Source organism: Python bivittatus, unplaced genomic scaffold (genome assembly GCF_059951505.1).
Source record: "Python bivittatus isolate LINGU-HERP-01145 unplaced genomic scaffold, Pbiv_v1 ctg000310_np1212, whole genome shotgun sequence".
In the NCBI taxonomy this organism is placed as follows: domain Eukaryota; kingdom Metazoa; phylum Chordata; class Lepidosauria; order Squamata; family Pythonidae; genus Python; species Python bivittatus.
The window spans coordinates 11,749,083-11,890,211 of record NW_028277054.1 but is presented as its reverse complement, the minus strand read 5'-3'; the positions used below and the strand labels follow the sequence as shown (position 1 = coordinate 11,890,211).

The 141,129-nt window shown below is 42.3% G+C and overlaps 7 protein-coding genes, 2 long non-coding RNA genes and 5 other non-coding genes across 31 annotated transcripts; 3 read left to right on the top strand and 11 right to left on the bottom strand.

Annotated features, from left to right (window-relative positions):
* Positions 1-4,032: 4,032 nt before the first annotated feature.
* On the bottom strand, positions 4,033-22,139 carry YTHDF2 (YTH N6-methyladenosine RNA binding protein F2). Its single transcript, XM_088140106.1, has 5 exons — positions 21,897-22,139; positions 21,507-21,531; positions 19,499-19,578; positions 12,484-14,070; positions 4,033-4,937 (listed from the first exon to the last, which is right to left on the bottom strand). The coding sequence occupies exons 1-5, from the start codon at positions 21,921-21,923 to the stop codon at positions 4,914-4,916; spliced, it is 1,743 nt and encodes a 580-aa protein (XP_087996232.1). The 5' UTR covers positions 21,924-22,139; the 3' UTR covers positions 4,033-4,913.
* A 2,131-nt stretch (positions 22,140-24,270) lies between these two features.
* On the bottom strand, positions 24,271-40,641 carry GMEB1 (glucocorticoid modulatory element binding protein 1). 5 transcript variants are annotated; one of them, XM_088140103.1, is made up of 10 exons: positions 40,575-40,641; positions 37,015-37,181; positions 36,496-36,581; positions 35,080-35,204; positions 33,315-33,418; positions 32,347-32,501; positions 30,696-30,824; positions 29,975-30,112; positions 28,816-28,938; positions 24,271-28,025 (listed from the first exon to the last, which is right to left on the bottom strand). In XM_088140103.1, exons 2-10 carry the CDS (start codon positions 37,140-37,142, stop codon positions 27,334-27,336), a joined length of 1,680 nt encoding a protein of 559 aa, XP_087996229.1. In that variant the 5' UTR covers positions 37,143-37,181; positions 40,575-40,641; the 3' UTR covers positions 24,271-27,333. The 5 variants fall into 5 exon arrangements, with proteins under 5 accessions (XP_087996229.1, XP_087996230.1, XP_087996228.1 ...); XM_088140104.1 differs by having other exon boundaries at positions 40,508-40,606; XM_088140102.1 differs by having other exon boundaries at positions 40,451-40,591.
* A 2,975-nt stretch (positions 40,642-43,616) lies between these two features.
* LOC103051926 (discoidin, CUB and LCCL domain-containing protein 1-like) lies at positions 43,617-78,524 on the top strand. Of its 2 annotated transcripts, XM_088140099.1 has the most exons (15): positions 43,672-43,917; positions 48,168-48,389; positions 56,560-56,697; positions 59,522-59,573; positions 60,833-60,905; positions 62,090-62,223; positions 63,263-63,300; positions 65,168-65,362; positions 67,797-67,918; positions 68,863-69,031; positions 69,168-69,260; positions 73,364-73,454; positions 74,303-74,340; positions 75,139-75,261; positions 77,141-78,524. In XM_088140099.1, the coding sequence occupies exons 1-15, from the start codon at positions 43,833-43,835 to the stop codon at positions 77,644-77,646; spliced, it is 2,079 nt and encodes a 692-aa protein (XP_087996225.1). In that variant the 5' UTR covers positions 43,672-43,832; the 3' UTR covers positions 77,647-78,524. The 2 variants fall into 2 exon arrangements, with proteins under 2 accessions (XP_087996224.1, XP_087996225.1); XM_088140098.1 differs by lacking the exon at positions 48,168-48,389 and having other exon boundaries at positions 43,617-43,917.
* On the bottom strand, positions 48,283-83,179 carry LOC148216136 (uncharacterized). The gene is made up of 3 exons (XR_015796015.1): positions 82,116-83,179; positions 49,969-50,145; positions 48,283-48,414 (listed from the first exon to the last, which is right to left on the bottom strand). It is a non-coding gene; the product is annotated as an uncharacterized LOC148216136 (long non-coding RNA).
* Positions 81,991-82,131, bottom strand: LOC112542483 (U11 spliceosomal RNA). Its single transcript, XR_003086228.1, has one exon. It is a non-coding gene; the product is annotated as a U11 spliceosomal RNA (small nuclear RNA).
* Positions 83,180-83,281: 102 nt separating the features above from the next.
* On the top strand, positions 83,282-90,601 carry TAF12 (TATA-box binding protein associated factor 12). Of its 11 annotated transcripts, none has more exons than XM_088140113.1 (7): positions 83,293-83,420; positions 84,816-85,007; positions 86,350-86,601; positions 86,808-86,885; positions 87,080-87,194; positions 88,326-88,414; positions 89,366-90,601. In XM_088140113.1, exons 2-7 carry the CDS (start codon positions 84,939-84,941, stop codon positions 89,399-89,401), a joined length of 639 nt encoding a protein of 212 aa, XP_087996239.1. In that variant the 5' UTR covers positions 83,293-83,420; positions 84,816-84,938; the 3' UTR covers positions 89,402-90,601. The 11 variants fall into 11 exon arrangements, with proteins under 11 accessions (XP_007442026.1, XP_087996239.1, XP_007442024.1 ...); XM_007441962.3 differs by having other exon boundaries at positions 83,302-83,420; positions 84,816-84,885; positions 89,366-90,597; XM_088140111.1 differs by having other exon boundaries at positions 83,338-83,449.
* Positions 90,602-91,483: 882 nt separating this feature from the next.
* On the bottom strand, positions 91,484-99,165 carry LOC103050507 (ras-related protein Rab-39B-like). The gene is made up of 2 exons (XM_007441957.4): positions 98,665-99,165; positions 91,484-95,118 (listed from the first exon to the last, which is right to left on the bottom strand). The coding sequence occupies exons 1-2, from the start codon at positions 98,883-98,885 to the stop codon at positions 94,695-94,697; spliced, it is 645 nt and encodes a 214-aa protein (XP_007442019.2). The 5' UTR covers positions 98,886-99,165; the 3' UTR covers positions 91,484-94,694.
* Positions 99,166-101,591: 2,426 nt separating this feature from the next.
* Positions 101,592-107,441, bottom strand: RAB42 (RAB42, member RAS oncogene family). The gene is made up of 2 exons (XM_025173419.2): positions 106,571-107,441; positions 101,592-102,940 (listed from the first exon to the last, which is right to left on the bottom strand). Exons 1-2 carry the CDS (start codon positions 106,834-106,836, stop codon positions 102,523-102,525), a joined length of 684 nt encoding a protein of 227 aa, XP_025029187.1. The 5' UTR covers positions 106,837-107,441; the 3' UTR covers positions 101,592-102,522.
* Positions 107,442-111,191: 3,750 nt separating this feature from the next.
* TRNAU1AP (tRNA selenocysteine 1 associated protein 1) lies at positions 111,192-134,066 on the bottom strand. Of its 3 annotated transcripts, none has more exons than XM_088140108.1 (14): positions 133,868-134,066; positions 130,413-130,510; positions 129,265-129,364; positions 128,636-128,688; positions 124,786-124,917; positions 123,483-123,602; positions 122,821-122,983; positions 121,538-121,571; positions 118,377-120,851; positions 116,780-116,863; positions 114,875-114,955; positions 113,545-113,627; positions 112,774-112,915; positions 111,192-111,361 (listed from the first exon to the last, which is right to left on the bottom strand). In XM_088140108.1, the coding sequence occupies exons 1-9, from the start codon at positions 133,892-133,894 to the stop codon at positions 120,700-120,702; spliced, it is 879 nt and encodes a 292-aa protein (XP_087996234.1). In that variant the 5' UTR covers positions 133,895-134,066; the 3' UTR covers positions 111,192-111,361; positions 112,774-112,915; positions 113,545-113,627; positions 114,875-114,955; positions 116,780-116,863; positions 118,377-120,699. The 3 variants fall into 3 exon arrangements, with proteins under 3 accessions (XP_087996234.1, XP_087996233.1, XP_087996235.1); XM_088140107.1 differs by having other exon boundaries at positions 112,774-112,868; XM_088140109.1 differs by having other exon boundaries at positions 112,774-112,868; positions 118,377-120,833; positions 133,868-134,064.
* LOC112541936 (small nucleolar RNA SNORD99) lies at positions 112,585-112,658 on the bottom strand. Its single transcript, XR_003085870.1, has one exon. It is a non-coding gene; the product is annotated as a small nucleolar RNA SNORD99 (small nucleolar RNA).
* LOC112541935 (small nucleolar RNA SNORA61) lies at positions 113,324-113,458 on the bottom strand. Its single transcript, XR_003085869.1, has one exon. It is a non-coding gene; the product is annotated as a small nucleolar RNA SNORA61 (small nucleolar RNA).
* Positions 114,196-114,328, bottom strand: LOC112541934 (small nucleolar RNA SNORA44). The gene has a single exon (XR_003085868.1). It is a non-coding gene; the product is annotated as a small nucleolar RNA SNORA44 (small nucleolar RNA).
* LOC112541933 (small nucleolar RNA SNORA16B/SNORA16A family) lies at positions 115,766-115,907 on the bottom strand. The gene has a single exon (XR_003085867.1). It is a non-coding gene; the product is annotated as a small nucleolar RNA SNORA16B/SNORA16A family (small nucleolar RNA).
* A 95-nt stretch (positions 134,067-134,161) lies between the features above and the next one.
* Positions 134,162-140,870, top strand: LOC148216135 (uncharacterized). The gene is made up of 3 exons (XR_015796014.1): positions 134,162-134,333; positions 137,619-137,727; positions 140,132-140,870. It is a non-coding gene; the product is annotated as an uncharacterized LOC148216135 (long non-coding RNA).
* The last annotated feature ends 259 nt before the right edge of the window (positions 140,871-141,129 follow it).

Genomic DNA, 141,129 nt, shown 5'->3' with positions numbered 1-141,129 from the left:
AGGAGTTGCGGAAGCCAGTCCAGCATCTGGTTAGAAGATGCTGATTCTCAGAAATATATTCAGAGATATTTTCACTGTATTCATACACAGAGGCCACTTCTAGTTTCACATTCTAAATCAATGCTCTATATTGCTCTATACAGATGCAGACAATCACAGGAATGCAGAGGTGGCATACAATTTGTTTTTGAGGAACTGCTAGTCCAAACCACAGCTTTCATATCCAAGAACAAGTATCTGATGACTTCAATCTATATAGTAAAAACTGGAATACTGTTAAAAATCCCCGACGAATAAGTAGAAGTTGCAAGATATAACTTTGGTTGTTCATAGTGCAACTTGGAGATTGTCTGAAGGCAACAAATGGATCTGGAGCTACAGGATGCATGCTTCTGGTCTCTAGGGTCCTGTCTTTCTAGCCCTACCTGAACTTGATAGGGATGTAATCTCTCCCACTGGGCTTCAACAGAGACGATGATTTCACAACATAAAAGAAATACATGAAAATGCTGTCTTTGAACCTAATGAACAAAAACTGCTAGAGAAAGCTGTCTGAAATAACATCTCCATTTTGAATAAATGGCCTGGTAAAAAACCTATTCTTGTAGCTTCACAGAAGAACAGAGTGTGTCTTACAAGATCACTCTTGCAATCTACTTATCTCCTGGCAGTACAATGGGGTATCTGAACATATCAGGCCTTGCGCTGAGGCTGTGGACATAGCAGGGACTCATCTGCTGCCTTCTCTGCACACTGGTGGATGGCAGTGCAAATTCAGCTCTAGGCATGTCAAATCCCAGCAACCAGATATCCTAGGGCATTCAGCATTATCACATATAAGCCTTAAATACACCCTTAAAGGCAACAACATTTATACTAGCACTAAAGATCCATTCTGTGAGCAGTCACTTTTAGGTACATCAGGTTGTTTAAAAACAAAAAAAGGCAACTCAAATATGAGAAGCCTCTCTAGGGTTCTAAGCTGAATTAAAGCAGACCACCTGACAGCCTAGTTCAGTGTTTCTCAACGTTGACAACTTTAAGATGGGTGGACTTCAACTCCCAGAATTCCCCAGCCAGCATGGGGAATTCTGGGAGTTGAAGTCCACCCATCTTAAAGTTGCCATGGTTGAGAAACATTGAACTAGTTTTACTAATGCTTCTTCTTCATGCAAGCACATAAAGCAAGCTATGAAAAGATAATATAACATCCAAATTCAAGATCCTGGTGGACTGATCCCAAGTACCCAGGATTTGTAACATTTACTTCTGCCTTGCAACCCTGCTTGCAAACAGCAAAACAAAATTTTGTATTTGGACCTCACAAGGGATTTGGTTGGTTTTTGGGCTACCCATTTATAGCAAACCAGGAATCCTGGATTTTTGTTAAGTGGGAACATGGTCAGTAATTTAAAACTCCATGATTTAAAAAAAAAAAAAAATCTGCTGCTCTAGTAAATATATCCCCAAACCACAAATGGTAACTGCAATCTTTGAAAAAGCATTCCTCCACAAAACAGAATGAATGCTCCTATGTGAATGCCTGCTGCAATGCCTATAAGCATCTAAAATCAAGCATTATTTTCCTTCAAGGCTATTGTCTTCACTCATAAACAAATTCAATCAAATAAACAACATGCAAAAGTGTCTTTTCCAGGTGACAACCCTAATAGTTCATTATACCCTATCTCCATCCCCTGATCAGCTCCATGAAAAGGCAGTTTCCATTTGCCCTAGAACAGCATGGCAGGAAGACCAGTCTAGCAACATCCCCTGACGTCAATAGAAATAATTCCCCATTTGAAATAATGCTTTTCTCCAACTGCTAGTAACCCTGCTAGTTGCCAAACAGACAACAGATATGCATCATGGACCCATTCATCAGCCAAAAGACTAAAAAGCTTGTGCATATCATGACAAGATAAAATTGGGGGGGGGAGCATACAACATCTTATAAACCACAGAGGTTTTAATCAAAAGGTGGGTTATGCTTCTAAAAATAAATCTGTACTTGCTATTTGTAGGCAGGGATAAAGACCTATCACCAAGACACAGTTCCCAACAACTGGTCATTATCTGTCATCTACTCACAACCTGTAATTTATGGTAGTACTTTAAATCTCCTTTGCAATCCTGAGCCTTGGAAACTTGCATTCCTTTCTAATTTGCCTAAAGTTAATTTCAGTACAATTGCAGCATATATAATATAGTCATCATATGGAAAATTTACCTTACCTTTGTAAGTCTTTCTGACATTCAGAACGTAACCCACATGATGAATAAAGCAGCATTTGAAACCTACAAATCAGCTACTCAATATTCATTCAAGCAACTTCAGAAAGAATCTACATTCTAATTGTATGGACTAAGAAAACACACCAGAGAAAATTTTTGCTGCCATATACAGGGTCAGAGTTTAACCAGCTGTCCAACATGTCCTTGACCAAATTTAACACTGAAAAGCAAGTTCCGGAGAACTGCATACTAGCAAAGTTTTCTCCTCCAGCCATATCAAGAATTCCACTTTTCTTATGAAAAGTCATTCTGCATCTGCAGAGAGACATTTCAGCGTAAGTGCTTCAATGGTCATCCGAAACAAGAGAAAAAGGAGAACTATTACCAAAGGAGCAAGTGAAAATAAATGGGTTTAAAAGAAAAATGGCAGATAAATTCAGCATGTGATAAGTCCACAACTGGGTAAGAGCCAAAGCTGGTATGAATGTCCTGTTTGTGTGATTATAGGACACAACAAGTGCAGAAGTCCATACATCCTCAACCTTAATTGTCTGTCTTAATCATCCTCCAGAGGATGGGTTGGCTTTTATTATTTTTGATCTTAAGTCCCAGTTTTATTATTATGATGTTGTTTTTAAATCTGACTATATTTATTTACAATCCCAATAACGTATTGGGGAGTTGTATGCTGCTCAGAATCAGCTGAGGACAGTGGTTTATAAGCCAAGCAAGCAAGCAAGCAAGCAAATAAATAAATAAAAGGATTACTGTTTAGATAGGAGACCATACTGAGTTTCATTTATAGAATGCAATAAAAATATTTGATACTATTATTCTGAAATTACTATGGTAAAAAGCCAAAAAAATGAGACAAACCCAGGAAAATCTCAAAACATTAATTAGAAATTTTGGAACAATTCTTTGTTTCTTTATGGTTGTTTTCCAAGCTCAAGTTATCTACCACCACAAGAATTAGAAATGTGAAAAATGGGAACAATAGCAGCAGTATTAATCTATGTGCCCCAAATACTGCATCTTACTCAGGCCATCTTTTACAATCTCATGAGATGAAGACTAGTGGATTTAGCTAAAAAAATAATTGGCAACCAAGAGGAATCTTGAGACTGACAACTATGGATAAGGAAAAAGAAGAAATGGGAAAATTAAATAAGAATTTGACAAGACATATTTGTTTATCTTAAAAATCTTCTCTATGAAATCCTAATAGAGAAACACATCGGATTAAAGAAAAGTGTACAAATTGTAGTTCTGTTCCTTTTAAAGACAGAACACATATTATTTAGCAAGTTTACTCTGACTACAAACACCCCAGCTCTCCCCTCTCTATATTATTTTATGTATCAAGTCTGTTATGACATTTTGGGTGAGGAAGGTGTCAAGTCAACGTCAGACACACTATGCTAGTTTTTTCAAACTTGGGGCAAGTATTTAACCAGGAAACCCACAAAGGTTAAAAGTTGTATAAGTGGAGCCTTGCTACAGCACCAACAAGAGAGACCTCTACCACCATATAAAGTAGGCCAAGAGTTAAAAATACTGGCCTGTAAATTTGGAAAGAGCGCTAATTCATGTCAGTTGTTGACATCAAGTATGAGCTTTGGTGTTGAGAACAGTAGAGCAGCAACTCCCAGAGCTGTTAAATTAAGAAGTTAACTAGTCAATAAACAGCAGATTAAAAAACCCTACTCTACGTGATTATGGTTGCACTTATTCCTCATAATGTTATGTATGAGCATTAAAACACTGGCCTACCCACTAAATACTAAGGCCAAGAAGTGATGCTCAACAGGATCTCACGTTTATTATTGAGAAGTGATTAATGGTGAAAGAAAGGCATCACCCATTCCTCATTGGCTTAACAAGAAAACTGAAGAAACATTCACTACACAGTTTACAATATTTTTTCTTCCAAAATTAATTTTCCTGTAAACAAACAAGTTTTTACCACTGTTCTCAGCCTTCAAATCAAATCAAGCCAGACTTAATCTGTAATCCATATAATGCACAAGAACAGAACATTTCTTAGGACTCTTCGTATTTCACTTTTGAGAGAGAAAATGAACCACCCCTCAGACATGACCTCGTAGACAAATCCCATTCAAATCTTCTAGGCATAAAAAACTCAAAATTCTTCATAAAATTCCTCTTCCAGTCCATGGAAAAAAAAAGTTATTCATTCCACTTTCCATGGTGGATGTCCAAAAGAAAGTCACAACTCGGTGTTCCAAGTGCAAATATCAAAAAAACCAGGAGGAAGAGGGGTTCAGAAGGCCAGGAAACCAGGTAAGCGGCAGATTTAAAAATTAGAGGAAAAAAAGGCATATGCCACTTGCGGACTTTAAAATCCGATAACATAGTAAAAAGACAAAAAAACAAAACGAAACAAAAAAAGCATATACTCTGAAATCACAACCAAAGCCAAAAGAAAGGGGACAGTTTTCACCTCTACTCTACCTAGAAGGGTTTTTTTGTTTTTGTTTTTTAAGTCCTATGTCTCTTGTGAAATTTCAATTTTTTTTTTAAACTGTACGTTTATAAGAGTTTGTATGGAGTCAATGAAATAAGTCCTAATTCTTTCTGGTGTAGTCTTTCTTCCTCTTGAAAGATATCGGAGATGCATCATCTCTGTTGCAGTCTTTGTGAAAGGGCTCAGCATTTTATTTGACGCGGCCTTGACGTTCCTACAAGAAAGAGAGCAGAAGGAAACAGAGATTGTTAGTGGATCACAGTATTGTAAAACTTTAAATGTGATCTTCATTGGTGAAATGGATTACAATGACAAGAGATTAAGATACACTGAGGCATCTTTCCATATTCTGAACCTACCATGATAATTAAATACCTAATTTTTGCAAATGTTCATACCTAAAACACATAGCTTCTGAAACAAACCATGTTACCAAAAAACACTTTCATTTATGCCTTCTCCCTGCATATTCCAATACTTAGAAACTTCATGCAAATAAATGAGCTTGCATACATTTAACTAAATGATACACTAATCTTTACACAGTCATAAAAATAAAAACTGTAATATAAACTAATATACTACCCCATGACATCGCTCACAATTACAACTGCCACTTTTATGATGGGGAAAAGGTAAATAAGTGGCTATTGTATTACTTGCTGTCTACATTCCAAGTCATAACGTACGTAGGCAAATGATCACTTTTTCATCTTTAGGGAAGAGATGTGTTTGTTCAAGTCAACACACTGATAAGAATTCCCCTAAAAAGAAGCTATCTATTTCAGAAGAAACTGCTGCTCCTCTCACCTCTTCTTACTCTAGAAGCAGCCTGTAAATCTGTCTGAAATGTCTTTTCTCCATCAAATGTCTGTGTGTGTTTTATGCAGGGTGGGATTTGCCTCTAGAAATTTTAGGTTCATAACTCTTGAGATTCTCTAGGCAGCCTTGGTCAAAACTAATTTTGACCTATGCCCACAGAACTGCTATAGGAAAGAATAATTTGCCTTGAGAAATGATGCGACATAAAACTTTCTAGCACTTTCAGTCAAAAGGCAGCAACTATAATTATGTTATTTGGTAATGTTAACTCCGAAAGAGGGCTTAATCTACACAAACTACTGCTCCTTCTCATTAGAGATACACTTTTGCAGCCCATCTTGCTACTTCTGTGGCAATAACAGAAGGCAGCAAGATCAGCTTCTACTGACCTTGTCTGTGAGAAGGAGCAATATTCATCCTGTCTAAAAGATCAAGGCTAGTGGCCCTTGCTAAGAAGTAAAAGCAAATCTATTAGTTATTCAAAGCACGACCAATCCCTTCTCTGTAAGTTATTCAGAACATTGTGTGAGTTGGCTATCACACATGGATATCAGGATGACAGCAATGCAAATACTGTTCCTACATACAGCTGAAGGAACAAAGGTAAGATTCAAGTTATAGATAAAGCCCAAGTTTCAGGGAACTGAATATGATATCCACCCATTCGCAAAGCTATCTACTTATCTGTTTAGTCAATACTATCATAGAGAATTTTTTGGACACAAATTCTGGAGATGGAGAAACTGTAAATCCTAGAGCAAGAGTGAACCACCTGCTACCCACCCCCAGGCTTTGGACTACAGCCTCATAAATCATGACTGCTAGCCATGATGGCTGAAACCTATGGGAGTTATAGTTCAAAATATATGGAGGGCATCAGGTTGCTTATGCCTGGCCTAAATGGTTAAGCCACCCAGGAAACAAATTTAAGAGCTGTCCAACAACCCACATTTCTTTTACCTTGAGCTGGTAACAGGTGGCCGCACCTATTTTAAAACCATCTGCCTTGGTTATCAAATTAGAGATCACAACTAGAATTTCTGACTGTCTCAAATATAACACGTTCTTGGCCCCTCTCTTTCAAAACAGGGTCTTAAGATCTGTTTAGACCCTGATCTACCTTTCTTAGAGCCAGGTCAACTATCTCCTAGAAGGTTTTTCCTTTTCCGTCCCCATTCCCTTTTTCTTATTTTTTACTGTATATCCTTTTTGACTGAGAGCCTAAGGGTAGGGATTGCCTTTCATTATTTGGTAAATTGCACTAGGCATCTTTTAAGCTCAGGGGTGAATTTATTTAGCATTTATACCCCGTACTTCAATCAGAAAGATTCCAGTGCAGCTTATAAATCAATAAAACTAGAAATTCCAGCCAGCAAGCATAAAGTCTGAAATGACACAACAGATAAGGATAAATTAAAGGTATAAAAAAAGAAAGGAATACTAAAATGACATTTCTTAGTACAAGGATCTTAGTCTGCCAGAACTCACTGGAATGGCTGTGAGGAAGGAAATAAAGCCCAATATATAAAAATAGATAAACACTTTACTTGTAGAAGTAGAGCTCTTTGAATACAGTTAAATATATTTCTATCACTGGCCTAACTATGTCTTGTTTCAGAAAAATGATAAGGCATTCTCTGCTTTTCCATTTGTTTTATTAATATTGTTCTGTGTTTTATGCATTACAATTTTAAACATGGATTTATTCCAGGTAATCCATACTGAAAACTATGAATGTGAAAGAGGAAGAGTCACATAAACAAAATTAATCTCTACAGTAAAATCATATTTTCTATTTGTCTTTAAGAACAGGACAACTCAGAGTAATGCTTGCAATGCTTCCTTACCTAATCCAGCCTTTCTCAACTGGTATTCTGTGAGAGATTGTGATTAAAACCAAACTAAACCATAGTTTTCTGAATTTTGTGCACTGCACAATACTAATGATGGCAGCGATAGCAATTTTTACACACCATGACACAACTGCCAGCCTGCTGCTGTGATGTTGTAAATGTTGTAAAACATGGATTGTGTAGATTAGACATGAATTGTATTATGACATTTTTGTATTTTTTGTAATTTTTATGCAGAGGTTCCCTGAGACCTGAAAATTATTTTAAAGTTCCTTCAGGGTAAAAAGGTGAGAAAGGCTGCTCTAATCAGTTGCCTATTCTGAATCTATTTATTCAGAACCTATCCTTTAAGATCAATGAAAGGAGACACTCTGACCAGCACAAAATAGGGTTTAACTAATACCTTGTCTTATTCCATACTACTTGTTTGGCTAGTAGGCAGGCAGGCACACTTTTTTTTTTACATAATCTATTCATATTACAATGTTTTATTCCAATTTAAGATAAGAATGCATTCTGAAAGAGTTCAACAAAACTGGCAATACTCCTAATTCATGTATTATAGTTCTGGTCACCTGGGGATAAGCTGCTGCTTCTGAGAAATATTTGTTTACCAGTCACCATTTAATGCAAGATTCCTGGATAACACACTAGAGGAAGAGTAAAATGCCATAAAATACAATGCTACTTAAATAACCTTATGCAGAGTTCTGTGGAAGAAAGTACACAGCTTTCAGATTTTTATGAGTTTTATATGAAATGGATCAGCACACAGCATATGGCAAGAAAAGCCGATAATTAGACCAAACATTATCCCAACAACCAATTTTTATACAACCTCAGATCTGTTTAACACTGAAATTCCCATTTCATTTCATTCAACCATGGTTTAATACAAAATTATAAATGCCATAATCTGATGAAGTACTGTATTATCAGGAGAAGCTTGCTCCTGATAATAATTGTACAAATTTGATGATATAATTTGAATGCATTGTGAGTTACAGTATAGCACTATTTTGCTATTGCAAAAGCTTAATCCATACATAAAGATCAGCTATGGTTGGGCCACAGAAAACATGTTTTAGGTTTGCAGGCTCATGCTTACATTCTGCATTTCTGATTAAGCACCCACTTTGCCATGAATCCCCAAATGGAACAAACTATAGCTATGCATCTCCAGTGAAGTAGTGTAAACTGAAATTATTTACTGAAACAACTTCTGCTCCCACAAGACAGGCCTCCATGTTTTCCTCAAACACCCAATTTCAGATGTACTATAATGCCTGAAATGACCAATCTTAAGATGGGTGAAGGTATCTGTAGAAGATAACGGAACATCAGCAATGCTGTTTTGTACCAAAGTGCTTTCCACTTATCCAAAATGCATTTGTATATGTTCTCTTGCAAACTGAACACAGTTCAAAGGTAATTTAACTCTTCACCCAGGCCTCCGGTGAGGGAGAATGAAACCCTTCACTTTATTTCATCTGGTCTGTAGCACTTGCCATCTTTTATTTTTATCTTTTATCGATTTTATTGTAATTTCTTTGATTGCTGTGAGCCCTCCAAGTTGTTAAAAGACAGGTGGCATACAAGTTTTATTATTATTAATAATAATAATTTATTAATCTAACACGTGTTGTTTAAAAGTTTTAAGAGTTTTCAGCACTATGCCTATTTTTATATGTTCAAAACAGATTTCTAGTTATTTTATCTTTTTTTAAATTCTATGCCCTATCTTTTTGCCCATTAGACATTCTAGGCAGAATTATGTCTGAACTATCCTTGAGAGCTGACATAAAACCTAGAAACACCAAAAGCCTTCTAGATAAGTACACAGAAATATTTATTTATTTATTGAGAGCTTTCCTATATTGCCCCAAACTCTTCTGTCCTATCCTAAGCAGTATTTTAGATGCCTATCGGTACATCTCAAACAAACAAACTTATTCCAGTCAAAGAAGAGCTGCAAGTTGAAAGCCCAGAGATGTTTGGCTCTCCTTGTCACTTCAACACAAGAAATAACCTGATCCTGCTATGCTATTTGAAAATGAAATTAAAATATCATGAGTAGCTTTTTCACTGATTACAAACAGTTAAGAAGTCAAGGGGAAGAGAGTACTTCACCCCCCCCATATCTCCTTTCAAGTCAACTGTATCAAACTACTACAAGAGGAAAGGGTAGAGCCGTCTTGAACCTCTATGTCTAGCTCAGCTTAGCAATTATTGACTTTGGTTAATCTGATTTACGTTACCTAAGTGTGTTTTGTCCAGAAAGGCAAATAGAATACAGAATGCAAATCATCAGGCAAATTCTTAAAGCTCAAATATGTGCTTTGTTGATGCGGTTCAGAATATTAGGAAAATATACGTAATCCCACTCTACATAAGATATTAAATCTATAATTAATGAGCTGGGAATAAATAATTAGTAACCATCCTAACACCAGCAGAAGTGCCGGTACACACTAAATTGGATAATTTATTTTTGCCATTAAGCAACATAAATTACTTTATACATAAACATTTATAATAATGCAAGTAGAAAAACTCCTTTATTCAAAAGTTGAACAAGGCTGAGGAAATAATTTGCACCAATTCACTGGAATAAAATTATTCAATTAATCAGTGATTTCATCTTAAGGCTACAGTTCTGGGTTCTAACTTACTGACAGGATGTCAGAGTTTCAGAATATTGTAATACATCCAAAGAGACTTGGAAATACAAGTTTTTGCAATATCACAGTGTTATATTCATACTGGGAGAGTTACAATTGTAACAAGTGATTATGAAATCAATGAAACAGTTGCAGCCCTTTTTTTTAAAAAAAAAAGCTGTATTATTACTCAAATTGAAAAGCTAAAGCTTCAAAGAATATAAACATACAATCTCTTAACATTATCCTGCAATGGTGAGAACAGTCTTAGAAACTGCATTTTATAATCATAAAATCTTTCCCTAAGGCAGAAGAGAATTGTATGATGCAGAAACTGGCTCTTGATAAACATTGCTACAGGACACAAACATTAATAAATGCTCCTGTCCAGCAAACTGAAAGCCAACTCCTACTAGGCTTGGATTCTTATGGGTATGTGTCATCCAAAACTGATATCCTGAAGATCCAATACATATCTTGTCATTTTAAGGTACAGTACTGTGAGAAACAGCTCACTCCACAGGGAGTACTGAAAGAGTTACTGTTGGCCTAGGCATGTTGTTTAGAAAATGTCATGGGATACAAATATTTTCTGCTTTTGAGGACTCTCAATTCTAATCAGAAAAGAGCAACTTCTGGACCGTTTCAGTTTTAGCCTTTAAATATAAAATGACTTAATAAAAACTTTAATTTTAAGATTAAAAATACTTTTTTGGGGGTGCCTTCAAGTTAGTGTTGACTCCTAGCGACTGCCTGGACAGGTCCCTGCAGTTTTCTTGGCAAGATTTCAGAAGTGGTTTGCCACTGTCTCCTTCCTAGGGCTGAGAGAGGGACTGGCCCAAGGTCACCCAGCTGGCTTTGTATCTAAGGTGGAAGTAGAACTCACAGTCTACCAGTTTCTAGTCTGATGCCTTAACCACTACACCAAACTGGCTATTAAAAACAACGTGATCAAGTACATTCAATTAATACATTCCTGCTGGTCTGCCATTTTCAGGCCTGTACAGTGGTACCTCGGGTCATGAACGCTTCTGTTCACGAACAATTCGGGTCACAAACAGCACTGTTCGCAAAATTTTGCTTCCGTTCGCAAACTCCGCATCGGGTGACAAATAGGATCCGCGGCCATTTTCCCTGCTGTGACACGTGGTCGTGGCTTCCTGTAGGGAGGGGGACTCTCCCTCCAAACAATAACCGCCTCCCCACCCGCCTTCCTGTCCTCCACGCCAGAAGTTGCCTCGAGCAAGGTTAGTGTTCTCTCTCTTCGTACTGTACTGTGTTTCATATTTTTGTGGTTTAAAAAAAAATACATATGGTTCAGAACGGATTAACTGTATTTACATTGAACCTTATGGGAAAATTTGATTCGGGTCGCGACCAATTCGGTTCGTGACCAGAATTGTGGAACGAATTAAGTCCGTGAACCGAGGTACCACTGTATTTTCTTTACTACTTTGAATCTCCATGACTAATTTTAACATTAGTTTTGTTTTTTCCTGATGCTTTGTTGACATGGTTACCCTAAAAATATTACTCCTGTTTTCACACTTCTGAGACCTACAAATGATCATAATTTTTAGTTTAGAGAGCATGGTTATATACATTAATCTTTCCATGCCACTGCCATAACTTTATGTACTACAAAGTTAGCCTAAATCCTACCCACTATAAGCAAAGGCATGTTTCAGCCTAAATATCAGGAGAACCAAAAAAAGAACATACCTATGATTTTTTTCAAAATGTAATAAGTTATACTAGATAAATCTATATGTCATATCAATGGCTTGGATATGAAGAACTACATAGCTAGTTCCAAATGCCCAAGGTTGAATTGTTGCACAGCAGCCTCATGTCATGTGACATATCTTTTAAAAAAACTTTTAAACAAGTTGGGAGGGGACAGCTGTCATTCAAAGATCAAACAGGTCACTAATAACTAGAGTATGTCCTTAGTAGCTTTTAGGATGCTTCGGTGGTCCACTGATTAGTAATTCCTCACCAGTTAGGGCCTCAAAAACGCAAAGAGATAACTATAGAATACAAAGTTGATTTCATTCCTTAAGTTAAAAAACCGTGACACTATAAACTAGAGTAATTATGCCAAAGATATTAATTGAAAAACATTTAGACTCATAATTCAGTTTACTCACAAACAGAGCTATAAACCCTATTGTCCAGGGCATCTCATGGGGAATGAAAAAAGTCTACTCGCTACTACAGGTTTAAGCATAATGCTCTTCTATACTACACAAGTTTATTACAATTCTGCTAGCGCAGATTCTAGGTTAAATGCTATTCCCACAACTTACACTTAATGATAACCCCTTCAAATTTACTTGGGGACTGGTGTTCACAGCCAACTCTATCCAATACAGGAACATCTAAGTCCCTTTTCTTTCTCTTTCCTGACTGTTCAACAAGTTACCTTTTTCACATTTTCCTCCTCTTCCTGGCGTTTCTCATAGTGTGAGAAGTCATCAAAGATGGAAGTGGTGTGCTTGTAAGTAGCAATGATTTTCAGCACCTGTTTAGCCTTTTCCAGAGGCACCTCCTGAGTGTCCCTGGAGTTGGTCACTGGTTTATTCTCATTGTTCTCTAGGCGAATGTGCCGCAGTTGGCTGTTGGGAACGTCCTTCACAAAAATCCACCTGACATCAAATCGCCCCTTCCATTTGTCCTGGGACCACACACCAGCGCATGTATTGTAGTCCACAGCAGACTTCATTTCTGCAACTCCACAGAAATGACCACTACCATTGACACTGAACAGTAAGTAAACAGGACCTTTTCCATTCATGGACCGATAAGCAGCATCCAGTCTCTTATTACCATGCTCTGTGCTGCACCAGATGTTATATTTAATAGAACGGTGGATATCATCTTCAGAATAACTCTTGATAATGAAGACCCTACCATGTTTTGGGTTCCAGTCAAAATCCTTTGGGTTATAGTTGTTGATAGATCTCAACTTCTCCAAGACAGGGTGTGGCTCCAAAGGTGCAGATCCAGATGTGGTTTGAGACTGTCCTACTGCATTACCATCAACTCCATTTTGGCCAAACCCATTTCCACGGTTACGAGGTGCAACCCAGCGGGCAGGCTGAGCTGCCTGTTGCTGAACTGGCAACTGAGTTGGCTGGGGTGGTGCAGGTGGCAGAGGTTGTGGCTGTTGTCCTGCTGAAGGTTGCATTGCTGGTGGACTGTTATTCATCTGCTGACCCATTGGTTGGGGAGATATTTGAGTTGGTGGCTGACCAATGTTCTGAACTAAAGCCTGGGAAGGGTTTTTTGCCACTGGTCCTTTATTATCCCAAGTTCCAATGTCCATATTATGTTTAATGGGGGGTGGTGGAAGACTTGAACCTGCAATTCCATTCTTGGTCTTCAGCTTGGGCTGTTGTTTTGCAGGTTTGCTTGCAATATCAGCCCAGGATGTTGGTTTAGGAGGAGCAATAGTAGCTGGGGGCAAGCTATTAGAAGTTGCAATATTACTGGCAATAGACCCACTGCCAACAGCAGAACCAACAACTTTTGGGACACTGCTTGCTACATCAGTGCTGCCTAGTTTCAAGGCCGCCATTCCTTGGTCTATGGTATTCATGCCAGGTGCTTTATTCAAGGTCTCATTAGCAAAAGCTGACTGTCCATCAATCATTGCTCCACCCAATGAACTTGGTGCATAAGCATAGTTGCTACTATATCCTGAACTCTGAGTTGATTGCCCCTGAGAACTGTTATTACCCCAAGCAGAGAAGTCAATTCCACTTGGAAAAAAGTTAAAGCCATGCTGTCCAAGAAATGGTGTGCTGCCAAGGGCCCCTGGCTGTCCAAACATGGCATCTGGGAGAAAATGAGGCTCTCCATTGCTTAGCTGTCCATAAGAGGTCAAGTAGGGCATGGGTGGGTCACCCCCAGTAGACCAAGCAGCTTCACCCAAGGAGTAGGAAAATCCAATGGATGGGCTGTAGTAATTCGGCATGTAGGAATCTGACATTGCAGTATATGCGTTGTTCTGGAAGAAAAAAGCAAGAACTGGAGAGTTAGACTGAACAGTACATACTGTAGCATGAAAACTATATTAAATGCATTTATAGATCATTCTTCCATGTTATCCTTTCAAGCTGAAATTATTCTTTATAATCCAGAGCTACATCAAAAGGTGAGATACTGATTTCAGAGCACCAGAGAAAATGAGGCCATTCTACATTTTATCCAAACCTCAAAAAGAAATTCAAGAAGCACTTTTACCACAGAAACACTGTCTAATGTCTGTGGGGTTATACTTTTTATCTATGTAGCACTTTGCTGAGGTATAGCTAGATGATGAAATACATAGGAAGATCAATTACAAATAGTGCTATCCTGCTTTCTTTTCAAAAAGGAGCTACTGAAATTCAAATTGCCATTTGTAAGTGGACCAGAAAATAATTTAAATATTTCATACTTCAATGGCCTAATGGAGAAGATATTTAGGCCTGAACTAAATTCATTCTCCATCAGTTGCCCTAACCCCAGTTGCCATTACATATCCCCCCAGAAACAGGACTTATGCACTCAAGAGTTTTCCTGATTTCTGGAACACGTTTTTCAGCATGTAAGCCACACATTTTTTAAAAATTATTTTTTGTTAATTTCAATTTATATGCATGCAAAGCAGTCCAAATGAAGCAACTCAATTTGCAAGTATTGGCATGCATTAGATTCCCATTATTCAGTTTACTCACTGAACAGTATTTTCTTGACAAAAAGTGAATCCTTAAGTATTTAAATGCAGTTCTTGTCATCAGCCAAAAGAACCTACTCTGGGTCAAAAGGTAGGTTCTAAGAACTACACTCAGAACCATCAATATAATAAATCAAAATAAGAAATAGTATTCAGATGCTAGCTAAGTACAGACTACACCCAAAAGATTTACATGGTGGGTATTAATGAGAGACAACAAATATTTTTGTCCCAAGAACTGCATCCAAGGAAGCATGCTAGGGAGACTACATACTAGGAATAGCACCACTAATGATTAATATGTACAATTTCAAGTAATATGTATTGAGCCAAGATGGCTAAATATTATAAAAAAATATGAAAAGTTTCCCATTTTTATAGAAGTGCTTGGGCGTTAATGATTTTAGTAAGGTTTATGATCAGATACAGCTTCTCCACTCCTCCGTGTAGATAAGAAATCTTCAGTCTGGACTGATACCTCACTATGATACCAAGTGAAATGATCTATCTGTAATTAAATGAATTATACAAAGCATTTTTTTAATAACTAAGAACTTTCCAGGTGAACCTCTGCCCACTTACCTCACAATAAGAGAACATTATTATTTATTATTATTTTGCACTTTTCTCAGCAAGTATGTTTTAAACAAGCTTGAATGGAATCACACCTATGCCTTAAATATAACTGCACTTTTTCTGAGCAAGGAAAAATAAAAATGGAAGCAGCAGTGTTGGACAGCTCCTCTGAACTTTTCATAAGATCTCTGTTTTCAAAAAAGCCCTTACCAATTCTAAAAGTTTAGTATTGTTTGAGGCTAACACCCTTCCTGCAGAATTGGCTACGCTGTGAGCTAGCATTTGTTCAAGGCCATCAGGTGAGTTTGATCATTGGCACCTATGACTTCTCTGAGAATAAAAGTCAACAAGTTAATTGATCACTTGATTATAAAACACCAGATGTTGCCCCCTTATCATCAGAAACATTTTATCTTTGGAAAGCTGCTATAGTCATTTAAGCATCTCTCTGCCTGATTTATCTATTCAGTAGTATCATATCAACTGAAAGGGCTAGTTGTTTCCTTTACATTATCTTATGAACTGGGAACTGAGCAAGTTTTATATTTTGAAGTCATTTAAACTAAAAGCCTAACCATGCAGGGCTGTGAGCTCAAAGGAAGCCCTTGCTGCATTATTCTGCACCTGTGAGACAGCCCCTAAGCACTGAGGCACAGGTGAGCTGACCAAATGGTTTGAGGAGAAAGGAATTCCACGTATCTCCCTAAAGTAGCAACAGTAATGCAAATTAAAGCATTATCTAAATGAAATCTTGGAACTATCCTTTACAAGCCAGTGAGCACTCCAAAGAAGATAGAGAAGGAGTGGTTCACCTACTATATTTCAATACTAAATTTCTTAGCAATAGAATATAATGCCTTCCCAACCAAACCATTGGAAACACCTCAGGTGCATTTTGAATGGAATTAATTGGCACCAAAGGGAAGACAATCAATGACTACAGGAAGCTGTCACTTCCTCCTGCAATTCAACCACTAAAACCTTTAAATTTTACATGTTTGTTAGCTCAGAATTCAGAATCCAAAAAATCAGTGGCAGCTCTACACTACGAACAGCTTCAGATGTATGTATGTATGTATTTTATTTATTAAATTTGTATTCCGCCCATCTCCCCCAATGGGTGACTCTGTAACAGTATAAGGCAATCTTTTTCTTATGGTACTCAAGTATTGGTACAAATAGCATTGTATTGTAAATAAGTATAACACTTAAGCACTAGAAACAAACCAGCCAACTGAATGAAGTGTTAGTAATACCAATTTCCTGATTTTGAAATGCTTAAAGGAATTACACTCCTTTAAGGAGACATTTAGGACTGAACATTAAAAGGAACCTCTGCTGATCAGCAACTGCCCAACAATTGCTCTAAAACGATGTATAAGATTGACAATGTTGAGATCTGTCCCACCTTCAACTGAATATTATTTAAGCATGATAATAGCAATTGAGAAATACAATAATTCCATAATTATTCCTGCTATATGACCTATAAATTAACTGAACCCAAACATCAGATGGCTGTATATAATGCATGATTAACATGAGACCAATGTTTTATTTTTGTAACTTTTATTTACAAATAAAAATGCATCTGAAGTACACTTTAAAAACAAAATAGCTTCCTAAAGGACCAATCGCTTTAATAACATAAAGAGATTCAACAAATCTACCAGACTTTTAAAAATCTAATTAAACAGAGGGGTGAGACTGAGTATGATACTGCACACACAGAAAAATGTTCTAAATATTAATTGAAATTAGTTGGAAATGGATTTTGCCATTACCTGCACAGTTTAAGGATATAACCTGATGCAGCAAGTGCATGATAAGCAACATGTCTACAACACCCACTAGTCACCATTTAAAGGACCTCCTAGAATGACTCAGAATGTCAAAACACTCATACAGCTTTCTGATGAATGAAGTAATGACAAAGCTGAAATGCATAAGTATTTTATCAAAATTAGATTAGCAGTGCAGACTATTCTCGCCTATTGCTTAACCAGTAATATTCCAATTTATAACAGGAAATTAAAAGGTCAATAAAGTAGCATCCTTTCCTAGCAACAACAATTTGCAGAGATGGCACTTTGCTGTCACTGCTAGGAATAAACTATGATGGAAATGCAACAAAATAGCTTATAAATTAATGGCTAGTCAATGTAAGTATATGTATGTATATGTGTGTATATATATATATACAGACACAAGGACTAAATCAAGTTAACTTAGGACCTCTCTTTTAAACAGAGCATATTCTATATAAACCTAAGCATGGAAAGTTGGCATTTAGAGGTATGATCTAGTTTTTTAGATATTTGGAGGAAGGACGGAGGTCATTCCCATCACCAGTAAGGGATATAGTTATAGGAGCACAATTGCAAATTCAACTCATATGCAAATTTTTATAACTGACAAGCAGACAAGAAACTGGGCAATAAAAAGGCTTATTTTAGATCAGGTACAGCACAAAAACTGCATGGGCTTTGAACAATTATTTTTGCCTTGGAATAGAAAAGGCGATGCAATCTACTGGATCTTGGAAGAGTCAGAAATAACGAATCATACATTATCCAGCTTCCAGAATTAATAAGTTACACAGCAATCCACCTTGTGGGAATTTCTGAAAAAAGGTCAATTACCTCCCTACCCTGACACTTTTTGGTAACTTCCTATATGTAGCATCATAATTCCATATGTACCTATCCATTCCTCATATGAAGGCCTATTAAATGAAGATTAAGTGAAAACCTGCATCACATGCCCTAAGAATGCTCACAACACCTTCCCCCCGCCCCCCGCCAATACAATCTAGGTCCTGTTGTCAACTTAGCTGATATCTGGAGTAACTGGAACTGAAGCAATCAACAGCTGACAGAAAACTGGGACATTCAGCTGCACAAGGTATAAGCTATCTCCTACCGCTGGAGCTTTAGTGTACACTTTTCTGTGAAGTTCTCAGATGAAAGGATTGCTACTACTACTCAGTGTAAAGTCAATACCTACAAATTTGTAGTTCACCTTCCTTTCAAGACCTCTCAGAAACTGCACTTATATACTTATCTGCGGACCCAAAAATACTTTACAACAGCATTCCTCATCCTGATGCCTTCCAGCTATGTTCAGACTACAATTCCCATTTTCCAATTGTTGGCCATGAGCAATGACTGCTGTACAATGCTAGCATGTGACCATGTCACTGGGCACTAGAATCCAACATCACGCAAAAGTCCTAGGAAGCTGTTCCAAATGTTAGAATTCTTTCCCAAAAATCCCTGCGAAAGCTTGGACACAGGAAAATATCTGCCACTGTTGTCCTTTCAGTAGTCAAAGGAAATTGATTTAGAGCTTACAAACTAGACTGAATCTAACCATGCATCCAAGCACTTCATAACACTTAAAAAAACTGCTGAGAGTCTAAAAAGTTGTTTAGAACAACCACGGGTAAGTAAAAAGGGCAACATCTGTTTTGACTCTATTTTGACTCCTGAGGACTAAAAGACATTTCCATGTAATTTTCTTGTGATTATCTGGGATATTTTTTCAACTTCCCAGTTTAGCTTACAGCTCTTAAATTTCCTAGGTCTTCTACCTGAACACTAAGACTCATCCCTTTTTAGCTTTTGGGGATCAGCCAAGATCAGCTAGGTAAGAGAACATATTCTACATATAGTCTACTAGTTTGCAACTTCTGTATAATATCAGGCCTTACTAGATATATGATCTCAGCAGACCTGGGTTAAGATCCAAAAGCTAATTAAGGCAAAGTACTGAATTACAATTATAATCCAAAATTCATTTCTACAAATTAACAGTGCTTATTACAGTACAGGGTAAACATAGCTGGGATAGAATTGGTCAGCTTATTTTAAATATACTTACTCAGAAATTCAAAAAGGTCTGTAGAAAATTATTCCTTAATGTGTTAAAGTCTTGGTCCCACTGAAGAGGCTTAAAAGATTTATAAAGCACAAGACCCTGCTATAAGCAGTTAGCAAGCATTAATAGCTAATTAGTGAATGAGCGGAGTATAAAATATCAAAACAGAGAAATAAACTAAAAACTAGATGGCATCAGAAAAAGGGAGTGACTAAAAGCAAAGAGCACCATTAAACAAATAAGTACATTTTCTAGCACTCACCGGTCTGGCCTGAGGACTCAAGTAAGGTTCAATATCATCATCATTTAAGCTGTCTTTCTGATGTACTGATCCATTTTGCACTAAAAACAAATGTTTTGACAAGGGTTACTCAACTCTGATATGAATGTTCAATAATTTAAGAGATATGGGATTGAAGAACCTTTTGTCAGAAATTGAACATGTTTAAGATTAGCTATTACTACTCAAGGATAAGAGAATACACTCACTTCTCATAGTATCCATCTGTTTCATTGGTGATTACTGGTAGATAGTGAGGTTAAATTAAGTCCTGCAAACATATAGTTTTTGTAAAAAGTTCCATTTTACTAAACACTACAGTAGACCTGGGAGTTGGGTAATATACAAATTAAATCAATAAAACCTTCATCTAATGTGACAAACCCCTGTTCCATGACGATCTGAGTCTTCAAAGGAAGCTTTATTTGACTGACATATACATCGTCCAATATATGGTGGATTGTCATGCGGAAGACAATGTCAACATCTTCCTGCTGTACCAAGAATTAGGAGCATAACTAATTAGGTGGAAATTACAGAGAAATAGACTAATCAAGTTCACATGTAAGCCATGGTTTGTTTTAAGTATGAGCACATATACTATCAAAATCAAAAACCATATTATGGCTTAGCATGATTTGAAAATCCTACCATCTGTAGCACAGAAGCTTCCTAAGAGCAAGAGTTTATTCAACAATGGAGCAATATTCCTAAGAGGAACTCTTTTTTTGTTGTTTCTTTCTCTACAAGTAGAAGGTAACCATCTCTCAAGGATGTTGTAGACATCTCTAGGCATCTGAGGAAGTCAGCTGCAGCTCAGAAAAACTTATGCCTTTTAATAGAATTTGTTAGTTAGAAAATGTGCTACCAGATTCCTGATGTTTTCTCAAGAATACTATAATTGCAGATCCAGCACTATACAAAGGGCTCAGATTGAAGGACCTCCAAGTTCCCTTCCTTTGTTTGGATTTTAAGCTTTTGAACTAATAATGGAGTTTACAAGCACTTCCCCTTCTGACAATCCATGTCATATTTACAGGCATTTCAAGAGAAGAGAAAGAGAGCATACATGGCTTTCAAGGAGTTTTAATTTTGCTTGTGGAACCCATAAATTGGGCCCTTGAGGCAGTTGACTTTGCACACTACTCTCACTTCAGTCTTCAAAGGCTACATTTAAAGCTATGTGTACTCATTAAAACAAGGAAGGAAAGTAACTAATCTTACTCTTACACCTTCATATTTACTTTCTTGACATCTGAACAGGCCATTCTTTCCCCCTTTGGTTTGAATACTGCAGATCAGCTACCTATCTGCAATAATTAAGTACCGGCAGTTTTAATCAAAAGCCAGCTCTTACTTTAAAAAGTCCGCTGTGAAATGGCCCACCCATTGTAAGCACTTCACACCACACCATTCCTTACTTTACCGCCCTTCTGCAAATGTGGGGTGTGGGTGGTAGGGTTGGAGAGAATAAAGAGGAATGGTCTAGAGGGGGAAAAAAATCATCTACCAGAATCAGCCACTGAAACCTTTTATGGATGTTTCGCCCTGCTTTAAATTCTGACTCAACTTTTACAGTAATCTACATCCTCCGGCACTCGCCTCCTTGCCCAGGCAGATAAAAGGACCTATTCACGGACTGCCTTCCCTTTTACAGACGTTAAACTATACCGGCCAACCAAGTCGACCATTTTCAGAAGTGCTGGCGGGACGCACATCTGCCGGCAGGGCAGAGATGGGAAGCCTCTGGCCCCACGTCTTGGCGGGGGTCTCGCTGTTTAGGGTAACCCCCTTCCTTCCTTCAAAAGAGGGCGGGGGGCCCGGACCCACGCGGCAGTTCGCACGGGAGAGAAGAGGGGCACGGGGGGCGTGCGAGGCCAGACGCTGAGACCCGGGGTCGCCCCCTCCCCCCGCCGCCCCCCGGAGGAGACGGAGGCTCCCCTCAGAAAGGGCCGCCCGGAGCCCCACCGCCGCGGCTGCGGGTTCTCACCTTTGGTGCCTTGTCCCTTCGGTCTCTGGAGCGGAGGCGACGCAGCGGCGTCGGCGAGGGCGAGACAGGAAGAAAGGGGAAGGGGGAGAGAAGCGATAAGTCATGCGGCGGCAAGAACAGGCCCGGCCGGGAGAGAAGGGAGGGGAGGAAGAAGCCGAGCCCCAGCCTAGGCCGCTCCGACCTGCTGGCGGGAGACGGCGCGGAGGGAGGTCCGGTCCGGCGGGGGTCCGTTTACGAAGGGAGCGACGCGAGGGAAGGAGGAGCGCGAGCCCTGCTCCGTCCGTTTGGCCGCCCCCCGGCTAGGCCTGAAGCCGGGGCCTTTCCCAGCGTGGCGCCCCTCGCGCCTGGGGCGCCGCGCTCTCCCACCGCCGGCCTCCCTTCCTGGCTTACCTGCTCCAAGAGGCTGCTAGCCGACATGGCTCTCCGTTCAGCGGCGGGGTTCCGAGGCGAGCTGCGCGGCGAGGTGAGGGGCGGGGGTGGCGGCAACCGCGGCGGCTTTGTCCGGGGAAGGAGGAGGAGCAGCAGCAGCAGCAGCAGACACACCGCGCGGATCGCTCTCGGCTTCCTGGAGGACTCTGACTGGCTCGCCCCGCCCGCGGCTCCGCCCGCTCGGCTCGCGCTGCGTCGGCGCTCTAGCCGCTCGATGGTCGCCCACAGTCGCGCTCTATGGTGCTCGCCCCCCGCGCGCGCACTCAAGAGCGAAGGGGCGGGGCGAGAGGCCGGTCGGCGCGGCTCGGGCGGTCACGCGGCCGAGAGGCGAAAGAAGGCACGCGCGCCGAGGGAGCAGGCGCGAAACGAGGCGGAAGAAGGACAAACGGCCGGGGGGGGGCGCAGCAGCAGCAGCGGTGAGAGAAAAGCACGATGGGTAAAATGGGTGATGCGCGAGGGGGAGAGACGCGAGGGGGTGTCGGCAGCGCCCCCTTTGGGGGAACCTTGAAAACGCAGGCAAAGAGATGCCCCGGAGGAAGAAGTTGTGAAAGGTGCGGGAGACCCTTTTCACGCGTGTGCGTTTCTGTCGACGCGATTTGTGGCTTGAATCGGCCCGCGTCTTCGCCCAGACAAGTAGCACCGCCCCGCATCTGCCACAGTCGGCGTGCAACCTGGGCATGGTTGCTCGAGCATAAGACTCATGGAGCTGAGCGAGGGGGACGGGAACCGAGTTGGAAGGGGTCTGGACGGGGAATCAGGCGGACTGGCCGCGGCGATGAGGATTGTTCCTTCGGTTGGGCTTGCTGCGGTAGAGCAGACGCCCGCAGGAAGAGTGGCTGTGGGTCAGGGGTCTTGGGTGGGTGCAGCTGCTTCCAGGGAGGAGTTACGAGCCAAGACATCGAAGCCTTGGAGGGACCCATTTCTGCTGCGCTCCAGATGCCTTGACCATCAGTGACCCTAATTCCTGACTAGCGTCCCCAAATCCCACCTATCTGAAGGACCCCAGAGTTGGGGGAGAGGTAACGTTGGCCCTGGAGTTGCGTTTGACTTTCATGGACAGCTTTCTTGGCAGGCTCAAAGTGTAAGTGGCTGTTTTCTCCTGCCTCTTTTGCTGACTTCGCAGTCTAGCCTACAGCCTTGGATTTCCCCAGTGGCTCCACATCCATGTGTAAACCAGGAAGAAACTGGCTTGCCCGCTTAGCTTTCTGTATCTGCCAGAGTTGGCTGATGATCAGGTATGCACAATATGCTAAGCCATAATATAGGGCTTGTTTTGCTTAGGTTTGCCACGTTATGGGAACCCACCTTGATTGGTAAAATATTGTTTTATTGGGTTGATATGTATCCCACTTCTGTTTCCCCCACAACAAACCTGTGAGGTAGACTGGGTTGAGAGTGGTAGTCCTCAAAGTCACCCAGTGTGCTTCTGTGATTCCCTGATCCTACACACCTTCACCACTAACCACACCCTGGCTCTTATCACGTTGTGCAAATCTATCTAATGTGCTTTAGGCCCAGAGTAATGTGTGATCCTTTTGAATAACTGAGTGTATCAGGCTGGCATGTGAAAACCTGATCCTGTTGAGTCAAATACACTTATTAAACCATGTTAGTTTACCTGTCGTACTGTGCTACGAACACTGTTGAAAAGTTACACTTGAATATTCTAAATTGTTTTGAGTTGTTACAGGTGGATCATTTTTAGTAAACAAAACTTGGAAAAAGGACACACTTGCTTTAGTGACCTTTCCTTTGAACTGAAATGTGCTGTTGAGTTTACAGCTCAGGGCAGATACTTTTATTAAATGCGTTAACTAAGAAGAAATTATGGACTGGCTTTGGATAAACGAAAAGTCTTAGGTTCTCAAGGATGGTGCACAAATTTCTATGTCATTTTTTATCTTCACAAGAACTGCAACCAGATTCATACACTGAGCTTAACTGTAAGCATATGCTTTGTGAAATAACCCACAGTTGGCTGGGTTCATGCATTATACCGGTGTTTCTCAACCTTGGGAACTTTAAGATGTGTGGACTTCAATTCCTAGAATTCCCCAGCCAGCATGGCTGGCTGGGAAATTCTGGGAGTTGAAGTCCACACATCTTAAAGTTCCCAAGGTTGAGAAACACTGCATTATACTAAAGTGCAAAGAGACCAAATTGAGGCACAAGACAATGGGTGAACTTCTGTAAGTGTGACTGAACTTCCCCTGTTGTGGAATGCGGAGGTCCACAGGGAGAGCAACTGATATCATATGCATCATGACGCCATTGCCCCAATGTTGCAAATTATGAAATTTGTGTCAGTCGACTGATACAAATGATGTAATTCACTTTATTTGTGTGATGCCATTGTGGCTTTTATTAAACGCCTATGCTCTGGAGGGGCAAGAGGAGGTTTGAAGCCGTCTACAAAATTCACCCGAGAAAAGACCAGATGCCTCTGGGGACCTGCATGTCTCCTTTTCCAGAAAGCACATTATAGCAAGGGAAAATATCAGATGCCCTTACAAACTAGCCAGAAAGAAGCTTGAACAGCAGTTTACCGTTACCCTGGGACTGTCGGTTTGAAGGGCTGTATCTTCTGGAAATACCTTTTTTTTTTTTCTGCGGAAGGTAGAACCTGTTAGGGCTTCATATCTGTGGTGGATTCACACATGGTAGATTAAAATGTGGTGGGCTAGATTGGGGCTAAATACATTGTTTGAACCCAAGCAATTGTGTTACTTCAGTTTTATTAACCCTAAGTTAGTATGTTGTGTTGGCACAATTTAAAGCAGGACCAGAGCTGAGCCCTAAGCTGATTATTGGCAAAAGGATTTTTGAAGTTAGGTTCTGATAATGGATGACCAACCCCCATCATATAAATATTTTTAGAGGGCCATCACATCCACTCTCTTTCTCCTAAGAGTTGTGATGTACACAAGTAGACGCAGGAGTTCACTTAAGAACATATGTCCATATTCCTTTCAGTAAAACAAAAAACGGGTAGAAGATCTTGGACACTGAACCCTTCTCCCACTAAACCTATCAGCACTACTTTTTAAAAAGGGGGTTATTTATATATATTTTTTGCCTTTGATGATGAAGGCTGGAGTTGCAATACGCTATACCACTTTCTTCAGCCTTTGGTGTGAAAAGGGCACCATCCGCTTCGCACGAGAAAGGGAGCACAGATGGTGTGCACCAGTGCTTCTCCACCTTGGCAACTTTAAGACGTGGACTTTGGCTCCCAGAATTCCCCAGTCAGCAACCTGGCTGGGGAATTCTGGGAGTCAAAGTCCACATCTTAAAGTTGCCAAGGTTGAGAAACACTGGCATGGATAAGCCAGTGCCGCCCTCTTGTCAAGAGACTCCACTTCCACATTTGGTGGGATTTCCCCCTTGGTTTTCTTGTATCTGTCTGGTTTCAGCTTTCCAAGGGGGAAAAATGGTTTTGCTTTGACACAGCCAAGAATAGACTGACTTTGCTGGTTCTCTTTATTATTTACATTTTTTTTTTGGAAGTGATTCTAATTATATTCCGGCTGGCTTTTGACTGATTTTAATGACACAAAAAGAAAAGAATCCTCATCTTATGTATCGTCACATTGCCAGGCTACAGTCCTGCTTTGGGGCAGGGGCCCGGTGTGCCTGTTTCCCTTCAGCTTTGCTGATTTTCATTCTGGCAGGGAGAACGGTGCCATAGGCTCTATAACTGCTGATGGATGTGGCCAGACAGTGCTTCCCTTTGCATGAACATTCTTCTGAGAAGCAGGGGGTGCCTGTGGTTTCAGGCCTTTCCCGTCAGCACACGTTCTAATCTCACACGCCCTTCGGATCCTGATCTCTCAACCGCCCTATTGGCAACCTTTGGCCATTCCTGCTCCATCGGGCTACCGAAGCCCTTCCAGGATGATAAAGCGGAGAAGAGAAAGGAGACCAGGTCAACATAATGAGCAGTCCTGATAGCCTTTTGTTTTGCTTAACTTTTAATGCAAAAAACCCCAAACAAAACAAATGGCACTACCCAACTCCTGTAGGGAGTTTTGTTTTTTTTTTATACTGTAGTTTTAAAATAATTCAACTGGTTTACTCTTCAAGCCTTCCAATTCTTCTTTTTAAGTTTGTTTCTTAAAATATGGAGAGCGAGACCATAATCGCTATGTTATGGCCAGGAGGAAGGTGGGGAAGAGAATCCTTTCTTCACTCCTTTCTCTTCCCTTAAGGAAGATACTAAAACAAACAAACAAACAAACATCCAGCCCGACGGAAAGGGAGACCAGACAGTCACACTGCTGAAGTGATATGCCATCTAGACTCCTGTAATATTTTTTTTCAAAAAAGTATGAACATCAAACATACACACACACACACACACACACACACACACAAGCCAGTACGGTATGGATTCCCAGAGTGCAGAGTAAATTGTAGGTGTGTCCTGCCTGCTGAGCCCAATTCTCCCAGCGTGTAACCAGACCACCCATACTTAAACATCCAGGTTATCAATTCTGTATTCAGAGGGCAGGTAGTTATTGGATGATCTGTCTGCTTAGTTCCTGGTTTCTCCCTGTACATGTCTGCACGTGCATAAAGCGTAAGCAATTCCTAGAAATCTTGTAACAACCAAGGGAAAAGAAAAACCACCGGAGAAGGTACAAAAAGGAAGAGCCAAGAATCCCGTTTTTGAAGCCGCAAATAGGCCAATAGCTTAGGGAAAATAAATGTTTAAAAAACACAATACGTTCCAAAGAAGGGGGGTGATGTGGAATTGGTGACTTGATTGATCAAATCAGGGCGCTTTGTTTTTTGGCCCGTCAAAAAAACAAAAGGCTAAGAAAGTCAGTAAGTGACACACAATCTCCCTTCCTGTGGTGCGTAATAACTAAAGATCCATAAGGTAGCTCTTGCCTTAAGGTCATTCTCATCCAGTAGTTATATTTCCAGTAGTTGGCTCACTTTGTTTCTGAGACAAACAGTCCAAGAAGTGCCATTTCAAACCTGGGTCTATAGACTGCCATCACTCTACACCAGGGTTTCTCAGTGTTGGCAACTTTAAGACGTGTAGACTTCAACTCCCAGAATTCCCCAGCCAGTGGGGAATTCTGGAAGTTGAAGTCCACACGTCTTAAGGTTGCCAACATTGAGAAACCCTGCTCTGCACAGAGTGATAACAGCAGTGACTTGTTTCCCTTTCACTAGGCTGGTGAAATTCTGACTCTCCCTTTTCCAACAAACAATCATCCCTACTGGAAAGCACAGCTTGCTCTTTCTCCCTGGAGAAGGTGACAATTTAAAAATTATCATCAGCAGTTGTGCGAACTTACCTGAAAGGCTGTAAAAAAAAAAAGGGGGGTCAAGCAAATAAAAAAGATAGAGATGAACAATCAATCAGCATGACAGGATGGCTTGCTGACTAGTCCTCCAAGACTACAATCTCTACATTATGGACCTGATGCTGATGTTCATCAACCTCAGCCACCACCTTCTCCTCAGTCCTCAATTCTGTCCCCAAAATCACAGCTTTCCCCCCAGATTCCTCAGTCTCAGCTTCTGGATCAGGTGCCGGGTCTATTTCTATGATAGTCTGTCCATCCTCTGCAGTGCCCTCAACAGCCTGGATGCTAGAAGTCAGGCCAGACTCCATGGCCACCAGTTCCACAGGATTCACCACAGTGGCCACGTTAGCAAGAGCCCCACTGTCCTGCATCGCTGCCGAGCTCAGCAGGGCCAAGCTTGAGGATGGGTGAAGTGTCACTGTATCAGACGAGCTGGTTTTGGAGGAAGAAACCACAGTGGCATAGCGGAAAAGCTGGGAGCCCGAGGGCAATGTGTGGACAGTCACTGGGCTAGAGCCCTGGCTGATCGTGGCCATTGGAATGTTGCTAACAGAAAACTGCTGTCCCATGGGTGCAATGGTGATGGGCGAGATGACGGTGAACTGAGGTTGCTGAATGGGGGCCGAGGGGCTTAGAACTGTGGCTGAAGCTGGACGTTTCAACCGGGGCCTTTTGGGAGGCTTTGGAGTGCTGACTGGCATCAGGACCACATTCTGAATGGATGGGTTCCTGGCAAGCTTCTTCTGCTCTTCTAGTTGGCGATCTAGTGCTGCAAGAAGTATTTATGGGATAGTCTAGTCAAGGAAATGCTTTTGAAATTGTCATACAAGCAGCATGAAAGACAAGTGGAAGGAACAAGTATTTTCATGGAGGTAGGAAAACAATTTCTAGGTATAATTTTCAGTCATTTCTGCTGCTGTCAAAAGAACAGAACGATGGATGGAACTGGCTGTCTCAGGTGGATAACTCCCATTATTTACAGAATAAAAAAGGCTGGGATGGAGAGGGGAAACTACTTTCCCTCCCCAAATACTGCGTAACCCCACCTCAGAACTGCAGACAACAGCAGCTTTAATATTAAAACAGCATCATATGAAAGCTCCCAGACCTGCAACATGTACTGAAACTGCCAAAAATATTACAACATGATAAATGCTATATGGAGACAGCAAAAATGCTGGTCAGAACACAGCTAGTGCCTCATGGGAAAAGATAAAAGTGTATTCAGTGCAACTAAGAGTAATACTTTTGATAATCATAAAGAATCTGCTCTATTTAATAACATAAGGAAAATATAAATGCCCAAATGTAAACATTAGTAAAAAAAAGAACAACAGTTATGCATGTTGTACAAAAGTGCTTAATTTAGGACCAATTTAGGATCAGCTGTGAGAGTGGAATATATGTGTTTTAATGTTAATAACATCTGGAGGGCTTAGCCTCCTCACCAAAAGGGCAAATTTGAGGGAGGAAGAATGTATTCCACATAGCAAAGCAACAAAGGCACATTTCTTGCACAATTAATTGATGAGCTAAGAATGTTCCACTTTCAAAATTACCTGCAAGAGTATTAAGAAATTGCTCCTCTCCCTGATCTGTTTGACTCTTCCTGTTATCCAGCACTCTTTTCACTGTATCCATCAGACCAAAAGTATGAGCGACATTATTTAGGACAGCAGCATCTACAGGGAAATATTCACAGATATTGATTAATATTCTAAATGGGATTCGATTCCCAGGCAGAAAGACCCTGAGCTATTCCTGTTTGCTCATGCAGGGTTACTTAACACTTTGGTAGCATCTGCATGTGGTCTTGATTATGCAAGATGCACCTATAACAGCCATGGAAACTGACACTAAGAGGAGAATTATTAACAATAAAAAAGGTGAGGAAAAGACTTATGATAATACTATCTCCCTGAATCTTGAACAACCTTCTTGCTCAAGCATTCCAAAGCAGGAACTGTTGATGCCCTCTGCCCAATTCAGTCTGCAAATAAGGGTGCAGGGGAGACTACAGCAGAAGTTTTAGAATCAACGTATGCCAAATGTATTATTAGTATGCAAATTACAATGAGCAATTTTGTAGGAAAAAATACATATACAACGTCCTGAAGTATTTTTTCCCTTTAGCCTCAGGGATGGAACTTTCCTGGCTTCACACTTTGATATATTTTCAGCATCAGGCAGATCTCCTTCCTCTTCCCCCCCATCTCTATTTTTTTTTATTATTATTATTATTATTATTATTATTAGCAGCAGCAGCAGCAGCAGCAGCAGCAGCAGCAGCAGCAGCAGCATCATCCTCTGGCCATTCTAGCATGCTTTATAGAACCTTTTTTTCCCCAATAGACTTAGTTCGTTCATCCCTGAAGCAATGGACTACATTTCCCCAAGCTGACTGGCAACTATGGGAGCTACGATACAACACATCTGGACAATGGAAACCTGCTGGAAAAAGATGCTTTACAGCTTTGTTGCGTTTTAGTTGGTTTTGGCATTTTCCTGTAATGTTCACTACTTTGCTTTTTTAGGATTATATTGCATTTTCAAACAGCTACTCCTCCTCATAGGAAAACTATCATTGGAGGGTAGTTAATAAAAGGATAAAACGAGCACTATATAGAAATATAATTCACAAAGCATAAATAAGGCAGGGAGTCTGCCCTAGTGGTTATCATTTCATATCAACATGGAGACTGCTGACCTCTTACCCACCGGTAATCTGGAAAGGGGACTGGGCAAGTCTTTGCTGCACACCTCTTAGCACCTCCTCTATCTCCTTCTGAATATTACAGACCACTTCTTCCATCAAACCCACATCAGCAATTCCTTTCCAGAACATCAGCATGTCCTCTGCCACAGAAAGACAAACATTTTTAAAGGAAAAACTGTTTGGCAGTTGTACAGCAAAGTTTCTACCGCTAAGACCAGCAAACTACTGTACAGTACCAAACATCTGAGGGAATTGATTGCTAACTTGTCAATCCAAACTGTACATGCTTACCTGGAAGTAAGTATCACTGAACTAAAAGATGCCTACACCAGAGAAGACACATGTAAACTGTTCATTGGCCACTTGGAAACAATGCTTGGAACACATGTATGTTCACAAGCAGCCACAACAGGCTGACAATGGCTTTCAGAGCATGTCAAGTAAAACACTAGAAGCCATTTGTCCTTGGGGCAAACTATCAGAGGATTGTTCAAGGAAGGTGCATACACAATAACTGGAATGGCTCCTGCTGATGGGTCAGGTTTATGACCAGCTTTCCCCAAAGTGGTACCATACAGAAAGATTGAGGCTGTAACTCCCAGTAATCCCAGCCATCACTGACAAAAGCTTGCTTTTGTTACCCCACTTCCTCCCTTTTCCAAAGTGAGTGGAGGAAAGAAGAAAAAAGTCTGTACGGTGTACAGGGAAACAGGAAGGACCAACCTGAAATCTCCTCTGGGTCTTTCTTGATTCCCTCATCAGTTGCCATAGTGACTGCTGCTGTCATAGCAGAATTCCATTCAATTCCTTCTTCTACACTTTCCTCAGACACTGCAATTTGTGTGATGCTTCCTGCACGAGAGAAGACCATGATACTTTGCTGCCACAGTAGCACCTCACCCACTCACATACCTAGATGATACATTAGGTTAAGTCCTGTTAAGCCAACTATTCATCTGCAATTCAATGACTTGTGGAAGAATAATTGGTAGGGTTCACCCTATGTTATGCCATGGTTTCCAAATCGTAATAGCTGGGATTATATAAAACACAGCTCAAACCAAACAAAGCAGGTCTTAGTGTTGCATGTGAATTCAGTCATTCCAGGCTGGACTTGCCCACCTGGCACTCTTAGGATATGTGGGGGTGGGAGTTTGTCAAATTCTCAACCAGCATGGTCTCTGTGCTGGCTGGACACTTTGAGAGTTGCAGTTCTGGCATATCTGGAGGGTGCCAGATGGGGCAGGTTACTGAAGGCTGCTTTGGGTTGATCAACTTATCTTTGGGGATGGCACAATAGAGCCACTGCTTTTGAAATGTTATGTAAGCTCTGTAGATGCTGCAATGAATGAGGAAATGTTTGAGTATAACCACCAGCTTGTATACTTTATACCAGCATCTTTCAACCTTGGCAATTTTAAGATGAGTGGACTTCAACTCCCAGAATTTCCCAGCCAGCATGTATTGTAACCAAATCTTGACAACCTATCAAAGCCCGTGTCTATTTCAACTTATACCTAACCTAATCAAGGCAGAGTTTTGAGAGTCATTCTCATGCTTTCTCCTTTCCAAGGACTGAGATATATTTTTGTAGTGCCTCCACATTCTCCTGGCATTCCATCACACATAGCTTTTAAAGATTAAAAGGAAATGTTAGGCTTACTCTAAATGGAATTTGTGCAAGGTATGCAAAGAGATACCTACACTCAGTAGGTTCCGTCAGGACAGTGTAAGCTGAATGTGCGGTGTAACAAGCTGAGATCCAGCAGTGGTGGAAGGATTTTTCTAATAAGCAAATCCACAGAGTTTCCAAAAAAAGACATACAAATTAGGAGAAAGATTTGCCCTACTCCCACTTCATTGTTCTTTCTCTGGAAAAAGAAGTGAACTCTTCCTTGCAAGTAAATGAAACCTCAAGCATAAGGAACTGGAAGAAGCCCTCCTTCAGATACAACCAGCCCATTCAGATCACTCCTCCTGAGCTGTGATAGTGATGGTACCACCATATGTGAGATATGGGGTGGGGGTGCCAAGAGGCAATGTTTTCAGTCACTACTCCCTCCCTGTGGGATTGCCTCTCCCCAAAATTCAAATGGCATCCACTCTGATGATCTTTAGGAATGTGGTTAAGGCACATCTTTTCTGCAAAGCTTTTTAATATCTAGGATACCATTATATTGCAGACACCAGGGTGAATTAATGATTTTATATAATGTGATTTGTTTTTACATATTTTTCATTGATTTTACGAAAGACTGTTACCTTTGTGTATATATACAGAGGGGGGGCGGGATGGATGGATGGGTAAGGGTTAGGATTAATGACCAAGGACTATACCAATCAGCAGGAATTAATTTTTTTTCCTGTTTCCTACCATCAGCAGAAGTGGGAGTCTGTACCAGGCTTTGTTGTCCTGGTACTGGGGCCCTGGCACTGCTGAACAGGAGGTCAAACTTGGTGCTTCTGCAGGTGTTGGTACACACTTTGTCATGCTGATAGAAGTCAATTTGTCCAGAGTCCATCATCTTTCTGCACAATGAATGAAAAACAAAACAGTCATCTCAGGGGGATGAAAATCAATTCAAAGAATTGCCCAAGGGAAAAATGTAAAAAGATTAAGCATTTTTGGTAGGATACATCAGATGATGCTCAGTCCCATTTAGCTTATGCATAGCTGCAGTCATATAATTCAGGGCAAGGTGAATAATATGAGGTGCTTGGTTCTGTGTCATGAGAAATTCCTCTTTCTTTCTTGAAAAATTCATTCAGCAGTATGGTAAGGAATAACAACTACAATTTACTGGGCCCTCCAAAGTGGCCCTCATTATTCACTGGGAGCTGTTTCAGCCCAAAGACTGTGGATAATAAAACCATGGATAATGAGAGCTTGAAAAAGCGTACTTTACGCCTGGGCAAAACACCTCCACCATTTTGTGCAAGCTAACATAGCCAGAAAAACTCTCCAAAAGTCCTCTCCCAAACAGAACCACACACCAAACCTTTTACTATTGATAACAATGTCTAATTTGTATACCAGTCATGGACACTTGAAACTGCAGGTAATGGAACCATGAATAACAGGAGCCACCTGTATAGATCAAAGTCTTATTCCAGAAACCTCCTCTTTACATTCTATATACTGTAAAACAGCCCATGAAATCACTGGGACATTTCCTCCCACGAAAGATCCATATTTCAAAATACATAGGGCCAAACTCTCAGCACCACTTTTATTTGGCAGGAAATGAAAGGTACCACAGTTTTGAGGAGGGGGGAGATTTCTGCCCAGAAGTCTGCACCATAGTTTGGTACATGAGGGCTGCTGCAGCAGAAGACAGTTACCTCAGCATGATTCCTCCTAGGCGGATGGCTCGCTTCCAGTCCTTCAGGGTGGACTTGCCAGCCAGGTGAACAAAGTGCTTGGGGCTGATCAGCTGGTCATTGAACTATCAAACAGAAGAAGGAACCAATTAATTTCTCATGGTAAGGATAGAATTCAACTGTCCGTTCTTCAAGGCAGCTCCCATTATTCATGGATACATGTGATCAAGACACACTAGGACCTTGTTAATTCATTCTCAGTGCCCAGATACGGCAAGCATTTCTTAACTGTTTTCAACAATTTCAGGCCCAGAGGCCCTTATTTTTAATTTATTTATTTCTCAGAGTTGACCTGATGCACAGGAACGCTTCCAACAGCACTGTACCCTAACAGTGATACAGAAAAGGAACTTTTGGAAAATTCAGACCTTGAGTTTCTCTGTTTCCCTTTCTTAGCACTAGGTTTCTGTTGTGCTATCTTTCTGCTAATCACCTCCTGAAGGTGTCCCCACCCCACTGCTCAGAGAATCTCATGTTTTCACCTTCCTGGTAATCCATTGGGCTGATCTACAGGAAGATGCAGCTGGTACTGTATATCTCAGTGATTGGAAGGAACTTTTGATCTCACAAACATGAAATTGATCCTATCAGTCTTGAAAGACACAAGACAATTAGACTTGCTGACTGAGTATTCAGCTCACTGATCACATCCCTGTAATACCTTAGTGAAATCAATAGGTACCAGATACAGTAGGTAACTGCTGCACTATCATCTACCAACTTTATTTCATTCCCACCGCTGACAGCAGTGAAGAATATCCTATGATTAATCAGACAGCTGCTGGGTTCACACACTATGCAAAGATACAAGGTATTGTGTTCAACCTCAAAAAAAGAAGCAGGGTTAGGCCTGGCTAGTCCTTGGGTAGCAGACCATCAGGAAATTTCAGGTCTGTAGGTTAGACTAGGAAGTCACAACCCCCCACCCACCCAAAGATGGCAGAGGCAAACCAAGTGCATGTTGTGGAGTCCTTCTATTGGCACATTCATGTTGTCAAGAAAAGTACATAGTCAGGCCCATGAAGTCAACTGGAGTTGAATCTTGACTCCAAGGAGACCTTATTTTCACTCACATTATGTGTGAACCCTAACTCTAATTATGGCTTGTTCAACAAACCATAATTATATAGACCATGATTTAGCACATGTAAGCTTAGTTTCTTTCACTGTTACTTCCATTAAAACTAATATCTCATGCTTTTTTTTACGTACGTTTTGCAAGTTTGATTACCAAACCAATAGGCAATGGCGACTGAAGGAAAACTCCAACATTTCCTATTCATTTTTCCCAGAACTGCTGGAATATCTTACAACCTGGGCTTTGTAATTCCAGGCTGACACTGTGCAGTGTGTAGAACTGTTTGGGGATAAAAATGGAGGTGGATAAGTGGGAAAATTTTGGCCATCCAATTATGTGTTGTAGATGAAACTCTCATAAGAAAACAAAAATCTACTATGGTAGATGTAAAACTCAACTTTTCCTACAGTGGTGGACACCTCATGGAGGGTTCTCTTCCTTGCAAGAATGAAATAAAGGCATTACCTTCTAATCTGCCGCCTAAACAAATTAGTTTATTGCTAAGAGTTCTATGGGTACCAAATACTCCTGTGTATATCCCGTGGAAAGTGGAATATTTTTCAAAGGAAACAAAAGTTCCTGTCATAAACCCAGAAACACAGAACAAAGAGAAGCGAGCTGGCAAAGTCACTTTCACCATGCTGTCACCTTAACACACTTGACATTGATTCCTGGGCAAACAAATTTCTTCCAGAGCAAGATGGCCTTGCTATCTCCACAAGTAATGGGATAGACAATCTCAATTTCCTCACTGGTTTCAATGGCGCTGGCATCTGCAGATGGAAACAGGGAAACATTTGAGAGCCATGCAGAGACCTCAACACTGACTCGTCTACCCCAAAGGCTGAAAAGGTCCCTTTCTCATCCTATATTTTTTAACCTTCAGATACCAAGCCTGAACTCGGGATACTCTTGCATTAAGCAAGCAAGCTTATTACTGTGCTTGCTTGCTTAATAATTAATTAATGCATGAAAACCACATGCTAAGCCATCACTTCTTTCTTAAAGACACTGATAAAGCTGTATAGTTTGTTTCATCTTTACAACTACTGTGGATGCATAAATAACATATACGTATTTGGGCAAGCATCAGAGTACAGTTTCATAATAACCAAAAGAGTTATGAGTACAGAAGGAAGACAACACAATTCATTGTTTCCTTGTCGTCATTAACAAGACAGGGTTTCTCGTGGACTGGGTTCGTGCTTATTGTACTAATACATGGTCTGATTTGTTGAACTCAGCCATAAATCATGGTACACAAATCACAGTAGCTAGACTCACACTGTGCACCAAACCAAAATTAAACTATAATAGAAGTGCAAAGTGCTAGCTTCTACCTAGAAAAGTGTGTTTGAACTGGGATATTACCCCCACATCCTCACATTCTTGAATGTCAGATATAATTTGAAAACTTCCAGTTATTCTGTAGAGATGAAGACAGGAAATGAAATTTGAACAGTGGTCACTTTGCCTTAGACTACTTCAAGAACTGCCTTGCGTCTATAGTTGAGCTTCAGAAATATGAACCTTTAGACAACACCTTCACAGGAAGAGACTATAAAAAAAAACCTCCCAAGGCCTCTTAGTACAAGAACAGTTTTTCCAAGGACTCTAGCTTTTCACGGTGCTACAGACTTTATTCCATCTTATGCAAATATGTGGAAATGTTGGCATTTCCCTTAATTATATGGAGTGGGAAAAAAGCAGCATCCATGAAAATAACTGTTGGGAGGAAAGCAGAAATTGTTATGCTTCAGGATCACCCCATTTCTGCCTCTGCTTAGCAAAGTTTTGTTTTCAAGCAAAAGCAATGCACGTAGTACTCCCTTCTCCAATTTTGTCCTCACAATGTTAACCCAGGATTGTACATTGGATTAAGAGACAGTGACTATATTAAAGTCATTCAGTGAGTCTGAGTTTATCATGTCTTCCTGGTCCTACTTCAGCGCCATGTTAACCACTGCGCCATGCTGAGTGCAGGCTTTTTCCAAAGCACCCCATTAGATTGCATGCAATTGAGCTAACATGAAATTGATGCATTGTTATCACTGAGAAACTCACCAATGCCATCTTCAAGTTTGTGTATGGTATGTGTTTCTACAGCCATCACGGCTGCATTAGTCTCAGAGCCCTCTTGATAAATTCTGCTGTAAAAGTGGTAATAAATACACAAATGATACAATTGCTTGAAAACCGGTTACATGAAAGAACATCTCCCTCACTTCAATCTATGTGCCCCTGGCATCAGAAGGGGTGACACTTATTTATGGAATTTTTGACCCAGAGAAGTTATTTGGCACTTTTCAATAGCAAGCCAAAATCTTCATTTTAATTGTCCAGCTTTGATTATTTTACTGCAGTCAGTTTATATGGCAATAACCTGCTGTTTTAGACCTATCAATGTTAGTTTGATATATTTGTTTTATTAATTAATTCTGCACAATTGCTAAATGACAGAGCTTCATCTTCTTTTATGCCTGCATTCTCAACTCTCCTTGGAATAGTCCTCCACTAAACCTTCAATCTGGGCAAAAGTACAGTATTGGGAACGTTTTGTTCTGCTACCGGCATGTCACTCACCCTTGCTGCACTGGCTGCAGCTGTAATATGACCTGGGTTTTGGTATCTTCTGGATTTCCCCCCTCCGTTCCTTCAGTTGGCACAACCACCACATCTCCTACAGGAATGCTCACTTCCGCATTTGCCATTTGTTCACATGAAGTCTGAGCGACCGGGCAACAAGCGTGCTGCAGAGGACAATAAACAACCGAGGCAACCTTGATTTGGGAGTTGAGGAGAACAGTCACCTCTAATTACACAAAATTATCATATTCTATAATAGTAGGCCGAAAGGGACCATGTATGTGGTAGAAAGAGATCATCAGCACCTTTGGGGCATCTCTTAATGGCCCTAACCTCTCCTTACAACCTATGATTTTTCTTAGAATAATTGACCAACCTACCTACCACGATCGCCTTGGGAACTCAAAAGTGGCTTAGCCTTGTTAGCTTTCTCACAAGCTTTAAGAGCTTATTATGGCAGCAATTAAAGATGCACAGGCACTCCCTTTTTTCCCTTTTCTGGGCTATACCTGCTGCAGCAGAAGCATGAACCATCTGAAAACAAAAGGTTATTTTCCGCAGAATTATTATTATTGGATCCATTATTTAGACAGTAAAGACTGCAGTCCTATGTACAGTTAGCTTAGACTGTACCTGATTTGCTTCTGAGTTCACAGGCTTAGTTTTTTAAAAAAATCAAGTGTTAATAGGTTGAAGCACTGAGCAGTGTCACTCCACATGCAGAGAAAGCTGGAAAGCCACACTGCAATGATTGATGTATCTACAGAGGGCTTGAAAATCATGTAATGGGTCACTTGGATCTGGGTGGGAGGCACTTGCTGCTTTTTAAGTGATTCAAGGCTCTGAGAGCTGCTTCTGCCTTCTCTTTGTTCCTTCTCCAGCAGAACGACACCAGGGCCACAACCCCCACAACACATTGGTTATAAACTGGTGAGTAAATGAACAAAAGGATCCCCAAATGCAATTTTGGCTACTGGTTGCTCCCAAATCAGGAGGTGAGCTGGGGGAAGGAGTTACAGGATCTTCCACTAAGAATAGTCATACACATGATTCTTTTGAAATAAGAATTTTGGCACAAACCCCCCATTTCACAAGTGAAAGTGTGTGAGCTGTCTTGTTTTCAGATTCAAAATCACAGGCCATTGTAACTGCTGAATCAGATGAACAGTCCAACGAATCCAACTTCCCACTACCAACCAGCCCCTCCTGCTGGCTCTAGAAAACTTATCAGCATTTCCCGCTCTCATTTTACATCAGAGGACACCCAGAGAAATAATGGTGTTGAACCTGAAGATATATCTATAACGACCTTATTGTCTAATAATCTTCCTTAGAACAAACTGTTCTAAAACTCTCTGAGCTAGTTGTCATTCTAGTACAGTACAGTACAGTATAGTAACTATACCATGACAATGAATTTTATAAATTTATTATTCAGAATGTGAAAATGTATTTTGTGTTTCTTAGATGTAAGATTGAAATGATTCAATTCGGAGATTAATCTTTGACCACTGTGTTCAAAAACAAGTTCTTTAAAAGATATGTCTGAATTCAGGATAAATTAATGAGAGGCTGCTCAGTATCTCTTGACCATCAAGGGTTATCTGCTACAGCTATTTTCTAATCTACTGGCCAATGCTATGTATCTGCCTCAGATTCCCATGGATTTTAATGGAATTTACTGCTACAAAAGCAGAAATAATAGTTAAGCTTTCCTAATTTACTTTTAGGTAATCCAAATGAATTCAGTACTGTTTATATTTAATCAAATCACAGCCATTACTTTAGATTAATTCAAGTAGTGCCATAAATATTGGCAGGGCTATGATGGAAGGCTCAGAATGCCTTAGCTGCTTATTATTATGGGAAAACAAAAGTTGAGGCAAACAAGAACAAGACTATTTGCATCTTTATTATTATTTTGTAAATAAATCAGGCTTAGCAGTCTTCTTCATGTGAAACAGAATTGTCCAATCAACAATGGTACCTTTCCAATAACAGTGCCAGGTCATCAAGTTTGCCATTATTTAAAAAAGCAAAACAAACAAACAAAAAATGGAATAAATACTCATAATAGAAGGCAGAAATTTAAGGAGCATTTCAGCTGTGCCTTCTTTAGGAAAAGCAGCGTGTTTTCCAGAAATGCAATCTCAAATCCATCATTGTGCCACATTAACATTGCCATGGCATTGGCATAAAAAAAAGGGAGTCATGCAATACAATTTGATATAGAAATCAAGGAAGTCTTTTTATAATAATTTGTCATTTAAAAATTAATGTCAATTCTTCTCAAGCCACTTTTCCCCACTAATTTAAAGGAGGGGAAGGAAGGAGAGAATTATCTCAGCTATTCCAAGAGGTTGTTTGAACTCACTTATCCCACATTCACCCCCGACCACCAAAGCTTGTTATCTAAAGCCATCTAAGTCAGTGTAATGAATATTCTGCATCATAAACCACTAGGAGATTTCATTGATCCTGGTCCCTGCTATAATAATAATGCATTACATTTATATGCTGGCCAGCGACTCTGGGCATTTAGCATGTAACACTTATGACACGGTAAAATAATCCTAGTTTTGTCCAGACTTTTTCTTTAAAAAAAACAACACCCTTTTGTCATGGATCCTACTTAACACCGGTGGCAGGCTTCCCTTTTGAGAGGTTTAACTGAGTTTCCACAGTCCCAGGACAGGACCTTGAACCACCCCGGACGCTTCTGCCACTTTATGGGCGGGGGGGGGCGATTAGCTCGGCCAGGGGAGGAACCCCTAAATCCCGGCCGCCCCAAGAGGGAACCGGGGCGTTGGACCGAGCGGCCTCTCTGCTTGGGGAAACCGCGAATTCCAGGTCGTCGCCGGTCCCTTCCCTCAGGAGAACCACGAGGATCAAAGCCAGCGAGTTCAACTGGTGAAGCGAGTTCAACTGGTGAAGCTCGCTCCACCCCGCCCCCGCCGCCCGGGGGTTCCGAGGCAGAACCGGCGGGCGAGAGCAAAGCGGCCCGCTCGTTTCTTTCTTTCTCCAGGCCCGACCTCGTGCCCGACGACTCTAACCGCCATCATCCCCAGCTCGCCCGGCCGCTGGGGATGATGACGGGGCGGCGGCGGCGGCGCCGGGAGGAGGAGGAGGAGGAGGAGGAGGAAGCCCGCGCGACCCGCCCGGGAACGGCTCTCCCCGCTCGGCGCCGAGGGCAAGTTCGACCGCTACCGTGACCGCGCCCGCGCGGCTGAAGAGAGAGCCCGCCTCCCCCGCGGCCCCGCCCCCTCGCCTGCCCCGCGAGCCCCTCAGCCCTCCGTGGCCCCGCCCCTCTTCCCTCGCTCCAGGCCAGGCGCAGCCTCCTCCTCCTCCTCCTCCTCCTCCTCCTTTCCCCACCCTCCACTTCCCCCCCCCGCAGCGGCGCTGCGACGTCCGCTCTCCCGGCGGCGGCACGTACGGCGGGGTAGCGGCCGTGCGCTCTCCCAGCGCAACCCCCTCCCTCATCTCCACGCACTCTGCGTCCCGGCTCCCGTAGCGCAGCGGCAGCAAGAGCGTCGCCCTGCGTTCCCTCCCCCCGTTACCGTCTCCGAGCGGCCGAGTCCGGGGCTGGGGGGGGTGGGAGGAGGGAGGGAGCATGCGCAGGAGCTGCCGCGGCTCGGCTGCCAGGACTTCCGGCCGCCTCCTCTCTCTTAAAGGGGCCGCGAGAGCCAAAGCCGTTTTTGCGCTCCCGCGGCCGTGCACGATGGGATGCTGTTGGGGGCGGGGAAAAGGGTTGCATTTGCAACCTTTGGCGGGCCGGCTGCTGGCTGAGGAGGGAACGGCTCTTCTCAGCGGTTCCGCCGACCGCCAGAGTTGCTGCTACTGTATCGATAGCATCTGCACGTTTTGTAAGCTATTCGATACAGTTAACTTGCTCACAATAGGCAGTGGGAGCGCGAGGCGGCATTCGCAGGCATGCCCCCGTTAATGAGATAAATGCATGCACGGATCGTGAAGTCTCCAGTTCAAAGCAGGGCCTTTTAATCCTAATCCAGATAGCTGTTTTCCTGCTGCAAATGTTTACATGGTGGAGAAATTGCACGCCTGTCACTTCTGAAGCTACCAGAAATCCAGAGCGCTGCTAGATGCCAGGCGAGAGATACAGAGAATTTTTCTCTTGGCTGCCAGCTACCGCCGTCCGGATACTTGCCGCACAGATACAGCCGCCCTAATCCCATCGCGCAGCGTTTCATGCGTCTGATGGAAGCTTCTGCCAAATCCGGAAGGAGACAGAGCCGCCTCTCCTTGTGCGACGGTCAGCAGACTGAAGAAAGTGGATGTCATGCCCAGCTGATGGCGCCAGCGGCCTTCAGATTTGTGGCAGAGGAATGAATCCTCTTAAAAGGAAGCATTCGGCCAAGCCAGGGTTCGTTAACCTCAGCCACTTTAAGATGTGTGGATTTCAACTCCCAGAATTCCCCAGCCAGCATGGCTGGCTGGGGAATTCTGGGAGTTGAAGTCCACAAACCCTGGAATAGGCACTGCCCAGTATTAGGGCAGAAAGCAAAAGAATTGCTGGAATCAGGTCTCTCCAGTAATAAGATGCCTCTGTCTCCGTAATTTGTTTTTACGCCCACCTTTCTGTAGCTTTAATCCCCTAAGAGGTATCGACCTACTTTGCAGGGGGCAGAAAGCCATAATATGGTTCCTTGGGTTGGGCTTCATCCAAACCATCTTTTGGCTTAAACAACCCAACTGGGGTTTATTTAGCAAACGGCAATTAAGAAAGACAAAGCTTGGAATGATGCAGGAACCCAGCCATGGAGGAACCAAAAGACCCCAAGTCCTGGGACTATCAAAACTGTTCTGGCACAGCTTGGTAATTTCTGATCTCAGTCCGGCAATGAAGATGACCTCTTCACTGTCCTGTTGGATCGAAGAGGCAGGGCTGACATCCTTGGGCAGCTGCCAGAATGCAGTCCCCCAATAATTTCTGCCTTTCTTTTAGATGATGTTTTTTCCCATAATCCCCCAAATTCATTACCAATGTGGGATCCTGTAAAAAATTAAAAAGAGGCTCAGGGTCGTTTGATACATTGCCAGTCCCCCACTGTATAGTAAACCCATCAAGGGAAAACTTAAAAACCAGCTCTAAACCATAGTTTAATAATCCACAATGGCTGGCTTCATTGAAAATGCTAAGCCTTTAAACCCTGGTTTCTGAACCCTAATAGGTGAGTTATATTTGTTTTTGGCTCAGTGATGTGTCTCTAAATCTCTTACTGTCATTTTTAAAATGTGTTTTTTAATTCATTTTCATTCCATCTTAGTGTCTGGTTTTACAACTGACATGTATCACTGATTAGAAGTACAGTAAAATTAATAAATAAAGTGTTGATTTCTTTGGAGATTTATTAGATTTATATCATGCCTTTTTGTACAGGAGCTCAAAGCAGACTTTGTAGTGTTCCCTCCCTCTGTTGGCCCCCACAACAACAACCCTGCGAGGTAGGTTGGCTTGAAAAGAGTGATTGCCTCAAAGGCCCCCAGGTAGCTTCCTTGGCTGAGGGAGAGCCTGGGTTTCCCCCTCCTAATACATCACTAACTCTTGCACAATATCACTATGGTTCTCTGCTCTTCCTCAGAACTAAATAGAACGTCTCAGATAAACTGCCTTCCTTTGGCTGATTCTATCACTGTGAATTCATTAGTCCAGTGTTGTCCAAACTTGGCCACTTTAAGATGAGTGGACTTCAACTCCCAGAATTCCCCAGCCAGCATGGCTGGCTGGGGAATTCTGGGAGTTGAAGTCCACTCATCTTAAAGTGGCCAAGTTTGGACAACACTGCATTAGTCTAATGATTAAAGGGCCACTTGATTATAATGATCAGCCAAAGATGTTGATGATAGTGGCTGACTGCTTGCACCACATTCAGAAGTTTACCTGGAGAATCTGGCAAAACTGCAAGAGGAGAATAAAGTAAATGGAGTGAATGTTAGCTAAGAAACTCAAATTGGTTTATGGCAGAAACATTCCTATAAAAACATGAAATGTTAAAAAAACCTAAACAAATCAAAAGTACCATAAAACCAAGGGTAGCTGAAACAAGTCAACTGCCTTGAATGCTCAACAGAGAAGACAAACCATAAAGCTCTGTTTCTCAACCTCAGCCACTTTAAGATGGGCTCACTTCAACTCCCAGAATTCCCCAGCTTAGTTCAGTATGCAAAGCGAACTACTGCAATTTCTGAATCCCAGATTAAAATTCAAAGCCCACCATTCTGGCTTAATATAGCAGGCCACAGTTTAAACAACCCTGGCTTTATATTGTATGATGAGCACACAGCAAGCTTTTCTTTTTCATGGCTTGGCATGATGTATGAACTCAACCATGCTGGGATAGTCCAGAAATCAGGGCCATCAAGTCAAGCCTTAACGTGATTTCAGGGTGCGTGTAAGAGAGGATAGAGGGACCTTACAGGACTTTACTCCGACCCCTTTGCGCTTCCGCCTCGAGGTCGCAGGAGGATGTCGACGACCCCAACCACACTCCCCCCCCCTTCCTAACATCATTGCTTGGTTTTAGGGCTAAGCACCCGATCGCTGCCCATCGCGTCGGTTTTGGGGCAGCCGGCGGCCCCGGCGCCAGCGTCATCCGCTCTTCCCGACGGGGCAGCGACCGGAGAGTTGGAAAAGTTGCTCGGGCGGGGCCAGTGACCGAGGAAGGCTTGGCCCCTTCAGCCAATCGCGTGACGCGGGGGTCGAGGCGCGCGCTCGGGCCGCCGCCAGCTGCAGACGGGCGCTGCTTGGCGGGCGGAGGCGGTCGAGCTGCCCGATCCCGCCGGGGTGCCGACCGACGATGCGCCCGGGGCTCTGCGGCGCGCTGCGGCTGCTCCAGCTGCTGTGGTGGCCCCTGGACTTCTCGACGGCCAGCAGCCAGGCGGGTAAGTCGTAATCGTCGCAGCGCGAGGGGGCTGGCTGGGAAACTGGCGGGGCTGGGACCGGCAGCGAGAGTGGCTGGCGAAAGAAAGGGAGTGACAGCTTGAAGGAAAAACGCTCCGCGCACTCTTCTCCGAGCCCTGCCTTTCAGCTGCGCTGCACCACAAGCCCCACGGGACCTGTAGCCCAGCGCCTCTGGAAGGCACCAAGGTAAGGAAGCAGGATAATGAAGAAGGATGGGTAGTGAACAGAAGGCATCTTCCACATCAGCGGGGCTGAGCGCAGAGGAAAACTAGCATTCATTCTAGACTTCGACCTGGCTTGCCCGTTGCGTTAAGAAGTAGCTTAACTGTTGCTTATTGAGTCAGTCATGACTGTCTGGGTTTGTGCAATAGACTGAACGCATAAACCATTATTTGCAAGCCACAGTGGCTCAGGCAGCATGCCAGGTCACAAACCAGTCACCTTTTGGCTTCGCACAGTTGAAGGAGCTGAGTTGCTAAATTGGTGGTTAAGGCTGGAGGAAACCTAATCTTCCAGGGTAGGAGCAATCACATAAAGTAGATTGCAAGCCTTTTTTTCCAAATCTGAAGTGGCAGAAGAAAGTTTCTTTTCCCCAGGAGTCACAATTGTCCCATTTGTGCTACAACAAACAACACTTGGCCATTTTGCTTCTGACTAATTAAAATATGCCACAGTCAGCTAAAATTTCTTTAATTAAAAGAGTTTCAACCCTGGGAGAAATGTGGCTAACTGATTGTTTTGCGGAAGGGCACTGTTCCACGGTAGCAAGTTTTGCATGTGAAAACAAAATCGAAATAGGATCCTGGTGTGAAATTATTTATCTTCCAGCAGGATGTGTGAATAACAGGTCAAAGAACAGTGGAAATAACTTCCAGATTTGGGTGTGTGTGTATGTATGTATGATTATAAGACAACAGGGTGATGACCCTGCCCCCTCAAAAGGCAGAAATCTAGTTTCCAAATAACGAGAAATAACAGTTTCGCCTCAACTGTGTTCAGTTTTGGGCAACTGGAACAAGTTTAGAGAAGGGCAGTGAGGAATACTGGAGAAGTAAAAGGATGAAGAGAGAATGAAGAGATTAAAGGATGAAGAGAGAATGATAATAAAGAAACTGGAAGTAGAGAAGACTGAGAGGGATATGGCAGCAATTTTCAGGTACTTGAAAAATTCATTCACAGAAGATTGGGACTTCTTTCCTGTCATCTTAGAAGGCAGTTTATGACCAATTGATGGTACTATAATAAATTACAGGATTTCAGCAGAATGTTAGGAAACCTTCCTGACAAAAAAGGAAGTTCATCCATGAAACCCATAATTCAGAGGAGTGGTGAACTTTGGGAGTAGGATTTCGGCCTGCCAAGGTTAAAAAAAAAAAGATTAGAAACACAGAATGGGTGTTTTAATAAAACATGCTCAGCCAGTTCAGTTACAAATCTAGAATCTTGCCTAGCATATTAAGTTAGTGGTGATTATTTTAAGCTTAGCACAATGAGTGTTTGGTTAGTTCATCATTCAGTTTATTGTAGGACTACCACGATGGAGCCATCATAGCTTTTTCAACATCAGTTACTATCAGTTCTAATCCAGTCCAACCTTCTTAGCTTTTCAACATCAGCCAAAGTAAACTGGGTGCCACCACCTGGCATGATATCCTGAGTGGTACATAAAGTATGCATTAGAAGAATGGAATGTGTTTATATCAGTGTTTTCCAACCTCAGTAACTGGCTGGGGAATTCTGGGAGTTGAAGTCCACATCTCTTAAAGTTGCTGAGGTTGAGAAACACTGGTTTATATAGAATCCTAGGGTTGGAGGGGACATTGGAACCAATCCCTTGCCCAAAGCAGGAATCCCCCTTCCCAGACAAATGGCTGGTCAATCTCCACTTCAAAACCTTCAGCGATGGAGCACCCATGACTACAGGAAGCATGCATTTCCATTACTTAAGCGCTCTCATGATCAGGAAATTTCTTCTTATTTCAACTTTGGAACTCCCTCTGTAAAACTTCTAACTGTCGGTTCTTGTCTTACCTTCAGGAGCTAGGGAGAATAAATCCACATCCTCTTCCCCGTGGCAGTCCTTCATCTATTTGAAGGCTGCTATGTCTGTAACTAAGATATCATATTACTATATTATTATTAATACTATGTTTGTTCAATAGTACCACAAGCTGATAGCAATTAATATCCTAAACCAGTGTTTTTCAAACTTGGCCACTCTAAGATGTGTGGACTTCACAATGGGGCTGGCTGGGGAATTCTGGGAGGTGAAGTCCACACGTCTTAAAGTGGCCAAGTTTGAAAACACTGACCCAAACATAAGCTCATAGATACCAGCAATGGGAAGAAAATCCATCCTAGAATGTTCATTTCTCATCCTTCTTGTAGATCCAATCTGGGAGGATCTACAGGAGGATTTTGCATCACTTCTGGGAACTGCAGCAAGTAAATGACCACTCACCCCATGATTACATTCATCTGTAGAAATAACAAGAGTGATGGCCTGAAAGGAACTGTATTCATTAAAAAAAAAAAAAAACTTTGAGGTTTTCCACCCTAACTCAAGAGAGAGAAGTATTTCCTCCATCCTTGCAGCATCTGTTCTGATTTGTCTTTCCCACATCCTGTTGAAAAATATACTGGCTGGGTTATGCTGGCTAACCTGGCACTGTCTTCCTCTTGAATGAATCCAGAAAAAAGACACTCAACAGTGGAGTTATGTGTAATTCCTTTAAAAGGGTTGCTGTTTTCCCTTTTGGGACTGGTCGCAATTGAGGATTGAAATTTCATTTCCAAACTTGGAATTTCCCTTCCTTTTCTCCAATTCTATAAAATAGCCTTCTATAACCTTGCTGCCCTTTAGATGTGTGGAGCTCAATTCCCAGGATTTGCATCAGTGGATATGCTGGCTGGGAGCTGAAGCTCACCCTTATGTGGTGGGTGTCCAGTTTAGGAAACTTGGTTTCTGATATGGCCTATGCCGTTGAAAAGAGGGTTCTTAATATCTGAAACAGGATAGAGACAAATAAAGTTGTTTTATGCTGGCTCAGCTTGTTGCTCCATCCAGCCAAGTAGACATAACAGGCTTCTCATATTGCACTTTGTTTTGATCATGACTTGTTGAATAAGCACAATTGGCTGGGTTCACTGAGACATAAGCCATGGTTTGCAAGCACAATGGCTAGATAAGCACAACATGCTAAGAGTGAAAGAAAAACCTGTGGGCTGGGCGGCCACAGGCAGTCCACCAACATCTCTTCTGTACTCCCTGAGTAAGTAGGAGCCAAGAGGGTTTGGGGGGGGGGCAGTTTTTGTGCTAAGAGGCAAAATGGGTGCTTTAATAAGAAGCCTTTTAGAAACTCTCCCAAATGGCCCTACTTTTAGAGTGTGATCTTTAAAGCATATGCAAAGCCTGCTGTACCCTATCAAGCTGTTGGAAGTTGTACATTCGTACATAAAGATAATCCTTTAACCCTTATAAATTTAAGACACCATTTTACCCCTTAACACTTACCCCAGGACCCTAACCAAAACAAGGAGATGATTGACCCCACTGAGGTCACAACATCACTGATCACACACTCTGAACACAAATACATTTTAAAAATTTATTTATTTATTTATTTATTAAATTTTTCAACTGCCCATCTCCCCCCAATGGGGGAACTCTGGGCGATTCACAATAAACATTAGAACATAAAATATATAAACACATAAAACCAGAAATTAAAACATAACTAAAAAGAAGAAGGAGAGACCAAGGGGATGAAAACCTGAGGCTGAAGGCCGAGCCCTCTATGGGGCTAGCCATCCCCATGCTTGAGGTATTCTCACCCCACCCCAGGCCAGGTGGCAGAACCAGGTCTTCAAAACCTTACGGAAGGCCAGGAGTGTGGGGGCTAATCGGATCTCCAGGGGCAGGATGTTCCAAAGAGTGGGGGCTACCGCAGAGAAGGCCCGCCTTCTGGACCCCTCCAGTCGAAGTACTTTCACTGAGGGGGTCCGAAGCATGCCCTCTCTGTGTGATCGGGTGGGACGGGTTGAAGTCATAGGGGAGAGGCGGTCCCTTAGATAATCTTAGATAAAAGTGATCTGCCTCTGGCCCCAAAACTGTTGCCCTTATGAATCACTGTGCCCCAATGTGCACAAGAAAAGAACAATTGGGTGTAGTGTGATGATCTACCCCAGACATCATACCAAACATGGAAGTATTTCTCTCCTTGCCTTCCAGGGGACGGTTGTGGTCATTCAGTGCTCACATCTTACAGTGGGACTTTGTCCTCCAAGAACTTTCCAGGCACATATCCAAACTCCACTTCTTGTGAGTGGCAAATTCACGGAGCAGCAGGGAGCCACCTCAGCCTGGCCTTTGCAGACATGGACATCGAAGCCTCTGAACAATGCAAATATGGCTTCTTGTTGCTTTCATCTTCCTCAGATGGTTCCAGCTTTGGTAAGGACATTCCTTGACTTCATTCCTAAAGATAATTGATTCTAATTATTCTTTCCCATGGAAGCAGAAATGTATACGTCCCTGTCAAGGGCAGAGTGGTAAACCTGCAAATCCAAGAAGGGCCTGCTGCTTAGGGTGGGAGGAGCCCCCCCCTCACTTTTTCCAAGCACTCCATTTCCCATAGATCACTTCTAGGAGCAGTAGTCTGACCAGCCCTCTCTGTTCCTAGAAATGAAATCAGACCCAATATTACATAGGGATTAATTTTTTTCCTATACCATAGCATTCTAAGAGGCTAAGAGCACCCAAGATGTATCTTGGACCAAGGTCACACTAAAGTTATGCATGGCATACCAGAAGCTACATCTAAAACAATGGTTGGACTAGCCAAAAAATTAAATTTGCTTTCATTATTTTTGAGCATTTTAAAATAAACTAGAATGAATAGGACTCCAGTACTGAATTGAATAATTTCACCTTCTACTATCTTAGAAATTATGACTTGGTAACAATGTTCAAAGGTCTCTGGAGGGTTTCAGGGGCCTCAGGTTATATATCTCTATAAAATGCTATGAAAAGATTGTAGTTCTTTGCTATAGACTTTTTTGGCTGGTTGTCTTCCTTCCTGCATCCTTCCACAGATGTCAACTTGATCTTCCATGTTGGTTTCTTTCGTTATTCCACAGGAGGCAGGGGGAAGAGAGGAATATCAGCTTTTGACAGAACATGAAGTGTGTCATTTAGACCCAGCACAAAAATATCTTCTCTTCTGCAGTACTTTGACCTTCTTAGATCTCTGCTGCTTCACTGGTTCCTTGGCTGGTGGATTTCTTCCCCCGGCCTTGTCCTATACTTAGTTCTGTTTCCGTTCTCGCCACTTCCATTACTTTCCATTCCTGCAAAAGGCTGTTCCATGATTCTCTGGAAGGCAGTTCCAGGCAGACATTTCCAAATATTGTTTTGTTTCTTTGTTTCCTTCCTTCCTTTTCTCTTTCAGCTTCTCCCCCTCCACTTTTGAGACTTTTGTAGATCCATCCAATCTCTGAAATCCGTTAAATGTCTGCTATGAAATCCTACAAATATTGGGGATGCTATTTCTCAGCAGAAGGGAAACTTTAATGAATTGATACAAGCATATCTCCTTCTTTCTCTATAGCTCATTTTCTAAGCAGAAAGTCTTTAGAAGGTTAGATTTTTCATAATGTTCTTATTGAAGACATTGCATTAAAACCGTGCACCACAGCAGTGTATGTACGTATGTGTATCAAATATTTACATTTGGGATTTTTTTTTTTAATGGACATGAGTTTGGAATCTCTGCCAAGGCATTTCTCTCAATCTCCACTTGGATTTCTCTGAACATTCCATTCTCTCCCCCCAGAGATCAATTTCATATGCAATACAGCCCTTTGCTAGTTGGAGTATGTGATCCCCCCTCCCATTCAGAGATGTCATTTCTTAGAGGAAAAAAAATAGATTGGAATTTATTGCAAACTATTTCCAAACACAACAATCACATTCACTGCTCTTTTTTCATTACCGAGTAGAATGTAATATCCCAGAAGCAACAGCCTCTTACCTGAGGGTGTGAATATGCCTGGATTTTGAACAAGCAGATCTAGCCATGCAAATAGCAAATTATCGTGCTTGAAATACTGTCTTATATCTGGTCATAGGAATAACCAGTCAAACAAACTGCAACTAAAAATCTGTGTCCTTGTATTCAAGACGTTCACGAACAGAGGGATGTCCAACCCTGCAAGAAAATGAGACACACATAAATACAGCTGTCTCGTGGGGTGGCAACACCTTGCTTGACTTGAGTGGGCTTAGAAGCAAAACAGAGGTTAACCTGGTTAGTACTTAGTTGGGAGACCACCAAAGAGTTCAAATTGTAGACTAGACTGGGAGGTTGAAAAAACAACCCAGGAAAAACCAATGGCAAATTAGTTCCAAACTGCTGCCAGGAAAACAGTAGGAATGTGTATGCAGTCACAAACAGTTGAGCTTGACTTGATGGCATCTTTATTTTTAGTTGTAGCTAGTTTTAATTAAAATATAAACTTGTATCTAAGAAAATGACCATGAGGGTCACATTGCTTCCTGTTGTGAAATAAGGCTCTGCAATCTGAATATGTAATCACTGATCCCAGGCATTCTCTTCCACCTTCAGTTCACGGAGAAAGACACCATTAATGGGCAAGCTTCCTTGATAAGAAGTACAGTTAAATGGGAAGGTAGTTATCCCTCCCATTCACTTTGGAGGAAAACCTCCAAAGAAGATCCTAAGGTTTAACTAGATCCATATGGAGAAGGTAGTTTTCAGGTAACTCAAAGCCATTTTTGCAGAAATCCCCGGAGATGGCCTTGAAGGAAATATTCAGAAGCCGTTACAGAAACAAGGGCAGAAGCATTTCTTGAGCTCTGGAAAAGGAGGTAGTATTTGGAAGAAGCTTAGGCTGGCTCATCTCTGACTCAGTGGGATATAAGAAGAAAGGAGGAAAACACAATCAGACTTGCACAGTTCTGTTATTATTAATTGATTATGCGCTATCAAGTAATTGTCAACTCCTAGACCACCTAGATAAATTTTCTCCATGATAATCTGTCCCCAACCTGATCTTTCAGGTCTTCTAACAGTGCACCCATCGCTAATGTAACTGAGTCCATCACCTCTCTGCTGGCCATCCTGTTCTTCTCTTTACTTCCATTTTTCCCAACATTAGAGCCTTCTCCAGAGAGCTAGGTCTTTGCGTAATTTGTCTGAATCTGTTATTATAGCCTATCTCAATAAAATGTAGTTCTAGTCTTCCTATGGAGTCAGTTTCTTGATCTGGTCTCCCTCATAGGGCTGACAACTTTGGACTTTAATACAGAAATGATCTCAGTCCCCAAATCACATTTGGTTCCTGAAAGTTTCTGGTGTACTCAGATCTTCAAACGTTGGTACCCAGTTATCATATTTAACAGAACAACCGGGGGGTGGAGAATGGCACTATGAACCCAATTTCATTTAATGTCACTTCAGTTACATTGAAATCCAATCCAATTAGCTTCTCCACCTGCTTTGGAGAATGTGGCTCCCAGTCCTCTACTTAAATGCCAAGTACCCAACAGAAGGGTAGACCCCTGATTTAATTCGATTCGTGGTGGATTGCAACTATTTCCAAACTCTCGCATTGTGATTGTTTGCTTTTGATTTGTTAATTGCAGTTTATCTTGTTTTAAGCCAAGTTACCGAGTGGGGATTGTATGCCACTCCGAGCCAGTTGTGATTGGAGCAGCCTCTGTGCCCTGTTAAATCACCAAATACTTAAACCCAATCCTTGATATTGCAGCGGGCTGTGACCTGGTGTTCCTGACAAAACCCAGGCATCATGTGCTAAAATTGCCCAGTTCTGGTGAGTTTGCCACTGGCAGCCAACTCTCATTTGAGTCACTTGCAGTTTCTCTATCAGCTCCTCTTTCTGTAGTCAGGACTTTGCACGTCGTCAGCAAAAGTGCCATGCATTTCCAGGAATGTGTGTACTTGCCCAAAAGTTTCCTTCCTCCCTCAGCTGTCTGGTTCCCCCGGAGGCCCCGTGACAGTATCTGGCTCCGAAGCGGAGCCCTTTCCGTCTTATTCCAGCTTTCAGCGAAGCTGGGCTCGAGCTGGCTTTGGCCAAGTTCTCTGATGTGGACACTGAGAGCAGGTTTGACCTCAGAGCCGTGCGCTGCCCTCATGACAGGGAAGGGAGAGAAGCCTTCTGGCGGCAGTTATGGAGCATTGTTTTGCTCGGCTGGCCAGGAGGGCAGGGGAAATGATGCAGCTGCTGGGAGGCAGCACAAGGATAAAGGAAGCAGGATGGATTTTATCTGTGTATTTATTGCTTTTGTGCCCCACCGCAGTTGGCTCAAAAAAGCATTTAATGCCATTTAAGCTTTAAAGAGGCTTATGAGGTGGGGGGAAAATGAGGTTTAGGAAGCGTCTCGCCTTGATCCCATTCACAACCTACCATTGGATTGGATTGGATTTCAAGTTGGCTAGTTGTTGCCTTTCCTTTGCCAGGCTTGTTGCCTGCCTGCCTGCCTGTTTAATTTCACTAACACCATAGAGAGCATAGGGAATGGCCTAGAAGGACAGAAGGAAGAGCCATTACCAAGGCAACCGTCAGATAAGCGGAACTGGAACCCGGGCCAAGAAAGTAACTTGAGAAAATGTCTCAGACAAGCCCTTTGCTAATTCACACGAAGATAAAGTGGGGGTGGGGGTGGAGGAGAAGCACATTCAGACTTGCAAGCTTCTGTTACTATAGATGTTACAATAAAAGTAGTCCTGATCTCTATGGCATTGGTTTCGTAGTCTGGTCTACTTTGTTGCAAGTCTGAATGTGGTTCCCCCTCCTTCACTTTACCTTTGTGTAAACTAGGGAGTACTTGTCTGAGACTTTTTTCAAGTTAGATTTTTTCAAGTTATTTTCTTGGCCCGGCTCAAGCCCCTCTTATCTGACCATTGCCTTGGTAGCAGCTCTTCCTCTCGTCCTTCAGGGCCGTTCCCTATGCCTATTACAGGCACCTATTTCACCAGTCATGCAGTTGTCCCTATGGTATCTCCATGCAGTTCAGTGGTTCTTAAATTTTGCTGTATTAAGAACCGCTCTTGGGTCTGCTTCTTCTTTGGGTCATTGTATTTTATTGTTGTTGAGGCCAAGGGCACACTGAGTGCTCAGAACCTCTTACTGCCACAAGGGAAGATGCTTCAAAGGACTCCTAAGCCAATGGAGACATGGCTTGCCTCTTCGGTAGTAGCAGAAGCCTCTGAGGATCCTCCCTCTTGTTCTTTGTATAAACTTTTTCTCCCATCACCATCATTACCAGCAAGACTAATGGAGGCAGAGAGGATTATCAAAAGGGCCTTAGCCAAATGGAAAATTGACTTTCTTTTTGAGTAACAGGCTCCAAAATGTCTTGCTAAGTAGAAAAGTGGCTTCCCTCTTCAGTACATAGTAGAAATATCTGGGAAACCCACAACTTTTGGGAAACATTCTTTCCCCCATTATTATTACCATTACCATGGATGATAGGTTACCAGAGATAGAGAGGTTAGATTAGGAAAAAGGTTTAGGGAAACAGAAGATTAAATCTCCGGCTGAAGACTAAACCCCACATCCGTTGCAGTCACTATCCCTTAAAGCAGAAATTGCCACATTGCTTGTTTATACTTCAGCCCTAGCATTCCACTTCCGGAGACGCAGAGCGTTTACGACTTGAAAATAGTGGAGAAACAACCAAGGTCAGGAAAGGCAAACAAAGGCACGGAGCAGGAAAGCATGTTGACAAATGTCCTGCAGTGTTTGTTTCGCTTGGCATCCCTTTGCCAACTCTTTCCCGACTGTTTCATTGTCTACTAGGTTAAATCAATCTGCTCTTTGCCTTATTAGTTGTGTGGGCCATTCCAAACGGCTGATGGAGGTGGAGACATGCAAGTTTGCTTAAGGAAATGTTGAGGGATAAGGACAGAGTTGGCTCTTTTTCTCTTTTCTTTTTTTTTTTTTTTTTGGCATGTGGAAGAAATTCCGGAGATCTTCTTATAATTCACGGTCCTGGGATTTGGGATGTGGGAGTGCAGAGCAGTGTGTGAGTAAGGTAGGGATACGAGGATTGCTTACTCTGACTCAGTTGTGGTTTGTGGCTGTTTAATCAGCGGAGACATTGTTGTCATCCTCCTCCTCCTCATATATTCCAGAGTGGTCATTTCACTTTGATTTTGGAGTTGTTTTTCTGTTCTCCGCATTCTTCTGTTTCTCAGATTTTTGTTTATAGCTTTGCAGACAATTAAAAGATTTTACATCAGAGTCAGGAAATGTGGTGGCCACCAGGTTCCTGGTTCCATTTTTTAGAGATTCTTTTAATTAAAAATAAATCAAAAGGAATCTGGCCTGCTGCAAGATAAGCATCAGTCTGTAACATCATCTCTATTTAGAACAATGCCTTTGGTTCCCCCAAAGGCCCCCGGAATGGTAGCCTGCAGAGCATGTAATGGGGTAAAGTTTGATTTCTGGATTGTGGGTGTTTAGTCACTGGCCATGCCAAGCATGTTTTAGCTGGTAGCATCACCTGGCTCAGCATGTCTGAGTTCAAGAGCTAGACAGAGTCTGACTGACGTAGTCTTTGGATGGGAGAGTGCCAGGAAATGCTAGGTCTGTAGGTCAGACTGGTAAGTAAAGGAAAATCTTGAAAGAAGGCAGTGACAAATCCTTGTATTGCTGCTGAGAGAATGACACGGACACATCCATGAAATCACCAGGAATTGAGGGAGTCTTACTGCTTACTTTAGAAGCCATTTTATGAATAGACAAATCTCCCAGGCTAGCCATTTGTGAGCAAGACCACCCCACACACTCACAGCGTTGCCTCCTGCCTTAAGTGATATGACTTCACCCTTGGAAGTGCAGATCCCGAAGCCCTGAAAAGTTTCCCATGGTTGCAACCAAATTGTAGTTTTCAAAGTGACCCCAGGGGAGGAATATTAAATACACAAGTTGAGAATAACCATCTGGATGCAATTCAAGATGCTGGTTATTGCCTCTAAAGCCCAACGTAGCATGGGGCCACGTTATTTGTGGGACTGGCTATCTCTGAGGATTTCTGTCCATTCCACCAGATCTAACAGGGTAGACATGCTTGAGGTCCCTCTATCAAACAGTACCACCTTGTGGAACCAAGGAGATGTGCCTTCTCTCTCGCAGTACCTACCCCATGGAACAGGATCCCCCTGAGATTCAGATGGCCCCAACCCTCTTGGTCTTGCAGAAGGGTGTGAAGATCTGACTTTTCCCGCAGGTATTAAGGCCAGAGTGTTAGGGGAGCCCAATGTACATGTGTTTGTTTTTACAGAATTGTTATATAGTGCCTCAGTTATATATATATATTTATTTCCATTGGATTCTTCTAATTGGTGATGGGCTTTTTAAAATATTGTTTTTTGTATGGATTGTTCACCGCCCAGAGTTGTGGATTTAGGATGGGTGGCTATATAAACTTTCTAAATAAATTAACATTTAGTTGCTTAAATTTTAATTCAATTTCAGTGTAGATAAACCCAAATTTAGTTTTCCAGCCATTATCTTTTGGAACAGAATTTCTGGCATGCCACTTAAAGGTCATAGGCAGCCTTCAATCTGGAAGAAAGAAAAAAAAAGGAACAATCCTGTTTTATGAGACGGCCATATGTATGCAGTTCTTAGCCTGATCTGTATCTCGGGGTTGTGGTGACACTAAAAGAAGCAGGCATGCTCTGAATTACTTGGAGGAACGGTGTGTGTTACCTCCTTTAAAGCTTGATTGGGTGTTCTCAGAAATCTTAACTGGGCAACCTAGGGAGAATGTGAGAAGAACTTTGCTGGATCAGGCCGAAAGAACCATTATTCAGATCCTGCTTCTCACAGGAGCTTCCAGGCAGAGAATTAAAACAAAAGAGTTCCCCTTTTCCCAGCAACTAGCAAATTACCATTTCTGCATGCAAAAGTCCCCTCTAACAGTAAATCACTCTTTCTAACAGGGATCCTATGCCAACGGAAAGGAAGCCAAAGCTGAGCCATGGGAAATGAGAGGGCTGAATCAACATGCTTGGGGGCAGTTCAAGATTGGCAGAAGAACAGTGTACTAAACCCTAATAAGGACCTTCTTGGTAGAACACAAATACTTTGCAGTGGGCTGATGTCATGATTTGGAGTTTTGTTTTGCTTCCTTTTCCTTGTTGGTTGCTTTATGGCCTTTATTGAGTCCAAACACTTAGCTTTTGGGGACAGTGAATTTTTAGTCAGCCTCCCACTGCCTGACTTGGAATGGCACACACCAAGAATGTCTGCATAAAATCTAGCCTACAACAAGATGCATAAGATGATGCTTAACACTGATAAAGCTGGGTTGAGTAAAGAGTGAAAGAAGGAACAAGTAGTGTTTCCAAATGCACTTTCCTCCATTCCTTTCCTATCATTACCACTTCCACTCTGTTGCCAAAATCAAGTTCTTACTGAAAAGAAGTTCATTGGAGATCCAACTGGAGAAGGTTTGCTGGGCGAATAAAAGTGGATTGATTATTGCTGAAGAATACATCAAATGGCCAGTATGACTCTGGATATAATAATTCAACCATTTATACTCTTTCTTTCTCTTTTTCCCATTCCAGGTCCATACTGTGCCAGTGCATATCCTCCACACACAGTCTTGGTGATGAATTCCACCACCATAACCATCTTATTCAATAGCACAAAGCATCGCTCGGGTCGTGGCTTCCTTCTTTCTTACGCCAGTGGCAACCGGTCAGGTAGGGAAAACATCTCCATTGCATGTTACTTCTGAAGTGTCAGCGGCAAATAGCAAAGAAGTCTACTAGTCATTGATTTTTCCAACATGTATTGATGCAATTCAGGGATTCACCATGTTCAGCACTCCAAATGTTAGAGAACCACAGTTCCTAGCTTCCCTCACCACTAGCCATACTTCCTAGGGATGTTAGATGTGTTCATGGTGAGATTTGCCTGCGATGCCTTGTTGAAGACCTGAAAGTGCCAGGAAGATGATACAGAAGTAGGTAATCCCACAGATATCTTGGATCTAAGCCACACAAAACTTCACCCACCAAAGTGAGCATCTTCGGTGAGACTCAGAAAGCAACTACCAACCACTGGAGCCATTTCAAGCATGATGGTGATATGGCATTTCTAAAAGGTGCCACCTGCATTGACACAATCTGGGTCAGCTGCAATTTCTGGACTATCTTTAAAAACAGCTGAGTCACAAAAACGAAGTGTTTCTTCCCCAAGTAGGGACCTAACAGGTTTATCGACCACAATAGATCAAAAACTGACCTTGGCAGAGATGTTCTATGTCAGACAGCTTTAACGTCTATTCCAAAAGGATCACCCTAAACTCTAGCTTTATGATAGCAGAAGAAACATATCTCTGTCCCCTTTTCCTATCCCATGCATCACTTTAGCAACATCAGAGGAGAACAGTCTGTGGCCTGAAGCTAGCATGAAGTCCTCGAAACCTTCAGTGCAGTCCCCACAGGGTTCTCCCAACATTTTTACCAAATGGACATCCTTATTGTGACAACAAATAATAAATTCCTGACTAGAGAATAAACCCCCTCCTCTGGAATGGCCCTGTATATATGAACCCTGCTTAAGTCTGGGATCTACCTGTTGGATTGTGCCGTTACAGCTTACATTCATCTATGTTCTCTTATTTTTAACCCATTTCTCTGTACACAGCTTGGAGCCATTTGAAGTGGAGTGGTACTAAAATGTCAGTAATAGATCAATAAAAATCAACTATATTTAATTTTTAAAAATAATTTAATAAATTTACTTAAAATTAAATTAAATGTCTCTCTCATCTGGATGCTGTCTGCTTTTAGATGGTATCCTCTAACCAGCCTTGCTAATTCCAGCTGCAGTTCCTCAACCCAGGAAAAGCACGTGTGTCTCCTCCTTTCTTCAGCCCTGATGGCTTTACCTGCCCCCTTTTCGCATCTTTGTCCACTAAAGTCTTGTGAGGCAAGAAGTATCCTGGCTCTGAGACACGTGAATAAGCTGTTATATCTACAAGACTTCAGCCTGGTTTGCTGGAGCCAGCAGAATTCCAGAGAGAACATCTACAGCTGGTCTTCATCTTGGAAGAGTTTCCACGGGGCCAGTTACAGTGTTCATTGGCCACAAGTATTTATGAGTCACTGATCCTCCCACGTGGTATCTTGCAATTTGTGGGGTGGAAGCATGAAAATAGGTTGCTTGGAATTTCTTTATCTGGCGAAAACTGAAAATACCACTGGCAGCTGTCCATACTGGGATAAGTTGCATTCCTCATATTTGTCTCTACCATGCGATTAATGTAGGAGTCCCAAATCTTCTTGGGCCAGGGGAACATAAGGTGCCTATTGTAGGCACTCACAAAAACGCCTGCTATGACAGATGTGTTCAGCCATAGACATCGATCTAGCAGAAGCAGAGATCTGAAGGTCCAAAAACAACAACAGGAAAAAAGCTTTTTCCCTCCCCAGAGCAGTGTTTCTCAACCTTGGCAACTTTAAGCTGTATGGACTTCAACTCCCAGAATTCCCCAGCCAGTATCGCTGGCTGGGGAATTCTGGGAGTTGAAGTCCATACAGCTTAAAGTTGCCAAGGATGAGAAACACTGCCCTAGAGTTTTAGTTTAAAAGAAAAAAAAGTGGGCAGAAGGATTGTGGTATATTTTCTAGTACTTCCTTTTTAAATGCAAAGGCAAAATAAATTTATTGAAGCTTAGACATACACCAAACCAAAAACTAATGAACATTTGAAAGGGTAATGAAAGTGATAATTTCTGTAAATAATATAAATAACAGATCAGACAAAGTTTGATGTGGCCCTAGTATGCATTCTGGGACTTGCACCTTTTTCCTCAGTATTTTTCTCTCTATATTACTGTCTGGTATATTTGATGTAGTGCTTTGATTCATTCTGATGTAGTGAAAGACAGAGTCCAAAATATATTACACGCTTGGTTTTTTTAACAATATTTATGGTATCTTCTATTTCCAGTGTTAACCTTTTCCCTGCCTGCTTCTTCTAAACAGGCAAAAAGGTAGAAATACTACATTCCTTAGAATTCAGCAACTTGTGTCATCTTTGTAGCAAGAAAGAAAAAATGTTGTACAATGTTTACAGAACATTCAGTGAACGCATCATCATTATATAAACGAAGTCACAAAGTCACTCTTTGCATGTTAGAAATTCCAGCATTAAGCTTGTACCGCCAGTTGACCAAGAGTTGTCTCCAATCCTTTTCTTGCAATATGGTCTACTCGTTCCAGAAGCTCAGAAAACTGGGATTGAGACTTGACCCCATAGCAGAGGAGCTCAGGAGCCAACAGATTTCATGGGTGGTGGAATCCCCCCAATGCCAAAAACAAACGAATCCCAAACCCCACCTCCCTTGTTTCTCCAACACAGAGAGCAATGGACAATGGACTTTGTTTCCATCACCTGAACTTTGGGGACAGATTTGTCTCTCCCTGCCTTGCTCATAAAAGTCGAAATGGAAGTGCTGCAACCCCCATGATAACATCCACCTTCTAAACTGGAACATTCTCTCCTTCTCTCTTTCAGATTTGATTTCGTGCTTGCAGAAAGGTATCCATTATAACACAGAACAAATCAGGTGAGAATTTCTGATACAAATCTGTCCTGGTTGCTTCTAAGTAAGGGAAGATCTCTTACTGCCACTCACCGTCAGTGCAAAGGTGATTCCATATTAAATGTGCCTTTCATCATAGATTTAGAATTGTTAGTTGTTTCTTGACTATTTTAGATGTCTTTCACTGGATACCTATTTGTTTTCATTTTAAAGTACTGGTTGTGATAATCAAAGTGCTGAATAATCTAAAATGGCCATTCTCAGATGGGTACCCTCTGCTCTGGGAATTGCTGTCCATACAACTAGAGGATCCCAAAGTGCAGAAGAATGGCTTAGATCCCACTTATTTTAATGATTATATCCTCTCATATAAATCTTTTGGTCTCTTAGATATCATCAACAACAACAACAACAAAAAAACAAAACCCAAAAAGGAAGCCACTTCTAAGTCTGATTAAGTCTGGATAAAACCCTAGTTTTAATTTTCTAATTGTTTTAAAAATGGTAGCTTTGGAAGCAATTTTCAGCTGGTTGGGGAAATGCAGAGCTTATTTCTGTAAAGAAAGGGACACTTTAAACATTATTTCCATCCAATATATCTGACTACCATCCTTAAATTCTCAGCCCTGGTTTAAAAAACAACAGTCCTGCTATGTTATCTTGCCAACTTTGGTTGATCTCAAAAAAGCAAGCAGACCTAGTTAGGAAAATCAGGAAAATTCAGGGGTGTAGGCTAGATTGGGAAACTCAAGAAGGAAAACCTTCCTTAAAAAGGCAATGATATATTCATGCAGTCCCCATTCATTGATTTGAGGGAATATCTTCCTTTGCTATGGCTTCATCTCTCCTGCTTGTAAGAAAAACTGTGTTGTGCTGTATTTCACTATGTTTCCTGAGAACAGTGTTTCTCAATGTTGGCCACTTTAAGATGTGTGGACTTCACCTCCCAGAATTCCCCAGCCAGCACTGCTGGCTGGGGAATTCTGGGAGGTGAAGTCCACACATCTTAAAGTGGCCAACATTGAGAAACACTGCCTTAGATAATTATCTTGCTGCTACCCTAATCTAAGGACTGGAATCTCTATACTTTTAGGAGCAATTGGCTCACTGTGTGTACTTATGCAGCTTGCTGAGTTGTTACAATGCAACTGAAAGGAACCCCCAAAACATAGAAATACCTTCTAAACTATTTGAATGTTAGGTGGCCAACAGTGCTGCTTCTGTGTCTTTTTCTGACTCTCACACTGATTGTATTCTTTTCTCTCTCTCTCTTTTTTTTGTAGAGCTTATTGTCCTGCAGGCTGCAAGGGAGTGACGGGTGACATCTGGGGAAACCTGAACCAAGGATACCGAGATGTGAGTCGCTCAGTGTTGATCATGCATTCAAATGTGCTATTGTTCAGAAAGTGGAGGCTTCAGAAGGATGTTTTCCTGAGGACATGGAACTTACAAAGCCTATCTAATTGCAAGATTATTTCCGTTTCCAGTTCAAGAGAAACTCTTCTTGGGGCAACCAAGTTCATCCTGCTTTGTGAGCAGTCTTACAGTGAGCTGACCGTGGTCCTGACTTTGTTGGCCTTGATTTTGGTTAATCTTGACTTATATACCCGTATATGTTTCAATTTAATGATATGGGTTTCAAACTGGGACATGGGGAGGAGAGTTAAAATAGAGTCCATTCCCCAAAGTGTAACCGTTTACAGATGGTCTGATTAATACCTTCCAGTTAATGAACTAAAAGATACATTGAATGGATGTGGCTAATAAATCACTGCAGAAGATCTAATCAATTACTTAAAAGAATAAGATTGTTTCAGCTGGGGGCCGACATTTGTGAAGTTCTAACCCAAGTGCAAGTTGCGTGTCTCATAAATCCAGGCCTTCAAATCAGCTCTAAATGCTATTCATTTCAAGTAACTTTCTCTTAGAGCAGTTATCAGGTACTGCTATTTTAAATGTATTTAAATTGCCTGTGATTATATTTACTTGATATTAGACTCTTCTTAAAGATGCTTTATTCTAGTTTATGTTATCTGAATACGGTTAATGCTACTTTTTACATACTGGAAGCCATTGTGTGAGATCAGAATCGTAAAAGGATTAGATCTCTAATTAAGAATAAATATTTTATTTGTATGGCCCACCTTTTAACCAAAGTATAGAGGGCAGAGTAGAAAAGCATCAACATGATACAAGGCAAGAAAAAAAGTTTGCAACAAATCATAGCAAAAACCCAGAGCATTTTAAAACAGCAGCAAAATATGTACTCAGGTCACACAAAAGCCCATTTAATTATTAGTACGATTATTTTTAATTATATATTTATATTTCTCTAAGGAGGGAGTTTGGAATCTGGCCAATCCGTTCCATAGGCAGAATTGGTTGCTCGGATCAACCCTTCAGCTCTTTCACAAATGTGAATTAACTGAGCTTAAGAAACTGTTATGAAGAGCAGAATTGTTCTCATGGCGCTCTTTCCACTTGATTTCTGTTGCCTGGAGATTTGTCACAATCGTCCCCTTTTATTTACTGCCCCCCAGACATCTGTTCTCTGCAAAGCAGCTGTCCATGCTGGTGTGATCTTAGACGAGCAGGGAGGACCAATTGTGGTATCACAAGAGAAAGGAGTAACTCTGTACAAATCCAGTTTTGCCAACGGACTGCATTCAAAAAGGTGAGCACCCAACTGAATTGTGAAGCAGCCTCCAACTACCATGAAATGAGAGGTTCCTTTTTGTGATCAGCTGATAATTTGCAGTTTTGTTCCGGATGTATTAAAGTAATCCTTATTTTGCTATCTTCCGTTATTTCTCATAAAAATGAAAATTCTAGTGGATGGCAGAGTCAAATCTCATCCTGTGCCAACATCTGCCTTGACATTTCTCAGATGGTTTCCACTTCTGAGAAAAAGGCTTCTCTGTTCCTACTTTGTTCTCAGATTGAGACTTCTTTTCCATCTTAGCAATGTTTTTGAACTTAATTGATAGAGATGGTAAAAGTTGCCACTGTGGGTAGTTTTCTGTATCTTTCCATTATCCTTCAGTCTGCCTGGCCGGCCTAATCTGAAAAAAATGTATAATGGGGAGGTTTCCTTGAAATTGAATGGAAATGTGGGAAGCTGCAGACCGTAGAGAGATGATGGTACAGTGACAGAGGACATTAATACCCACTCCTTGGTCACCTTGTATAAAACCACCATGCCCCATCCAGGAGAATTTCACCCAAAATTCTCTTATCCCCTGAAAGCTATTTAGAAAGCCCATTCTTGTTCATGACATTTATGAGGAAAAAATTGAGATCCAGATTTAGGATTAGAACTCACATCATACTTATGTGGCAAGTATTGTGGCTTGTTGCTGTGCTAGAGACACATTACTTCTGATAACATTTTTTTAAAAAATTCAGAATCAGTTGCAGGAGGATCTTCAAAATTGCAGTTGGCCCATTTGATGGTGGGAGAGAGGGAAACAGACTCAGCACAAGTGTCTGAGCTTTGCCCCTATGAAGCTATTAGCAGATTCTGAGGTAGGAGGATTAAAATCAGGAAAATATCAGAGGAAAGGATGGAACATCTGCTCATAAGTGCCACACCTTCAATCAAAACACAACTGTTAAACCAAATAAGAAGATTTGGACTTGGATTCCAGAAGTCAGTCTGTTTTATTGCCAAGGGACTCAACCCTATCCATTTATGTTTGTTTCATTTTGAACAGGGGATCATTATCAGAAAAGCGCCTTATCTTTCACAAAGGTAAGTCCTTCAACCATATCCATTTCTTTGCCTTCCTTCCTTGGAAAAACTTCTACCTCCTGTCTCCAACAATCAAAATTGCAAAATAATCTTTTAAAACATCATACAGTAAACTGATGCTATTAAAGCAGCAAAATATCTGTTGAAATCAATAACTGGGTTTCTTCTGAAAAACAAGCAATCAGGGAGTGGTACTATAATATGAGTGCTGTATTAAAAAGACTCTGCTCATGGATGGCAATGGGGCAGAAAGCTACTGGATCTTGGATATGGATAAAAAATATCGGCTATATTTTAATGATGTTAATTCCAGTCCATTTAGGGGACTCTTCCCAAGCTAGAACACTCCAGCTGTCTTGAACTAAACCCCAGACAGCATACCAGGGAGTTATAATCCAACATTTCTGGAGAAATCCTGATTGGGGAGGTCTGATTTAGGGCTCAAAGATCCAGGAAGCACTTCAGGTCAGTGTTAGAAACAACGTAGTAACCAATGAAAATGATCCAAAAATCAAGTGATAGGGTCAGATCCATAGACTCCACTTAAACTTTGGCAGTTTCATTTTGTACCATTTGAGTTTCCCAGGCTGTACTCAAAGTCAGGCATCTAGAAAACAAATTGCAGTGGTTCTTTCTGGAAGCATCAAAGCCAGAGCTGCACATCCGGAAAGCCTTTGACTCCTCCAGTCCTTTAAAATGTGTCACTCAATTTGTTACGACAGAAGGGGAAATGATTAAATGCATGACTGGATCTTAGTAATGATATTTTAAATGAATTTTAAAATGTGTATTCTCCTTCGTAAGTGGTGCTTGTACTAAAGTCTGTCTGCAGTAATGCCTATGGATCCTATTGCATGATGCAAAAGACAATAGCAATATTATACTAAAGACTGGAATATTTCCTTAAATTATTATTGACATGTCAACACTGCTTTGTGGCTGCCAGCTGGCTTCCACGTGCACTTCAAGGTGCTGGCTGTTACCTTTAAAGCCCTTCTCAACCTAGGACCTGGTTACCTGAGGGGCCACCTTTCTCCCATTGTTTCTGCCCACCCAGTACGTTTGGGCCGAGTTGGTGAACTCCAGGTCCCTTCTATTAAATGTTGTCACCTTACGGGACATAGGAAGTGTGCCTTCTCTGTTGCAGCCTCTGCCTTGGACTGTTGTACGCCACCCAGAGTCACTTTTTGTGAGATGGGCGGCCACGTAAATTTGATAAATAAATAAATTAATTAATCAATCAATTAATTAATTAATTACATTTAAGCATGAATGAAATGGAAATCTAGTGTTTTCTAGTTTTCGTCCTGGCCTCACTTGCTTATTTCTTAGAGTGGTCCCCAAACTTGTCATCTGTGCCTCAGAGTTGTGAAGCTATTAACTTTGGACACAAAGGAAACAAAAGTTACACGTGTTTCATCTCTATTTCCACCTTTTTTCACTGCAACAAGATTGTAGTGATTAGGGAGTTGGGCTTTGGCCAGGGAAGCTCAGGTTCAAATCCCTGCTCAACCATGGAGCTCACTGGGTGATTGCAGCCAATTTCTCTTAACCCAGCTCACCTCCTACTCAAATCTTCTTGAACTTTCAGAGAAAAGATGGTATAAAAATGCAATACTAAATAAGTAATTGGAGGAACATGCTTCATACATGAGTGAAATGGGTGTGAGCCGGCTCACAAAAGGGTTTGCAAATTTAGTCCCTTCTGCCTGTTACTGTACTTTTGGATTGGCACAGCTACCTCTCTCTACTTCAGTATCTTTCATGAAAAATTGAGTTGTACAACAATAAAAGTCATGATTAGCTGGTAAGGTAACTGTGAGGCTGTATGAAGAACCTAATTTTCTATGCTTCCTTTTTTCCCCAGATTGTTCCAGTGCTCTGGAAGTAGCTAACTTCAACGCTTCATCCTACTGGCATGAACAGAGTGTCCTGGGGGACCATCAAGCTTGGGCAGCTGAGCGAGCTGCTTTTGCTAGTGATGGTTTGTCTTGGGCAGCAGATCACAGCTCTGCAAATGAGTGGCTGGAAATAGATTTGGGTGGAAAGAAGAACATCACAGGTCAGTAAGTATCATCAGACTTTTCCTTTGTCAAAAAAATGAAGGTTTGGGGCAACTGGGGAAGCAGTGACATCATGCTAGAAAACATGGGTGGAGATTTCCTCATACTCTCCTGCTGTTAAAACTTGGAGATCATCAATTAACTTAATAATTGTCCTGTGAAACTGCTGTAAGATATGTTGTTGTTGTTCAGTCATTAAGTCGTGTCCGACTCTTCGTGACCCCATGAACCACATCATGCCAGGCCTTCCTGTCCTTCACTGCCTCCCTGAGTTGGCTCAGTTTCATCCTCATTGCTTCAGTGATACTATCTAACCATCTCATCCTCTGCCATCCCCTTCTCCTTTTGCCTTCCATCTTTCCCAGCATCAGGGTCTTTTCCAAAGAGTCCTCTCTTCGCATTAGGTGACCAAAGTATCTGAGCTTGAGCTTCGTTATCAATCCTTCCAATGACCATTTTCCAAATCAGATACTTCAATCACTCCATTGAAGGATCTGTATCAGGTCAGATGAAAATTGTGTGCTCCAATCACCTACTGTTGATTCTTCTAACTGGGACAAAGCATTTTAGATGTGCTCAAGCTTGTTACTTAAGCTAGTAAGCCTTGTCTGTAAAATTCAAACTCCACATAAAGGCCATTAACAAGGAGTGTATAAAACAGGTAAATTTACAGCACTGCAGCAGAGTTTCTTCTTATAGGCCAGGAATACACAACATTTTCTTAGCCTGTAAACTGCGTACCAGTGAATGTAAGTGAAGTCAAGACAAAAATAAATGCATTTGGTTTAATTTAATTGATATATAAATTGAATTAAATGTGGTTAGCTTGATTATGCACCAATCATGCAGTTAACAGATACCACCTTCTGTCAAATTGAAAACCACAATCTAGCAAATTTTGATGGTGCCTGAAGCACACACAAAGGCTTGGTGTGGAGGGAGATCGCAGCTTTGTCCTAGGCTGAAAAAAGGGAATTTTAAAGAAATACAGTAGTACCAGTAATTAGCATTGCAACAACTAAGTGACTACACCCCTCTGAATGTAGTGGCGTGCCCTCCACCGTAGCTTTAAAATGCTAAACTGACATAAAACGAGCTTTATATACAGTAGTAATCTAATGCTACTTTGAAAATTCTTGTTTAATTTTTTACAGCTTATGAACCATTTATTTCTATTTCTTTTTTTTGTTCCTTTTTTCTTGGGTGTGCTTTTAAAGAACGATTAAAATAAATCATATCCTGGGAGTTCAGTGTTGGAGCTGGCCGCTGCCTCCTCCTCCTCCCTCCCTCCCTCCCTTTTTGGCCTCCACCCACCATCTCTCTGCCTTGCTCTTCCTGGCCCTCCTCCCTTTCCGCCTACCCTGTCCTGTTCCATCCGAGAGATGGGGGGACTGAACAAGTCCAGTATCATATCCTGGCAAATCCACCCTTTGTTTCTAGGTGCCTGAGGACACATGGGGGTTTTGTGTGGCCACCCTATAATGGAGCTTGTTTGATGAAGAAAATGGAGGCATTGTAAGACCGGGTAACTGGAGGCTGGGTGGGGAATGCAAGACGGGAAAAGGAAGGTTATCAAACATTTTTCTCAATGGGTGTTGGGCGGAGCAAGGAGACAGCATCAGACATTCCAGCTGACCAGCCTGAAGCTTTCAAGAATGGGTGCTCTGCTGAACATGTCTTCTGTGTTTTTTCCTTCTGACCACAGTTCTTCAGTTAAATGGGAAAGAAACTGCTTTTGATTTTTTTTTTCTGAAGGAGAGAAAATGTTAGATAAATTCTTACGGCTGAGGGGTTGGCTTTGGTACTCATTTCTATTGCAACATGGCCAAAGGTGGTGTGAGCACTATGTCCTTCACTGCACACTTGTCTCTCCAGCTGTCTGCAACCTCCCTGGCTTCCTTGCTGCTATTAAATTTAAAGGAAAGACATTAAGAAGAGCAGCCAGGGAGTCTGCAGCATCCTTTGTCATCACACAGTGATAAAGCTTAAAGATTAAAAACAAAGGCCATCGTTCAGCAATCCACACAGAGCATCTGTGGATTTCTTTTGTTTGCTTGAAGAAATAGATCTTCAAGGGTGCAGAGAGTCTGGAGAAGTTAGAGTGGAGAAACACTACTGGGCTGTTGTAGGCATTGCTTGCGCTCCTTAGAAAAACAGAACTGTTAGCACCTGGCCAATCTGCTCTAGCGCTGAGTCTAATCAGCACAGGACTGGATGAACATCCTTGTTTGGAACATGAAGTCTCTAGAACAAACTTCCCCTACCTGGTATCTGCAAGATATCTTGGACAAATATCCTGTTGTAATATGTTTACTTCCTCTTTCTTAGGTAGAGGTCATAGCTGGACAATTGAATGTAGTTCCATCATTCAGCATAAACATGCTTGACTTCTGCCTATAGTTTAGATACAGATTTTAACCATATCTATTCTAGGAATTATCACCAAGGGGTCTTCCCATAAATACAATTACTACGTCAAATCCTACCAGGTTCAGTTCAGCAGAGATGGCAAGAACTGGAAAATCTACAAATCCAGCAGCACCAACGAGGAAAAGGTGAGATGGACTAAAATAAGGCACTGCTTTTAGTAGGGGTGGAAAATAGCCATTGTCAAGCTGAGGACTAATCAGGTCATAAGACCAGAAATGTATACAGTGAACTTCAGTTTAATGGACCAATTAAGTAGAGGGGGTGCCCATTGTTTCCCAGTGACGGTCACTTTCTAAAGTATGTCACTGTGGCCATTTATGTAATGTTGGTAATAACGTCATTATGAAAATGATATAAATTGCCACAAATGACATCATTTGAGTTATTATGAAAATGTTATAAATTGCCACCAATAAGATAAACTTAATGAGAGTTTTGATATTTTTTGCCCCATTCGGGCTACTTTGGATGTGACAGTTATGTCCATTATTTTGAGGAAATGTCTGAATGGAAATGTCCACGGCATCTAAAGTCTGCTCAGTGGGAGGCTGCTAAAGCAAGGTTTCATTGTATATCCAAGTGCTGGGCAAAGGACCTTGTTGTGCAAAACTGTAGTTAAAAAAAAAAAAACTACCACAGTAGTTAACAAAGGCCAAATGCAAAAGGGGAAATCCCAAATTTAGCTGATATAAAAGCATAGCCAATGTAAGCGAAGTTGAACTGGAATTAAAGCTGACACATCAAAGTGGAAGTTTCTGAGTTAGTGATCAAGGTAGTGTCAAGAATAGAAAAGAAATTCAAAGAAAACAGAAAGAAAAGTTGATCCTTCAACTTTTGGGTTAGAGGACAATTGTAGAGCCAGTGGAAGAACTGAAACTGCTTTTGAAACTGAAAATTCAGTCTCTGTGGCATTCTAATTAAAGCCTTTAATTCATGGGATTGTAGTCCAACACCTCTGGAGGATAAAGGTAAGGAAGGCTGCATTAGATTATGCCCCATTTGAACAGTTATGGTGATACTTTTATTTTGCTGACCTCTGTCCTTCCTTCCTACACTGAAACCTTTGCAGATCTTTGAAGGCAACAGTGACAATTACCAGGAAGTCTCCAATGCCTTTATCCCACCCATCCTGGCCCGCTACCTGCGCGTTGTACCCCAGAGCTGGAATCAGAGAGCTGCTCTGAAAGTAGGGGTGCTAGGATGCCAAACCCTTCGCCAGAAATATGTTGATACTGAAGGTAAAGTATTCAGCAACATCTGGAGGGGTATAAGTTCCCCATCCTTGTTCTGAAATTGAAGTGATTAATAGCATTAGCAGGCGGTACCTGTGATGTGGCGCATTAAAAGACTTGCCTGAAATTATTCTCTTTGCAGGCCACAGTAGCCCCAAGGGGTTCCCCAGTGTGACCAGCACCCCATCCATTTTCACTACAATCCCAGGAATAGTGATCAATCCAGAAAAAACAGGTAAGATTTCTGGTTCATAATGCCAAGAAATGGCTTAGTCAAACAGTCAGATGGGGGAGGGAAGGGGAGGGTTCTGAGCACTTCCTTCATGGCCTAATTCAGGTCTCTTTCTCTCTCTCTCACACACACAGAGTGTCTTCCTTATGATGTATAACCTTACTTAAACATTTATTTCCCACTATTCAGCCTGAAAGATTCTCAGAGTATCTTAATATGTGCCATCAAGTCAGTGTTGACTCTTAGTGACCAAACAGATACACTTTCTCCAGGTTGACCTGTCCCAAACCTGGCCTTTCAGGTCTTCAAACAATGCACCCCTTGCCACTGTAATTGAGATCATCCACCATGTCGCTGGTTGTCCTCTTTTTCTCTTTCCTTCTGCCTTTCCCAGCATTATTATTATTATTGGATTTTTATTATTAGATTTTTATCCTACCTTTTTTTTATATTATGGACCTCTCAAGAGAGAGCTAGGCCTTTGTACAATGTGTCCAAAATGTAATTTGTGCCTCAAGTGAGAACTCTGGATTGATTTGTTCTATCATTCATTTATTTTTCTTCATGGCTACCTGTGGCATTCTCACAAGTCTTCTCCAGCACCCGAGTTCACCAACTAATAAAAATACAGCTCTAAACAAGATCCAGCATAGAAGGAAAAAGAGCTCATTTGTAAAATGTTATGGTTCACAGAATGATCTGTAATCATCTCCAGAAGAAACAACCCGGTTACTCACCTTCCCAAGTTATTAGTGCTTGTAGCCTCTCTGAAGACAAAGGAGAACAGTTCGGCTAGCAGCTGGAGTAGGCAATGAAAGGGCAGTTTCTCACTGCTTTTTGCTTAGATATGAACTCATCGACTGTCTATCCATTGGGAAGGGCTAAAGCTCAGTGGCAGAGCCTTGGTTTTGCATGTAGATGGCCCTGGTTCCATGTTCAGGCTGGGCTGGGAAATAAATGTGCCTGAAATGTTGGAAGAGATTCTTCCAGTCAGCTAGAATTAAATGGACGATTGACCTGTAGAGGAGTCCAGAGATGGTCTTGAAGAAGATATGTGGCAGCCATTAAGAAAATGTGAACTTAGTCCAGAAAAACAAGTAGTAGGGAGAAAGAAACTCAAGTTAGCCCTGCCTTGACTCTCTTTAGTGTAAGAGGGAGGGAAAGAGAAGCGTTGTCAGGCTTTCAAGAATCTGTAATGATAGTCTATACCAATAGTGTTCTAGTATTTCTTGTGGTGCTTGTTTCCTGATCTGACCTACCTTGAAGGTCTGACATTATCTGAATTAATAGAAGGCATAAGCTGGTGTGAAGGCAAGACATTGCATAATGGTGGTTAAAATGGGAGCTATGGTGCACTAAAATTGGTCTAGCAATTCTGCAAGTCTTATTCTCCTGTGATAAGATACTTTTTTTTCTACTTCATTCACAGGGTATTTAAATTTTTCTTTTCTTTTCTCTTGGTTGTTGTGTTTGAGCTTGCTTGATTGTTGGCAGGGAGCTGACGGTGGTGCTGTTGATGTTCTACCACTCTGAAGTCCTCCCTAGCTCTTCCTGCTTCAGGGTTATATCGCGTTCTGTGGGAGGAAAGCTTTTTTGATGTCTTCCTTTTGGATAAGGGAAGAACTCCATGATGGACTTTGGAATGGCAGATCTACTGATGCAGAAGCCACTACCATCCACCTTGGAAAGACAACCCAGTCCTTTCTGCTAGGCAAACACAAGCTAACGCACCACCTTTCCTGTTGGATTGTTCCTGTCTTCCTCTGTTTCCCATCAGCCATTTCCTCCTTGAAAGAGCAAATGAAAACCAGCCATAGCCATGCCAACATTTTATACTGTTCCATTCTCCCTGCCTGCCTTTCTTGCGGGTGCCTCCTGTCCCTTTCCTTGATGTTCTCTCGGGACTCAAAGTGGAGATACAGCAGGTGACTCAGGTCAGCCAAAAAAAGGACATGATGCTGGACATCCGTGATTTGATTTGCTTGTTTGTATCCCAGCCAATTTGAAGCGGGACTGGGATTTGGTTAGGAGCAGTGATGCTGTCATTAATATGTTCCCTTTCATGCCCACATCTACTGCCATCACATTCTATTCCAAGTATCCTGGAACAGACGCTTTCTTTTTCTCACCCTCACCCACACAGTTGCCATCTACACTGGGGAAAGAGAGGAAAAATCTGTGTTACGGTGAAACCTCTACCACCATTTACCAGATCCCAGATGCAACGGGCCAAACGTCTACCTGGATATGCCCCCTAATAATGGATAGGTCTGGTGCATTTGAAGCATTTAAAATAATGTTAAATGAACTTTAAACTCCTTTTTTGCACTATGTTCCTTGCATAATGACATGAACATGATGTGAATATTGGTGATGGCCTTTCATATTTAATGGACGTTCAGGAAGAAGGGATAACCCTCCCCCCAACCAATCCTTTAGATCAAAATGCCACTGTATTATTTTAGGGGGTTGTGCAATGCTGCTGATTCAAGGCAGAATGCTGGCAATTCCTTCAGCCAACGGTGTCTTTTCCCAGGATTGCATTGCAGTCATGGAGGGCAACCACATGATCCTGGGAGAAGCTACGGCTGCTTTAAAAAGTTGCCAATAAGGTGCTTTGTGAGCACCCCCTCCAAGTGCTTTAAAAGACCTCTTCTCTCTCTGATCTGAAGCACTGCACAGCCATGTTATTTCCCCAGGAGGTCAGAGGTGATAGTTTGGACTAGGGCAGTGTTTCTCAACCTTGACAGCTTTCAGAGGGGTGGATTTCAACTCCCAGAATTCCCTAGCCAGCCTGCTGGGAGTTGAAGTCCACCCCTCTGAAAGCTGCCAAGGTTGAGAAACACTGCCCTAGAGAGATGGCCTAGGAAGACAAGGTCTTCTCTGGCATCATTACTTTGGTCAAAATCATGTCCCACCTCCAACAAGTAAATGCTGGAAAACTGGTTCATGGTACTCTACTATCCTGTCATTCTCGCAAGGATGAAAAGGCATCAACCGATCTGAAATTCTGTTCTAAATTACAAGAGTTAACACACAAATGATGCAAAGCTTCAGGGAGCCATGTGGAAAAATAGAAAGAAAATCATAACTTTATTGCTACTGCCCAAGATATTTCTGGAAATGACTGAGCCGTGCGGTTGGTCTCCACAAAGCTATGGACAGGGTCCCACAAATGGATTTTACCTCTTGAAGCAGTTGGGTGGCATTAGGATTAATGGGGGCATGCTTCAGTTTGACATATAACCAGATCAGTTGTCCCCAACCTGTCATTCTCCAAGATATGTGAACTGTAACTCCCAGAATCTCCTTGGCCAAGCTGGTTAGCAATGTTAGGAGTTGTAATCCTTAGCCATCTTCAGGATATCAGGTTGGGGACATCTATCTAAATCAAATTATCCAGACATCTGCACATCACACTGGGCCATGCTTTGTTTTAACCAAAACTAAAATAAACCAGAAACAAACCACAGTTGGTTTTACAGATGAGCAAAGTAACCATGGCTTGTTTGGCCAATTTCTGATTCATCCCCTCCCCACTTTTTTGCTGTTTTTAACTTGTATCTCATATTGTGGATAAGTTAGCAGCTGCTTGTTTGCAAAAGAAAAACAAACCAGGAATAAGCCAGGAAACCACAAATAAAGGCTGTGTTCCTGTCCACCTATCACACAAAGATCTATACTTTGTACTAAGCGTCAGGGATCTAGCGTGTTTATGTTATTTTATTTTTTTATTTAACAGCATGCATAAGCTTCCACAGTCTGGAAGAACTAACTATGGTTTATGACTTAAGGTGTTGTGCATACCAGTCAAAATGTGGTTCATTCAGTAAACTAGTGTTAAACCATGATTTAGAGTGTAAGTGCAGTCCAGATCATAACAATTAAAGCCAGCAAATCATTTTTCCAGGTGTAATTTAGTGCCATGAAACATCCTGTGGTTTATTCAATGACTGTGTGTTCCCATGATGCTATCACGTCATCTCTTGCCTTCACATGATGCCTAGTATGCTCTGAACTTCAAATAACCATGCTCCATAATTAGTCCAACCCTAGAATACTGCTATGGGGGGCAGCCTTTGGTGATTGAATCCCTCCCCTTGCAGGTCCCCCATTACTGGCAATGTTCCTGATTGGAGGTTCGCTCCTGATTGCCACAACTGTCTTGCTGCTGGTGTTCCTCTGTTGTAAGAAGAGGTGAGTGTTGCTCCTTCCTTGCCTTTCTTTCCCCTTGGAACTTTTTTGAACTCAATCTTGCTGCAGTCATGGGTCCACACATCATGTGAAGCTCAAACCCAGCAAACCCCATTATAGTGAGACCCGTGAATCCAACCGTAGGGCCACCTTTCTGCGTGTTCTCCACTGACATCAATCCAAGGGAAGGCAACGTGATCTTTTACCACCCAACCCACTGGCATTAGAAAAATATTATTAAAACATCAGTAAATTGACCTGCTGCGAAGCACCAGACTCTAGCATCCAATTTATTTGCAGCAATGCTTTTAGGCCTCAGGAAAGCACCACTGGATGGTAGAGAGCATGGTGGGGATGAGTTTTCCTTCTGGTTAGGGTTTTTTTCAGGACTGGTGTTTTTGAGATAGAGGACACTTGAAGTCCAGCCTAAATCCTAAAACAGAGCTTAACATAGTTTAAAACATGAAGAACCCTTTCACAAAAGCTGGGGAGGACCCAGAAAATCTTGGCCATGCTCATAGTCTATTATCATCAACCCATCCACTGTGATTTTCAGCCCCCTAGAAAAAAAATCAGTGAGCCAGCCAGGAAAAATGGTTTCCACCTAATCGGACCATTACAGCGTGTTCAAGAATTTAATCCAGGCTTTAAATGATAGGCTCAGAGGGACAAAGTGGTCCAAACCCAGGTCACAAGTCCATTTTACAGCTCTTCCAGCTGCGTCTGTATCTTGTGGATTAGATCTCAGTCCCAGCACTGCCACGACAGTGCTCTTACAGCATAAACAGACACTCTAACCTTCTGTGTGCTTTTCGACCCACCCGTTATGCATCTCTTCTTCTCTTTGGCAGGAAGGCACCAACCCAGAATGACTGTAGCGTCATAAAAGGTAAAGCACCAAATGATGCAGAGCATTAAAATACCAGAGAAGGAAGTTTGTCCTGTTTGGGGGTAATGTGCAGATCCTACGTGCAAAACCAAACTGGTGCAGACATCCAGATTTGCTTATCTGAGGCTTTTGCACATCAGTTTGAAAATAATATTTTGCCTTTTCAGGAAAGTCGTGGCTTTTTATTAATGTCTCAGGATTTATTGGATGGATGCCGATGATCGTTTTAAGCTGTTTTACTGGTTTTTGGAGAAGAGGGCATTCTTCTTATAACCGCGTGCAGCTTTGGGAGAAGTGTAGCACATCACATCCTCAATAAATGAAGAACACCTTCTAGCCCAGTGTTTGTCAACCTTGGCAACTTTAAGACATGTGAACTTAAACTCCCAGAATTCCCCAGCCAGCATTTCAGAATTCCCCAGCACATGTCTTAAAGTTGCCAAGGTTGAGAAACACTGCTTTAGGGAAACAGGAGGGAGTTTAATTTCTTTTTCCCTTCTTTGATACTTCTGAAAATACTGAGGCTTTACAAGCCTGCCACCATTGTCCTCCCTGTGCGTAAAATACACATTACTGCTTTGGATACACAAAGATCCACACATGGAAGGTGAGTTCATAATTACCAGATAAGATTGGTGGTTGCAAGCCAGCATGAGTCTTACAGTAAGAAAAAGCTTTCTCTAACCAATCATTCTGCTCTTTCTCCAAATGTAATTCAAAAAGTACTTGAACTGCAATATGCACAGTTGCTTCTAGCTTCTGTTGGTTTCTCTAGATAATCCTGCAATTCCATTTTAGGTTACTTGATACCAGAAGCCAGCCAGGTATGTTCCAGGGGGAACTTGCAACTATCTGCCTCTGAAATTGCCCCCTTTCCTGGGCCAGCAACACCAGTAGATCTTACTGGAGCTCAGTCACCAGGTAGGTTACTTTCTCCTGGTGCCACCTAAGAGATCATGTATCCTCTTCTCCTGGCCTTAATATTGGAAAGTGTAGAATCATAGTGCAATCCCGTAGGTGTTCAGGAGGACCTATACCAAAGGAATATATTTTAAGCCTTAACATAGAAGTCTTAAGTCTTGCTGGGAAGCTGGGTTTGTAGAATCACTACACGTGATGGCTGAGTGCAATGTATGGTCCAGCTAACGTCTTTCCTGAATGACCTGCTTGTTCCTTTCAAATCAGATTAATTCTAAAGAAGGGGTTTCTTGTCCCATAACGTAGCTCTGGACCAATACATTTTATTGTCCAGAAGCAACTCTCACAAGCTCAGGCATCATGTAATTACAGTCTTGCGAGCAGCAAGTTTGTTCTATTCACTCTACACAGCTGGACTTGAACACTTGGCCTATTTAATCCTGGTTGCTCTCCATGATGCTGAGCAGAGCAGGGAGAAGGGCAGAGGGACTGGGCAGAGGGGCTGGGCAGCAGGCCATCAGCATTCTGCAGCAGCTAGGGGCAGTGCCATTCATGGGGCAGTACCAGGCTGGCAGAATGAAAGCAGAAAACCAGGAAGATTCTAGGAACATCCCCTCATCAGCGTGTCAGAGACCCACCCAGCTTTAACTGGAGCAGCTTCTGGAGCTGGGGATGTGTCAAGGGCTCCCAGAGGGCATCGATCAAAGCCATGGAAAGTCAAGAAATGTGCAGCTCAAAAAGGGAAGGGAATTAAGCAAACAGCCAAGCCCTGGCCACTATCTGTGTCTGCTTCCTTGGAGACTTGAAGCAGTTCTGAAATGAGTTATAAGGATATTCAGCCAAACAAGGTTACCACTAATGAAGTGCAGAATAAATTCTGCATTTTTTTTCTACCAGCCTCTCATTCAGTTTGATGAAAGAAGTTGGTTTCCCAATTCTCTTCTCCATTGAAAGCAAAGAGGTCCAGTCTTGAGAAGGAGAATTGGTATGTCTCTCTTCCTTCAAAGTGGTATCCTCAATGTGGGATGAGAAATAGCTCCTCCACCCTAGTCAGTGCCAACCTAGGAGTTGTAATGCACACCTGGAGGGCACTAGGTTGAAGGAGGTAGCTCTTGTACACATGAACAAATGAAGACTCTAGAACTGTATGAGATGAACGCATCTTTCTCCCTGTCTTCCACCCTTCAGATCTGTAATGTGCAAGACTTTGGGATTGTTGGATGATCCTGTGGGCCTGACACATTAGCCTCTCTTAGGTATAAAACAGATTTCAGGCTGTGCCAATCACTGCTCCCTTTGACTAAAAGACAATACGGTAGTGTCTGTCCTCTTCTTCTAATATGCGTGACGTCTAGCAACTACTTGGATTATCTCCAACACTGAATGGAATCTGGTTGTCTCTGCACGAGACAGAGAGGAGACAGAACCCAGTAATCTGTATGAAGGGCCGGTCCCATCATTAGACAGAGGATGAGAGTCACTCAGTCAGCAGATATTGAAAGGTCATAATAAGGTCTTGGAAGAGAGAGCAGTGTGTCACACCAACTCTGAGTCTGGGGAGACTCGTCTTTTGCCTTTGCCAGTGGAAGATGAGGCCTTATTGCTGATTCTGAAATTACATTCAACTGCTGGTCTAGTCAGCTTTTGTACATGGGATGGGTGTGGGGAACTTCTCATTCTTTGCTTTAGGAAACCCAGACTGCCCCAAGCAGCCTTGGGCATCTGATCAGATGCCCTCAAAAGCAGAAGAGTCAACCCAGAACTAGCATTTAGAGCTGTCATTGAGGCAGCATGCTTGCAGCATACTCAGGGTTTCCAGAGTCATGTCTCCGTCATCCTACAGGAATGTCTCATTCTTCCCTCACCCCCTCCTTCTTTGCAGAATATGCCGAGCCAGACTTGGTTCAAGTCAGCCCCAGCTGCCAGGCGGCCCCGTCCACCTTCAAGCCTGCCATGGACGAAGGTTACACGCTCCCCCTGGTGGTGAATCCCTACGATGTGCCAGGCAGGCAGCACGAATACACCGAGCCCTTGCCGCTGGAGCCTGAGTACGCCACCCCTTTTGTTGAGCAGCCTGCAGCGCTGGAGAGAGGCCCTTGCAGGATGAACATCAATATCAAAGTGCTCCCTTTCTCCCAAAGCCTGGGGGGCTCCCTAGCCCCACTGGGGGCCCCCAAAGCCTCACTGCAATATGATTTCCCAACTCAGTGCCCGGTGGAGAAGCTGGACAGCCAAGCAGGTGAGGTTGGCCAGCAGGAAAGATCCATCCGAACTGACCCCGATTGGACTCCAAGCCTGGGAGACAGAGTCCGCACCACCTCATTGCAGGGCCGCTATTTCCAGCAGAGGAACTCACCCTATGAACACGTCTATCACAAGCCCTTGTGAGTCCTGCAGAAAGGAAACCTCCCCCTTGGGCTGCTGTGAAAAAGGCGGATCTTGTTGAAGGACCCAAAGCTTCACACCAAGTTCAGCTCAAGTTCAAAATGACGTGACCAGTCACAGTTTTTCCATGTCGTAGGCAGAGGTATGGCCAACCAATTGCTGCCTGATTCTTTTTTAAGCAATGAGACTCCAGTAGTTAAAGCTGGGACCTTCTTCCGATGGAATCTGCATTCAGCTCCTTGCTGGGTTCCTAGGCTGGCCCCAGATGTTTGCAAAGAACAAGATGCCACCGTCTCTCCTTCAACGTGCAAACATCGACCAGCCAGGGGATTCATTCTTACTTGGATGCTGATGATGGAATTGTATTTTTCAGTGCAGGCTAGGTTGGGGGACCCAGGACAACCAGACAGGCACACGGCTTTTCTTCTCCATATATTTTGCTGCTACCTCCTGGTATTGGCCATCTGAGGACACTGCCTCACTCTACCCAACAACAGGGCCAGCTGGTACTTCTGCAAAGGACCATGGTTCATTCTATCTATGCTAACCTTCCACGCCCAGGCCGGGGAACTTTCCAGCTAAGACTCAGGTTGTTAAATTCAGAAGAAAGACAAGTGTTCCAACAGTCCTTGGTTGCCTGCACTGTAGTCCAAAAACAAGTGGAGTTGTGGGGGTGAGGGACTGCATCTATGATTTCTTTTGGCTACATTGCAGATATAATTATTGTTAATAACACATGCACATCATGTTATGAGATTCCCAATGGAAGAAAAGAGCCAAACTTCATTCAGGGGAGCTCTTCTATTACTATTCCCTTGAAAAATATTTTGTAAACCAAATTTTAAACATCTGCTGCTTTTTTCCCGTCCTCTCCTTGCCATCTATTACTAACAAATCAGCGTTGAGTTGTTCATTTTTGTTCCTATTCAGAAATGAGAAATCAGAAGATTTCTCTATGTGTGGAAGAAGTTTGCATTCTGTTTAATGCCCAGATGTGAATGCCCCCCAGGGGCCAATATCCATGGGATATTTCCAAGAAAGAGGAGCTGAAAGCTAGTGTGATCATCACAAACTTTATTAAGGGTAAATACATATAGGAGCAAACACACAGTGCTACCTGGGACAGACAACAGGTATGTATGCTATATTCTGCCCTAGCACGTCTGTGCCAAGGGGCTGGTTTGTAAAGCCTTTATAGCCATGTGCGAAACAAAATGTCTCAGAAACTAGCTTATCAGTGAAGTGCCCTTCCTGTGAACTCTCTGCACATGGCATTGCCTCAGTGTGCGTTCTCAGATACAGTCTGTGCCATATTGTACATCTATTTTTTATACTAAAAGTTCATGCAGTGGTTAAACATGGTGTTAGCATAGTTCAGTGTATACACCAGTGTTTCTCAACCTTGGCAACTTTAAGATGTGTGGACTTCAACTCCCAGAATTTCCCAGCCAGGCTGGCTAGGGAATTCTGGGAGTTGAAGTCCACACATCTTAAAGTTGCCAAGGTTGAGAAACACTGGTATACACACTCACATGCATCTCACAGTAATGAAAAAGAAACATGGTTAGGGATGGGGGTTCTGTGGCCTCCCGTATTATTTATTATTTATTTAAATTTATTATAGCCACCAGCTCCCATAGACTCTGGGTGGCTTACAAATACCAAACAATTAAATCAGTTAAAACATACATCACCACGGGCAACCTGGCTAAAACAATCAGAACAGTAACAAATCAAACCAGAGGCCCCACAAACACAGCCAGGTCTTAAGTGCTTTTCGGAACCCCAGGAGAAAGGGTGCTGTCCATATCTCTGGGGGGGATGCTGTTCCAGAGGGTGAGGGCCATGACAAAGAAGGCATGCTTCCTTGATCCCATGCTGCATTGGGCAGGCAGAAACAGTTGGTCCTTCAGGTATCCAGGTCCTATGCCCTGCAGGACTTTATAGATAATGCCCATATGTGGTTCAAGTAGAGTTCCTTGAAGCCCCAGCCATGAAACATTGTAGGTAAGCAACATCTAGAAGACCACAGACTCCCCAGCCCCACTGCTAGTGAAGAATATTCATATCTTTCCGGGTGGTTTTCAGAGAGGTAACTGAGAGACTGTCCCGCCACAACTAGGACCTCCTCTTATACGGTGAGAATTACTGTAGTGAACTGCTGTACTGTTCTTCCTTGACTTCAAGAATGGGCAAATACTTCCTAACACTGGTTTAAGAGCTCTCTACAAAGATAGGGTTTGTACCACCAAAAAAAAAAAAGTCACTTTCAAATCAAGCTCAGCTCCTGATAGCATGGGACCATCCCATAGCCATCATAGAGAAGTCATTTGCTGCCTTCTGGGATTCCCGCCCCCCCCGCCCCCAAATCCCCAGTCTAATCTACAGCTGAGAAACACCCTTGTGGTCTCCTATCCAAGTAGTATCCAGGCTCAAGGTCAACAGGTGCTGCTACCTAGCTTAATCTTCACTCTGCAGATGAAGTCATAATATGTGTCAGGTTCAGCCCAAGAAACTCCATGAGATGGTTCTGGAATTGCTCACTTACTTATTAGCTTGCACCTGCTAGACAGAATCTCGCCCGACTAACTCTAACTCCCAAAGTCTGCAACTAAACACAATGAATTCCTTAGGGTGGTGCCAGTCTCATCCTCTTTGCTCTCACACGCTCAGGCTGTGGGCTGAGGAGATGCTTCTCCCCATGACCTTGAACCTCCTCATCCAAGTCCTCCATCACAATATGGTTTGTTTGGCTTCAATTTCGCACATTATAGTTGGCCATTGTAATTTGTTGTCCTGGGCTAGGGCATTATTTGAGAGCCAGTTTGGTATGGTGGTAAAGACCCCAGCCTAGAAACCATGAGATCCTAAGTTCTAGTCCCACCTTGGGCACAAAGCCAGCTGGGTGAGCTTGGGCCAGTCCCTTTCTCTCAGCCCTAGGAAGGAAGCAAAAGGGCAAACCACCTCTAAAAATGTTGTCAGGAAAACTGCAGGGACTTGTCCAGGTGGTCGCCAGAAGTCAAGACTGATTCTATTAAAGAATTTTAGACCTTAATTGTTGAGTTTCTGTACCAAGCTAAACAGCAGCACCCAAAACCTAGGTATAACCAGTTAGTAGTTGGATGGGAGACCTTAAGGAAATCCTAGGGGTACAGGCTAATTTGGTAAGTTGAAAAAACATGCCAGAAGCAGCAAGCTACTTTCCTACAAGGATGAGGCAATTAAGTCATCAGAAGTGGAGCTCAGTTGGAAGAAGAGTGTTGGGCATCCATAAGCAATTGGGACAGTGCAATTTCAGACTAGCCAAGATTTCCCAACACATTGGCTTAGTGTAACCAAACACAACACCCAAATACCTGGACAGGGAACAGGTAAAGAGAACAGCATTTATGAGGCCCTTCTACCAGGAGGGCCAGGACTTCTCTCCACCTAGACAATCTGTGCCTGAACTAAATCTATGCATGATGAAGTGCAGAGGGTGCACAGCTGCTGCCCAAAATCTGGGTGATAAAGTTAAAAAGGACACCCCAACACACACACAAAGAGCCAGTTTGGTGTAGTGGCTAAGGCATTGCATTAGAAACTGGGAGATCAAGTTCTAGCCCTGCCCTAAGCCACCTGGGTAACCTTCCACCAGTCACTCTCTCTCAGCCCTAGGAAGCAGGCAAGGGCCAACCACTTCTGAAATCTTGCCAAGAAAACTGCAGGGACTGGTCCAGGCAGTCGCCAGGAGTCAACTATGACCCAAAGGCACACACACAAAAACATGTATGTAATGCACATAAGCTCCCATAGCTTACAAACAATTCAGGGACAATGCAAGAAGAAAAAAGCCCACCCTAACACAAACTTCAAATTCAAATAAATACAAAAATAATGAAGTTACAAGCCACAAACACCAGCGCAAACAAAGCAGCACCCTGTATTGTTCCCAGAAGGATTGATACTGAAGCTCAGGCTCAGATACTGTGGCCACCTAATGCAAAGAGAGGGCTCTTTGGAAGAGACCCTGATGCTGGGAAAGATTGGAGGCAAAAGGAGAAGAGGACGGCAGAGGATGAGATGGTTAGATAGCATCACTGAAGCAATGAGCATGAAACTGAGCATGAAACTGAGCAAACTCAGGGAGGCAGGACAGGAAGGTGTGGTGCGATATGGTTCATGGGATCACGAGTCAGACACAACATATTGTTCCCAACACTCCTACATCAAACTTCCTACCACTCCCAAGATTAAGAACCCACTGAGACAGCAAGACCCACACAAACAAGGACCTGTATTTTCTGCCTAACAAACCAACATTTAACTCTAAGGCATCCCGAAAGCTATCGTTGAACTGCAATTAGCCGGGGAGCCAGAACAAGCGATTACCAGCTACCCCCATTGCAAAAATTATGCTTCCGAAATCTCTTGATAGCGATTCCGCACGGAAAGGAGCGAGCCGCAGCCACCCCTCTCCATGTGCTACTCACAGCAGAAGCCCTTTTTTAAACGCGCGCTCCTCCCGCGGGGCCCCAATGGATCCATGACGCTCATCCACGTCACAGCGAGGGGCCCCAAACTGCCACCACACCAGTCAACTTCGCAGAGGTTCGGCTTCACGGCCGCCGTTACGACGGTTCCATATCGGGCATCAACTTTAAAAACCGGCAACCTTTCTCTTTTTCTGATATGCAAATTGACGCGCGGCATTCTGGGTAGAAGAAGTTCTCGGAGTTCCTAAAGACCTGTCAAATGCAGACTTGGCGCGGGAAGCGAAGGGGGCTAATTAGCTTCGTTAGTTAACTTCCGTGAACGTGAGCACCAGCCCCGGACTGAAAGAACAAAGCATCCTCGATGGAGTAAATCAGTTCAGTTCAGCTGAGCTGCAAGGCAATTCCTTTCCAAGTAAAGCTTGCTCACGCATCTTTGTCTCCCGGTTTTTCCTTTCGACTTGAAAGTTGGTTTTAAAAAAATGCACCCAGACCTGCCGAATTAAACGCCGAGTCAGCCCGAGTTCACAGCCTGACTGCATTCGCATGATACGCTGACCCACGGTGGGCTGAGCTCTGCTTCTTAGGCCCGTGTGACCGGCTGAACCATAAACCGACCGCCTGCTTGGGCTGCAGAAGCCAAAAGGGGCTCGGCTAGTTTGCGATTCTGTGGGTCGTGCGAACGCAGTTCTAGCGCATTTGGGATTGGCACTGGAGTCTCCCGTCTCCAAGTCTGAGGATTACTTCTGAGGGAGATCAGGTGTTTCCCTTCGAGGAAATTAGTGCAAAAATCCCCTGGCTTTCCTGCCCTTCTCTCTGCTTTGTTCACACAACACGCTTAGCCTGCGGGCTGAATGAAGTCATTTTCCGAGTCGGCACAATGCGCTGAAGAATAACTAGCCAAAGGAAGTAGGTTCACCAAAAATAACTAAGCTTATGTTATGCCAGTAAACCTCCTAAATTCACAACTCACCTGGACAGGCACGTGCTGCGAGCGGACAACCTCTGTCCGCCTGCACAGAGTAAGAGTCAGACCATAAAAAACTTCCCTCCGGGTACTTCGAACTACAACTCCCATCAGCACCCTCCAGAGTTGGCGCCTGCGCAGTCAAGCCAGGCCGCCGAACGGACGAAGGGCAGAGGAGGACTTCCTGATTGGTTGGCGAGCAGGCCGGCAGGCGCGCGGGCTGATAGAAGGGTGTTTCCTGACACTTCCGTGGTTTCGCGGTCGTGACCCCGGAAGTGTTGTGTCGGCGGAGACCTGCTGAAGGCAAAAGCGGCAGCCCATCCAAGAGAGCGCGGCAGGTATGAGAAGCTAGGCGGCTGAGGCGCCGGTGAGTGAGGCGGCCGTGACAGAGACAGAGTGGCGGCTGGGATGAAACCCCGCTTAAAATAAGGCAAGGCGACGGAGAAAAGGAGCCCGAGATGCCTATTTGCAGTGTGGTAGTTAGTGTTTGGGGTGGGCGCCATCTCTAAGCGTAGCCCAAGGTCTGTTTTCCCCCCACAACAGCCCTTGAGGTAGGCTGGCCTGAGGGGAAGGGCCTGGCCCCGCCTCCTAGTGCCCGAGGGTGGGTTTGTAACTTCGTCACCCCCTGCCAGCCCAACGCCTCCCCCGCACCAGGTGGGCTCTCTCTGTAGGCTTCCCCCTCCTCTCTCCTTGGCAGCGAGCCTCCCCATTCCGCTAGATCTTAGTTTTGTTTTGAAGCACCCGTGTCTGGCCTTTCAGCCTTATTCACCTATTTTAAGGGTTTAATAAATTATTAAATGGTAGTCAGTATTATTGTTACTGTTACCGTATTTATGATAGTTGATGTATTATTATTGGTATAGTATTACTTTATGGTAGTCAGTGTATACGCCCACTTAAGCAATCCATAAAAACCAGTAATTATAACTACTTAAAACCAAAGCTTTTTTCAGTAGAACATAGGCATGAAAGTGGGGGGGGGATGGGGGGACCTTGGGCTAGTCCCACTCTCTTCTCAGCCCAACTCACCTGACACGAATGTTGTGGGGAAAATAGGAGGCAGGAATATTAGGTATGTTTGCCACCTATATAAAAAGGTGGGACAAAAATATAATAGTAGTAACAACAACATAAGCAGCGCCCTGCTGGATCTCCCCCTGGCCCATTGTTCTCCCAGTGGCCAGCCGACAGCACAAGGAAGCCCTCTAGTCTCCCACCAGATGGCCTTCAGAGGCAGTCCCACTGCTATCAAGACTAAAAGCCATTGATGAGATATCAGATTATGCCAACTGATAAAACAAGGAACAAATAAGATTTGGTTTCAAGGTCATTTTTAGTTTTTAAAGCCTTGCTTCAAATATCTTCACGAACAGAAAGAATTTTGATATCAATAGCAAGTAAGTTGGCTGGTATTTGCTGTGATGAATGCCTGCTTAAAATAAGGTAAGGCTTGAACTGTGAAATAATGTTGTTATTGCTGTTTAGTCACTTTGGACTCTTAAAGACCTGATGAACATCATCCCACAAAGATTGTCTATCAGTAACTGCTGCTTTGACTTTCTGTAAGCTCATGCTTGTGTCGTCAGTGATAATATCTTGTCACCTTGACTTTGGTTGGCAAAATCTTTGGAATAATAACCTCCAAAGTTATAAATCCATTTTTAGAAGAGACATGAAAAAAAATCCTGTGTTGTGGTGGTTTGTTGCATGTCAAAGTCTCTATTATTTTTCAGGCTGGAGGCAGGAATGCAGAATGCTTTGAAAGAATTTTATAAGCATCCACAGCCAGGGAAGAACTGCTAAGTAGGTTAATTCTAACTATTTATTTGCAGGAACTTTTTTTTTCTTTTTTGAAAATGGCCTCTCCATTCAATGGCCCCACAGTAGTTTCTGATGTAATTAAAGATCTAGATACTCAGATAGCTGTAAGTAAATTGGCTTGAACTGACCATCGCATGGCATGCTAGCATCATAGTGAAAAGCTGAAGATTGGCTTGTGTCTTGTTAATTTTGAACATGTGCCAAGATTGAAATCTGATGGTAAACAAAGCAAGAATATATTGCTTTTCCTGTTAAATTATTTATAGAATATAATATGATCTGTGTGCTCTTAACTCAAGACATTGAATATGCAACTGAAATCTCTTTTCAAAGTCCTTGTACAGGTTAGAACTTAGGTTTGCTTTTCTATCAATTTCTCTGCATTCTAGCATTTCATTCTTGTTAGAGCCATTCTACTGAACAGAGTTACAATTAAATGTTGAGCATTTTATAAATAGCCCCCACCCAGAAGAATGTTATAAGTTTTAACTTGGTTTTAGAACAACAGTTAATCCAGGGAAAATAAATTGGATTGTACCTATTTACTGTACAAGCCTATTCTAAACTTTGAAGCTTTCAAATAAGTGAGATTGAAGAAAACAGCCAGTACTCTGCATGTATATTTCTTTAAAATGAACCTGAGAGAAGATATGACTTCTTGGGAAATAGACATTGAGAGAGCTATGCAAATAGTACTGGAAGAGGCTAATCCAGGTTCAATCTAACACAGTGCTGCCTCTCACTAAGAAGTCATTACAACTGGCCTATCAATTTGGAAATCAGAGGGAACACCTTCCATGCAAGCCAGTATCCTAGCACAGTGTGGATGAGGCAAAGTAGTATTGGTTGAGGCAAAGTAGTAACTTTGGACAGGAAAGAGAATCTAAAGCTTATTCTGGCTTTGAGCTTCATCTCCTCTCTCTCTTTTATAGCCAACTCTTTTTAATGGCAATTGAGTTCTACTCTGACAAGAAATATTTGATTCTATTGAAAGCAGTTCTGGATGAGAATCTCACTCCCAAAACTTAGTATCATTGTCTTTTTGCCACAGTGTGTTGAGTAAAGTAATGCATGATAATAAGAATGAAACATTAACGTTGCAATATTCTAAACATTGTTTTGTGTATTATTCTGTTGGGATCTTGCTTAGAACAGAAGTAATAAAGATGATATCAACCTTACTTTTTTGGATTGTACGTGTATAGCATGGTTTGGTCTTGATGTGATGTTACAAGTTGCAGTGCTAAGGTAAACTAAAATAGTCTGAGTTGTATTAATAATTAATTAAAGGCTCAGAGAAAAACTAATTTACAATACTGCCTGTAGTTTCACTGATAGATTGCTTTTGTTAGTAACAGGTTCCTCAACTCAGTTAACATGCCCATGATATTGACGTTTGAATTCTCCCACCTTGTTTTTAACATTGGGGCCTGCTTCTTCTTCTAGCTGATTGGTTTGGGCCCACATAATCCCAAAAAGAAGCAAGATCTGGATAAGCTCTATGATCTCAAGACTAAAGCTCAACAGATTATGAACCAGTTTGGTCCATCTACCTTGATCAATTTATCCAACTTTTCTTCAATCAAAGCAGAACCAGGCAATACTCCTCCTCATAGTTCCATGGCAAACAATACCTCTGTGGCAAAGATGCCTGGGACCCCTAGTAGTGGGGGGCGCCTCAGTCCTGAGAGTAATCAGGTAATGGGCCATGCTGTGATGATGTGAGCTATAGTCAGCACATCTGGATGGGCTTTGGGTGGAGGAGGGTTCCTTTAGAGGCTCCCCTTAGGGGCACAATCATATATGTGATTGGCTGGAAGTGCTCCTAAGCAAGATCTTTTTAACTGCGTAGAAGTGACCGTGGAGGAATGAACCTGATAAAAATTTGCTAATGTTTTCCACAGATATTAACAAAGAAGAAATTGCAGGATCTGGTTAGAGAGGTGGATCCAAACGAGCAGCTGGATGAAGATGTGGAGGAGGTAGGTCTTAGAGAAAATGAGCATCACAGACATCTAAGCCTCTCCTTGGTTGAACTGTGCCATTCCTTCTAAATTTCTCTTTGAGGCTCCCGAGAATGCTCTGTCAGCACCCTGACTCGTCAGAAGAATAACCTTCTGAAGTGAAGTGGGGTGACATCTGCCATTCTTTCTGATGCTGAATTCCATTTTGACAGATGTTGCTGCAGATTGCTGATGACTTCATTGAAAGCGTGGTGACAGCTGCCTGCCAGCTCGCGCGGCATCGCAAGTCTAACACCTTGGAAGTAAAGGATGTCCAGTTGCATCTTGGTCAGTGCAAAGGCATGAATGTGTCCAATTCCCGACAGCTGCCATAGTTAAAGGAGTATATATAAATTGTTTTGGATTGTTTTCTCCATAACCTGCAGAGTTTCCTCCTGGGTTATATTGTGGAGACAATCACCTGCCCCTCTAATTATGTTGATTATGTGCCATCAAGTTGTTTCCACTCCTAGTGACTACATAGATACATTTTCTCCATGACAATGTATCCCTAACCTGTTCTTTCAAGTCTCCCAGCAGTGCGCTTGTCGCCACTATAACTGAGCCTGTCCGTCTTGCTGCTGGTCATCCTCTTCTCCTCTTTTCTTCCTTGCCCCTCTAATGAGCCACTATCCGAAGCATAATGACAAATACCATGTGGAGCTCCCAGGTCACAACTGAGCCTTCCCCTTTCTCTTTCTAACATTACGGAAGCTTTATCTGGTACTCCCCTGACATGTGGGCTACAGTTTCCATGAGGCAGGTGTACTCGGCATGATAGATTTGCAGCCTAGTATGTCTGGAGGGCCCTGGAGTAGACAAGATTGCAGCAGCAGCAGCAGCAGCAGCATGGCAGTCTCACTTCAGTGACTTGATCCTCTTGCCCTGCTGTCATGTTTTAAAGGGTAATGCTCCGTGGTACCTTTTGCATATGTGCACCTTCCCACCCAGTAATTGCTGCAGTCCCCTTGGGGCAGGACATGCAAAGGAATCACAAATTAGGCTTCATCCTCCTGCATTGGCAGGATCACTGAAAAAGCGGTTTCCAGGGTCCTCCTGGTAACCATAAATGGTTCACTTTCCCTATCTTTGCATGCAAACGTTATCTTCTACCACTCATCTGTCAGCCCAGATTGTAAACCCCATATTGGGAAGATTTCAGACCTTGAGGTATTTTTATTACATGCCTCATAGGATTGTCAGAAGGGATATAAAAAAGGGCTTTGAGGGAGTCAGATTTCTGCAAAAGCCTGTATTTCCACTTCTCATTGGTATAATTTTGCATAGTGGAATATTAATTCATTGCTTTCTACGTGACTGAACCTGCTTCTCTTATCTGTTTATTGCTTGTTCAAATCATCTTCGGCTTATGATCTCATTTCCTCGCCACTGCCACACGGATGCTGTTGCTGCCCCCAGAGCGCCAGTGGAATATGTGGATCCCGGGTTTCGGCTCTGAAGAAATCAGGCCATATAAAAAAGCCTGCACTACAGAAGCTCACAAACAGGTGAGGATCTCTTTTTTCCCCCCCAAATAATTTGCACCTAAGGGAAATGATGCCGTGTGAGGCAGATAGTTTCCAATGGATCAAACCACTGATGAATAGGGGGAAAATAGAACTTGCTGACAAATTGAGGTTTCTTGCCACAGTAGAAAAATTGAGAGATGATTTCTACTTTTCAAATTCCAGCTTGGCTTTTTTAAAAAAAAAAAATGATTGTCAGCAAGCTACATGCCTAAATCCCTTTTCTTAATTGTCTGTATGATTTAAGTGTAGAATAAAATATTTTCTGAACCACATTCTTTTTTTCCACTTAATTCATTATTGCAGTTCTATTTATTTAAAAAAAGAAAATAAAATTTGTGCGGAATGTTGTTCTGAATCAGGACTGCCTACCCTGAAATTATTGTTTGGACTGTAAGGAAATAAACAGAATTGGCCAAGTATAGTAGTACTTCTTTTTTTTTTTTTAACCCCACCCTTCTTATTTTTATAAATAAGGTGGTGAACATACCTAATACTCCTTCCTCCTCCTATTTTCCCCACAATAACAACCCTGTGAGATGGGTTGGGCTGAAGGAGAGTTACTGGCCCAAAGTCACCCAGCCGGCTTTCATGCCTAAAGCAAGACTAGAACTCAGAGTTTCCTGGTTTCTAGCCTGGTGCCTTAACCACTAGACCAGACTGAATCCTTCCTTCAAGGTCAAAGGGCAACTTTGGAGAGATGGAATGTTACACGTTGGGAGTAAATTCAAGTGGGGGGAGAGGAGGTGAACCTCTGCAGTTGCAGCCCCAGTCATGATTGGAAACCCAATAGCTGCTGGTATTCTGGATGGATGGATTCATTGTGGGTGAATTGTAAAATTACCTGTTTGAATTCCACTAATCATATTCCTAATTTAACTTACCAAGAGACCGATGTTCATACTGTCCTTTTTTCCCCCCCTTAATTTGCAGAGAATGGCATTGATCCGCAAAACAACCAAGAAATAACTCTGGGAAAAGACAGAGAAATTAAAAGGAAAAAAAAAGGCTCTTCTAAGAGAAAAAAAATCTGCCTCTGAAGCTGTGGAACATCCTTGAGGTCATCTATGGGATAATTTTTTTTGAATTGCTTCACAGAGAAGCATATATTTTAACAGTGCAGCAATAAGGGGTTATTAGAGGAGACCTGCCACACATCCCTAGGTCTCCTCACATCTATTCCCCCAAAGGAACATATCTTGAAGCATAGACTTTTATTTTCCTCCTTCTAAGTGATATACGGTGTCCATGATTGTCCAAGGGATAAAATATTTTTGAGAACAGTATTAGAAGTGGCCGTAGATGTTTTTCATTTCCCTCCAACTTGTAATGTTGCCATTCGTGGTATTTGGATTTCTTTCAAAAAATAAATTATGGATCTCAAAAGCAGGCCACAGTATTGACAGGAGTTTCAGAGTGCCATCCGGGTGGAGACAACAACAGGCTGATTATTGCAAGCAGTTCAAAGCAAATTTCTTTCCTTTTTATTTAACACTCAAGATGGCACAGGGAAAAAGTTGATTTTTTTTTGCATTGCAGGTCCTTTTTATGTCTAAAAACGCAGTAGAAACAGACTTGAACTATGAACTAGGAAACAGTCTGCAGGCATGGTTAAACTGCATCGCTGTTCCCAAGATAGTCACTGGCAAGTGGCTCTGGAGTGGGATAGCTCACCCTTAGCATCCAGAAATTTTGGTACAGTTTGTGGCTTGTTCTTTTTTTCCCGTAACTGAGTGAAAGATACCTTTTGAACAGTTGCTGACACTCTCTTCCCATGAGTGTGTTCTGAATCCCAAAAGCACACTTGAAAACCAGCATTTTACTGGCACAGAAGTAATTGCTGGCTCAGGTATTGGTGCATAGTGAAAGCTGTTCACTACTTCTGGAGGGGAAGGTTGTTTCTGAAGCCTTCTGCTAGCAGAAAACTTATATCCTCCTTCCCCACTTCACACTTGAGAAGCTACATTGGAGCAGCCGTGGGGGTGCTTGGTCAACACTCTGAGAAAACAGCCATTGCTTTGGGTTTCCCATCACCCTTATCTTCTGTTCTATATATAAGTTCTGACTGCATCGGCTTTGTGTTGAGCCATCCAACAGTGACTTTAAAGAAGGATTTGTGTAAGTTCCCACTAGTTGAAAATGTAACAATAAATGAGTACCATATGTATCTGTTTTTCAAGGTGTCTCATGAATTTTGCCAAGGTGACATCCACAATTATTGAGTATTTTGAATAAGAAAATGGCATCAGCAAGCTAGGAAGTTCAGAGTGCTTATCCCAGTAGTAAAGCCAGCTATGAATAGTGTGAAACATTAATATTGCTATTACTTCTTGTATGTCTTCCCTTTTCTCAGGGTAATGCATAGTGGAAGGGGGATATTAGCTCTCATTTTATCCTCACAACAACTGAATAGAATTGAGAAATAATGACTAGCCTAAAAGTCATTCAGAACTTCAGAAGAGGATTGCAGCCTAAGCTTCTTGGGTTCCTGTCCACTTCTTTAACCCGGTGTTCGTCAACCTTGGCAACTTTAAGAGGTGTGCATTTCAACTCCCAGAATTCCCCAGCCAGTATGCTGGGAAAGTTGCCGAAGTTGAGGAACACTGCCTTAACCAATACCATCACGTGGGCTTCCATTCACCCATCTCTCATTTTTAAAGCTGTACATCTCATGTGGGCTCCTCGCCCTTTCATCTCTTGGCCTCTGGTATTAGCCACTGACTTGTATCCACCTTCTGGCCTCAATCAAAAGGTATTAACAGTGAAGACATTTCCATGTGATGCAGGAGATATTTTCATGAAGGGCTGTTGATGTATATTTGCTTGTTTATGGAAGATGCAGAATGCCACATTTGTAATCCAGCTTCTGATGAATTCTCTGGGATTGTTTTTTTGTTTTGTTTTCATTGAAAAAAGTCAGTTAAGGAAAAAAAGATGGAATAACCACAGAATGGCTTTAGATTAGCACATTTAATCTGCTTTCCTCCATCCAGGTGTATTAAGTTGGAACTCCCACCATTTCTCACCAGCAGCCATGCTGGTGATATATATGTATGGCCTGCACCCATATATTGAAATGGACTGTTTATTTTAAATGCACCTGCAAAACAATGTTAGGTGTAATTATGGTTACTAAAAACTCTACTGTTATCACAACAAATACCATGCTTCAGAGTCACTTTCTCCTAACCCTGATATCAAAATGTTGTAATTCCATTTGCCTTTTAAAAGTTGCACTGTCCAATGTCATCTACGTAGATCTGGAACTAGGCATTTGAAGTAACATCAGCTGCAGTGTCTTTAGTGTCTACGTTCTTTGTGGTTAAAAGCTAGATTAATGAACAATGGGATGTGTGGAAAAGCCTCACTCCCCTCTTCGTGCCTGGTGGAACCTGTGAATATTTTAATAGTTGTGACACTCAAGTATATCATTTGGTATCCTGGAAACTACAACAGTTTTTTTTAAACAGTTTCATCAATACTATTCTAACTTGTATAAAGCAAGTGACATCTTTCTGGAGAAAATAGATGAATACCTAAAGAAACAAAATCTACCAAGGATTACAGAGGAACAGAAACAGGAATGTACCTATAACAAGGGAAGTTTCTGAAGTGATAAAAAAGATTAAACCAGGAAAAGTGCCTGGACCAGATGGATTATCAGGTTCTTACTATAAATGTTCTGAGGATGAACTTTTACAACCTTTACAAAATACAATGAACTCTATCTTACAGGGAGAAAAGTTGCCAGAGTGTTAGAAAGAGGCCAGTGTCGCACAGGTACCTAAAGAGGGACAAGATTTGACTTTAACAAGAAACTATAGGCTGATATCATTACTAAATAATGACTACAATTGGTTTACAATGATTCTGGCTGATAGACTGAAAATAATTTTGCAAGAATTTATTCATAAGGATCAATGTGGGTTTTTACCTAAAAGACAGTTAAAGGACAATCTTAGAAACATGTTGGAATATTTGGAGCAACATCATGAAAAACAAGCCGCGTTGGTTTTCTTAGATGTGGAGAAGGCCTTTGGCAATTTGAATTGTGCATTCCTGTTCAAAGTTTTGGAAGATATGAACTTTGGAGAGAATTTTATAAAATGTGTAAGATCGATTTATACTTCACAGGAAGCACAAATAATTGTTAGTGGAGATTTAACAAAGCCTTGAGAGGTACAAAAAGGAACAAGACAGGGATGCCCACTGTCTCCTCTCATTTATTTCGGTTCTTGAAATACTGAATAGAAATATAAGATGAGAGAATTGTGGGAATTGTTTTTGTATATGATAACTGCAGCAAGATCATTGTACACACAAAGATGGAAAGATTTGATAATACCTACAATGGAGGAATGGTTGGTGAAGACGATGGAATCACTGAGATGGCCACATCGACTTTGATTAGAGAAAAGATAATATCTACATTTATTGCTGACTGGAAACCCCTTATAGACTTTTTGCAGAAAACAGGAAAAAATGAACTTATGATTTATGGTTTTGATGACAGGAGAGGTTATAGAAAGAAGAGAGTCATGTTGTAACTTTAGAGAAAAGAGGTAAATTTATAATTGTACTTATAACTGCTGTAAAGAAGATTGGAAGCCACTGCTTTGTATCTTTTTCTTCCTATTTTTCTTTTACTTTTATTCCTTGCACTTTTAGCTTTCTCTTTGATTTCTTTCTTTTTCTTTTTTACTTTATATTAGTTTGTATTAGTTTTTATCTCCTTTTTTAAAGCCTTTAATAAAATTACACACACACAAGAATTCTGAAGACCACCCCCACCACTCAGGGCTGGCCACAGTAGATTGGGAAAGGACCCCTGGTAAGTAAGTAATGGGGACAATTTTAATAAACATGATCCAGTTTAAAAAAAAAAAAGTCACCAGATGCAATTCCCACAATAGAAAATTATTCTCTCAATAACAGCTCTCATATGAACTGGATTGAATACCCAGAAATGCGAGATAAGTGCCAAGGAGGGACAAGCTGAGCTGTGACGGTCAACGAAGCCTTGTTTGGCATTAAGAGAATGTGTATGGAAACTAGTTGAGAGCCATCACACAAAACAAGGTACCGTGCTCAGTGGGTATCCCCGCTTGATTCTTCATGAGTTCAACCCTAGTCTGGCAGCTAGCCTTTAAGCTGGCTAGGTACGCAGGATTATGTGAACGTGTGAATGGGTGGAGGTTTTATTTATAACCTGAGCAATAAAAATGGTAAACCTGCCTTTGTTTCTGTGTGTCCTGAGTAACAGTGGTGGAAGGAAAAATGTTTGATGGGTGGTGCGAGGTTATAACTAAGTGGGATAAATGTGAGAAAATGAGAAAAGTTTTTACACAAGTGGCAGGAATGAAAGGATATGACGCAGGCACTGTCAGTGAAAAACCTTAGCCTGCCAAAATAAGTTATCTGTGACTAATATGGAGCATTTTATAGGTATTGTATCTCTCCCAAATTTTGGCTTTCAATAAGGAAAAGAGGGAAGCAGGGTTTCTGGGATTCTTTCCAACCCTTTTACCAGAGCAGGCATTCTGCATAATGAAGTAACATTTTACATCTGTGTGCATGTGTGTGCATGCATATTTTCTCCCCAGGGACTAATCAAGGTATATACATAGAGTGCTAATCAGGGTGAGTGTCTTTCCTCTCTCTGTTGCACATACATGTTTGTGACTGGTGTGCCCTGGAAAGCACAGGACGGACTGTACATGGTGTGTGCTGGGTCACGTGGTGAAGAGGGAGGGTGCTTAGAATGGAGTAGTCACCAACATTCCAAATCGCTACCCAGCTCCCTTTCCCTTAAGGACGCGTTGGGGACATTTCTCGGGAAATTAGGCTCTGTAGCTCCCAGCCCGTTTTCCGAGCCAATCTTTCTTTGGCCAGCTTCTTCCCCACTCCCCCTCCCGCTCCCCTGCCCCAAGCAAGCAATCCTGCCATTTTTCATAATGTATTTCCAACCTTCAGTCGGCTTGCAAGACTAAACGAGAGGCTGTAGGCCTCTGTGATGGAGTCTCTGAGGCTGCGCCCGCGAGGTAGACTCACCAAATTTGCTTGCTTTAGGATTTCTCTGCTCTACAAACCCAATCGCTCTGACGGGCAAACCATATTTAAGGACTCTGCAGATTGTGTGAACTTAGCCAATGGTGGCTTAGTCAACAAACCATCGTTTCACAAGCCACCGTTTAGCAGAGTGGGTGAACCTAGCTGCAACAGTGTAACACAAGAGCATTGCCCCAGCGGGTCTTATCTTTCGCTAGCAGAAACACTTCCTTCTCTTTTCCTGAGCAGGAACCTCTGGCTGAACCAGAGGTGGCAGTTTGCTTTTCACCCCATCCCACTGTGGAGTGGGTCTCATCACCCCACTTCTCAAGGCCTCGTATATGCCCAGAGTTAACATCTGGAAAGCTGCCTCCACATTCTGGCTGCTTTTCGCCGAAGTCTCAATATACTTGGCTTCAAGGGAAACTGCCAGCTTCTCAGCCTCCTTTTGCCCCACCTTCCGTTCAGCCTCCAGGTCACTCTTGTTCCCCACCAGCACAAAAACCGGGTGGTGAGGTTTGACTGTGTCCACCACTTCCTGGTGCCAGATCCTGATGTTCTCGAATGATACACGGTTGGTCAGGTCAAACATCAGGACTCCTCCAGCTGCGTTACGGTAGTAGGACCGTGTCACTGACCTACATCACAGAAAGAGGGTTTGCTGAGCATGGAAGCATTGCAAGAAGCCAGAGATACAGACATGTTAAACTAGAGCAGGGGTTTTCAAGCTGTACTGGGGTTCAGTGAGAGACGAAGGACAAATCTTTCTATCAAATGGAGTCAGGGACATCCATATCCATTTTTCTAAAAAAAAAAAAAAGCAATCACATCCCAATCACTGAAGGTTGATTTATTTGGTTAAAACATTAACTTTCTAACTTTAATTCCAGTTTAAATGTTAGCACTTTGTAAACATTAATTTTGCATTTACAGTATGCACTTTATTGTTTATAGTTACAATATCTGGAGGAACTTTCTGGGACATTAATTGGAGCATCTATTTTTGTGAAATTCCAATAATTTCAATATATAAATTTACATAAATAAATTAGAACAAGCACAAGTCTCATTTTATTATCTATTTTCTATCACTAGGGCTTTCCTTCTTGATTCTTCTTCTTTTTTTTAACTCACAGCTTCCACAGCCCAAAAAAGTTTGAAACCCACTGAACTAAGCATCCAGTCAAACCCACAAAGTTAAACTAAGCATACAAGTTCTCCATTATTATGTAAATTGCAATATTGCTCTGGTATTTTATGCCCCTTTGGGTGTGGTGATACAAATCTTACTCCAACAGTACCATCCCCTGAATTCTCGAGAGCAAATTCTACTAAAATCAGCGCATGTTACATCAAAATGAAAACAAATAAGTTTCTGTGGCAAATAAAATCTCACAGGGCTAATGCTCGGAAAATGCCCCATTGTAATGCCTTGTTTTGGCTAATAGAACAAAAGATAAGGGGTGACGTCATGAGAAAGTCAACGTGCCGGGATGAATATCTTCCCTTCCTTGTGGTGGGAACAGGAGGAGTCTTGGCTCTAAAGCTGCTCTGATTGGCCCACAGGACACCAGCTGGCGCACAGAGGGTGGAGTAACAAGGGTGGTGGGGTTTCTGTAGTCACACAAGTCATCTGTGGGGAGGGATACCAGTTCCTCATCTCACCTACGTGCTGAGACTCTTAGATTACAGCAACTCTGATTGCCTTTTTGCAGTCGGGTACAACACCACTTTTACTTTCTGTTTCTTATAGAGTGAGTCCATTTTGGGCTTAGGAGAGTTTAAAAATGCAACCAATATGTGCCACTAAAAATTAACAGTGGAATCCACAGGGGTTCTGCTGACTACTCATCCTATATCTACCTTCTAAATTATACATTAGAACAAGCTAAGCTATATATTAATAAAATGTATGTGAACTAGCATGTGTGTACAACTGCGCACACCGATCTCCCTCCATCCTGCGTCCCAAGAGCCATTAGGCTGCTGTTCGCACAGAAAACTACTACGAAAGCAAAACAATAAAATGCATTAAAAATAGCAGAGCTGTATGTTGAGTGTGCACGTGCGGCATCTAGTGACCTTGGCTAATCTTGAAAAAGTTAAGCCGGGTTGGACGTGGATCGGATTTGGATGGGAGACCAATAGGAAATCCAAAAGCTAAAGGCAAAACTGGAATGTTGGAAGAGCAGCAACCAAGCAGAAGCAGCAATGGCGAATCACTTCGGCCTTGGCATCAAGAAAACTACACAGAGGCAAGGACGTCCACAGCGGGTGGGGTCAAAACGTCCAAATAGTAGCCCCAACGGCATGATCAGAGCCTCAGCCTTTTTTGTACATGTTGTGGATGTGATGCATGGAAACAAGGGGCTTTGATCATGAGGTTTTGGTTACTTATCTTGACTTTTTGTAGAGCCCACCCTGGGCCTGAAGGAAATTCTGCAACTCTCTCTCTCTCTCTGGAAGATGACAAATCAGGGACATTCCTCACAAACAGTCACGTCTTTAATAAGAGGAAAAGGAAATTAAGGAGTGTCATAAGGCCTAGCTGCTTGTGTGACTGCAACAGTTGTCACTCCTGCTTTTGGGCAAGGAGTTCCTATCTCAAGGCAATGGCCTACTCATTTGTGAGTGAAAGCATTGGCAGGTGTGTGCCACCCAGACTCCCCTAATTTGGTGCCCTCCAGGTGTGTAAAATACAATTCCCATCATCCCCAGCCTGTATCAGTCTGGCTGACACTTGGAATGAAGAGCAGTACACTCTTTCAGGCTTTAAGTATTGGGTGACTTTTTTTTTTTTTTTACATTAACAAATTTTGTTTTAAAAAGCCCGCAATGGGAACACTGGCACAGCCTATAGCCTTTCTCTGCATGTTTTTAGACAGGATACTGTGTGGAAGACCAAATACGTGGCACATCCTTATAGACATTCTGTACAGGCTGTGATCCTTGAATTAACCATGACAGTGGCTTTATAAATACAGGAATGAAATAAATATAAATGGATGGCTCACGAGAAGCTGAAATCCAAGACTTAACATCCCTGTTGGATGGAAGATCAGATTCGGCTCCATGTGGCCATGACGATACCTTGGGTTCCTTATGCTATTAAAGATAATAACCTTCAGTCCACTAGGCTTTTGAATATAAAACAAGGAGAAGGAGATGGAGAAGGAGAAGGAGAAGGAGAAGGAGAAGGAGATTGTCCATTCCATTTCCTTTATGTGAATGTCTGGCCCATTCCACCAACTGCAGCTAAGGGAAAGAAAAGACCCTCTTAGCTCTTCTGAGAGCCAATGGCTTGGCGCTTCCCCAGGGGACATCTGATAGCCCTTCTATCAGACTGTTGCAGTTGGTAAGACCCTTAGAGCATTGCTCTTTTATTCAAATCACATCAAATCTTTATTACAGTCAAAGACCAACATAGCTCTTTTATCCTTTTTCTTTCCCTCATGCATCCCATCTGTTTGCTTATCTGCTTATTCCTCACATTTATATAGCCACCCATCTCACAGATGTGACCCTGGGTGGCGTCCAATAAAAGCAACCATAAAAAATCAACATTAAAACATTCCATAATAATAATAAAAAAATCAATATTGTTAAAAAAGACTAAAAGAGAGTGATGTGACAAACAGTGTAGCCATTGCCACAGTTCTCCAGTTCCTTGAGATCCCCAAGCCTGTTGACACAGACATGTTTTGAGGGACTTCCAGAAGGCTGCCAGGGATGGGTCCAGCCTCATCTGGGAGGGCGGGGGGCAGGATGCTGCTGTTTATTTCTTGCATTTCTATCTCAGCCTCTGGGCATGTGAGACAGCATACATGGAGCCCCCCCCCCAATTTTATTCTCACAATCTTGTGGGGTAGATTGCGGTGAGAGAGGTAGGGAACTCCATAGTCTTGTGAGCTCTTGAACCTGAGTTTCTATAGTCCCAGTCCAACTTCTTAACAGCTACCTTGGCCGTCCTCATGCTCCAGAAGGATTGAATTGTTAACAGCACTGGGAATCTTTATAGTTAAATGTTTTACATGTCTAAACAAGGAGGGAAGCAAAGCTTAAGCCTCCCTTAATTTGGAGGCATAGTCACCCATCCTATCTTACATCCTCCAAGGCTTGAAAAAGGCCTATCCCTTCTGCTCTTTTGGCTTATAGATCGCAGACCACCCCTGTTCCAGACTGACCTGAACCGTTCTTGGCCCGCCGTATCCCAGAATTGCAGCTTGACACGCAGGTTGGGCTCCATCTCCACAAAGTGAACGTAAAAATCCACACCCACGGTTTGGTTCGTGGACTCGAGGAAGACCCCATCGGCATAGCGCTTCAGAAGACAGGATTTCCCCACCGTGGAATCTCCCAGCATGATGATCCGGAACTGATAGTCCCAAACAGAATCCATAGCCATTCGGAGGCTGGGAGAGGGAGAGACACTGGAAGCTGGTCTCTCGCGCGTGTGCGTGTGTGTCTGTGTGCATGCATGTGCGTGCACTTGTGGGGGGAACAAGAAGACTCACGCAGGCTCAAAACGAAAGGGAACACTCCACCCCACCGTTCACCCAGCAGTCCCAACCGGTGGAAGAAGCAGAGTTCTAACACAGCCAGGAAACTGGTTGAGACTTGTTTAAGACTAGCACAGGTAGTTGCTATCCCTCTGACCGCCTGAGGCCGTGGCTCTCTTATTCCATGTTTGGGCAGGCTGCTTCTAAGTGAGGCAGGATGTGCACACTCACCCTGTTCTGCTCCTCCCTGAAAATGGGCTGTGTTTATGGAAAGCCAAGCCAGGTCATGCAAACACACGTTTCACCTACATTCCAGCCATCACTAAGGAGGAGGCGGGTCCACGTAGCAGTCTTAGGCTATCAGGAGAATGAACAAAAGCCTCCTAAAACTAAGAGGAGGCTCTATGGTGTGAACCCAGCCAAAATGTGGCTGTGTTCCTCCAATATGCGTACCCACGTAGCTGAATGATGGTTTCTACCATTAACCTATTTCACAGAATCCTAGTTGGGAAGGGCCATCTTATTTATTTATGAAATCGATTTATATGGTTGCCCTTCTCATGAATGCAATCTGGGTGGCTAACAACCCATTAAAACAACAGAAAAAACATTATTAGCAAAGGGTTAAAATCCCATAATGGTCACAGAGAATAAACCCAAATAAGACAGTTGACAAAGACGCTTTCCAAAAGGCCAGCAGAGTCAGAGCCAATCTGATCTTGGGCTCTGGCGTTACAGAGGGCAAGCACTTTTACAGGAAAGGCAGTTTCCAAGCTCCCATAAGATGATACTCTTTGACTGAAGGGACACAGAGCGTACCCGTCCTGTTGGACCTAGGTCAGTGTTGTCCAAACTTGGCCACTTTAAGATGAGTGGACTTCAACTCCCAGAATTCCCCAGCCAGCCATGCTGGCTGGGGAATTCTGGGAGTTGAAGTCCACTCATCTTAAAGTGGCCAAGTTTGGACAACACTGACCTAGTGCAACAGGCAGAAACACTGGGGAGAGGCAGTTCTACGTATGCTCAGTGCAAGCATCCGAATTAAAGCATCCGTTACAGATGGTTCATCAGCTTCCCCTTGGACACCTTTGAGGAAGAGGAAATGCATAACCTTCCTGAGGAATTGCTTCTACTGTTGATCTGCTCTTCAAGATGGAATGAGCTTTATGACACTCAACCAGAATTTGCCTGCCTAGAATTTAAAGCCATTATTGTCACAGAACCTGCCTTCTGCAATGACCAAGAACAAGTCCTGGCTTCTTTCTGTGTGATATCCTTTCAGATATTTGAATAGGATTATCACCACCACCATTAGCCCTGCCTCTTCTTCTCAAAACTAAACATGGGACATTCCTTCACTCTCTCTTCAGAGGATTTCCACCATAGTGGGTCATCTCTGAACCTGTTTCAGTCTGTCTCCTTAAACCGTGTTGTGCGTAACTAGAAATAATAGCCCCTTGATCGATTATGTGCCATCAAGTCATTTGCATACATATAATTTTAGGGGCAGAGTTAATCATAAACCAGTGTTGTCCAAACTTGGCCACTTCAAGATGAGTGGACTTCAACTCCCAGAATGGCTGGCTGGGGAATTCTGGGAGTTGAAGTCCACTCATCTTAAAGTGGCCAAGTTTGGACAACACTGTCATAAACTCTCCATGCAGGCTGGGTTCATGTAACATGCTAGGCTAACATGTGGTTGCCTAATTGGTAGCCAATCCTTTATATGTGTTTATGCACATGTATGTGCCTCCTTGCCCACATTCTGTATATCGCAATCACGTATAAAGCCAGTTTACAGTATCTAGATGCCCCTTTAAGGGTTTGATAGAAAAAGGCATTACATATATGCACCATGGCTGCCAGAAAGGCAACATTCCTGGCCTGTCTAGCCAAAACTAAATAAGTTACAACGTTGTTTAGTGCAATGTGTGAATCTTGTCCTGGTGCCATATTTTCATGGTGTGTGTATGTTTTCTATGGGATGAACAGACTCAGGGTTAGAAACAAAGGGTGATCTGCAGTGCAACCCCATGTAATCCTTACTTGGAAGCAAGGCCTAGTACTTTCAGTGGGACTTACTAATGGCTAGCAAGGTTTAGAGTCAACTTGAAATGGCATACTTTCTCAATAAGCTCATAAAGATGATAAAAAAGGGAGTGGAGTTTCTAACACCTGTCCATATTTGTGTATAAGATACAGGCTTTGATTACTCATGTATTAAGTGTAAATGTTGGTTCTCATAGCTATTTCTGTTGGTGAGGTTCAGCTAGGTGGTAGGTGTGGTGCCCAAGTAGAAAATGACACCTAACCAAAGTTGGCTAATCTAGAGAGCAAGCAAGGCTGGTCCAGGTTAGTGCTTGATGAGAGATCACTAGGAAATCTATCTGCTGCAGGCTAAACTGGGAAAGTGAAGCAAACCTCCCAAAGAAAACATTGGTAAACCACTTCCAAATGATGTGAAAGCTGTAGAGATATGTCCCCATGAGTGTATTTCAGCTTGGGAAATGATTTTATTTTACTTCTGGAGTTAGGGGTATTGCTTACTATCAAACCCAGAGAAAGGAGCACACTTCTTTCAGCAATAGGCAGAACAATCTTTTAAACCCTTGTTTCATTTATTTCAAGAATTATCGCACACAGAGAGCATTTATGGTGCTTTGAGCACAAGCCACCATAGAAAAGTGGCCAGTGAAGACATTGACAATAAACAAAGCCATATACATTATATTACTATTATTATTATTATTATTATTATTATTATTATTGTAAAAAAAAAGGAAGTAAACTTTTTCATATTAAATATTTTCAGGATTTTTTTTAAGTTAAGGAGGTTTTTAGTACATTGCGGAAATGAAGACTGCTTCAAAACATGTGACAGCCCCAAGATTCTCCATATCTCCTCCCCAGCTCTACTCAATGAGCTCTGTGCTGAATAATGGAAAGAAACTGTTTCTAACCTGCAAAATTCAGAACAAAGATGCACAATGGTGCTGAGATTAGTGGAGCAGTCTTTTCTCTAGATTCTGACTCAGCAAACATTTCTTCGGCCATCTGAAGGCTATGCCTGACTGGCTGGCCATCCTTCTCATAACCTATGCCCTCCATCTCCCATCAGCCAAGCTAGCAACTTGATGAAGGATGATATAAGACAAGGGCCAGGAAACCTCTGCAGGTTTTGGGACTACAAAACAGGCTGCAGTTAACAGGGTAAGTGATGTGAAGTGGGCTGAGATTTTCCAGGGAATATCTTTTTAGTTTTGATGCTAAAAATATTTTAAGTTGAGAATTAAAAAACAATGCTCTTCTGTTTTGTACCTAAAAACAACAGACAACTATGTCACTGATTTTCAGCTGGAAACAAGATCTGAGATATGGTCAGAAAGAGCTCTGGACGATGTAATAAAGTAGTTGGGATCATAGGTTGTGGATGGTCAGCTGGGTAAGGATTAACCCAATGGATTAAGTCTGCATTTCGTCTAAGGAAGACTTCTACTTTGGGTATCCAATGTCCCCTTTCCATAACATCCAACTCTGACGTAGCTAACACTGGCATACTTCTTTGGATGGCTTCTTCCTTTGCAGGCTGCTTGTTTTCTTCTTATAAATGACTTTCACACCATCCCATCCTTCTTGCAGGTCAAACTCTTTGTTTCTCAAAGCCTCATAGATAGCATTGGTGATGGTCTCGAAGGCCAGGTCTATATTGGTGTCAGTTTTGGCAGACGTTTCTATAAAAGATGTGCCCAGAGAAGTTGCCAAGCCCTCTGCTTCCTCAAGGGTGACCCTGTTAATGGACTCAAGATCACATTTGTGGCCAATCAGGAGGAAAATTACTTTGTCCATCACATTGGTCACTTCATTGTACCAATCAAAGATGCTTTCAAAGGACCTCCGGTTGGTCATATCAAAGATCAGAAGCACACCAACTGCATTCCGGTAGAAAGACCTGGTGATACACCTAAGGGGGAAAAATGCCAAATTGATTCATCAGCTTTTTCTCCAAGATATCAGAATTATCTAGATCAGTGTTCCTCAACCTTAGCGACTTTAAGATATGTGGACTTCAACTCCCAGAATTCCCCACCCAGCAAGGCTGGCTGGGGAATTCTGGGAGTTGAAGTCCACATATCTTAAAGTTGCCAAGGTTGAGGAACACTGATCTAGAGGACAGAATTATTGCATCACAGACTCATCTTTATTGTAATTTATAACAAGATATTCATAATAAGCTACTAACATCTGCTTTTGGGTCTTTTTATGTGCAACTTTGCTTGGCAGATACAGATCCTAAAATAACTCCTTTGCTGGGTTTGTAACCGTAGCCTGTAGAATGCATGCTTTGCCAATAGCTACGTAGACTAAGCACTGTCACAGGGCTTTTTATTATGTGTGTGATACCATGGTTTTTATGTTGTCTGGGACTGTGACCTGTGATAAAGATCCTACTACTACAAGCTATCAGAGCTATTTGTTGAAGGGCTTGTCTGGATACTAACTGTTACCATCCATCATGTGCCCACTGACCTTGTTCCAGAGCAGTGTTTGCAAAGCAATTTATTTTTTTAGATGTAAACACAGGTGAATCCTATTGAGAAGGTTCTATAGTTGCCTTCAAGCTGCTTTGGCAGGCTGGGTGTAAGCAAAGGAGGGAGGAGAAAGGCTTTTTAAAAATCTATTTACGGAGAGAAGGGTTTCTTTATCCATCTAGCACACTAAGGGAAATTTTGACTCTGAGGGGTTGGCCTCGGGCAAAAGTCTTCTCTATTGTTTACACCCTGGTCCTTTTTGTTGAAGATACCTACTGTTGAATTGGAGGCTTCCAGTGCATGCTCTCATTCTGTCACCTTCAACTTGGTACTGTTCAGATGTCTTAAGACTACAGCACCCAAAATCCTGAACCAGCATGGCCCCTTCTGGGGATGCTGTGACAAGAAATCCTGATACATCTAGTAGACATCAGGCTGAGAAAGGCTGCCCTAATTGTAAATTCTGCAATGCAATCCCATGTTATTTATTAAGGAGTAAAGTGTTCCAATAAATTCAGAAGATCTACTCCAAAGTACATACAGTAGCATAAAGTTGTAGTTTATGGTAAGTTTCAGTTTGCCAGGCTTGTACAACATGCTAAACCAGGTCCATAAAAATCCTAAGGGCTGCATTTGTACAACATCCTAAGTTTGTTTAGTTTTAACATGGGTTCTTTTCTTGTGCTTGCCATGCTGTGCAACCCTTACACACCTCCCAATTCAAATAATTAAACATAGGAAGAACAACAGAGGAAACTGAGTTCTGAGCGGTCTCTGAGCTTGATTTTCATCGTGCAGATGTTACCATACAGACATTTCTTTACCATAGTTGGTGACATCATCAGTGCATTAATATGAAGTGGGGCTTGGTGGACATTTAATGCACAGATGATGTTACTGAGCATGGTAATGAAACATCTGCAAGATGAAAACCAAGCTCAGAGAGCACCAAGCTCTCAACAGTTCAACCCCGAGCTACATATATTCTCCACCATTGCAACTGTGGAACTGAAAAGGAGGAGGAATATATAACAAATAGTTACATGAGAGTTCCGTTTTCTTCAAGCCATTCTAGAGACAGCAGCTTTTTTCCCAGGGAAGGAGGAGGGGTGTATGTTTAACAGCTGTATGGATACTCACCGGGTCAAGTTTATCTCAAATTCTGCCTCTTGCTTGCACCCAGTTAGTGACATTAGCATGCAAAAAGGCTAACCACAGCTCAGCAGTTGCATCAGTAAGCTCAAACCTATGCATCTCCCCTTGCTATGATTATGTTTTCGGATACTTCTGAAGCCTAAGGCCACCAGAAAGGGGGCTGCAAAAACCCAGCAGCCCACCAGGTGTCAGCAACACCTCTGACTTGTTTATGTCTCTTTGCTGCCATCTAATGGCAGGTTGTATCCCTGTGGTATCTAAGGTCAAATCTCCCTGCCCAGGTTTAGTAGCTCCACCAAAGCCTCCAGGCTCTGTGCTGGGCTGCTGTTTATTGAGTCAAACCATTTGCCCATCGACCCCAGTATTGTTAATACTAACGGGCAGCAGCTGTCCAGGCTAGCCATGCCGGAGGGGAGGTGTGGGGAGGGCACCGAACCTGGGACATTTGGCATGCAAAGGGATTTGCTCCTGAGCAATGTCCCTGGCCTGGATCGTGTAACCCAGAATACTCCTGCCTCTTCTCTAAAAATACACAAGGTCCCATGAGAATTGTATGAAAACAAAACAACTCTCCCCTTTTATCTCCCGAGGTGTAGCCCCATCAGTGTTTTACAACACCAGCAGAATCCAGGGCCTCCTTAATGACCAACCAATTCATTATCACGTAAGCTTACACAGGTCACAGTCCATTACTCTGCAGATCTGATGAGACGTGTTTGGTCTGTGAAGACGTAGGAGATAATAAATTGGGTCGTGTTTAAAGTGCCCCAACAGTGTTTAAAGGGCCCCAGCAGTGTTTTCTTTTTCTTCTATCTCCTGATTAGCCTTGAAATCTCAGCGTCAGTCACACTATACATCTCCAAGGCCCGCTTTTCTTTCAGCTGCTTGCACCACACCTCTTCAGATAACAAACATCACAGCACAATACTGCATCATAATCAGGAGGGTCAGGGAAGCTCTCAAGGCCAAATTATTAATTCACAACCAAGGCAGGAGTTTGAGGCTGTCTTCCTGGGACCCTCTTGAACAAAAGGAGAGGTCCCAAGCCCAGAGGAGGGCTGGATTGTCACCTTCTGAAGAAAAGGAAATTCCCCAGATTTCCACCTAAACACTAGAGCTACTCTTAAGAGTGACAGTTCTTAAGGCCAGAGGCCAATTCTGCACTGCCTACAGAAGGTAAGCATCAAGTCTGTAAATCAGAACGGCAGAAGCAGAAATCTGCAGTTTATTTGCTGCACAAGTAGTAGATGCCTTCTGAGAATGATAGCTGAGGAACCCTGGTTTCTGAAGGAAAAGGCAGAAGGCCACCAGTTTCAAAGCCCTTATCTCTGGACTGGTTTACACGCTCGCTCTGCTAATGTAGCTTGTTAGATTCAAGGTCAGCTGAAGTTCTGGTCCTCAGGATACCCATTTTGTTTTTTTTAAAATTAATTATTTGGTAGATTTATATGTTTTCCTCCATGAGCCCAGGGCAGTGTACATAGCAATCCTTCCCTGATTTTGTTTCCCAACAACAACCCCATAAGGTAGGTTGGACTGAGAGAACGACTGGCCTAAGTCCACCAAAGACCTTTTGTGGTTGAGGGGGAGCTAGAACCTACGTTTCCTTGCTCCTAATCCAACACCTTCCTAACACAATCATATTGGTTCTCACTTTTGGAGCAATATAAGAATATAACAACTCGGTAGCAATGGCTGGTCGTTTTAGTTTGTGCCTGCCCTTGTTAAAAAGGACCACCACCTGTTGCAAACTGTACCTGCCTTTCGTTCGGCTTCAGTTCTGCACGGGGCCCCTCTTAGAGCTCGCTAAACATTTTGACCTTGAAATATCCCTGCTCCAAAACATCTTGTCCTGAGGCCTGAGTATTTCAGCCTGGAATCATCTGGCACCCCCTGGACCCTCTTACCTGAACCTCTCCTGACCAGCCGTGTCCCAGAGCTGGAGCTTCACCCTGATTCCCGGAGAGAGTTCCAGCATCTTGCTGTAGAACTCGACCCCCACAGTGGGGCACGGGGTGGGCATGAAGCACCGCTCCGTGTACCGCCTCAGCAGAGATGTTTTGCCCACCGTGGAATCACCCAGCAGGAGGATCCGAAACTGGTAGTGCCAGTTGCCACTTGGGTGGTGGGCCGGCAGCATCAGCCCCAACTTTGACTCAGAAGTTACTTCCATCGTGGAAAAGTTGACAAGGGGAGCGGGACAGCAGCCTAGGCATGGATCCTGGAGCAAGAGTTGGATTGTGCCCCGTCTGCTGATCTCAGCTATGTTCTACTACCAGCAGGAGAACTCTACGGGATGAAGATGTAGCTGTCTCCGCCCTTGAGGATTTCCACCCCCCCATCTCCTCTGGAGCAGGGAAAAGCCAACCCACCTCTCAGCCAGGAATACGACCCCCTTCCCCCCCTCCTTCAGCTCCACCTACCGCGTTCCCATCTAGCTTGGCTTCTCCAAACAATGAAACCTCCGGATTGGATTTCTGTTTTGAGGGATGGTTAGGCAGAAGTATGAGTGGCCTTGGACATTTTTTTTTTGTTTTTTTTAATCCCATCTTTCTTATTTTTATAAATAACTCAAGGCAGTGAGGATACCTAATACTCCTTTCTCCTCCTATTTTCCCCACAACAACTCCTCTGTGAGGTGGGTTGGGTAGAGAATGAGGGACTGGCTCAAAGTCACTCAGCCAGCTTTCATGCCTAAGGTGGGACTAGAACTCACTGTCTCCTGCTTTCTAGCCTGGTGCCTTAACCACTAGACCAGTGTTTCTCAACCTTGGCAACTTTAAGATGGGTGGACTGCAATTCTCAGAATTCTGGGAATTGCAGTCCACCCATCTTAAAGTTGCCAAGGTTGAGAAACACTGCACTAGACAGACCAAACTGGCTCTCATTATGTATTTTTAGATTTTTTTTGTTTGATGTCCTGTTTGTTTTAATCGGAGTCACATTTGAGTTGGGTGGACACATACGTTGACTATATAAATACAGAATTCTGTTTCTTTCAGATGCGTGCCCGTGGCTGGGTGGATAAAGAGTTGTGCCTAACACACTTCCCCAGAATATCAGCTCCGAGTTCTCCGAACTGCTGCAAACAGTTGTGGAACAAAGGATGTTCCCTTATCCTCGAACAACCTTGCTTCTCAAAGACTAGATGTAGAACTTGGTGGATTCCTCTTCTGTAGAAATCAAGTTTATCAAAGATGGTGCAGATGTTCTCTCCGGTAGGAGTTGGGCTTGTTTGTCGGTTCAGAGGACTATGACCCAAATCTATAGCAATGTGTTTTTAGGAGCACTCAAATTCCAGAAAGGAGAAAAAGGGAGGAGGTAAAGAAAATCCTCCCGTTTTCTCTCTGCTACTTGCAAACTTAGCTGTATCACATCCCCACGCGTAGCTTTTCAGAACAAAACGCAGACTTTTTCCACAACTCCCCATTCCTTTGCATGTCAATCTCTTGAAAAATCAGTCTTTGGCTATCTTGTTATCCATAAATACTTCCAGGCATTTATTGGTGTACTGAGATTTGTTGCAAACCAGGCAGCTTCAGCAAAGCGCTTAAAGACAGACCTTTCTGGAGGACTTTGGTTCCTTACAGTGCAGCAAACCCCCATCTCCAAAAGCAGAGATAATGCAGGTCTGGGAAGGGATTGTGGGTGAAGAGTTCTGCTTTGCCCTTCCGTGCTCTCCTTAGCTGCCTCCAGCTCTTATCTAATCTCTTCCCTCTGGCCCTGTTGTCACGCGCCAACAGCGCCCCTCCAATATTATGCACGTGGACTAATTCACTCCATCTATTTTGCACATACAGGACAAAAGTTCTTGAGCAAGAGGCCCCTTTTTGCTTTTTCTTTCCAAATTCATTTCATCTGAAAGGCAGACCATACATCTAACAGGCAAAATATTGACAGAGAAAGTAATTCGCTTGGAAAGCTGGTTTACACAGAACACACAACTCTCTCCTAATATTCCACTATTAGCAGTTTTTTTCAAACTTGGCAACTCTAAGATGGGTGGACTTCTCCTAGAATTACCTAGTCAGCTTCAACCAGTCCTTGAAGCTATGGCCATCCCAGCACCCCCGCGGTCATGTGATTGTGGGGATGCTGGGATGGCCACAGCTTTGAGGACTGGTCAGAAGTTTCCTTTTTCAGCACTATTGTAACTTTGAACGGTTGCCAAATGGTTGTAAGTCGAGGATTACCTGTATCGACCTATTAGAAGATTGTGCCAGAGTTGTTTCAAAAATTGAAAGATTGTGACCAGGAGCTTCTTAACCTATCTCATAATCTTGTTGTCTTGAATTCCAGTTAGGATCAGAAGGGCACATACACATCTTGAATATTCCATTAACTTACGCAGACCCCAGATAGCCACTGACAGTTGAAAGCTGCTGACTTAGGGTATATTATATGCCTGGAAAACATACCAAATATACATACATGTTTAGAAGAGCCACGAAGACCTGGTTCTTCACCAGGCCTTTGGGAAGGGAGAGTGGGACCCCTCACTTCATTGCACTTGCCGTCTTTTATCTTTTATCGATTTTATAATTTGTTTCTTGTGAGCCACCCAGTTGTTGAGAGTTGGGCAGCATACAAGTTTAATTAATGATGATGATATTATTCATCGTTGAATCCAGATTGTAAGGCTAGAAAAATCTGGTTGCCCGGGAGAGAATGAATCTGTAGGACTACAGCAGATATCCACATCATGCACTTCGGCAAGCTCAAGATTTAATTTCCTGGGTGGTTTTAAAAGAAAATTTGTAGAGTCCTTGGGGTTCTCTGAGCTTCATTGTTTTCTTGCAGACGTTTTGTTACTTGACTAGGTAACATCTTCAGTGCTGCAAGAAAACAACAAAGCTCAGAGAACCCCAAGGACTATACAGTTCAACTGTGAGCTACATCTATTCTCTTCTAAAAGAAAATTTCTTTAAAAATTAGGCTGGATTTACTTTCTAAAACACAGAAACTTCCTAAAATGGCAAGAAATAAAAGCTGGCAAGAGCACTTTATTCTAATTTTCATTCAGTGTTCTCCTGATGATCTACATTGTGGTGGATAAACTTTTGGCGACAAAGGGCTGTACTTAAAAATTGGAGAAAGGAAGGGAAGAGCCACAATGTAGATGAAACTACATCACAGAAGTGGGTATATTTTGAATTTTTGTCATGTTCTGTGCTTTTTGACTACTTTAAAAGTTTCCCATGTTTTCATGACTTCCATGGCAGGAAACTGTTACTAATTTCCACTAATCAAGATTATTCAGGGTCCACAAAGACTTTGGAAGACCAAAGCCCTCTTCTCACATGGCTACTACAAAGCCCTTTCATGACCAAGTAGAAGGTTGAACTTGGATTTCCCAAGTCCTCCCCAAATCTGTAAACCACTACATCAAATTTCCCCATCTTAAGGCCCTCAACTCATGCCAGGCTATAATTCCCCTATTTGCTAACACATCTAGAAGACCTTGGAAAGTCTGGAGTACATGAAATGATAAACAAGAGTGGTTGCCACCAACCTCTCCATATTGAACAGAAACTTTAGCTGGGATTACATTCTAATAAGCATTCCTATCTTTCTCCATTACATTTGTGTTTAACCAATTTTGAATGCACATCCCTTTGCAGAGGATAGCTGTTTCCTCCAGTCAACAGAGTGGCCACTCATTTTCCCCATTTGAAAGACACCCCACAAAGAAATTCAACTGCTTTTGTTTCATCCATAACCCTGGTGTGCTGAATTTCAATGACATAGTTGTGAAAGGCGCAGTAGTCCTAGAAATGGAACAGACCAAACAATTACACCTTATCAGCCCTCCTATTCTTTGTAGTCCCCTTTTCTAAATCCAGATGATCTAAGGATCAACCGTGCATGAAAAGCATCAAGTATCAACGTGTTTTTGAATGCCAAAGTTTGCACACACATGCTTTTGGATGCTTCAGAATCAAAAGGCATGGAGAAAAATGCTGGCTATGCTTACATCCTGCACTCACAATGTGACAATTGACATTGCATCCACCCTGCCACTGTGGTATGTGAGCTGCAGATTACTCAGATGTTCTGTACAAATCTAACCAACTGCAGTTTATTTACATAAGCTATGGCTTAGCACAGAATTTGAATCAAGCCCGTTTCTGAGTTAGATCAGCCATTTATCTGCCCAGCCTATATTGTTTGCTCTGACTTGCAACATTCTCTAACACCTTTAATCATGTCTTATCTTTGAAAAAGAATGATGCTCTAATTCAAATTGAGGCCAAGAAATGTTCAAAACAAGCACACCTAGACTTCAGATTGTTCCCTACAGTTTGTCCTCTGAGCCTATTTCAATGAATAGTTGAAATATATCTGTTAAAATCTGTAATCCTAAATACAAACCATGATTTAGCTTGATGTTTAAAGCTGGTTGCCGGTTTGTCTGGCAGGATTAACCCACTTTAGTGCGTAAATCAGTGGTGGTTAAGAACACTGGGGTGCATTTATGCCTCAAGGCTCATCAAGGGGTCGGGGAGGACAAACCCCCCCCCAGAACACTTGAAAAGAAACAAAATCTTTTTAATCCATACAACTACAGAAAAACACAACCATATCAGACAGCTGTTAGGAAATTTCAGAAATTGTTGCTGGAGGCTTTTTCCTATCTTCAGCAAGCCCTTGGCTTTTTCAGCATATCTATGGCAAATTCCAAGGAAATCTCTGAAGACCTACAAAATATACATACATTTTTAAACATTTCTTGTAATTTTCTATCTCACAGCTGTAGAAAATAATGTATTAATAGGTGGTTAGCTAGCCTCTTTCTGTTTTGGGCTCAATGGTTTAACAATGGCAAAACTAAAGTGTCTTGTCTCTTGAGTTTGTAAGGAGGGATGGAGAAGGGAAAGGAATCTATGGGTTTTTTGATGAAAGGCTGCATGAGTTTAAGTGCTCATCACAAGTTCAGAGAGAGACTGACTGTCACATTTTAATGTATAAATTTGCCTGGTTGAGCCATGATGTATGCTTGACCCTAGAAAAAAATATGAAGTAAATTTTGTAATCCATCTCTAAAAAACATCCCAACCCTGCTGCTTTCTAAATGGTTAAAAAGTTTAACCTCCAGCCTTCTTGGTCAGTAATTAGGGTTGAGCAAGGAAAGCTTAGCCAAAACAGAAACAACCATTTTCTTCATGTTATTAATGAAGTTGATATAGTGCCTCCATTCAGCGGCACTCAAGGGAATTTATAAGTACTGTGTAATAAAAATGCAGTACTACAAAATCAAGATAGAAAATGTAATGCAGGATAACAGCATGATAGAACTAATTCTGCTATCTGCAAGCAATTGCCAAAAGCATTCCAGAAGACAGAAGGCTCTTATAATATATATAGCAGTGTTTATTAATTTCAGCAATTTTAAGCTGTATGGACTTTTAACTCCCAGAATTCCCTAGCCAGCCATGGACTTCCAACTCCCAGAATTCCCCATGCTGGCTGGGGAATTTTGGGAGTTGAAGTCCATACATCTTAAAGTTGCGGAGATTGAGAAACTCTGGTTTATAGGATGCAGTAAGAGTGGGGCTGTCCTTACTGGGGGGTGGGGGAACAAGCTGTTCCATGGAAGGGGAGTGCCTACAGAGCACGAACCCTATTAGCTATCAAGAAGCATTCATCTGGAAAATGTACCCATTCCTCCTGCTTCCATATCCAGTTTGAAGATTAGAAGGGCTGGTCTTTCTGTACTATTGCCATAATACAGAATAAGTTACGCCCAAGTGCAAAATTAAAACACCCCCAGGTAAATTTTTCATCCCCAAAACCTCCTCTCTGCTATCCTTCTGCGTGTGACCCAGGCATCCCTCCTGCACTCCAGAATACTTGGCTAGCTAGCAAAGCAGAGACCAAAGACCCCAATTTCTGGAAACAAACAATGTCACCAACACACCGTGCCTCATCTCAGCCCCATATCCGCAGGATTCATCCAGCTGTCACCATTAGAAAAATGTGTCATCATAGACAAGGCAGAGGTGGCGTGGACCTCCACAGACACTCATATGCTGCGTGACCAGAGCCATTTAAAAGGTGGCTACTGGCTACACTACCTAATGCAGGTGGATGAACAGCAGGAAGAACTCACATTTACACTGTCGTCATTCTCTGAGCCATCCACTTCACCAGCAGATGGCCCTCTTCAGAAAGAAAACGGAGGGTCACCACATGGCACCGTTACTCCTGTAGAAAGAACGTGGGCACCGATAGGTCCATATACAGCTTTACAACTAATTCCCAAATAAAAATTCAAAAAAGTTTCCATAAAATGGTAGTAAATAAAAGACCGTGCATGCTAATAGTACCATGTTAAAAGAAGCGACATAAAGGAAAACAGTCTAAAAAGTTAGTATATTCAGTAAGCACTTCTGCATAAAGCTCTTTTGACCACTTAGAACCTAAGTAGGGAAAACCTACCGTGCAAATGGGTAGCCCATCTGCTCAAAGCCAAGTCTAATTATTTCCCGCAGAGTGTACAACCAAGCCAGCATCATTTGACATTAGTTTTCCCCAACCGGAGACCCTTTTGAAGAGCGGGGACTGCTAAGTTCAAGAAGACCTACCCCATTTGGCTAAAGTCTAAGCACGCATTTATGCTTGATGGAAAATTATGGAATGTATGTCAGTCTTGCTCCTAGCTCTGTTTCAAGCTAGCCCAGTTCAGTGCTGCATTCACCCCAGCAAAGATGATAGGACCAGCTTCTGTTTTACTTTCCCTCCTTTTTGACCATGAGATCAGTAATTGGATCTGATGGGAAAGGGATAGGGAGGGTCCAGAATGCTACCGTTCTTCCATTTCCTCTTTGCATCCTATAGAAACAGCACACATCTCCATGAAAATGATAAACAGAGAGAGTACCTTGCAGGATGAGCTACTAGCCTTGACGTCTATGAAAAGGTAATGACATGCTCTCCAAGCATCGAACGCTTCCAGACAGTTAACTGAAAAATACAAAAATAGCCAACATCTGAATTAAAATCATTCAAGGTTGCAAAAGCTAAAGCAGCAGGGCTTGCATGGGGTTAGGATTTTAAAAATCTCAGCTGGAACGAGCATTACAACATCCAACATTTCCAGATAGTAACTATTAAATGAAAATACTATTTGGAAAAAAAATAAGTCTCTGAATGAAAGCCGTTCCAGGTTGCCGATGAACACTGACCCAGATTGCTTGTGTGATCTTAAAAAAACAACTCAGCTTAAACAAGCCCTTGTAGAGGCAAAAGAGAACAGAAAGAAGCAAGTTATGGATATGACCACCATGGGAACCATTTCTAGAGAGAGCATAAAAGCACCTCTCAAAATTCTATAGCAATGTTTCTCAACCTCAGCAACTTTAAGATATGTGGACTTCAACTCCCAGAATTCCCCAGCCAGCATGGCTGACTGGGGAATTCTGGGAGCTGAAGTCCACACATCTTAAAGTTACTGAGGTTGAGAAACACTACCTGATAGGAACATGCAAAAGAATAAAGAGGTGCTCAACCCTACAGACCAGTTAATGCTTCAGAGTGTAGGAAGGTCGAGTGATGTCCTCAGCTATCAATGGCTGGGAAGTCAAAGTCCTTCTCATCTCATTCTTGCATGTTGTTGGAGATCTTGTGGCCACTGGCTAAGCCACAGCTCTTGGTTTAACATGCCAACCCATTTACTTGACACAAGGAATTTAGGGAACCTCAAACTTCTATATGATGGCTCTCTAAAACTATGTATTAATTTATGCAAAACACATCCCCCTTATGAATACTGCAAAGCAAATGACTTCATTGGGGTGAAGGTTGAGCTAGAGAGCCAGTTGGGTGTAGCAGCTAAAGTGCTGGGCTAGAAATCAGGAGACGGTGAATTCTAGTCCTCCGTTAGGCAGGAGAGCCAACTGGGTGACTTTGGGCCAGGTGCTCTTTCTCAGCCCAACCCACCTCACAGGGTTATGTTGTGGGGGAAATAAAAGACAGGGACATTATGTGCCTGCTTAGAGTTGCCCAAAATAAAGCCAGGATATGAATCTAACAAATAAAGGCCAGAATGAGTTTTTATTAAACTTCTACTATGCCTATCAGGTTTAAAAAAAAAAAAAAAAAGATTATAATCCCACCTCCATTTGAGATCCCCTGAATTAACTAAGAGGAAGAGTCTAGAACTACACCAGCTATAAGCCTCTGTTGAGACTGATCTGCAAGTTTTCTCTTACGTCAACTTGGAACAGGCTTTTATGAACCGCCAGGTCCAACTCCCAAGCGCCAATCCACCTCATCGTCTTTCCTCCTGGAAGCTGATGGGAAGAAAAAGAGAATTAGACTGAAAGCCAGGCTACTGCAGGACTCCAAAAATAAGGCACAAGTTTCCTTCACAGCTTTTATTCATTTTCAATTCCAGAGGATTGTGAATCATCAAGTATTTCCCTCAAAGAGTGAAAACAGACATTTATTAATAATGGATTGCCTAAGATTTAAATGTTTCCAAGAAAAAATGAATCTGAACATTTTGCCTACTGAAGGAGAAAAGAAAATGTAATTCATTACTGCACCCGTTTTAAAAAAGAGGATTTGGGAAGATTACGTCCAAAATGATTGCCATCTTTTATTTTTTTTAAAAAATGTGGACGGAACAAGATGCTACGAAGTATTTTACCTGCAGCTTCTTTCCTTGATTGGGACATATGCATCATCTATAAAGTTAGTTTATATTATACGTATGGTAAATTTCAGTTAAAATAATTACTCCCTTTCAATAGTATTGGCTAGGCAGTCATTTACTCACTGAAATGCCTTTTTTCCTAAACTCTGAGTAACAAAAACTAAGCTAAAATCTTTTTAAATCTCAGAAAACAGGATTTTTCTTGATTTCTTTCACACTTTCCATCCTAAAGGATTTCTCCTCCACACAAACCCCATCACGCAAATTAAGACAAAAGGAGAATTCTGAGAACAATGCTATTGACATGGCTTAATCTAATTCTCTTTTAGCGCTTAACCTATCTTAATCACCCAGGCTGTAGCCCCAGCTAAATCCTGAATTCATTGCTTTATGCAGCTTCACATACAAACTACAAAATGCAATCATTCACAAAAGAATATGAAAAATATGTATTTTCCCAAAAATGTTGCTGAAAAGTTATGGGAGAACAAACCAAACAGCGACCGTCAAAGAAAAATGTTATTTTAGGCACCTTTTTGACTACATCAGCTACAGATGAGACAGATGCAGCTTCGATAGGGCCAGGGATAAATTATTGGAAAAAAAAATGCACCCAATTTTCCATGCCATTCCAGCATCAAGCTGTGCAATTATGGAAGCTCTGAAGAGTTTTTTTACACAAGTCAGAGTTCACTACAAAGTTAACTACAACTATTCTACACAGTGGCTCATGTAACTGGATTAATACTTTAATCAATTCAAAATTTTGTAAGCTGCCCAAAGTCCACTGGAGTGGGCGGATAAATTAAATCTAAATCAGTGTTCCTCAACCGTGGCAACTTTAAGACATGTGGACTTCAACTCCCAGAATTGCCAGCTGGCTGGGGAATTCTGGGAGTTGAAATCCACACATCTTAAACTTGCCAAGTTTGAAAAACACCGAGTTAAAATCTCTGTGAGTGATATGTACTCCTAAGAAAGGCAGAGTAAAAACCCTGAGATTTTTAGATTCCTCATCTACTACAAATATAATTGGAAATATTTTTAATCCACCCAATTGATGCTTTGTTATCCTAAATGAATGGTATCTGAATCTATGTTTGGGGCAGAAGTAGCATGCAGTTCCATTTTCTTTATGCACTCACCTTCTGCTAAATGCCTGTTAGTTACTGTCTGGGAATTCTGGGAAATGGAATCATAACACAACACTAGAAGATACCCATCTGGGAGCGCCCCCCATCTTGCAAAAACACAAGAGGCCCCAAAGCATGGTCATACCCAATTAGTAACTGGATGAGAGACAACCAAGCAACTTCAGAGCTGTAATCTGAACTGGAAATAGGAAAAAAAAAAAAAAAGTAATCCTGGAAGATTATATTGGCATCTTGGTTGTGAAAATACACATTTCTGTCCCTGAAGATGCCAGGAGTTGATCTTGATATTATTACTATTAGAATACCTGTCTTGCCCTTGGCATGATCTGCACACCCGCCGCACATGCAAGCCATTTTCTGCCCTCTGCTCCAGCGTTTGCCCCCAGTACCTGTAACAGGACCAAACAAGTTAATTCAAATAAAGAGCAGGAACACCACCACCCAAGTATTTGCCAAGGTCTGTAAAACAGAAAGCAATAAGAAGTTTACTTTTTACTGGACAAAAATAAATAAATAAAAATCTTTGTTAGGTCTAATGAGAAAGACACAAAAGAGTGCAAGATTTTGTGCTCTCCAGTACCTGCCCTCATTTAGATCAGTTTTTTTCAAATTTGGCAAGTTTAAGATGGGTGGACTTCAATCCCCAGGATTCCCCAGCCAGCATTCTGCTGGCTGGGGAATCCTGGGAGTTGAAGTCCACCCATCTTAAAGTTGCAAAATTTGAAAAACGCTAATTTAGACTGAGCTTGGAAAACAGATTAGTCAACTCTGGATGCTGAACACCGGGCACACTGGCTGGGGAAAATGGGAACTGCATTCCAACACATCCACATGGGGGAAGGCAGGATTTGATCTGAAGGCCCAGCTGAGATACTCAGCCCCTTGAAGGTCAAGGGTGGAGAAGGGCTTCCATTCGTAGCCATCAGGACTCTGCTGGTGGGGAAACCAATGTCCAAACCTAAGTTAAGCAACTGGTAATTCTGCAAAAGATCCCTTAATTGCACTACATAAATTATGTCTGTAACAACAACAGGTTTGTCAGAATCTGCAGCAATCAAGATATATATCAACCAGAGGACTGCTTTATTAGTATAGTAAATGCTACAGTATACTTTGATTTTAGGGAATGTTTTCTTAGCTTGCTTTGATTCTGCCATTCTCACTGGTGAAGCGGGGGGAGAGTGAAAGCGGACAGAACCTGAGGAAGACTGAAGGCCAAGAAGACGGCGCGTGATCAGGAATTGGAACGTACCCTAGACTGAAGGGGGGACAAGGGGGGGGGGGTAAAAGTAGAGGGAAAATTACACGGGCTTTAGTTTTAGCAATGCTCGGCTTAGAGCTGCACGTATCCTCCAATAAATGAAGTCTTTTTTGAACCTGCTTTGGATTTGAAGAGATTTGCCTGTATTGGGGCTTGAACATCATAGACCTGATGAGGTTAGAAAAGGAAGACAGATGGAGGTCTCCCTTTTGAAGAGGATGGATGGATGGATAGATGAGGCTCTATTCCAGGCAGGATTCTGCCAATCTAAATGGGCTCCCGGAGATTATCTGATGGGGGGGGGGGGTGCCTGGACAACATGCGCGGAGACTGCGCCCCTTTTAGGCCTTCCCACCCCCAAAGCAGCATTGAGAGGCAAGGGAAGCATTTTAATCCCTTGCCAGCACCGTCCGATCCGCCCCCCACATTAGGGAATCTCGCGCGGGAGAGGAACTGCAAGAAGGCGCCCAGGAGCAGAACCAAGCTCCGGGGCCCGCTTGGTTGCGTTTCACTTCTCCCCGGGGATATTGGACTCTCTTATTACGCAGTCAAGCGCCTAAGCAGGAGTCGCTTCGGATGAAACAGGGGGATGGCGATGGATGGAGAAGATTCGCCCCGCTGCGAAAAAGGAGCACACTCACCCGCCGGCCTCCGAGCACGTAAAGAGCGCGGCCCTCTCGGACGTAGCCTTTTATAGCGCCCGCGAACGTCGACTTCCATTGGCTCCTTTCACGAAGCCGTCCTGAAAGGGCTCTTGGGAAATGTAGTTTCACCTCAAATCCACGCTAGGTCAAGAGGGCGCACGCTTTCAAGTTGTTTTGTAAAGATTTTATTGTATCAAACGAATGAACAGGGGAAGAAATGGATAGGGTTATTTTAAACAATGGGTTATTAGCATTAAAAAGAAAGAGAAAACAATCCAGTTTGTTCCAACTGGAACTTACAAACAAAAGACCTCTAATATGTTTGACCGAATTGCTTGAAAATCATCTTTCTCGCCACTTCTTTGCAAACAGAAAAAATTAAACTTTTAGCGACCCATTTCAAGAATTACTTGCTGAAAATCAGGTGCAGGTATCCCTGCACTTCCAATTCAGCATATCCTTGGTATCTTAAAAATGCTGGGGACCTATTCAAAAGACCATGTGCATCCTTAATATGCACATGCTTGTGGACCTGCGCCAAATTGTGACACTAATGAGAATTAACAGCTAGGTGGGTGTTTTGATCTCTAACTAGAGGAGGCATTAAATTTAATACATTACCTAAAGCTGCCATTTTGTGGCAATGAAAACCAGGATTTATAACCAAAGTGCATCCAGAGGAACTCTGGATATGCACTTTTTTTTTTTTAAATCTTTTTCCACATTCCATCTACCCCCCCCCCCCCCCCAGTCTTTGTATCTAGAGATGCTGGAATCAAACCCCAAATGTTCTGCATGTGGATCAAATGTTTGAGAGCTACAACCTGTCCACAATCCTGTGAAAGGTTATGTACTCTGATTTTCAGATACAGCATTACCTGATGTAAAAAAATCATACGATTCAATATATATTTACTTAGATGTTCCGTTATCACAGGTACACAATTTTTACATGTTACTCTTACCCAGTAAGACTTAGTGACTCGCGTAAATTTCTCTTAATTTCTAAATTGGAAATAAGCCCTGCTGTAAATGTACGCATTTTCCTTTCCATGCAGAAATTAACTAGGTGGGCATCTACTCCTGATGTAATGCCCGTTTGCTTTTAGCAATTTTTGTTTAATCTTCACTACAATAAATGCACCGTAGTCACGAGAATCATCCTGTTAACAATACAACTTCTACAGCAACAAGCAAGGCAACTCCTCCGTTTCAGGCTGACGTTTCATCTAGACCTACCTGGAGATGCCAAAAATGCCAATTTGTAAAACTGGCCCAGCATTGCTTAAAGCTTCTAAATCCCCACCTTTCTTTGCATCATATAACAATAATATAAAAGACTGTATTTGTGCATTCAAAACTGGGGGAAGCAGCTTTTATTCTTCTCTCTTTAAATGCAAGTTGTAATCCGATACTAGGAACTCCTATCAGTAATTACTGCATTTAGCTCATCTTCATATTGAGACTGACTCTGAACTGCACAGCTCATGAGTGAAACATCTGGCTTGATTTGTGGACTGCTTTTGCTTCTTTTTTTTTTACCACCTTGCTAATCAGAAGAGTTTTGAAGTCCTAGGACACATTTCTGCATACTCACTGGCTCCTAATAAAGGTATTATCCAGCTACTGAGTACGCAATTAAAATTTCTCTCATCACCTTAGACTCTTCATATTAAAACAGACAGTCTGGTTGTTTTAGAAGTAGCCTGTACATGCTTCAGAACGTACAATTTGTATCAACCTCAGAAAGAGCTAGAAATTTGTCCAATTTATTTCACCTGCTCCCTCAAAGATTTTTTTTCATACTGCAGTTTTGCTTCAAAATCATTTCTAAGGAGATTCTTTTCAGCATAAAAGGAAAGTGTTCATGGAACTGTTCCATGAACCAGCTTCTGACTCCTAATCCCATTTACTCTATGGAGAACACCAGATACCCCACCTACTGTGTAAAAGATAATTTTTTATTGTACATGGAAGTAAGATTTCCCATTTTTTTTTATTTAGTCCATAAATTAGAACTTCTTGGCTAGGATAAACAAGTCTTGCCTTAAGATCAAAAGGGTGGGGGTGGGAAGGGAGAAGAAATAAAACTAAGTCTCCAAGTTCTAATTTCATCTCAAATAAACGTGACCACAGTCCTCTGCTGCTGTTCCATGAGTTCAGGAAGTGCTCCAGGCTGTCCTCTGCATTCTTGACTTAAGAATCCGGAGGAAAGAGACAGAGGGACCAGTCCGTTTGCAGCTGCGACTTCCATGTGCTTGGCAGGAATCCAAGGCGCACTGGCACGTGGCTCGGAGGGAGCACATCAGCAACAAGGCAATTACACAGCTTGGATCTCTGAAGACACACTGTCCAAAGGCTGCCAATGACATTCTATCAAGGCATCATAGAGTTCTTCGCTCTGCTCCATAAACTGCTTGTTTGCTTCACTCACGTCCATCTGGGGCATTGGGTCTGAAAAAGAAAGGAAGCCTACATGAGTGAATTTCGGGAGGCATTTGTGTGAATATTGAAATACAGAAGCCTTCTTGATTTGGACCATCGTATCTTTGACAAGCTCCTATATAAACAAGAATTTTACCTGCACACGCAGTCTCTTTGAACAAGTTACAATTAAACCAGAACCCCTACAATTGTTCAATGTTTTGTCCAAACTTAGTGTAAAGAGGCTGTTTGTGTAAACAAAAGGCTTGTTCATACAGCAGCTTGTGAAATAAAGATGCAATTGTCAAAATTGGGCCATTTTCCATGTATTTATCTCAAGCATAGTAACTTATGAAATGATGGAAAACATTTTAATCCAATTGAGAGAGGACAAAAATCTGTAAAACTTTGTTTCTCAAACTGTTGGCGTATAGTCTTAGGAAAGTGTTATATAAATATAGCATATCAAAAGCACACTTTTGATCAAATGAAATCTGAAGAAACTGGGACTTTCTTCCCACTAGCAGCTCTATAGTATCGCAAATGCACATACTTGCTTGGATTAGCAAGTATATCCAATTATAATACATCTATACTCCTATCCCCCTAAATGTCTGATACTTCAATCCTCCCAAAGCTTTCCACTTTCCCAGAAGTGGTTTGGTTTGGTTTGCCAGATTAGGAAAGGAAAATTAATTTCTCCTTTTAACAAGGAATTACAATAAGCAACTTACCTTCTAATGCATCTTCACCCACTTCTTCATATGTCTGTAATGGAGAGAATTACAAATTATAAGGGAATTAAAAGACAACTATAATATAATCAGTATATTTCTTAGGAAAGCTAGTTTGGGCTCCTCTGCTAGCAAGTGACCCTAAGGAAATATATTTTTCTGCTGTGTCTCTTTTTGGCTTCTGTTCTTAACCTGCTTTGCTACAAGGGAATGGGATTTCAGCATTCCTACGTCCTTTAGAGGTAGAGATTTCCTTGTTTCCTAGTTGTCATTTGTTACCTCCCAGAGTGAGCTAAACTCTGATTAGTTTAAACTATTGTTTCTGAAACAATCCAGAAAGCACGGATTCTAATTCTGGCTTGTTTCATTTGGAAGATTACAGTAAACCATGACTACATAATCTTTCTCGGGCTAAAGGAGGCACACTCAAACAACCAGGTGGAGCTGGAGCAGACAAGCCAAAGTGCCAAAACTAACTCAATCTGATGAAACGTAATTATTTAAATTAAAAGTCATAATTCCCCTAGTATTTAATAATTCCTCTCTTCTGTGAGATTAAAAAAATCACAATTTGGTGCCTGTAAATTTTTGAAGATGCTCTTGGAGCCCATCCAAGTTCTCCATGCTGGCTGGAGAATTCTGAGAGTTGAAGTCCACACGTCTTAAAGTTGCCAAGTTTGAAAAACACTGGTTTAAGCCAACTAGTTTGGCACAATTTGAACATTAGAAGGAAGTGTTGTTTGCTTAAACAAAAAAACAATTATATCTTGTCTCCTTCTCTAGAAGGAGCTATGGAGAGATAAAGCACACCAAACTCAAGGAGGCTTGTTTATAAAAGGTCTTCTGCCAAACCTGTTGGTTTAAACCAATTTAAATATAATTTAAATATATAATTACCCGTGTGTGCTTCTCCCACCCCTCACCCCCCAAATTTAGATAGGCTCCCAGAGCACCTTCAAAGGTTTACAGACACCAAAGTGTGTGTGTGTGTGTGTGTGTGTGTGTGTTTTTAAATATGACCGAAGGGACTCAAATGGGACCTTCCAGCCGTAGGATTCTAATCTAGTTTCCCTCAACCTAAGTACGTTCCAGGTGTTTGGCTTTCAAACCCCAGACTTCTCAACCTCCATATTTGGAGAAGGCTGTTTTGTTCTAAAATTCTACGTTTATTTAGACGCATTTAACACAAAGCTTTACAGGACCTGCACAGCCAAAGGACTGCAACTTTGAGGCTTGTCTTGAAATAAGGAACAACAATGCCTAGAAATCTTCTCTACTCTCACCTGCATGGTACTCTGCGTGTAGCCATATTGTGGGTAGCTGTAGCTGTAACTGCCGGTGTTTTGATCATATCCCCAATGGGCATAGTAGTTCTGATACTGTTGGTAGTACTGGTTATAGTTATAGTTGTACATCTGATTGTACTCAACCATCTTCAGCCTATTACTTTGAAAAGAAAGGAAGAGTAAATGACAAGAAGTCTAGAACATTTTTGAACAAAATTCAATCTATGACAAAAATCCTTAAGTTATGCTCATTTCATTCCGAGGCCATCAAATAAATCATAACTGTGTTCTGCTGAGTGGTGTTTATAACAACTTTATTCACTGTGTCCCACTCGCTTAGGAATAGGGAAGCTGCGGCACTCTAGATTGAATGAACTATAAATCCCACATCTTCAGCATTAGGCCAAGCTGGCTGGCATCGCTTGGAGTTCAATAACATCTGGAAGCCTACAGGTTGCCTGAACATGCACTAAGGCTTTCAGTCAAGCTTCTAAGGCAGCCCTCCAAGGAATCCATCCTTGAATTAATGTATTTATCTAAATCTTTTTAGATCACCTTTTAGGAAGCCATGATAGCTTCCAACATAAGAGAAGAATCACAACGTATAACCTAAATGAGCGGAATTGCTGAATTAAGCACACCTTCACAACTCTACTTACGCTTTTGGTATGGCAACGCTCAAGCGTATCGGCTTAGAACCAAGGCCAACAGCCCCCTGGCATTCTACCAGTGCTCTTTTCTGCTCCAATTCATCTGAGAATTTCACAAAACCATAGCCTCTGTAAAAACACAGAATAAGCAACAGGAAGGTAAAAGAGGAAGTAAGCTTACACCTTCTAAGAAGCTGTAGGAGAAACTTTGCAGTGTTTTTGGCTTGTTTGCCACCCTCATTTTACCGAACCACTTCTCAGAAATAACTGAAAACTTTGCAATGTTTAATTTAATAGGCTTAATTAATTAAGAGTATGGAGGGGAATATACTGTATACTCCCTATAAGCCTGGGGTACACCCCCCAGAGACTTTCAAAACTTGTTATCAACTTAGGACATTTGATATAATGGAGAAGGAAAATTACTAAATACATATTTGGGGAATCATATTAATTACATTAAAATTTAATGACATTTAAAATGTAGTTTTGGCTTGGCTCTTCTTAGTACTTTTTGGAATGTGGTTTCCCCTTGTTTATCCTTGACCTGGGAAGGCTAGGGAACCCTGGGAGTTGAAGTGCACACACCTTAAAAGTTGCCAAGGTTGAGAAACACTAACTTATTAGAACAGTGGACTTTCATCACTGGAAATTTTCAGGATTTACTATCTTCTGGAAGGTTTAGTTTTCTTTTATTACGGCTTACAAGATTCCGTCTATGAGGAATGGTCATGCAAGAGGTTGGATATGCAAGCATTTTGCTAGTTTAAACCAAGGGCGGGGGGGGGGGGGAACCACCCAGAATCTGTGCTCCATTTGGCATTTGTTTTCTTTAGTTAAAAGAGGATTTTCGTTCTGCGGAAATGCTTCTACATCTACCTATGGTAGGACTACCCTATAGAGATGCACCAATGAGTATACATGGGACTTAAGCTAGCTGCAAATCGTTTGTGCACTGGAATGGATACTGGCAGGTTATTTTAATTCTGTTGGGCCACTGCAGTGAATAAGCCATCATTATACAGTTCAGAGGCATCTACCGTAATAAAGAACAGAAAAGCTAAAAGATCGCAGTTTACACCGGACAGATAAAACTACAGAGGCATGAATGCCTTTTTACATCTATCTTGCTTCCCTCCCCTGGATTAGTGTCTGAATATTAACTACAAAATTTAGTACAGCTAGATCTTTCCAGATTTCAGTTCTCTTAACCGAAATATAGGGAGAAGGAGCATCTCCACACAGGAGAGGCTTGTTTCATCTATTGTAATACAGTAGCCAATAATGCAAAGCACATGTTGGAAAAGCTTACTTGGAAACGCCCGTCTGATCCACGACCACTTTTCCGCCTCGACATGATGGGTATACTTTTACAAAAAATTCATATATCATCCCGTCATCTACATCAGGGGAAAGATCTCCAACAAACAGGGAGTATTCTGGGCTGTAGGATGAAAACAGAGAAAGAATAGCAATTTTCCAAAGGCAGCCATCAACAAAACTCAATTAGCATCCATGAATTATTTTTAGGAGATCAGCCAGGAACGTCAAACTTTTGGGGCTGATGGAGCTGAACTGAAAACCAGCGGTGACACTTTTGCAGAAAGATGGCAGAGCTTGGGACATATCCCAGGCCCAAAATGGCAGCTGTGAGGGATATAACCAGTTAAAAGATAAAATCTACCTTGCATCGAGCTTAACTCCTGATGACTACCTAAGACATCCATGTAATTTTCTTGCTTGCCATTGCCTTCTTGCAGGATGTTTGCCCACTTTCTTATGATCCTGGGATTTCCTTCTGGCCTCCCATCTGTGCCCTAAGTCGCTTTGACTCTCCTTAGCTTACTTGAGGGCAGCCGAGGTTGGCCAGGCACTGCCCCACGTTGTGACTGTGCAACTGGTCACAAAGCAACCGTTCATCAGCATGCTACCTATCATTCTCTATGCAGAATCCTCCCTAGTACTCTGGTTACCCTGTGCATTTTTTGTGTGGGTAGAGACCTTCCCAAACTAAGCATTGGATTTGTACCATCCATCATCTTTATTTTCTGAGAAAGCTTTAATATTTAATAATATTTAATATCATCATCATCTCCATCTAGATTTATTATAGCCACCCCACTCCAAAAGACAGTGAGCAGCTCAGAGGCATTCTTGGAAAGGAAGATGATGCTGGAGGCTGGTGCTTTGCTTTTCTGCAGGCTAGTTCCTCCCCCCAGCATCCCCCTTTTAAGAAAAAGAGAATTTTGAAGCATTTAAGAACTCAGGTAGACCAAGGAATCTGGTAAGCCCCATGTTACTGATTCCAGTTAAGCAGCAGATAAATGCATCTAGTGCCCTCTGCAGTAAAAACAAGTAAACATAGGGAAAGAAAGGCTATAAATGAATTAAAACTTATTTTAACTCTTGTGCCACAATTTTAAACTTTCTGTTTAAAAATGCCACAGGATGCCTTATTTCCTGCTTTGTTCTCAAGAAAACCAATGACAGTTGTAACCTGTAATTGTGTTCAGTCTAAGCAATATTTTAAGGCAGTGTTTCTCAACCTTGGCAACTTTTAAGATGTGTGGACTTCAAATACCAGAATTCTCCAGCCAGCATTTTGCTAACTGGGGAATTCTGGGAGTTGAAGTCCTTACATCTTAAAGTTGCTGAGGTTGAGAAACACTGCTTTAAGCGATTGCTTAATTTCACTTTTACATTCTCCTGTCTCCTGACGCCTACAGAAGCACAACACTTATTCAGAAATACACATGGGGGGGGAAGCTACATTTATTTGGGGGTTTGGGTGAAAAATATACTGAGAAGTTTTGTATATGATTTCTTTAGGCAAGAGCACCTCCCCAGACAAATGAATAGCCTTTAGAGTTTTTCATAAATTAAGTATGAGCTGGAGCTGTACCAGGAGGTATCAAGGGGCACTGTACCATCTGCTGTCCTGTGATAAGCAGAACTCCAAGAGTCTTTGGTTCTCTGCCACAAGTTCCTCACTTAAGTTTTATTACAGAAAAATTCACTACTTACTTTAACTTAGTAACTTCTGAACATTAAATGATAATAGTTCTAATAACAAGATGTGGTAACTATCTTCATAGTGCTAAGCATTTCACTGAGTGATAGTCATTAATAATACCGTAAGAAACTAGGAACAAGACTCCAAATGCTTTTACCATTAATAGAAACAGTCTCAAACTTTATTGCTGTTTCTTCCCCTCAAATACAGTCTAGGCTATCAATGTTCCATGGCTCTTATTTGGGAGAAAATTCCATCAGTCTAACCAGTTTCTTTAGGTACAAAGTTAACTTTCCATTTGATTACTACATAGTTCAATGTATTGATGATTTGGTAGAAAAAAAGTGATGCATAATAGGAAAGGGTGGCTAGATTCAAAGGGCTGCCTTAAATAGTATGCTGGGTTATGCCAATGCGATTGTATCTGTTTTCTTCCTATTTTTATGCATTGCCTTCCTAAAAGTTGTTCCTATTTCATCATATTGTTTACAGTTTAAACAGATATGATACAAAGTGGATAGGTGAAGTAAAGGAAAAACAGGAAGTTTCAGAACTGAACTTAAAGCAGTTAGGACTGACAGCCACAGGTAGTCCTCGACTTACGACCATTTGTTTAGCAATCGTTCAAAATTATGACGGCGCTGAAAAAATTGACTTATGACCAGTCCTTGCACTTATGACTGTCGCAGTGTCCCCACGGTCATGCGATCAAAATTCTGGTGCTTGGCAACCAGCATGTATTTATGATGGTTTCAGCATCCCAGGATCACATGATCGCCATTTGTGACCTTCCCAGCCTGCTTCCAACAAGCAAAATCAATAGGGAAACACATGATGCACTTAACCATCGTGAAAGATGTCTTAAAATCAGGTGTGATCATGTGATGCCTTACTTAATGACTGCACCGCTTAACAATGAATTTTCCGGTCCCTACAATTGTAAGTTGAGGACTACTTGTATGTGTTCAAGCCAAATCAGTGGAAAGATAGTATCAATTATTAGCTTCTCCTCCATACATATAAAAAACTGGTTTTGAAAATCCATTGTTTCCAAGATGGATGAAATGGCTTTGACGTGGCACTGCTTTCTGATGGACTAAAACATGCATGAACTAATGGCCCAGTTCTTTGGATTCCAGGCTGTTGGCACCATTAAAACTTAATACAGATAGTCCTCACTTAATGACAATTGGGGCCACAATTTCGATCATTGAGCGAAGCAGTTAAGCAAAATGCCCACATGACTGCTTCACTCAACGACTGCAATCCAGGCATTCCTGGTAGTGGTCATTAAGCGATCTCCTGGGTTGTTAAGCAGACGGAGTGAAAGGGCTGCCTGCTGAAGGATTTCAGCTCTACAAGGAGCTGAAATCCTCTCAGCAGGCAGCCTTTTTGCTCTTAAATGTTCCTGCAGCGTGCCGAAGGGTTTCCCCTCCCCTCCTTGCACAGAGGGGAAATCTTTCACGGGGCTGCAGGAACGGAGCTGAAATCTTAAGGATTTGAGATCCATTCCTGCAGCCCCATCAGGAGTTTTCCCTCTCTTCTGTCCCCTCTGCTTGCAACCTTCCCTGCCGGCTTCCCCACTGAGATTCTAGGGAAACTGGCAGAGAAGATTGCAAATGGTGACCACATGATCACGGGGGGGGGGGCTTGGCAACCAGTTGTAAATGCAAGCCAGTTGCCAAGAGCCCAAAATATGGTCACGTGACCACAAGGGGGCATTTTATGACAGCTGGAAGTGCTTTAAGGGCCATAAAGCACCCTTTCTGAGGCCATCGTAACTCTGAATGGTCATTAAACAACTGGTCATAAGTAGAGGACTCCCTGTATGTTTGCAAAGTTTCTAAGGTGCCACTGCTGCTTTGTCCGAGTAAGTGACTGCTGATGCTATCAATTAATGAGTAAAATGCATCCACACTAACCACTGCATTGGATAATAGCAGAGTTAGTAGCATAAGCTGGAAAAACTTGTACAACTGCCAGGGAACTTTCATCCACCCAGGCTAACAGTACCAGATAGCGTCAGTGCTTGGTACACTTGTGTGGGGATTACCCTGCAATATTTTCTTAGGAAAAATAAGCCAAACAGCACACTGGAGCCCCCTGACAGGTAAGAAAATGGAAATGCTTCTCTTACAATTTAGCTTACCTATTATCAGGCTGCTTCCCGTATGTGGCATAGTTTAATTTAAAACGCTTTGTCTGAAATACAAAATAAAGGTGCAAAGAGAAAAGACATTTCAAAAAATGATTGTTCAAGGGAAATACCAACCATACAGTTTAAAAAAGCAATCGAGTTTTGCCACACTGTGATTTGGTTAACTCTTTCTGTCCTACAGCTAAGCTCACATTTTATTTTATTTATACATCACATTTATACAGCCATCCATCTCACATAGATGGAATACTCAGATATATTTGTACCAACTGAAATATACGTTACTGGCATAAGCCCTTTTCCTTACTATTCTGAGTACTTTAGTGGACCCAACCCCATAATACCATCTTGTACAGCACAGGGGCTGGCCTAGAAACCAGGAGACTTAGGTTTGAAAGCTGGCTGGGTGACTTTGGGCCAGTCCTTCTGTCTTAGTCCAACCCACCTCGCAGGATTGTTGGTCAACCTTGAGTTGACCAATATATATAAAAGGTAGAATAAAAATATGATATGACAATAATGATTATTTAGAAATACCGACGACTTAAGTGGGGCTTCCTCCCAAGTATCTGCACACTTAGGATTTCGGCCCTGGTTTTCAGATGATCTCATTTACTTACAGGGGTTGCACCAGGAAGGGGCTTCCCGTTGATTTTATGTAAACATTTCTCTGCTGTGGCAAGATCAGCAAATTCTACAAAGCAATAGCCTGCTGGAATCCTGGAAGGAGAGAAATATGTCATACATTGCCCATGTTTGTGCCGGCCAGTGAAAAATGTTGTGGAGAATAATGCTACCAATGTTTACTAGCCACAATAGCTATATATTACCTCTGGTGTCAAGGCAGTACGCCTCTCAAATCCCAGTTGCTGGAAAACACTAGCAGGAGGGCGCTATTGCTCTCATGTCCTGCTTATGAGTTTCCCAGAGGTATCCCTTTGGCCATTGTGGGAACAGAATGCTGGGCTAGATAGGCCTTTTGTCTGATCCAGCACAATTCTTCTTATGTTCTGCTTTACTGCAAAGTGAGAAACCAGGACTTGGCAATCATATCTCAAACAACGTGTCAATTATGTTCTGCAACAGAGGCCATAGAGATGGCGACCAGGATGACAGCTTTTCCAGTAGTGGCAACCTGTTTACAGAGTGATGTTCTCAAGACAAATTAAGGCGGCATTCATATAGATACCAGATTGAAATTACATGCACTTGAAAAGGAATAATTCATGATCTGTCTCTTCATTGCTTTAACAATTTTGGCAGAATCGTTTTGGGGGCTCCCATTCCTAAAAAGGCCTAGGAGAGTTTCTTGACTCAAATCCCAGGGAGCTACAATCGATTAGTGAAGAAGATTGATCTAATGGACTGACTCTGAATGAGCATTTCCCTGTGACAAACTAGATGTGGTTAATAAACAGGAGCTCATTTTATAGATAGCCCCAAGCCATAACACGGCTTGTCTAGTTTCAGTCTAATGTGGAGTAGGAACCCAGACACTAGGATCTGTATACCATGGTTTATGCTTCACGTAGAAGTTACAAAATGGTGGCTTATTCAACAAACCATGGTTAAATTGTGGCTTAGCACAAAGTAGGAATTAAATCAGTATCCGTCAAACAATCTGTAGATGGGTTGAAAATAACCTCTCCCTCCCACCAAAGTACTAATTTGTACATCAATAGCTAATAAATAAAAAACAAATAAATACCCCATCAATCTATTCTGAATATGCACATCAATAGCTAATAAATAAAAAACAAATAAATACCCCGTCAATCTATTCCGAATTATCTTCACACTCAGAACTAGTTCTCCCATAGTAGCAAAAGCTCTTGAAATGAAGTTCTCATCCATATAGGGCTCCAGCTGGAGAGGGAAAGAGAAAGGAAAATAATGGAGGAGTAATGCAATACAGCGAGAATAAGAATTATGTAATTAAGTGGCATTTAAGAGATGCTGCCTGAATCTTCTTGCCTGCAGGAAGCTGAGTCTAAAGAGGTGTGCAGGAATACACCTGTTATTACAATAAAGCTTCCTGAAATGAGCAGCTAACTCTTTGAAGAAGGGGAAAGTGAAGCTGCAGCACTTTTCACGCTTCCACGCTGACACAAATTTGGCTCCAAGCAAATCAAATAGAATATGGTCTAATGATGGAAGATCCAAGAGATCTGTATGGTTCTCTTCCTTATTAAGTAGGCAAACATTACAGTCATAGCTATACCATCTGGAACAGAGATAACTTTCTCTACCTTTGTGTATTATCTTCTGAAAAATATCTGAAAGCAAGGGAATCATGTAGGCTGTCTCTTTTCCATGAAACAACCCATCAGTATTATAAACCACTACTGAAATTAAAACTAAGTATGTGTTACTGAAATAAAATCCTTTTTCCTTTGTTGATCTCTTTCCTTTCTTCTTCTCTTGTATCATATTTGAAACTGAACATGTAAGAGCTCTGTGCTACCTGAAAACAGAACACATTTATGATGGCATTCATGGACCACCACTCATTTCAGATACACAGAGAGTTACTCCGAGTTAGAAATGCATAGACACAGTGTTGGGTGGAGGGACTACAAATGGTGTACCTGTAATTCAGGATAGCACTCAATGCATTTGATGGACCAGTCCATGAAACCTAAACATTTCATAAATAAGCCTTCAGGATGATATAAGACTTAGTTGCATCAAAACCAGCAAACTTGGCTACAATTTAAGTGAATCCTCTATTCAGTGCAGCTCTTTCCCCCATCTCCTACTCCATTCTCTCTCGCCAATCCTAACTCCCATGTTTCTGATAGTTGGAAACTCTGGAATAGTCCAGAATATGGGAGAGAGGATTGTAATTAACAATGTGAAAAACAAAATAGCAAAGAGAAACAACTGTAAACTGTAAATTGATTGTATAATCCCCACGCAGCTGGATGCCTTAAACAACTTACTCTCCTAAAACGCTGTAGAACATTCACCTTAGGCCACATCAGAAATCCTTGATATTGGACATAAGACTACTCTGTTTTAAGAAAAACTCTGCTCACACAGGGAAGGAACATTAGAAATGCTGGCCTATGTCCTTCTGTACAGTTGCCTGAACAGACATACTCACAGAACACCAAAAGTTTTTCCTCACCAATGCAAAAAAATCCTCATAGCTCTGGTTGATATCTACTATTAAAATACTGTATCTGCTACCAGATAATCAGAAGGCGTGATGCATCTGATAAAGTGAATTGCAACTCACAAAACCTTATGCCTTTTAATAAAATGATTTGGTTGGGAAAGATGCTACCAGTTTCCAGATTTTTGGCTACCATAGACTAACATGGCTCTCCTCCTACAATGTCTACTAACAGATAAAGAGCCTGAAATCATATGGCAAGTAGTGAAATTTGGTTTAGCTGTGTGCTGAATATGGCATCATTATATGGAGCCCAACATTTAATGAGAGGGGCTATTAGTTTTAGTCTATCACACATATGGAATTGAAATATTGGCACCAACTTGTAATTGTAATAAACTGTATGATAAATGGACTAATAGGGTCGTATTTTATAGCTTATCAAATCAGTATTTTACTGTTAAGTACCTCACTGCATTAATAAAGTAATCTATTCATTAAGTAGTTTAGCAACTTAATAGTTTAGTATTTTATTCAAAATATGGTTTCATAATTGAGTGATTTTGCTTTAAGAATCTAACGTTCTTAGTATTCTAGTCCTTGTACTTTACTCCGTTTTATTTAATTCTTTTGTAATTTATCTTTACCTGAGCTCTATAAGTCCTATTACAAAACTATAATTCAGGTCAGTTCTGTGCTCATTGGTTTGCTTGAAAAACAAAACTGGGGTGTCCTGGTTTGTGCATGCTAGTGCACAAGGCTAGTGGAAACAACCTAATGCTAAGAACACATATCATACATAAAGTGCCTCAAATTTACTAGATGCTGTTTGATATGCAGCCATGCAATTCTTCTGCTGATTATGCGCATTTCAAAGAAGTGACAGGTGCAAGTTCCCAACAGGCCCTTGGTCCCCAGACAGCGCTTCTATGCTGCAATTCCAGGGCAATATTATAACATAATAAAGCCTTACTATCATGGTTATTGGCCAGGTAACGTATCAGTTAAGCAGTTGGACCACGGAGACCTAGTTCAAGTCCCCATCAAACCTTCCAGCTCCCTGGGTGACTTTGGACAAGTCCCCAACCCACTTCACAGGGCTGTTGCTGGTGAGATGGAAGTTTTCAGAGAAAAGGTGCAATTTCAATGCAATGAATGGTTACACTGAATATAATTTAAATATAATTATTGCGCTGCTGTTGTTATTTTTATTTAAAGTGATTGTGGCCATCCATCATCAACTTTATTATCATCATTTAAGATTATTATGCCAGAGTGTCAGTTTGGTATAAGGCACCAGGCCAGAAACCAGGAGACCATGAGTTCTAGTCCCACTTTAGGCACAAAGCCAGCTGGGTGACCTTGGGCCAGTCCCTCTCTCTCAGCCCCAGGAAGGAGGCCAGGGCAAACCACTTCTGAAAATCTTGCCAAGAAAACTGCAGGGACTAGTCCAGGCAGTCACCAGGAGTCAATGCTGACTTGAAGGCACAGACATACACATACATTATGTACATTATTACACATGCATTATTATGGCCACCCATTCCAGAAGGCTCTGGGCTTACAACATCCCCAAAATAAACAACACCAATGCCAAACACCTACAAGACCACCAAGCAGCCCGGACAAAGCATCACTACCACTGACAGCAGTCAAACCCGACCCGCTCCCCGGGCCTGGAAGCAGAGCCAGGACTTGGGGGCCTCTCGGACCCCCAGGAGGGGCGCCGTCCGGGTCTCCGGAGGGAGCCACTGGTGCCTTCTCAACCCCCCAACGAGGGTCTCTGGCACTTCACGACTCCGGACGCCAATGAACCCCTCTTCCGCGTGGATCCGTAGAGGGCCCCCATAAGCTTCAGGCCCCCCAACCTCCCCCCCCAAAAGCGAAAGTCTCCTCGTATCCACCCCTCGGCGGCCTTCGTGGGCCCCGATGCGCGCGCACACACACACACACACCGCCCCAAGGAAAGGGACGCGGAGCGACCGCTCAGTCCAGAGTCCCTGCCCGCGAGGAGCTTCCAGGCAGGCGGGGGTCCGGCCGGCCAGCGGGACAAGGGCGCCGCGCCCCCCGACCACCCGCGGCTCAGCCCCGCCGCCGCCACTCACGTCTCCCATCCACAGACTGGCGGCCATGCTGCTCTCGCCGCTCCAGGGCGCCTGGGCCGAGGGGCGGGCGACGGGGAAGCCTGCCCCGCTCAACCCCGCCGCCGCCGCCGCCTCACGGCGCTCCCACGACTCCCTTCTCGCTTCTTCCGTCGGCGCGGGCTTCCTACCCCCCTCCCGCGCCTCGACGCGAGGCGGAAGAAGACCGGCGCGGCTGCAGGTGACCCTCGGCGGTGCCCACAGCGGCCCCTGCCCGCGCGGAGGAGTCACTGCACAGCTGGCCTCCGCAGACCTGGAGCTGCGTCCGGTTCAGCTCCGCTCTGTCTCCTGGGGGCCCCGTTGGGGCCGTTTGCGGCTGGGTGGCCTAGGCGAGCTCGGAACCCGTGGCCGGGTTAAGCGGGTCGTGTGAATTCCCGCTCGTCCTGAAGCCTGGTTGACCTAGCACAGGTCTCCATGGTGTGATCCCAGTGTAAGTACTGTAAGCCACCGTAAGCGGCTTCCCGCCGCGCGCCGTGCCCAAATCAGTGAATCCAACCCAACCCAGTCATTATGGGGCAGCCTGTTGTGTGTTAAGTCCGGCTGGGCTTGCATCACTTTGAAACCATCCTTTTCAAACCGCAGTGACGAAGCAAATTATGCGATAGCTTGTGGCATGAACCGGGTCATCATTTTAAACCATAAGATGACTTGTTTCGTCCAGGCAGCCATTGAAGTTTGTTCATTATGGTTTACTGTGTTGTGCGGATACATCCTAGACAAGTGGCCGGTTTCAAACACGCTGTATCTTCCTGAACATGTTCAGGGTGTATTTCCTCCTGGTATCTCTGCAGAACACATCACAACCCATCCCAGGACATAGGGAGAAGTTGGGTTCATTGGCCAGATGTGGCGTGGCGTGGCATAGCTTCCAGCTCTTCCAACCCTCCAGTTGCCTAAATTCAGAATCCGGAACTTCCTTTGGAACATGCATCTCTGACTTGGATGTCTTTATTTAAATGCGCACGAAATACACAATGAAACAAAGTAAGACAAATACTTCATTTGGTAATTGGAAATAAATGTGGCAGTTTCCCTCCTCCCACATTTGGGCCTGCTGATTTAATAAAACGGATTAATTGGGGAAGAACCTCAACTAGAAATTCAAATACTAAGACAGCATGAAATGCTTCCTAATCATACTATTAAACCATCATTTCTTTAGTCCCTGATCTGTTTGTTTCAGGGAAGAAAATAGTATTTGAATTTCTAGTTGAGGTTCTTCCCCAATCAACCCGCTTTATTAAATCAGTAGGCCCAAATGTGGGAGGAGGGAAACTGCCACATTTCTTTCCAATTACCAAATGAAGTATTTTGGTGTTTTGATCTCTTATCATTTATACCTCAACAGGTTTAAATGGCTTCAACACGTAGCTAGTTTAGATGTTACCTTGTCATTTGGGAACAGGGCATTCCGTGTCCAAAACGGATCAAAAACCATATTATAGCTGGTTGCCTTGGTTATTTCTTGTATTGTTGTCCTTCTGTGCAAACATGCAATATTCAAGTGTCCCTTCCATCTCCGTGTTCACACCTTCACTTTTTTTCATCTTAAGGCCAACATAGGACATTATGAACGTTACTGCATGGATCTGTGGATTCACAGTTAAGCAAGAAAGCAGATGTCTGTAAATAGAGCATTTTCCTGTTGCTCTGGTTGAAAAGATCATTTAGGGAAACATTTAGTCCCCCACAACCTTCATCTGTATGTTCCCACTCCAAAGTGGGAGTGGGAACATTCCAATCTTAGCAGTAACACTTCCAGTTTATTTATTTATTTGTTAAACTTGTCCCTGCCCATCTCCCCCCAGTGGGGGACTCTGGGCAGCTTACAACAGATGAAAACAATAAATAAATATATAGTTAAAATTGATAAAAAACACATTTGCACAGAATAAAGGAAGAGGAAAAATCCAGGAGGCCGATGGAAGCAACACCAGGCCTCTAGAGGGGTAGCCAACCCCATATCTGATGACCTCCCTCCCCACCCCATGCCAGATGGCAGAGCCAGGTCTTCACCTTTTAGTTGGTGATTGGGACTTGGTGCTCTGCTAATTAATGAATTGAAAGAATTAATGCAGATAATTAGATGCATTCATAATTCATAATCTGAGTCCAGGAGGCGAGCTTTCTCTGCAGCAGCCCTTGCCTTTTGCAACACTCTTCCCCCACAAGTGAGGTTGGCCCCCTCCCTTTCAGACTTCAGGAAAAAACTGAAGACCTGGTTTTGTCATCATGCATGGGGTGGGGATGGGAATAGTCAGTTTTGGGGGTGGCTGGTTCCATAGTCTTACCTTTGACCGACATTATCTGGTCACAGGCTGAAATAATATCACCATCGCTTGGATTTTATTATATTTAATAATTGTATTTTATACTGTATTATTTATGTTTTTATTGATTTTTAATTGTTTGGCTGTGAACTGCCCAGAGTCCCTCCTTGTGAGGGAGTTGGGCGGTGATAAAAATTTGATATATAAATAAATAAATAATCATTGTTATTACTAATTTTAAAGCATTTTTCTTATTATTCTGCCCCTACACATTTTGGGAAACGGGACTCCCCGGGGTGATGTTCAAATCTCTGCTTACAGATAAACTGCCATTGATTGCATGGCACGTGGCTAAGTTTCGCGCTGCAGCAAGTACGATCTGCCGGACCGCAATAGGCCAACCTCCTGCTACCCGGATGCATTTTATGTAATTTTAGATATTATCACATTTTATGCCGTTATAAATATCGTCACACACTACGCCAATTTTAGATACCATCACATTTTTGTAACTTTAGATGTTATCACATTTTATGTCATTATAGATAGTACCTCACTTTTCACCTAGACACAGATTGCTCCTTTTGGACTTTACTCGCCGGTTCTAGTCAGCTTGCTTTATAGATATATTTAAATTTTGTTTCAAATGTTATTTACTGATTTCTTAAGATAGATTTGTAAGTGCTTGCAGATCACTCATGGATACACTTCTTGTCTAAGACTGTAATAAATGGACTGACTGAATTGCTGCATTCCTATGTCTAGGGGCAGGGAGGGGGTTGTCTTAATGATTGTTGAACCAGATTTTATTTTTTGTAGCTGATGTACAGTTATTCCCATTTTCAAAAACCAACGCTGAAGCTGATTCTCTTCAGATGTGGATCAGTTTACAGCCATAAAATAAAATGTCTAAAATGGAAGATCCAGATACAACCTGGAGCGGCTCATGATGTCCTGGAGAGAAAACGACACCATTTCCCATTATAGCATGTAATGAAAAGCTATAAACTTTTATTAGCTGTCTCTACCCTCCACCCCCACATTCAAGACAGGGGTCTTATCACGTACTGGGCCAAGTTTTTTTCTTTCCTTAACTATTTTTTAGAAATGATCAGATCTGGCATAAAATAAAAAGGAACGAAGGGTATTGCTGCTAACTTTTCAAAAATAGCTATGTGGAAAGTTCAGTCCCTGCCCATTTTTTACTCAGAGTTTTTTGCTCCATGGTGTACTTGCTCCATTGTATTCCACTGGCCCCTTACAAAAAAGCGGGCTGAATTTAGGTTTGGGAATGGGGAAGTCTGTTTAATTTTTTACTAGATCTCAGAGATTGGAAGGTGCAGCCAGATAGATAATAGAGTTGTTTAATAATTAAGTTTATATAGCTCACCCTTCCTTCAAAGAATTCAAGGGATGAGCCTGTTGACTGTTCTTCCTCTTTTTAGCTTCACAATGATGGTACAAGGCAATCATCCAGGAAATTTGTCAGCTAAGTATGGATTTGAACCTGGATCTTCATAACCCACGTCTAGCCTGGTTCATACCACAACTAAGGTACAGTTGTCTGGATTCATGCTACAAACTAATCCAAACACCAAGTAAAAAGTCATTATAACTTATTGCAGAGATTGAATCCAGGTCTTCATGTGTAGAGGGTAAGGAAGATGACTTTGATGGAGATATGCAAGCTCTGTTGCCAAGGCAACAAGAGGTAAATGTGTTTTTAAGTCCAGAACGTCCAGATAACATTTGGAAGTGGCTCAGACAGACACCTCCCTAATTCACTTAAATATAAGGAGGAGGAGGAGGAGGAGGAGGAGGAGGAGGAAGAACAACACAATCAGACTCGCAAGATTCTCTTATTATAGCCAATCTCAATTAAAGTAGTTTTAGATACTCTGTTGAGTTGATTTCTTGGTCTGCTCTATCTAGTGGGGCTGACATCAATCTTGCAAGTCTCACTGTGTTGTACTTCCTTCTCCTTATAGTTCAGGGAATTAGGGAGGTATCTGCCTGAGCTGCTTCTGACTGTTATCTGGCCATTATCTGGCATTAAAGACCTGGCTATGTGCTTGGGCCTGGGGCCCTGAATGTGTTAAGGACCCTGTCTCTTGGCTCTATTGATAATGATCATGATAATTTTCTCGGCTGCTGAATATATCACTTTTTGTATTGTTTTTAACTGATTTTTATTGTTTTAGAATTGTTCGCTGCTCAGAGTCACTTGGTTGAGATGGGCGGCTATAGAAATTAATTAATTAATTAATTAATTAATTAACGTATGGACTTAAGCAATGTTTTGTCCCTTGTAGCCTTGGCAACAGAGCTTGCATATCTCTGTCAAGGTCAACTTCTTTACTCTCTGTATTATGAGAAGCGGCATCTGAGGGTCTTCTATGAGAACTGAATTATACAGAGTAGAGATTCTTATGTGAAGCGTTCAGTCCGGATTCATACTACATGCTAAACCACAAGGTGTCTGGCTTTTTTGTGACTTAACATGTGATACCAAGCAGCGGTTTGTGGAATGGGGCTCATGGCTTAGCATGTTATACAGTCACTTTCTCAGCATCCGCCTTCCTTCTTTGGTGTCCTTCAGACAGGTTAAACTGCGGCTCTTATTGTTTCCAGTGGGGTTGGCTGTTCTAACTGGGAATGATGGAAGTTGTTTGCGATGCACATAAAAAATAGGTGGAACTTTGATGGCACCGTCATGGCCACCATCTTGATTTTTTTAAAAACATACCTTGCAGATACCCCTGAGGCTAATAACTTTTGGATTGTATTCTCCTTAATCTGCCTTCTTTTAAATGAAAGTATCCAGAAATATTTTGCAAAACAAGTACTATTAAAACAATACACAGAAAATGAGTCGAAGGGTCAGGGAGAAGATGAAAGTCCCCGCTGGTCTCCCATCTTGCCTATATTTACATCTTTCATGACTTCTTTTGGAAGAGAATCAATGAACCGGTTCCTTCTTCTCCCATCCACCCTCTTTCCCTTTTCTTTTGTTTAGCTTTCATTGAAAACAGATGGTGGTTTTGGCAGTTTTATGTTTTGTATCTAAAATGCTTGTGGTATTATCTGCCAGTCTGTCCTGCAACCTGATCCCTTTGCTAGTTTGGCAGAGAGCGTGTCCATATGGCAGCCGCCGGCTTTTAGGTTGCTTCGAGGCTCCTTTTAAAGACGTTTTAGTTATGGCCTGGCTCTTAAGGATCAAATGCTTCAGATCAGCCTCCATCAACCAGGCTTCCTCAGATGTTGTGGACTGTAAATGCCATCATCTCCTGTCCGCACTCCCATCCCTTCTGTGTGCTGGCTTGGAATTCTGAGACTTTGCCCCAAACCTCTTAAGACAGGGTTCCTCCACCTCAGCAACTTTAAGATGGGTGGACTTCAACTCCCAGAATTCCCCAGCCAGCCATGCAGAATTACCAAAGAACAATTCTAGTCCTTCAGTTGGTCATTTATAATTCCACTTGCACCTGAAAGGTATGCACCTTTCCCCTACCATGGTCTTAATTGTGTTTTAATTTTCAGCACCTACCTGGCTGACTTCTACTCAGCATTTCTTTACTATAGAACAGTGTTTTTCAAACTTGGCAACTTCAAGATGTGGGGACTTCAACTCCCAGAATTCCCCAGCTGGCCATGTTGGCTGGGGAATTCTGGGAGTTGAAGTCCACCCATCTTAAAGTTGCTGAGGTGGAGGAACCCTGTCTTAAAACACCAGAGTGGGAAGTGACTCTTGTTCCAATGCAGAGGTGGACAACCCTTTTTCCATTAAGGTAGCATTCCTCCAGGGATAAACAGAGCAAGGAAAGATGGGGGGAGGGCCAAAACTGGGTGGGACACCCATTCTCTTTCTATGTCAATCCCTTTTTTCTCTCTCTAGTTACACCTCTTTTAATTTCTCTCATTCCCTTCTCATTCCAACATCCTTTTCTCTCTCTTCCAGGCCACCAGGTTTGGGGAGTAGACACATGCCATTTTCTGAAGATCTGAATTAATATCCAGTAGATGGCTTCTTAGATTAAGAGAAGGACCAACTGCAGCCCAAGAATTGCAAATTCACCAGCTCCTAGTGTCTCCTTGGTGGGAAGAGACCCAGCAGGGAAAAACATGCCGTAATGTCATGAATTTTCTCCAGTCTACTAAGGCTATGTATTAGAGCAGTGTTGCTCAATTTCAGCCACGTTAAGATGAGTGGACTTCAATTCCCAGAATTTCCCCAGCATGCTGGCTGGGGGAATTCTGGGAGTTGAGGTCCACCCATCTTAACTTGGCTGAGATTGAGGAACACTGTATTAGAGCATCATTCATTTTGACTGAAGGTTTAGGCCAAGCAGAGCAGAGGAAGCAGTTCATTACCACCCCTGAGGACAACTTTGTCTGTTATACTTAAAAATATGATAAGCAGATGTATTTGGGGCAAATGATACCAAGAAAACACACACCTTCAGTTTTTTTGTTGGACAGTTTAATACTTTATCCTTTGTTTTGGGGATTGTTCTGGTGTGCCCCCAGTCTCATGGCCTTCCAGAAGAGTGTGAAATCTGGGCTATGCCAGATGGCCTGGGGGCCTGATGGGGGCTCGCATTGTTGGAATTGGCTGGTGGGGTAATTGATTCTGCCTCCACCCCGTCATCTTGAATTCTATAGTCTTTTTATGTATATGGTCTTTTTATATAGTATTATTTTTTAGGTAATTTCATATGGATATTTATTTTTACTGCTTTTAATGTTGGATTTTAATTGTGTGCCGCCCAGAGTCACCCTCTGGGGGAGATGGGCCGCATATAAATTTAATAAATAAATAAATAAATAATCTGGCAGAGATTATTTTAATAATTTAATTTAATTCATAATTTTGGGGATTATATGCCACCCAGAGTCACTTACTGAAATGGGTGGCCATATAAATTGGATGGATGGATGGATGGATGGATGGATGGA

Coding starts and splice junctions, on each gene's coding strand:
- YTHDF2 (XM_088140106.1), bottom strand. CDS start 21,923: ATGTCGGCTAGCAGCCTCTTGGAGCAG. Junction 21,532..21,896: donor CTAGCAGCCTCTTGGAGCAG/GTAAGCCAGGAA, acceptor CCTCCGCTCCAG/AGACCGAAGGGACAAGGCAC. Junction 4,938..12,483: donor AGGAGGAAAATGTGAAAAAG/GTAACTTGTTGA, acceptor TCTTTCTTGTAG/GAACGTCAAGGCCGCGTCAA.
- LOC103051926 (XM_088140099.1), top strand. CDS start 43,833: ATGCGCCCGGGGCTCTGCGGCGCGCTGCGGCTGCTCCAGCTGCTGTGG. Junction 62,224..63,262: donor AACGGACTGCATTCAAAAAG/GTGAGCACCCAA, acceptor CATTTTGAACAG/GGGATCATTATCAGAAAAGC. Junction 75,262..77,140: donor TACTGGAGCTCAGTCACCAG/GTAGGTTACTTT, acceptor CCTTCTTTGCAG/AATATGCCGAGCCAGACTTG.
- GMEB1 (XM_088140100.1), bottom strand. CDS start 40,079: ATGATGGCGGTTAGAGTCGTCGGGCACGAG. Junction 35,205..36,495: donor CAAACTTGAAGATGGCATTG/GTGAGTTTCTCA, acceptor TTCCATCTGCAG/ATGCCAGCGCCATTGAAACC. Junction 30,825..32,346: donor GACTCCCACTTCTGCTGATG/GTAGGAAACAGG, acceptor TCTCTCGTGCAG/GAAGCATCACACAAATTGCA.
- RAB42 (XM_025173419.2), bottom strand. CDS start 106,836: ATGGAAGTAACTTCTGAGTCAAAGTTGGGGCTGATGCTGCCGGCCCAC. Junction 102,941..106,570: donor GCTGGTCAGGAGAGGTTCAG/GTAAGAGGGTCC, acceptor TTTCCCCCTTAG/GTGTATCACCAGGTCTTTCT.
- LOC103050507 (XM_007441957.4), bottom strand. CDS start 98,885: ATGGCTATGGATTCTGTTTGGGACTATCAGTTCCGGATCATCATGCTG. Junction 95,119..98,664: donor GCGGGCCAAGAACGGTTCAG/GTCAGTCTGGAA, acceptor TCTGTGATGTAG/GTCAGTGACACGGTCCTACT.
- TRNAU1AP (XM_088140108.1), bottom strand. CDS start 133,894: ATGGCCGCCAGTCTGTGGATGGGAGAC. Junction 130,511..133,867: donor CCAGTCTGTGGATGGGAGAC/GTGAGTGGCGGC, acceptor TTCCCTCTCCAG/CTGGAGCCCTATATGGATGA. Junction 129,365..130,412: donor ATTCGGAATAGATTGACGGG/GTATTTATTTGT, acceptor CTCTCCTTCCAG/GATTCCAGCAGGCTATTGCT.
- TAF12 (XM_088140113.1), top strand. CDS start 84,939: ATGGCCTCTCCATTCAATGGCCCCACAGTAGTTTCTGATGTAATTAAA. Junction 86,602..86,807: donor TCAGTCCTGAGAGTAATCAG/GTAATGGGCCAT, acceptor TGTTTTCCACAG/ATATTAACAAAGAAGAAATT. Junction 88,415..89,365: donor CTACAGAAGCTCACAAACAG/GTGAGGATCTCT, acceptor CTTAATTTGCAG/AGAATGGCATTGATCCGCAA.